The 121,589-nt window shown below is 43.1% G+C and overlaps 2 protein-coding genes and 1 long non-coding RNA gene across 4 annotated transcripts; all 3 read left to right on the top strand.

Annotated features, from left to right (window-relative positions):
* The first annotated feature begins 2,180 nt into the window (after positions 1 to 2,180).
* Positions 2,181 to 55,871, top strand: LOC310855123. The gene is made up of 3 exons (XR_014568962.1): positions 2,181 to 2,291; positions 19,132 to 19,320; positions 55,434 to 55,871. It is a non-coding gene; the product is annotated as an uncharacterized lncRNA (long non-coding RNA).
* Positions 43,458 to 48,956, top strand: LOC310876786 (nuclear pore complex protein Nup133-like; the record flags this gene model as incomplete). The annotated part of the gene is made up of 3 exons (XM_083790440.1): positions 43,458 to 45,062; positions 45,540 to 48,341; positions 48,444 to 48,956. The coding sequence occupies 3 exons, from the start codon at positions 43,458 to 43,460 to the stop codon at positions 48,954 to 48,956; spliced, it is 4,920 nt and encodes a 1,639-aa protein (XP_083646566.1).
* A 278-nt stretch (positions 55,872 to 56,149) lies between the features above and the next one.
* adcy7 (adenylate cyclase 7) lies at positions 56,150 to 114,486 on the top strand. Of its 2 annotated transcripts, XM_083760052.1 has the most exons (26): positions 56,150 to 56,863; positions 63,691 to 63,888; positions 64,394 to 64,558; positions 68,067 to 68,216; positions 73,482 to 73,642; positions 77,199 to 77,310; positions 78,537 to 78,664; positions 80,452 to 80,610; positions 81,456 to 81,591; positions 83,178 to 83,369; positions 84,431 to 84,477; positions 87,603 to 87,662; positions 89,935 to 90,012; positions 91,536 to 91,605; positions 92,469 to 92,566; positions 94,327 to 94,411; positions 94,592 to 94,729; positions 94,842 to 94,952; positions 96,156 to 96,352; positions 98,534 to 98,660; positions 99,947 to 100,105; positions 103,252 to 103,398; positions 104,531 to 104,638; positions 109,180 to 109,294; positions 112,340 to 112,464; positions 113,675 to 114,486. In XM_083760052.1, exons 1-26 carry the CDS (start codon positions 56,699 to 56,701, stop codon positions 113,819 to 113,821), a joined length of 3,378 nt encoding a protein of 1,125 aa, XP_083616178.1. In that variant the 5' UTR covers positions 56,150 to 56,698; the 3' UTR covers positions 113,822 to 114,486. The 2 variants fall into 2 exon arrangements, with proteins under 2 accessions (XP_083616178.1, XP_083616179.1); XM_083760053.1 differs by lacking the exon at positions 87,603 to 87,662.
* Positions 114,487 to 121,589: the final 7,103 nt, after the last annotated feature.

Here is a 121,589-nt window from a genome sequence, read left to right as displayed (position 1 = left end):
ACACAAACATTGAAGACAAAAGTGAGGACGCAAATTGTGATTGGCCGGAATAATGAGATGATGTATGATAATAAGAGCGCCCCTAATTTCACAACGGGTGTGATTCTTTATTTATTTTTTGCCAACAATTCGATGACCAGGTGGCTGCTCAGTAGGAGACTGTCCATGTGTCCCTGAGCAACAGACTTGACCCCTAAATGCTCCCTGGGTGCCGTGTTAATGGCGTCCAGCCATTCCACTACTCCTATATAGCCAGGGAGCCACAGGCCCAAAAGCTCAACGTTTAAGGATTAACCTGTGATGTCATGACATACTTTTTATTTGTGTTTTTTCTATTCACTTGGTCATTAAGGTACACAGAAAGAAAGGTCTGCTCTGCCGGAAACATCGCGGAGAAAAAAGGTTATGGCCATTTTTGTATACCACACCATAGACAACCAATATAAGGCAAAATGTCATCATACTTCAAGTAGCATGTGACATGTCAAACTAGAGGGGTTTTCATGATTCTGAATCCATTCCAAGCATTAGTTTTGCATGAAAAACACTCCTTAATTGGCCTAAATTTGGACATATCCACTTCATCACAAGCCATTTTTAGGCCATTTTTTTAGGCCATTTTTAGAGGCCATAGCCCACTTTTTGACCATCACCTGTTCACCTTCTATCGCCTGTGCCGGGTCCCATTGACAAATAATGCACTTCCGGAACATTTGTCTGGCTATCAGTGCTGTTATCAGCTCTGCAAGCTGATAAAAAAACACCTTTTATAATTTTTTTCCTTTTTTATCGTTCCCATTATTTAATGTAATGTATACTCTTTTATTCTTTACTATATTTATATGTATACTGTTTCCATCTGGTGCTGTGTATTATTTATTGAATTAATTTAAATTAATTTTTATGCAAGAGGAATTACCAAGTCAAATTGCAGCCAGATTCTTTCACGGTGCCAGTGCGACCCTCACTTAAACTGGCAAACTTGACATAGGCTATACATAATATTTGTATGTATAATTTTAGTTCAGACAAAAACAAAATGTCAACAAAACATATTATTATAATTATTATAATAATAATAATAACTAGAAAAAGTGCCCTTCCGGGCACAGGTCTCCACCAGGTTATCCACAGATCCGTGCAGTTAGAGGTAAAAACACTTTTCGGCCAGTTATAGCGCCACCTTGAGGCTGAGTTGAAATTGTTCATGTGGCATTTCGTCCTCGGCCTAGTGGGAATGTGGGTGCACAATTTCACGGAAATCACGCGATGTGTTCATGATTTGCAGCATTTTGTTTGAAACTGAGCACTCCTGTGAACTTTGGAAGCCAATCTTAACCAATCAGGATGGAGTGTGATAAATCTGAAAGACCCGTTTCGTTGAATGGCTCTAGAGAGACTGTGTACCAATTTGCGTGATGTTTGGACAAAATCTGTAGGTGTACTGTGCAAAAACTTGTTTTGCACAAAGCGGCCTCTTGGTGGCGCTATAACAGGCCGTTGTGGAAAGTTTGGGGCAGAGGTTCATCGTTGGCATCCAGGGAGTGTGTGTGCAAAATTTGGCATCGACCGGGTTAACGGTGAAGTTTTTGCACAAAGCGGCCTCTTGGTGGCGCTATAACAGGCCGTTCTGGAAAGTTTGGGGCAGAGGTTCATCGTTGGCATCCAGGGAGTGTGTGTGCAAAATTTGGCATCGACCGGGTTAACGGTGGCCGAGATTAGCCTGTCACGGACACACGGACGGACGGACACACAAACACACAAACGGACGGACGGAGTGCAAAACATACTCTCCCCACATGCCTTCGGCCTGGTGGAGACAATAATAATAATTATTATTATTATTATTATTATTATTATTATTATTATTATTATTATTAATAATAATATTATGTCGGGAGATATATGTCGAACGGATGTTCAACTGCATAACGTGTCGTAACCTGTCTTGACGCAACAGGTGGGACGGACGACTTCGGAGACAGTAGACAGACGTGTAGTGCGTGCTGTAAATACACACTGAAACCTTATTTGTGTGTGTGTGTGTGTGTGTGTGTGTGTGTGTGTGTGTGTGTGTGTGTGTGTGTGTGTGTGTGTGTGTGTGCGTGTGTGTGCGCGCGCGTGCGTGTGTGTGTGTGCGCGCGCAGTGAGCTGCAGCGGAGCTCTGCTCAGTGTCTGCAGGCAGCAGCTCAAGTCAAACATCAGTATCAGTATCATCATCGGCTAAAAACCGCGCGTCTCAACTTCGTCTGTCTCCCTGGACGTGTGAGTGTGTGAAGTTATGAAATAAGGTAAGAAAAGAAGAGAACAATTAGCTTTAATAATAAATATACATATCAGTTGACTTGATTCCACAAGTGTTTGTCTAAGGCGTGTAGGTATGTTTTTTCCTTTTCTCCTTCCCCTTTTCAGTGAAAGTCTTCTACACTACAGCTTGCGTTTTGAAAAGGAAATATTCTTTAGAGCCGTGAATATAATGGCTAGTCTGAATATACTCTGGTCTGGGGCATTTTTAGTGTTTATTTGTTTTTTGTATGGTCTGTGTCGGCTGTTGTATTGTCTCACTCATAGTGGAACCACAATGGAAACAAGCTTCGGCTTGTTTGTGTCTCTAATCCACGTGTCTGAATCCGCACTCTTGAAGCCAAGGATGACTACACTACCGTTGTTGAGATTTCATTGCCATGCTATATTTGTAGCCCAGCCCTAGAATGGCTGGCTGGCTGTGATACGTTTCATGTATTCCAGATAATCATGCAAATGTATGTGAAATCACAGCGTTTCTACTTTCTAGGGCTAATTATAGTGTTACATTCTCTTCAGTGAATATGTGTCATCACATTGTTCGTCGTATTGAAAAAGGAAGCTTTTGGCGTAACTAACCACTGTGTAGTGATGTCTGTGTTCTCTTCAGTCAATTAAAGGAGTGTTCTGTTCTCTAGTTTGTTTTCACCTGCCTGCAGTGACAGTGCCGTTAAACTGCTCATTTGTGGATGACATTTAGGACACTTTGACGCCGCTTTGAATGTTATTAAAATGTTACAATTTATCCCCACGTTGGTGTATATTATTTATACTAGCAAGCATGTCGGGTTAACCTTACGCATTTGGCCAACTATTTAATATGTAAAATGGTAAAAAAAAAAAAAAAAAAAAAAAAAGCATTCTAGTCAACTTTGGTGTGACACAAACCAACACACGCAGCACACAAACATGTCCACTTGTGTTTGTTGTAGCCCTTTAATGTCTGTTTGATGTTTAATTTATTGTTGGCTGGTATAGGTATACATGATTTTTTTCTTCTACTTAAGCCCTAATTGTTCCAAGGCAGGAAGGACATTGTTTTAAAATGATAAAGAAATCAAAATATGCTCATCATCATCACTGCCCAGAAACACCACAGTGTTGCCTTGCCAAGTCTGACTCTTTTAAGCAAAAATATTGGTAGTTTCTGTGTGGGTGTGGGTGTGTGGGTGTGGAGCTTGTTTGAAAGTGAAGTTGCTATCTGGACTAAAAAGGACCCTCCCATTTTATATGTATGTCGAGAATAATATTTTGTGCCAGGGACTGTAGCCTAAGTTTTGTGGTTATTCCAAATATTCATATTCACTTTTAGTACCAGCTGCTTGACAAAGCCAGCTGGGCTATTTTCTCTCGGGATGGCTTCCGGCGACCAATTTCTCATTGGATGCCGTAGTCACAAGTTACAACATGGCATCCTGATTGGCTGCCTCGTCTCTAGGCAACCATACATCTTTAATGCCAGCAACAACCCATAATCTAAACGGTCGTGCAGAGCCAGCGAGTTAGGCAACCAGACACTTTTTGCCTCTAACCGACCTCTCAGCCAATAGGATAGTTCAGCCAATGGGATTGGCATAGCATTGCAACAACAACCCACTAGTATTTATCACGTTGCGTGCGAATGTTATTTCACCAACGGATTCTAGTCTGCGGGCCCCCGGGCTATGCCGACCTACGCGGGGACCACCTCTGTTCCCGTGGATCCCCATGCTGACTACCGTGGACCCCCGTGCCAACCTCCTGGGACCCCGGCTGTACCCACGGACCCCCACGCAGACTACCACGGACCCCCACGCAGACTACAGCGGACCCCTGTGCCGACCTCCTCGTGGACCCCGCTGTACCCGCAGACTCCCACGCAGGCTACCGCGGGACTTCTTTATACATGCCAAGCCAATGTCAACACTACAACCGTCAGCTGTCCGTGAGGTGTGATATATGATGGTTTGGAGAATGGGCTACCCGAGAGTGTACAAATACAACCAAATGGACACATAAGAGTCCATTTGTACAGTCTCAGAGGTTTATTGTTATAAAAGGGTCCTTTGGTTCCATTTGGAGTAGGCTACACTCTCAGAGTTACAGAGTCACCAGGACAGATTCTGTTGTTTCCACACATGTACATACAGATAGACACAGATATTTACATTTTATAGCACAATTCTGCAGATATAATAAGGCACTGATTTTTTTTCTTTTTTTACTCCCCAAGATCTTTTTTTCTAAATGTGCATATGTTTGAGAATATTTAATATTTAACTTCGATGATAGTCTGGTGTGCGGTAGTTCTCAAATGTTCAGAGTTATGGGTAAGCACTGCTCTGGGGATAGATTCAGCATGTGCTGGGTCCCGGGACTCACAGGGGTCCTTGTCCTTGAGATGGTTCCAGGGGGTCCCGAGCTAAATGACTGGTAGCTTACCTACCGACTAGTTGACTGCACACTCTCAAGACTTATGGGGAATTATGTGGGATCCATGGCCTAAACTGCAGAATCAGCTGGGGGTCCTTGAAATGAAAAGAAAAGAATCACTGCCCCAGGCTAGTGAGGCTACATCAACTTACTGACCCCACTATGGAGGTTGATATCCCCATACCCCTCATCTCATTATAGATATTTGGTCAAATCGCAAGACCTCTTCTCTGTTGTTTTTATTGGTGCCCCACCGAAACCTCCAGAGAGAGAAAGAGAGACCTATGGCAGGATGGCTGTACCCCACTGTGAACCTGTAAAACCATTGCTTTTTCCAGTGGACTTTGACCTTCTGATAATTACTCAACCTGGCTCACTGTTGCTGTCCATTGATTAAAGTTCTCTCAGTTGCAACAACTGATTTCAGTCATTTTAATTCGATACAGCTTGTTGCACACCGAAAATACTCAACATAGCAGATCTACAAGTTCACAGCATGTGACGTGAGTCATTATGTGACTTGTTGTGACTCGTGAGCTTGAAGATCCGCTATTTTCGGTTCGTTGTCAAACTACCAATATAATGTTCAGAAGAAGCATCTTCCATAAACATGAATGGTCTCAGAATGATATAAAAGCAAATTTAAAACATTAACATTACATCATAATGATAAAAACAACAGCCAAGTATTACTGCATCAAAATGCAACTTTTTGGTTCAGTCATGAGATTTGTTTGTTGCTTTATTTATACCATGTTGCTGCCTTCTACCTACTTTCTCCAGACTTGTGGTGGCTGATGGTGTCAGGCCAGCTGTCTCACTGCTTGATAGTTTTCTGCTGCTGGTATCATCTTTCTCTTTCTGTCCGATATTCCTTTGATGTGGGCTTCCAGTCTGTCTATCTGCAGTGTCAGGCCAGTTGTCTCACTCACTTGCTAATGGGTTCCTGATAACAGTCCAGCCCTGGTCGGGACAAGGGTTGCACTGTTCCATGATGTCAACTTACAACCGGGGAGGTTGAATTCCAAAACTAGAGATAAACCAACCCCCCAAGGGGAAAGGTTCTCTATTTTGATAAATGTATGATGATCAATGCTGACCTTTTTGGAATGAGATATGATTTGTTGTTGGAAGTGTTGGCTAGTAAAGAAAGAAGATTTATCTGTATTTCCCATTCTCAGCAACAACGGTTTCATATCAATATCACATCTCCCAGAAGGAACACATAGAGAGCACTGTATTGATCGACCAGGAAAACTAAAAGCATGCACTGTTGTGCTGATGCATTGTTGCTTCAGGGAATCGGGGCCTTAATAGCTTTTGTGGTTTGTAATGTCAACAGATCTCCCTTTAACTGACATTCTTAAAGAGCAGAAATTTGAAAAATGTACAAACACACACAGTATGGCTAGATGAAAGCTGTTCCGTTAGCAACATTGTACACAGGACCGCTGCTCCCATGAACACTGGAGTTGCATAGTTCAGAGGTTCCCAACCAGTACCACTTGATGTAGCGTAGCATTGTGTATTTGACTGATGTCAGTTTCCTGACAGTCAGCCAGTTATTCAACTAATGACACTACTGAAGAGAGAAAAGCCGCCAAGAGATGTTGGCGAACATCATCACACTGTAGCTGCTTGGTTTCACTTCCCTGAAGTGTGTTAAAGCAGTGGTTCTCAAACTGTGGGTGCGCGCACAGCCGCACACACACTCACTGACTCTTATCTCTACATCACACACACACACACACACACACACACACACACACACACACACACACACACACACACACACACACACACACACACACACACACACACACACACACACACACACACACACACACACACACACAGACAGACAATCTCATGCCTTGCCCCTGTTTTATGTTCGTCCATTTTCTTTTAGACTGTCTTAAATTCAAGGAAGATGATTGTTCATCAGGCCACAGTTGGAGCTTTTTATCAATTGATGTGGGGAAACATGATTATGTTCACAAGGCACAGAAATAAGTCATGTAGTTTCACTGCATGACTTATTTCTGTGCCAGTGAACTTGTGAACTTAAACCATAAGCATCGCCAATGTCTGTTGGCATGGCATGGCGTCTACATTCTAAATAGATGTTATACTAAATAGGTTCACAAGACTTGGTTGTTGATTTATTTATTGATTGACTGACAGCCATATCTGTCTGTCTGTCGGGTGGAAAACTCATATGTCCAAATAGGTTACTTTTCACTTCAGGATTAAAATGAAAAGAAAAATAGCAGCTCAAAACGGGTCGCTTTGCTCCGCGTTTCAAGCTCAAGTTGTAGGTCTACTATGTCGTATGCTTTTGTATGACACTATGATCAAGTAGGGCCGCAGGCCGCTTGGGCATTCATTTACAAAAAAATGTTAAAACATGGAGATAAGAGGTTTCTGCCTGACAGCAACAATATATCTTTATATATAGGCCTGTATGGCATAGTATACCTTTGATGGCATAAAAACTGACATCATCCACATTGCCCTGCCGTCAACCACGTGCATCCGGTAGCTACTCTGAAAGTGAAAGCAAACCACTCCTGGACATGTTTTGTGCATGCACACTGCCGTTCACTTCCTTGTTTACGGTCCGACTAAACTGTCTCTTCTCTAAATCTACGCAGCTCTCCATGGTTTTGATCAAAGCGGCAGTGTTCTGTCCTCATTTCTGACTTAATCAAGCATCTCGTTTGGAATATAAATGCTTCTAGAGAGAGATGAGATGTGACAGCACGAGGTAGTAATGGAAGATTTCACCTCTCGGTTTTGGGGGGGAAATGGAAGGCAGGGCTTTTCAGAGTAAAATCTGCCCATCTGCTTGGCACTCTAGCGCCTTTTATTCATATTAAGTTAAGTGTTAATATATTTGTCTGTGGACCCCCATCTGAAAATATGTTGTGCCAGGGCAGGGACCCCATACAAGATTTGTGTAGTTGAAATGATTCAAAAGTATTCCTAATATTTCTCTTTTTTTGGGGCGCTATCTCCTCCAATGTCTGGGTTATGTGAAAATATGTCATATAGCAGCCAAGTCTATGAACTTTTAATGACGTAAAAAACGCACTCCATGTGACGTCATGTGGCAGCCAAGTCTATGGACTTTTAATGTTTGTTTAAAGTACAATGTTGGTTTAAAGAAGTGAGGTGCCCCTCACTGGTGCTTTTTCCAACATATTTTTGCAAATAGCAGGTCTACAAGCTCACAGCGTGTTGTAGGCCTATATCTCTGCTGTCGAGAAAAAAACCATTTCATTTTTTAGGAAATTAAAAATATTATTTTTTCAGGAAATTAAGAAAACCTTATATTTTGAAAACAAAGCAATACTGCCTCATCAAAGTTGGTTTTATGACTATATATTGTAAATTACTTTCATGAGAGGGGGAGAGGTGGTGGAGTTACTGTTAGTTGGACAGTTTGAGGGTCCAATGGAGTTAAGAGGTTTTGTCCGAAGCGCTTTTTACTATACTTTTCATTGGTTCATTATTTTCAAAACAACGTAAAAGGTGTTCAATAGCACTAATTTATGCAAACAAAATGTTTTAGATGATTCTGCCGTGTACCGGCACCACTACAAGGATTTGTGTGCGTAGCATCCTTCTGCACAGTGTTTGACCCCCTGTGTGTGGCCAAGCAGCCTAGTAACTTCTTTTGGGCTTGTTTTTGAAGACTGGCTGATTGTTTCTCTTGCAAAATCTGCACATAAACTGTGGATGCCCTTCTGATGATGACGCTGGTGATGATCTCCTCTCTGTCTTTAGTGTCTTATGACATTAATGTGAGGGTGAGTGTGTAGAAATAATGCATATCTGCCTGCTGATAAGTATGGCATTTCCTTCCTCTTTTGGGTGTAAGTGAAGCTGCAGTGCAATCTATCTAGGCCCAACTTTCTCCTTAACCCATTGTGACCTGAGGCCGATTCTTAAAACATCTACAGTTCTCTGAACTTATGTTGCTCTATGACTATGTCAGTGGTGCTCAAACTTTTTCATGTCAAGCACCCCCAAAATCATGTATGTAATCTTATGTGTGTAGAGTTTGTTGTTAGCATGAATGAAAACCGGCAGAGTGTACAGGGTTTGAATAGGTCAGATCAACATAAGGAATGTCAGAACAGGTCAGCTCCATATATGAAGATCTAAGGGTGGCAGCGGGGGCAGTGTCTTGAGTGTACAGGGTTTGATGAGGGCCCAGGTATGGCCGGGCCTTAATTTTCGGGCCTGTTGAGAACTAGTTTTCGCCGGCTGCCGGGCGCAGCTGCACTAATAGCTTTGGGGTGGGTATCAGTCAAAAGGGATGCGTCGAAGAGGGCTGGGAAAGGATCAACATATGGAATGTCAGAACAGGTCAGCTCCATATATGGAGATGGAGGCGTGATGTCACGAAACATGACCATAAATGGAAGCGTGATGTCACAAGGGGTGACCATATATGGAGGTGTGACGAGACACACGGAAATGCAGGTTTTCATAAATGCCACCTACGGTCGCAATTATAATGTTTTACAGTCGTTGCTCTGTGCTAAGGAGGTTTCAGTAGGAGACAGCGCTGCGTGCTAATCTCTGAGCACACACTGAGAACTAATCATCCTCATTAAGTCTGACTGCATGGCTGCAAGCCAGACACTTCTGTAAGCCTCCAGTCAGCCTGGACGCTAACACACACACACACACACACACACACACACACACACACACACACACACACACACACACACACACACACACACACACACACACACACACACACATATTGCGATACTTTTAGGGGCATCAGCATTTTAAGACAAGTGATTTCATGCAATTTTAATCTAAGTCTAAAGACGAGTAATAGCTGATCTACAAGCCCACAACGCATCACAGCACGGTGCATTGTCAGCTTGTAGATCAGCTATTTTCCGGTGCATGACACCAGTGCGTAACTTGTAATGTAACCTACATTTATTCCTTATTGTAAACCTACAGAAAGTCTAAAAATCCTACATCTTTTAGTTCCCGAGTAGGCCTGTGCATCTGTCTAGTTTTCAACAAATCTTTGAAAAAATGTGAAAAACATTTTTAACAACGCAAATCTTGTATGGGGAGATGGTGGGGAGTTCCCTGGCACAACATATTTTCAGATGGCTGTCCGCGTCCAAATGCATTAATTTGGAGGTCGTTGACAAAAGTTTGAGAACCAGTGCATTATGCATCGTACTTGTGTCGGCTGCGTGTGTGCATGAGTTTGCACCCATGTACTGTACACGTATTGATGCATGCCTGCCTGTAGACTTGGAGAGTATGACGTAAGAAGAAAAGGGCCTGCCGTCGTGCGGTCGTGTGAATGCGATCCGGTGAAAGGTCATAGCCTGCTTTGTTTGGTCTAGTTATAGTGGATGTTGTCCTTATCTTACCTAGTGTGTGTGTGTGTGTGTGTGTGTGTGTGTGTGTGTGTGTGTGTGTGTGTGTGTGTGCAGGGTGGGATGACCTGTCGTGGTGTGTGTAGGCTGTCACTCCCAGGATTTCCCTGTGCATTGTGTTGTGTTTAGACGTAGGAAGTCGTCCCTCGACAGACAGACAGACACCATCGGTGGGCTTGAGGGGGGCGGACCCTACTGAGAAAGGGTCGTCTGAAGCAAGTCAAGGATGGGCCTGTCACAATTATTGCATAATTGCCTTATCGTAATTATTTGTATGACAATTAATCGTCAAGTAAAATACACCAACGCGTGTTTAACAAGTATGCCAAGAACGTTCCTCGTTCTCTCCACAACCTGCCTTTGCCAAGACGAGGGAACTCGTCTTTCTTTAATTTAATCCAGTATATCTATTGTAAGAAGTGTAAACATGTCACATGCGAAAAAGATGTGAGCACAAGCCAATGAAAAGAGAGGGAGGGCAGAATCCATTTCTTCCGACCGACGGTCGGTCGCGACGCACCGTCTTTCCGTCGCGACGCACCGTCGAACGGTCCTATTTCGGTCCGTCGGTCCGTCGTTCCGTCGGTCGGTCGGTCCGTCGCTCCGTCGGTCCGTCGCTCCGTGGCTCCGTCGCTCCGTCGCTCCGTCGGTCGGTCCGTTTTTGCGTCGCGACGGACCGCTGGTCGCAGGTTTAGGGTGGATGGATTCTGACCTTGCTGCCCAAATGGTAACTCTGTCATTTCTCTACCGTTTTGGACGGGGGTGGGCTCTTTGGAATCGTGTGGCCCCCCTGGAGGTTTCTATGGGGGTCTCGAGGTTCGGGGACCCCTGGGGACCCCCACGGACCCCCAAATGGTAACTCTGTCATTTCTCTACCGTTTTGGACGGGGGTGGGCTCATTTGAATCGTGTCACCCCCTTGGGGGTTTCTATGGGGGTCTCGAGGTTCGGGGACCCCTGGGGACCCCCAGGGACCCCCAAATGGTAATGTCACCTGTGGACACTAACTGTAATTGTCTCGCTGCTGCGCTGCGCCGCACAGACAGCAGCTTGTGTGTAACATGTGCGTTCGTGCCGTGTTGCTGGTATATTATTATTATTATATTTTTTGCGCCGCCGCGTTGTCTCGCTGCTGCGCTGCACAGACAGCAGCTTGTGTGTAACATGTGCGTTCGTGTAAATGTTTTAGGTCGGCCGGTCGGTGATTTGGTCTGTCCTTCATATATATTTTTTTCTGCTCTCGTTGGACTTAACTTTAAAAGTCCAATGGAACACCTCTTTGTAACGGGCCGCTGTAGTATAGTGGTCTAATCCCTCGCCTCTCTATTCTTTTTTGCTGAGGACGCTGGTTCAATTCCCGCTCGCGGCAGACCAAAATTATTATATTTTAGACAGACACACAGACAGACAGACAGACAGACTGCCTGTCTGCCTGCCTGTCTGCCTGCCTAATGTATTGTAAATAATGTATTCATTCCATACGGCTATTTTTTTTTAATATAAAAACTTTTGTCTTTCGCGCGATTCGAACCAGCGTCGTCAGCAACAAAACATTGAGAGGCGCGTGATTAAACCGCTAGACTACAGCGGCCATACGTTACAAAGAAGTGTTTCATTGGACTTATAAAGACAATAGCACCCAGCTGCAGTCTCGCAAGGGGAGGGACCGGAAGTGCTTTTATTTCCGGCTTCCACGTGCACAAGCGCACATACACGCACGCGAAATATAATGCAATATGTAATAATCAGCTCATACATTATAAAGACATTATTGCATTATGAAGTTTTATTACAGTATGAGTCGCCTATGTGGAGGTTCTTAATGTAACACATTATTACATTATAGAAAAATCTATTAAGTTATGTGCTCGTCTTTTAATTACATTATGAGCTGATTATTACATTATGAGGTCAGATGTAGAGTTGCTGGCCGCCTCAGCTCCATATATGGAGATCTAGGTGATGATCCAGTCTTTTCAATGTATGGCTATCCAGGGTTTGATGAGGTCAGTGTCGGGATCTTATATCATATGGAAACGGCCATATATGGTGGTGTGACGTGTCATGAGGCGTGACCATATATGGAGGCATGACACGAGGCGTGACATGACACACTTACTGACTGACTGACGGGAAATGCAGGTTTTCATAGTAAATTAAATGCATATGGTCTTGTGTCTGTGGTCTATGGTCTGGACATGGTGTGTGTGGGACAGGGGTACGGGGTTATAGCAACTTATTACATTACTTAAATGCCTTGATATCATTATGTTATAATCGACCATATAGGCCTAGCCTGTTATTGCATATCATTTTATTATTGTTAGATTTGCATTTCTTCAAATATGCACACTTATACCACCAACTAATAAGCTTTCAATTAAAATATTACCTACAACAAACTACTTCAAACTTTTCCAAACCGACCACGTAATTATGTTTAAGCACAGATGGTACTATATACACCCGGCATTTAAGCGCGCACCAGCAAGTGCGTGTCGTGCACGCGCATTATATTTCGCGTGCGTGTATGTGCGCTTGTGCACGTGGAAGCCGGAAATAAAAGCACTTCCGGTCCCTCCCCTTGCGAGACTGCAGCTGGGTGCTATTGTCTTTATAAGTCCAATGAAACACTTCTTTGTAACGTATGGCCGCTGTAGTCTAGCGGTTTAATCACTCGCCTCTCAATGTTTTGGTGCTGACGACGCTGGTTCGAATCGCGCGAAAGACAAAAGTTTTTATATTAAAAAAAAATAGCCGTATGGAATGAATACATTATTTACAATACATTAGGCAGGCAGACAGGCAGGCAGACAGGCAATCTGTCTGTCTGTCTGTCTGTCTGTGTGTCTGTCTAAAATATAATAATTTTGGTCTGCCGCGAGCGGGAATTGAACCAGCGTCCTCAGCAAAAAAGAATAGAGAGGCGAGGGATTAGACCACTATACTACAGCGGCCCGTTACAAAGAGGTGTTCCATTGGACTTTTAAAGTTAAGTCCAACGAGAGCAGAAAAAAATATATATGAAGGACAGACCAAATCACCGACCGGCCGACCTAAAACATTTACACGAACGCACATGTTACACACAAGCTGCTGTCTGTGCAGCGCAGCAGCGAGACAACGCGGCGGCGCAAAAAATATAATAATAATAATATACCAGCAACACGGCACGAACGCACATGTTACACACAAGCTGCTGTCTGTGCGGCGCAGCGCAGCAGCGAGACAGCGAGACAATTACAGTTAGTGTCCACAGGTGACATTACCATTTGGGGGTCCCTGGGGGTCCCCAGGGGTCCCCGAACCTCGAGACCCCCATAGAAACCTCCAGGGGGGCGACACGATTCAAATGAGCCCACCCCCGTCCAAAACGGTAGAGAAATGACAGAGTTACCATTTGGGCAGCAAGGGCAGAATCCATCCACCCTAAACCTGCGACCGGCGGTCCGTCGCGACGCAAAAACGGACCGACCGACGGAGCGACGGAGCGACGGACCGACGGAGCGACGGAGCCACGGACCGACCGACCGACCGACCGACGGAACGACGGACCGACGGACCGAAATAGGACCGTTCGACGTTGCGTCGCGACGGAAAGACCGTGCGTCGCGACCGACCGTCGGTCGGAAGAAATGGATTCTGCCCTTGCTGTGAAAAGATGTGCCCATAAGATGTGGCCACAAGCCAATGAAAACTCAACCAAAGCCAACATGTGCGCACCCGTCACTAGCTCTCAGCCCCTCCCCCTCTGCCTCCTGGGATCATCTCATCTCCCTCTCCAAGTCCGCACTCCGCAGGAGAAGAAAAAACACGGAAGGAGAGGAATTGTCGCCTCACGATTTTGCTTATTCCTTCTAAATCTCTGTATATAAAATATAGCTCCAACTGCGAATCTCTTAGTTACATCAACATTGTTCTTCGACAATAGTTGTTGTTTGCCTAAGTAAAACTATTAGACTGTTCGCAACTTCGCATTGGCTATTTCGCTACTGCAGCAGACTCGCTGATTTAATCTTAGAGTAAGGATTTAATGGGTAACAGACTCAGTGACTGTACTTGCGGACAGTGGACTCCCACGCATACTACCGCGGACCCCCTCCGCCCCGCGCCGAAGATCACACACGGCAAGAGTTCACCAACATGCGATCCAGACCCGATACATATAGGCAGCGGCTACATCATTTGTTTGTTTTATTCCAATTCATTTTGACGTGCAGTGTCTCTCGGAGTCTCTCTCTCGGCACGCAACACACACAGGAATTGGGCTAATATAGGCTACCAATACAGGACGTTATAATCTTGAGTTTCATTAAATTACTGTCTTTCTCCGCACGCGCACGTGCGCACACAACATTATTCAAGTGAAATGCGTAACGCCAATATTGGGCTAATATAGGCTACCAATATGTGGGTATAGCCTACAGGGATTTACAGACGGAATGAATATATATATATATATATATATATATATATATATATATATATAATCATCTATACCAGGGGTGCCCACACTTTTTTTTACTTGAGAGCTACTTTCAAAACGACCAGCTCAACATACCCACCAAATAAAACTACCATCCCATTGCTGAAAATAGTTACAAAATGTAATTGAGGGGCCTTTCATAGGCTACATATAAGACAAAAGCACATGGAATGGGAAATAGAGGGGGAAAAATGGAAATGGTAGGGTTTTATTTTTGTTGGTATTTGACTTTGCTACTGATGATTGTAAGCAACAGTAGTATTGCATTGTGTGTTTGAGCTGACAGGCCCTTTTTGATGTCAATCAATCAAGTCATCTCAGGCCATCTAAAGCGGCAGATGCAAAAATCGTTTTTAATATTAAAATTATATATATTTTTAGGGGCATGTCATGTGGTCTACCTGCAAAGCCTTTGTAGATCGTGATCTACCATTTGGGCACCGCTTGACGCCAGATCAGGGGTTTTGTCGGCGAGCGCCAAAAATGCTCCCCGACAGCATAATCGGAGCAAATACCGGGCAGTGTGTAGGAGCCATAACGTGTTGACTACACTACACTACACTAATAAGGACACGTAATAATAACTAATAACCCATCCGTTACTAGATGTGGAGTCAACTCCCGCAATTACCTTCTTCCCGTAGTGCGCTGCAACGTAACTAGGATGAGCGGCCCGTTAGGGCCGCGAAATTCTAGTATTATATATATATATTTTCTTGCTTTTACTCACATGTTAAGACAGCCTACATGTACATACGGATCCGACGTGCACGTGCACGCTTATTACTCCTTTTTCTGCTCAAAATGAGACACAATCTGGTGTTTGGGAGGTTATAATTCCATGATCTAACATTGCGCGGACCAAAACAATTCCATTGCATATCCCCCGCAGCCTAGAGTGAGCCACATACTGTAGTGTGGTGGGGGGGCTGCACTTCCTGGTTGCCCAGGATCTCTTCTTCAACATTGGTATTTCGCACATTTGACTGGCACTGGCCTCATGATCACGCCTAGTGTAACGGGTGGGAATGTGTAATCCATATAGCCCAAATGTAATAACAGCCTTTGACTATAAATCAGACCCACCTCAAGTGCATGCAGACCTAGATGTTTTTGTAATGCTCCTGTACATTCTTTCTAATGTCTGAATTGTCTGGTGCACTGCACATAAGATATACCCGATATCAACTTGACAAGACAAGCAGGTCAGTATAACATTTAGCAATACACCACAGGTGTACATCGAGCAAGTCCGATCTTATTTGGGGAATGTCTGAACCACAAGTTAACGTTTTGACTCTTCTGTCTTCTGAGAACCCATCTGCAAATAAAGGAGAAACAGCGCCCTCTTTTCCTTTGAATTTGCTAAGTTGACAGAGTCAACAGTCTGTCTCTACCATTATGGTGACCCAAATAATCCCGATTAACAATTAGGGATGTCCCGATACACTTTTTTCGCTTCCGATCCGATCCCGATTGCTCCTGTGTCGGATCTGTGGTTAGACTGGCATTTTCACAGATACCGATATAACCCGATATGACAGATAAGGGCCGATCCGATACTTTTCCCGATACCGATACAGTATCGGGACATCTCTATTAACAATATTCTCATGACTCACCATAATAAAAAACATGCTTAAAACGCTTAAAAGAAATGTATCGTATTCTGAATTCTTAAATACTTTCTCCCCAATTAGACCTAAAAAAAATGAAATGTAGATGCAATGTTCCTGCCATTTCATAATGTGTAGTGGGCAGGAATTTCAAGGAAGCCATGATGAAGGCCGTGGTCATCCGTGTCACATCTAGCCGGGGAGCCACAGGCCCAAAAGTACAAGGAATAGAGATTAACCTGTGATGTCATGACATACTTTTTATTTGTGTTTTATCTATTCACTTGGTCATTAAGGTCCACAGAATGAGATGTCTGATCTGCCGGAAACATCGCAAAAGAAAGTTATGGACATTTATGGACATTTCCAAATTTCATCACGCTTTAAGTAACATGTGACATGTCAAACTAGGGGGTTTTCATGATTCTGAATCCATTCCAAGCATTAGTTTTGCACGAAAAACACTCCTTGGCCTAAATTTGGCCATAGCCACCCAAATGTGCTGACCTCGTCATCACATTTGTGATGACTATGCTATAGTCGTTTTTAGGCAGAGTGTTTTTCGTGCAAAATTAATGGAATGGATTCAGAATCATGAAAACTCCCTAGTTTGACATGTCACGTGCTACTTAAAGCATGAGGAAATTTGAAAATAATTGCCTTACTGTATATTGGTTGTCTATGGCTATGTTTCTGGCAGAGCAGACCTCTCATTTTGTGGACCTTAATGACCAAATTAATAGATACAAAAAAAAAAAAAAGTACTCCATGAGACTCATGACATCACAGGTCCTCTCAAAGTTTGGGAGACTGGTTCCCCGGCTAATCAGAATTGCATGGGCACAACGTCAAACGCTTGGCCCTGAGAGGCTACAGTGGCCTTGATGCCCCACCTGCAGTGCCTCAGATGATTTCACCCATTTTGCTCTTCATACATTTTAGTTTTGGACACCTTTTTGCAGGGATTCGTGAAATAGCGCCCTCTAGCTATATTGACGTCATTCTTTGGTGCTCTATTGACATTTGCTTAACTCTGTCTTCTACCCTGAGCCATCCCAAACTAGCCAAGTGTGTTGGGAATGTAATTAGGTGGGTCATGGGCTGAAGTCTGAGTAGTCGTATTTTTATTTATTCATTTATTTTACTGACATTGATTAAGATGTTGGAGAAGAGGTGCAAGCATAATCAAACTGGCATTGAGTGAGGGATCCAGCTATAGTCTTGAGAGCACTCTTATTGACGAATAAATACTGGACAAAATCTTGTTCTTTGATTGACTTGAGGTGTTGGGTGGACAGGCCTATGGACTGGCAAAGGTCTGGAGAGGAGTGCTATTGCTGTTGAGAACTACGAGTGCCTGTGTGTTTTCAGTAGGGTCGGGATCCGGGACCGGATCCAATATTGAGGAACCAGAATCGGTTCAGTTAAAGGGAACCGTTAACACTTCTTTCCCCAGGTACGTATATACACGGACGTCGACGCTAGGTGGTGTCGTCTTCTAAAGTGAACGGAACGAGTATGCTGGCACTGGGAACTGGGGTTTATGCTAACAGCTAGCGGTAGAGATAGAGTTAAGGAGTTAGTAAGAGGGAATCGATAAGGAACCGGAATTGTTCAAATGGAATGGAAAAGGATTTCAACCCTAGTTTTCAGCATGGCCACAATTGCCCATTAGTGGAGAAGGCTCTTCACCTTTTATTTAAGCAGTTTTTCAGTTGCTTCATATTGATATATTGTGCATTCAATCCTTATTTTAAAAAGGAGCATCACAGGTGCAGCACGGTGACTGGGCATATCATGTTGTTTTTTGTTTTTTCCAAAAATGTTGTTTTAGCTAATTCAACATAAACAAGGCGGGACAAGGCAGAAAGAGCCTACTGGTTAGTCAGTCAGGGACCAATCAGAAGGCTGACAAAATGCTGAATTGTGCATACTCTCTATTGTACCTGTACTGTATTAATGCAAGCACACATGTTCACGTTCATATTGGCAGTGCCAGTACAAACATACAGTAGAGGCTACATTCCTATGCATACAGTATACTGTACCAGAATACGTTGCCGCTGTTGGGCAGAAACCTCTCTAATAATAAAAATACGCCCTTCTTGGTCATACTACAGCAACACACAAAAGTAGCTGATCCGCAAGCTTGAAACACGGCACAAAATGACTCATTTTGAGCTTGTAGATCTGCTACTTTTGCAATTTTTCTATTTTAATCCTGAAAAGTGACAGTTTTGGACATCCACCACGGCAGAAACAACATACTACGCACGCACGCACGCACGCACGCACACACAGCTCAATGGCTACATCCCTTGGCACCAAAAGCAATCAAAGCATTTTCCAATTAAATATGATTTAGACTAGAATGGACACTGCAGGATATGGTGGCAATCAAATGGAGAACAGCACTAATACTATCCATACAGTATGCCACCCACTGTATCTATATGCATTACTTACAGTATGTACAATACAGTGGACACAGGAGCACCTACCGACCACGGAACTATCACTGCGTTGATATTGTCTGTCGGGTGGAAAGGAAACATCATTTGTAACAAACTGTTACTTTTCAGGATTCAGGATTCAAACAACACACAAACCTAATAAACAAATGGAGGTGTAACCCAAGGAACACACTGAAACAAACTGTTCCATTTCTCAGTGCACATTTTCACATTATTTATTTCCCACTCGGGATATCCTCCTGTAAAACATTCAGCGTGTGTTTATCCTGGAGCCCTGTGCATGCCTTCTACCCAACAGGCTTGTTTGAGTGTGTGCCGTGTGGGCATGATGTGCAGCCCACCCCTCTCCTCCATTCCTCCGTTCCTTCCATTTCAATTTTAATAATCTTCTTTTGTGCTTGTTGTATTTTCAAGGGCATTATGCAACGGCTATCGAGAGTTGCTACCCATCCAGAGAAGTACCGCTGAAGGAGGAGGCAGATCGCTGCCAAAAGGGGGGACGGTAGAATTGTCCCGATCTAGAAGAAGAGGACAAAGGACCGTTTTCGGAAGCCCTGCTCAGCGACAAGTGGCCCTTGAGCCTTCCATGAGTCCTGTTGTTTGGTGAGTGCATGTGGACCTGCCCCTGCTGCTTTGGTTCATTTTAGGGGTTGGTTATTATATATATGTTTTGGTTGTCTACATGAACCCTATAGCATCACTATTGTGGCCATGTCGTAATTAGGTGAGCATTTGGCGAAAAGAAACAGATCTACAAGTGTGTGTCGCAATCGCTGCTCACTGTGAGCTGTGAGCTTTTGGATTTTCGGCGAAGAGATTTGGTGTAGGGGGAATAATATAGAGTACTAAGTATAGACCCCTGGGGTACCCCATGGTCACCTAAGTATATAGGATTTAAGTGGTGGATGCACAACATGCAATTTCCTCATAATGCACTGCAACAAGTGCGACAAGCCTGTTCTTAGTGAATGATGTGCATGCTTTTGTTGGGGTGTGTGTGTGTGTGTGTGTGTGTGTGTGTGTGTGTGTGTGTGTGTGTGTGTGTGTGTGTGTGTGTGTGTGTGTGTGTGTGTGTGTGTGTGTGTGTGTGTGTGTGTGTGTGTGTGTGTGTGTGTGTGTGTGTTGTGCTAAATAAATAAAAACACCCACCCACTGCCCCAGTGAAATTAAATGAAATGAATGAATGAATGAATCCAGTTCAGTGTCATGTTGCGCCTGAAATGGGGGGGAGCAACTCCACCGCCTTACGCCGAGACCAGGCAGTAGCTATCGCAGTCTTAACTGATCTTCATCATCTTAAAAAAAAAAATCAAAGATTTGTTAAACTAGACAGATGCACGTTGGGCACAGGCCTACTCGGGAACTAAAATATGCAAGTTGTGAATGCATGCACCATTCTTTCATGCAATACCCGTTGTCTGTCTGTGTCTCTTTTGTGGCCATAATGTAGATCTCTGTCTGTATCTATCTGTCCGTCTGCCTGAGATCTCGATATCTGCATGTCCTTGTCAGTTTTATGAGAATAAGTCTGCACAACAGCAATGCATTGGTGTGTGTGCGTGTGTGTGTCCACATGTATCTGCCTCTATGCTTTCAACAGATGTGTTATTATGTGTTTGCATGCCGCTCACTGGGAGTTTCTTTTATTTTTTTCGCTGCGGATTTGTGTTTGCAGGCAGCTTCAGCACAGACCTCTCATTGTTGCACTGGGCTGGTTAATGACTGATTAGCCGTGATTGGCAGTCTCTGTTTGAGAAGACGAGCCGCTTGATTACATGTCATTGTGGACCAGATGGAGAGGGGAGGCTGTTTGACTGGAGGGATGTGCAACACAGAACCCTTGTAACTCCATATTTTACATTTTGTCATAAATTAAATCATGCTACAGTGTCGCACAAAAGTAGCAAGAATAAGTCGATCTACAAGCTCGGAGATCAGCTATTCGATTATGGATTATTTTGTTTGACCGGAGGTCAAGAATATTCAAAAATATAATGTACAAGCTCGCAGTGCAGCATAAAGTGAAGCGCTGTGAGCTTATATATCTGCTATTTTTGTATAGCAAACGCAAACGTCTAAAATTACACTGAAGCTTTCCCAGTTGAAATGAAAGTGTTTCATGGGTTTTGTAGATATTAAAGGTATATTCAGTGATTTCACTTAATTCAAATATCACTTATTTTTTTGTTTTGTTGTGATAATCCTCCCTACTATAGAGTGTGCTGGCCATATAAGGAGTTCCTCCCTGTCCCCAGTTAACCCCTGGGGGTCAAAAAACCTTAGGTTTCGTTTTTGACTCTCTATCCTGATTGGACGAAAGGCTGGGTCCCACAGCCAAAAACGAAACCTAAGGATTTTTGAGTGAAATCACTGAATATACCTTTAAGCCCAATTAATGTGACTAAATATTACTACTGTACATTGGATCCATTGAACACACAAGGTTTCCACCCTGCAGCAACACAGATGGAATTTCAAAAGAAAGAAAGAAAGATGGCTACATTACAGTATTGAGTACCGCAGTGTCCAATAGAGGTGGGTGGATGGATGTGGGAGGTTTTCATAATTGATACGGACAGGAGAAGAGCTCTAGAGCAGGAGTTCCCAAACTTTTTTGGACCAGGTACCCCTTTTGGGGTAGATATTTTTCCAGATACCCCCTCATCCTCGCAACACAGATAACAATATAACCACAAGCAGTGTTTCCTGCAGGAAAAAGCTTTGGCATGGTGCTGGGCGCAGGCCGCAGGGGGGCCTTCTTGCGTAGAACATTTTGATTAATTAATTAATTTGATTCAATAATTAATGAATAAGATTAATAAATTAAGATGAATTTGTATTATTGCTCTTGTATTGCTATTGGAGACACTGGGGGGACACTGGGGGACACTGAGCAGGCACTGGGGAGGCACTGGGGAGACACTGGGGAGGCACTGAGGGGACACTGGGGAGGCACTCGGGGGACACTGGGGAGGCACTGGGGAGGCACTGAGGGGACACTGGGGAGGCACTGGGGAGACACTGGGGAACATGGGGAGGCACTCAGGGGGACACTGGGGAGGCACTCAGGGAGGCACTGGGGAGGCACTCGGCTGGGCACTGGGGAGGCACTCAGGGGGACACTGGGGAGGCACTGGGAAGGCACTGAGGGGACACTGGGGAGGCACTGGGAAGGCACTGAGGGGACACTGGGGAGGCACTGGGAAGGCACTGAGGGGACACTGGGGAGACACTGGGAAGGCACTGGGGAGACACTGGGGAGACACTGGGGAGGCACTCAGGGGGACACTGGGGAGGCACTCGGGAGGCACTCAGGGGGACACTGGGGAGGCACTGGGGGGACACTGAGGAGGCACTGGGGAGGCACTCAGGGGGACACTGGGGAGGCACTGGGGAAGCACTGGGGAGGCACTGGGAAGGCACTGGGGAGGCACTGGGGAGAAACTGCAGCCACTGGGGAGACATTGGGGAGGCACTGGGGAGACACTGGGGAGGCACTCAGGGGGACACTGGGGAGGCACTCAGAGGACACTGGGCAGACACTGGGGAGGCACCATGGCGGACACTGGGGAGGCACTGGGCAGACACTGGGCAGACACTGGGGTGGCACTTGGGGAGGCACTGGGGAGGTACTGGACATTTCATATCACACACACACCATGATTCACTAGCCCCTTCAAAAAAAAACAAGGGGGGCTTGGTTACCCCCTGGCTATGCGTCGCGGACCCCACTTTGGGAACCACTGCTCTAGAGGAAGTGGAGGAGCTACAACCGGGTTACTTTTCACGATTCAAATACAAAATATGTGCCATTTTGCGCTGCGTTTCGAGCTTGTAGATCTGCTACTTTGATGCTACAGTATTGTGTGATGCTGTAGTATGATCAAGTAAGCCGTTACTTTACAAAAAATCACACCTGTGTGAACTGAGTGGTGCAACTCCCCTCTCTCTCCCCCCCCCCCCCCCCCCCCTCCTCTCTCTCTCTCTCTCTCTCTCTCATTAGCAGGCAACAGTGCAGCACTGTCTCTCTCTCTCTGTTTCTGGCACAACAGCGCCCCTACTGGTACTCATAGTCATACTGGTGCTCATTAACGTCACATGGGTAGTCCAATAGGTGAACACGGACATTGCTGTTCCTTGGAGTGGTTGCACCACTCAAAAAACACAAAAAGTTTAAATATGGAAATTAAAATGGTGTCTTGAGTGGTGGTAGCATTGTGCAGTCCTTGGCCTAGCATTGTGTGGGCCTGACGATCTGGAACCTGCAGCATTGACAGCCACTTTGCAAGGCACACACACACACACACACACACACACACACACACACACACACACACACACACACACACACACACACACACACACACACACACACACACACACATGCACGCATGCACAAACAGAGCATCCTTTGTAAGCTCCTTCCCTGACCAGTGGAAAGGCACCTGTATGTATCCTGCAGTGACCTGAGCTTGCATCTCCTTTTTTGTTTTTAAGATGAATGGAGCACATTGTACTGTAGTGTAGGCAAGGGAAGCTATTATATTCTTTCGACTGATGCAGCGCCAGCGGGTCTACTCTGAGTCTCTCTCGTGTAACTGAACTTCCCACCCTATCTCTAAGGGAGATGCCAGCCACCCATCTGAGGAAACTCATTTTGGCCGCTTGTATGCGTGACCTTATTCTTTCGGTCATGACCCACACTTCATGACCATAGGTGAAAGTAGGGAAAAAGATTGCTATAAAAATGGGAGCCAATGCCCCCCTGCTTGGCACTCAGCATCAGGGGATTGACTACCAGTATACTATATATATGACTACCATATATATATATATATATATATATATATATATATATCTGTAACAATAAACGGCCGTGGTGGCCCACTCTGAACCTGCCTTGTGTGTTGGTGTCCGCTCAATGCTATATATATATATATATATATATAGCACCAACACACCAACACACAAGGCAGGTTCAGAGTGGGCCACCACGGCCGTTTATTGTTACAGATACGCTTCAGGAGCGCGGCATTAAATGCAAAACTCAACAGAAATCCTTCTCTCTCCTGACGTCTGTCAAACAGGCAGGAATGGACGTAGTCGTAGTCGCTATAGATTAGTTCGGGGTGGCGGGTTACCTATAGAGGAGGAGACAGACGGACTTTAATATGATGCTCGCATTAACATGGATATAAGCCTGGTGTGAGAGAATGGGTGAGATATCGCTTACCGCCAAGCATGCCCGAACTGTCCCTCTCAGAAGTCAGTGGGGAATGAGCGCAGAGGCAGTCAATCCTTCCCAAGTTTTATCCTTGCCTGGAAGGTGTCTTACAGTAGGTGGGTACACTTGGCCTTGAGCCAATAGGTAGGCAGGGTAGTACTTCTGTACTCCGAGCAGGCGTGTTCTTCTTGTCTGCGCTCTGCCTCTTCCCCACTGGCTGTCTGGGCTAATATGCTTACCTGGCGGCTGGTTGCCTAGCGACAACCCACAATATATATATGGTGTGTGAGCATACCCGTAGCAGCATCTGTGTACTGAGCTTTATAAATTACGTTATTCAAGGTGAAGGATATTATTCAATTTCACGGTGCAACTTCATTCACAGTGTAACATTATTCAAGTTGCGTCCACGGGTGGCTCAAGAAGAGCTCAACTAGTCCCTGGTATAATCCACAGTAGGTTCAGGAAGAGCAAAAAAGAAGGTCTAAGGTCAGCCTAACGGCTTGCCATTGATCAGGCTGCTGTGCAGTACTGTACATCAGGTCGCTGGGCAAGGCTCAGGCTCATTCCTTGCTCAGCGTCCTGTTGACAGTTGTTGCAGTTGTTGCAGTTACACTTGGTGGCGTACTGTAAAGTAACTAAGTATGTTTACTCAACTTCGCAGGCAGGCAACTTGAGCAAGATAAGGCTTTGGCAACACCCTCCATCACCAGGAGAGAATAACGGCAGCCTTGCCATGTCTTCTCGCTTCCCCATTATGAAGCCGTCTCCTTCTTTACAGCGCTGTCAGGGAAATTACTCACGGTTGCTATGGAAATGAGACGACGTGCGATATGACTGACTGTATATATCACACGGTTACTGGAGAGAGAGAGAGAGAGAGAGAGAGAGAGAGAGGGAGAGAGGGAGGGAGGGAGGGAGAGGGCTGGCAGACACCTCTTCTCTCCATATTTTTTCATGAATTCATACTACAGTGTCACTCAAAAGTAGCAGATCCAGAAGCTTGATTTTTGAGCTTCTTGCTATTTTTTAATTTGAATCCTGAAAGGTAACAGTTTGCACAGTTTGAGGTTTCCAACCCGAACAGAGACAGTATACTTCGTCACAAGACACATGTTTAAAATAGCCAACCTACCAACTCACAACACGGCGTGATGCATACTTGTACATAGATATGAGCCCAACATGCAGAAGCCAGGCTTTTTGTGGCTAATTATTGCGGAAAGGAGTTTGCTCGTATTTCACTTTGTGCTCTTAGGCACATTCTGTCCTGGGACTACAGGCATTTTAAGGCATGTCCAGTATAGTGTTTAACTTTGCCCTGTGTTTTTCTTTACCCATCATTTTCCTCTACTGTAGCAGAGAGGTTGTGTTTACCTTAAGAAACGTATTGCCCTCTTGCTGTATATTGGGGTTTGTTTTGGTAGAAGGTGATGTTTTGGGGAAACCAAGTGGTGAAAACACCAAAATACAACGAGAGCAGTGTGTTTCTGTAGATAAACACCACCACACTACTCCAGTGGCGGCTGGTATGGAACAAAATGATTGGTAAAAATAAATTTATAGTACATTGTTTTGTTGCGTAAACTCAGGGCAAAGTTACAGCATTTGACCATCATCGACATACAAAAAATATCCCTGAAAGGGCAGACCTGTATGTTATCACTCTTCATCACTGACACCACAGGGATGAGAATGCATGCACACACAAAAACACACCAAAAAAACACACCAGAATTATTCCATGACATAACCATTATAAGCCACATGTTGTTTGAAACAAAGCCTGCTTAGTGGCTACAGTGAAAGTGAGTCCCTATATGAGTATAGTGTGTGTGTGTGTGTGTGTGTGTGTGTGTGTGTGTGTGGGTGGGGGGGGGGGGGGGGGGGGGGGGGGGTAATCTAACACCAGGTAGCTGGTGACGGGTTTGGAGGTTTTCAACAATGTGGTTCAGGTCTTGTGAAGGAGGGAAATTCCATAGTGGTTCTTGTGCTGACACAGCATTCTGTCTCGCAGGTCAGCATATTAACTTTAGGAGGCTATATCCTGCTACCCTAATAGACAGGGGGTACATAAGCACATGGCCGTTTATCTGCCTTTATCCGTACTCTTTCTCCGACCGAACCACACTTTTACCACACATCTCTCTATGCAAAATAAAATCTGCACACTCCCAGAATACATATAGGCTAATTGCATTCACAAAAAATGTCTTATTTACTTTACAAATATTACTTTTGTGAAACACGCTGTTGTTGCGCAAGCTCAACAGCCTACGTCAAAATCGTCATGTTGGGGCCAGACTGGCCAGTCCTTCACAGTGACACGCGTTACATGAACCACGTGACCGGGATGGTTTCTTACCCCTCAATGTCGTGAACGCGCCCTTCTAAGGCAGCCTGTCGCCTACACTGCTCCATAGCAGCACTAGCAGTACAGAGCCCAGCCATCTGAACGAAACCGTTGTGCAAACGAAACTGACAACATTTGCCTGTGCGTGCTTCTTGCATGCGCATTTCCCAACTCTCAGTGATTTATCCACACATCGCCCTGTGTGTGTGTGTGTGTAACGTGTGTGTGTGTGTGTGTGTGTGTGTGTGTGTGTGTGTGTGTGTATGTGTGTGTGTGTGTGTGTGTGTCGCGTCGCCCTCCAGCCGCAATTGCGAGTGTGCGCTGAACCCACACTCACACACTATCCATTCCATGCACATATTAGTCCTATATTTACTACAGTACACCTGACAGACAGTGTCGTCGTTAAGCAGCTCAACCCTGCAGCTCAACCCTAGCTGACAGGAGTGACGGTGCTGTGCTGTGAGTAAACTGACAACGCTTGGCTTTCTGACATCCCTTTCTCACAATCTACAACAATAGATTTGTTACTAACATTAGGTTGTGGCGAAGTAGAAACGTGGAGAGCAGATAGTGTGTTTTGGACAAACAGGCTAGCATTGGTGTTGATTTGGGTCAAATGGAGTCTATATGGCTAAAGATAAATGAACACATGACATCGGTGGGAGAGGAGTTATTGTGTGTTTTGGACAAACAGCGTGGTGTTGTTTTGTGTCAGCTGAAGCTTCATGTGTTTGTGTTGGAGCGCCTCAGTGTGGCCGTATAGGTCATGTGCAACCTCTTCCAGAGAGAGATGGAGACACTAAATCTCAGCTGGAGAAACATGTTTGCATGCATGCATGCTGCCTTGCATGCTGTGTGCTACTGTTGAGTCTGTCACTCACTTTGACTGATTTATGGCATTGTCTTTCTGTTAAAATCCAACTATGTTAATTTAAGAACTCTGGACATATTAGGTCATTGTTTATTAACTGTGCACACGTGTAGCCTATTGTATGTCAGACTGTATGTCTGTCACCCCACAGTCACAATCCTTTAGTAATTAGACTGTGGAAATATTCACACTACTTTTACAATGCGTTGTCAACACGTGCTGAGTTGACAAAGATTGACAGATTTCGGAGAAGACTGATAGTTTATCCTTTAGTAATTAGGCTGTGGAAATATTCACACTACTTTTGGATTTGCAGGCCCGGCGCCACGGGGGTAAAGGGGGTATATAGTTACAGACAAAACAATGGTACATTTCCAGGCATTCAATTAAATTCCATTCCTTGAAAGGAAGGAAGTAAGGATGCATCTTAATACAGGATGCAGCAGCATCTTAATGATCTCCCATCTAGAACTGGAAAAACAACATTCCTCACCTATAGGCCATCCTTGGGGTGGGGAGGGGTGCTAATGCCATTGTTGCAGTGGTCAGGGTGCTTAAGTGGGCAGCTACTGTAACTAGCCAGGGGTGCTAATGTCATTGTGCTGGGTGTGGTCAGGGTGCTTAAGTGGGCAGCTTAGCTACTGTAACTAGCCTATTTATTTGTTTGTAAAAATGTCAATAATAAAATATATATATTTTTATATTGATCAATTTTAGAATCCATGTAATAATAACAATCACAATAACAATACTACTAATCATTTTAATAACAATAAGCTTCTTTGTAAACTCACTCATTTACAAACAAGCTCACATCAGAACAATAATCCATGTAATAATAACAATAATAATAATAATAACAACAATAATAATAATAACAACACTAATAACAGTACAGTACAGTACAGTACAGTACAGTACAGTACAGAGGACAACATTACAGTACAGTGCAATACTGAGTGCAGTACAATACTAAGGAGTGCAGTACAATTTACAATTTAGGCATTTAGCAGACGCTCTTAATCCAGAGCGACTTACATTAAGCAAGAACAAAAAAAGCATGGCAATAGATCACATAAAAACATTTATCAAGAAACATGCGTAAGCTAAGAAAGTAACAGTGGAATATCTATATAATGAAGCTATTGTATATAAACATCTATACTACTATGCTATACATATGTACTATGACGTGCTATGACTACATACAATGCAATTATAGTGCTGTCTACATAACATGCTATAAGTCTGTATCAAATGCTATCTAAGTCTACAGAAATGCTATCTAAGGGGGTGGGGTAAGTGCAAAGGGGGTACAGTACAGCACTTGCATCGCCCTCCCGCTATTGCCTTCTTCCCATTTGCCATGCATCGAGGATGCGCTAGGATGAGCGGGCCGCAGGCCCGCGAAATTCTAGTTAACTTTATAGAGGGGATTCACTAGCCGCAAATCACGTGCGTGGTGTGCGTCCATTTTGAGCTCTTCCTCGATGTGAACTCGCAGACCCTTTCCACTGCAGCGCCATCGTTGAGGATGGGCGTGTGATCTCTCCGCCGCCTCCTAAAGTCCACAATCAGCTCCTTGTCGATGTTGAGGGCGAGGTTGTTCTTCCGGTACCAGAGTTGATCTCGTCTCTGCAATAAGACTCATCATTTGTTGACGATTCGACCTATCACTGTCGTGTCGTCTGCATACTTAATGGTGGTGTTGGAATCATGTGTGGCTGTGCAGTCATACGTGTACAGGGAGTAAAGGAGAGGGCTCAGCACACATCCCTGGGGTGCTCCAGCGTTTTGTATGCTTTCACTGTGGTAGCCAGGAGATGTTTTGGGGAGTACGGTGAGTTGGAGCTTTGAAAGCATTAGTGTCTCATAAAATAACGGCTCCTTTCAAAGTCGACACTGGTGTCAAGCAGGGCTGCATTATTGCACCAACCGTTTTCGCCATCCTCCACCTCACCAGCCAAACCCTACCTGAGGGAGTCAAGCTCATTTACAGGACCGGGGGCTCTTCAACCACAACAGGTTCAAGGCAAAAAGCAAGGTGCTCACATCCCCCATCATCGAGCTCTAGTACGCAGATGACAATGCCCTAGTGGCTCATTCTGAAGCTGACCTCCCGAAAATCCTGGACACGTTTGCCAGAGCTTACCGACTCCTGGGACTTGATATAAACATCAAGAAAACGCAGATTCTGTACCAGCCAGCTCCTGACACACCCTCCCAAGCCCCCACAATTCACATTGGAAACAACATCCTGGAAAATGTTTCGCCTACCTTGGCAGCCTTCTCTCCACAAGAGCTGTCATTGACAACGAAATTCACCACCGCATAGGGTGTGCCAGTGCAGCTTTTGCTAGGCTGAGGAAGAGGGTTTTTGAAAACCGGGACATCCAGACCAACACCAAGCTTCTTATCTATCAAGCTGTAGTTCTGCCCACTCTGCTCTATGGAGCTGATAGCTGGACCACCTACAGCAGACATCTGAATGCTCTGGAGCGATACCACCAGCGATGTCTCCGCATGATCCTCAGGGTCTCTTGGGAAGATAGGCGAACAAACATCAGCGTCTTGCAGGAAGCCAACATATCAAGCATTACAATCATCACCCGGCACCAGCTACGGTGGACAGGACATGTCATGTGCATGCCTAACCATCGCCTTCCTAAACAAATGCTGTATGGCCAGCTAAAGGAATGAAAACGCACCCAAGGAGGGTGAGAAAAAGAGGTTTAAAGATAACCTCAAGACCCATCTGCGAACCTGTCGCTTCAGCCTCAAAACCTGGAGGAGGCTGCCCTCCAGAGAGATCTATGGTGCATGACGGAACAGCACAGGCAGAGAATGACCTGACCAAGGGGGGGGGGGGGGGGGGGGGTGTGTGTGTGTGTGTGTGTGTGTGTGTGTGTGTGTGTGTGTGTGTGTGTGTGTGTGAGTCACCATAGAGGAAGTGTTGTCTGGTCTCAACCATGCTGATGACTCCCAGCAGACTGCAGACACTAGTGTTGTTGTCAACCGTACCTAAATTAAGCGCGGCACAAATAAACATGCTATGAGCTTGTATATCTGCTAATTTTGAATAGCCTAATTAAACGACACATGCTCTACCGGTTTTAATTGTATACGGAATTGTCTCTTATTTGTAAACTTAAAAGACGTGGCCCTTGTTGAACTGTTAAGGGACACACTCCTTATTTATTCTGGGAATAGCATCACACACAAGCATCAAAAGTAGCAGATCCACAGCCTCGAAACGTGAGCAACACGAGTTGAGCTTGTAGATCTGCTATACTATTGATACTTGAATTTGAATCATGCAAAGTAACAGTTTTGGACACATGAGGTTTCCACCCGACAGAGACAATATATTTGGCGGTCTCTCTAGCCAAGTGCTCTTCCCAGTTCCCTGCACTCTGCCGATGGAATGGTCCAGGAAGGAGTGCTGCTGCTGCCTTGGTTGCTTCAGTTCCCTCCGGACATTCCTGGCCTTGTGGTGGTTGGACACACAGCCACGTTTGGGCCACATTCCTCAGCCCAGCGTGGCAAAAACAAGGAGGCAGCTTTTTTAAAAGGATGGTGTAACTGTATAGCCATGCACGCACGCACACACACACACACACACACACACACACACACACACACACACACACACACACACACACACACACACACACACACACACACACACACACACACATGTGCCTGCCACAGACAAGGGCTGCATTGTCAGGGGTCAGGAGAGGTTTATGATGTTCGTTTAGAGCAAAATGTATACAGAGTACAGACGGATACTGTATGAAGTAGAGTTAAAGGTAGGGGTAAGTTACATTATTTTGTTAAATAAATAATAATGCTGTAGAGTGTTTGCTCAGTAACTGGGGTCTAACCATCTTCTGCTCTGTAGTAAAACAGAAAATGCATTTTCAGGTATTTGATACCAATTTCTTCTAAACTGAGTTCAGTAGGGATAACTCAACACAGGATAAAGGATGAATAAATGAAAAATGGAAGTGATGACAAAGAAATTAACAGACAAAATTGGAACTGGAACACTCAAATTTAAGCTAATAAATGGGTACTGTCTCCAGATTGGCTAAATTTGGCAACCCACACGGCACATTATATTGTCTGTTTATTAAAGAGCTGGAGAGGCAGGGAGACCCCTATTACTGGAAACAAAAACTAACTGCAGGATATAGACGGTTCTTTAACCTATTATTATTTATTGCTAAAAATATCACTTACCGGCGGTTACCCTACCTTTTAAAAAGTGCTGCCTGAGGTGGAAATTAAGGAATTCATACAGTAGTAGCAATAGTACTGTAATCGTGGTGGTATTAAGACCCCATTGATGTCAACCAAGGCGTGAGTCTTGTCGTGCTTTGAATTTAATCTAGGTACCGGATGAGATGGGTGTTGGCACATTGGAATAAAGGGAATCTCATAAAGGCTTCAGAGTCACAGTAAAGTTACAGAAGAGTCACTGAAAAGTCAGTTCCACAATCCACACTTATTGGCAGCCTATCGACAGTAACTCACTCTGACTTATACAGCTGGCGTATTAACGGTGATTTCTGTGTACCGAAATAAGTATAAAGGTAACATAACTATAATTGCAGGCATTTGAGTCCAATTGAATGAGTCCCAATTCAAATAATAGCAAGTATAAAAAAGTAACTTTCACTGTCAAACAAATGTGCGTGTGCCATTTATATCAGCCACCACCAAACAAACGGGTACACCTGGGGATGACATTAGCCCAAATCCCCAGGCTCCATCTTTTTTTCTCCAGATCCTCCAGTCCAGATAGAGTCGTCCTGACTGGGAGGGGATTTGAGTTAATGAGATCCCTGCGAGGTGCTCCTGCGTCACTGCCTCTGTCTGCACGCATCCCAGCGCTACCTCACAGCTGTAATTGAGGGCTTAGCAGAATACATAGGGGTGTGGGTGGGGGGGGGGGGGGGGGGGGGGGGGTTGGGTGGGAGCACTGCCCTGCTATGCATGTTTACCTTGCCTGGTACAACCAAACCACTGTCCCTCAAGCCACATGGCCAGCTCTGATTGGAGCTGTTGGAGAAGTGCCTTGCTCCAGGGCTCTTTGCCAGGAGTTGTGAAGCAAGCATAGTCTCTAGAGCCAGACCGTTGACTCCCACAATTTTTCAAAATGCTACTGTCATGCCGAGCCAGGAGTAAAGCGGCTATTTCCTCCTCCTGCCCTCGCTTCCATTTAGTCTCTCGCCGAATATACGTATCATGGCTTTGTGGTTGCCCGGCGTCCCGCAGTGTATTTTCAGTATTATGTTATCGTGGGGAAAGCTTTCTTTAAGTGTGGGGTCCGTGGCCAAATGCATATACATTTTGGGGGTCCTTGACATGAAAATGTTTGGGAACCAACTGATGTAGACAAACCACATGTCTCCTCTGACACACATTAGTAAGTCACCCGGTTCATGTAACTAAAGGGTATACAGCCTTGACTTGTGACATACAGTGCATGCTCTTTGTGAGGTGTCTAAATATACACCTATAGAGGACACATTGCTCACGCTGTACGCAGGTCATTGCCGTGTGACTGGGTCCTTCTTGTCTGGCGTGTGTGCGTGTGTGCGTGTGAGACAGGGTGTCTTTGGGCAGTAGACTTATTGCTTCTTGGTGGTTGGTTGTGGGCCTCAGGCCATACAGCTGCTCCTTAGAGTATATACGTATATATAATAGAGACGTCACCGAGCCGAAACACTGAAGCGAAAAAGAGATGGTGGCCGAAAGTGGTATTGCACTATGGGCCATGGCTCTATGCATGGCACTATGGGCCAATACGTGAATGTGCTATGCTCCATATGTGAACGGTATGTCCCATTATGTGAATGTGCACTATGAACGGCCCAGCGTGTTCACATATGGCCCATAACCAATCCCAGAATGCACTCTGTTCCAACCCGGAAGAATGCCTCATGCGCTGGGTGCACAACTCAATGCAAGTGGATGAGAGGAGAAATCCGGTGACGTGTCTGTCCGTCTGTCTGTCAGGTTGTCCAGAACCTCCCCAAAAAGGCCTCTGCCCGGGCTCTGGACCGGGCCCCTGCCCAGCGTTCATATATGGAGTTGGCCTGTTCTGACCTCACAACACTCCATATTTGGGCATGCCTGACACAGAACTCCATAAGCTGGCCTGTTCTGACATCCCAACACTCCGTATTTATATATATACGGCCCTGAGTGTCCTGCTGCTAGCCCAGATTCACCACGGAGAATGGTTGAAGCCTCAGAGACCTTGTGGCTAAATCTGGTATTGCAGTAATTCTGCATTGAAATTATTATATTGTGGTTACACTGGCAACTCATCCTTTGCCAGTGTATCAGTTAAATAAAGCAGTAATTCCCAAACTTTTTGGCCCGTGACCTTGCATATCTGCAAGCTCACAATGCGTTGCTTCGCACAGCGTTGTGAGCTTGTAGATCAGCCATTTCCACTACTTCTTAAACATTTGTTTTCTAATTTATGGAATTTCATAGATTTATAATTGATAAAAGTTTTAGATTATCTGGGGATGTTTTTTATTATTATTATTATTATTATTGAAATTATATTAATTATTTAAAACCACAATGTAGTAAACAAAAAAAAGGGTCTCCGAGTTAAAGGACCATACCATTGGGTCTGGCATGTTTAGCCCGTTGACTCACAGCATACTTGACATTACCTTCATTTCAGCATGGTATGCATGTCAACGTGCACAGACTTGAATCTGACATTCTTTAAAAAAAGATCAAACAAAAAAACACTGGAGGTGGAAATTGCGGCACTCAAAAGAATAAAGATTCATGATGGTTGGCTCAGCTCAGACGCACATTTCTGGCCTAGAGGTGATCAGATCATAAACTGCTCCACATCATAGACTAGTATTACTGTACTTACAGTAAGAAATGTGACCCTGTTTTGAATCCCACCCGGAGCACATATCACAACATAATGATATGTTATATCATTGACATAAATGGCATTATATCAACAATGATGTTGTCTTTTTCAGAAATAACAGTGACACATTACATTTTTCTCAAGACTATTTAGTATACAATAAATAATTAAATTAAGATGTGTTTAAAGGTAGCAGCTCTGTTTACATGTGCAGTAGGTCTAGCGGCCTACTTGGTACAGATAGTAGTCCTTAGGGCTAACCTTATTTTGTCGCAACAGTTCACAACTCTTTGCTGCTGAGTTTGCACATTGTTCTATTTCTCCCAATAGGTATGGGAGTTTTTTGTTGTCATACTGTCATAGTTTCAAACTCACTTTGGGTGTATGTAATCTGTGGGAAGTGTGTGTTTCTGATGTCTTGGTATACAGTAGTGGGCAGTTAGTGTAGCTCTGTTAACGCCACATTTTGTGTGCAGTGGGTGCATAGTCTGTCTTCCCATGGGAGCGGGGTCTGTCTGTAGTGGCCTTTCTCTATTGCAAGGCTGTGTTCACTGAGTCTGTACTCTGTACCTAGTCAATGCTTTCCTAAGTTTTGGGTCGTTTACCGTGCTCATTCGTATTCAGCCAATGTATATTCTCTTTTTAGTGATAGATAGCATTCCATTTTGCTTTGGTTTTGGGTAGTGTCTCTTAGTTTCCAGTATGTCAGGTAGCTTTCTTTTTGTTTTCTTATAATCTGGCTAAGATCACTACAGACCGGCTAAGGTCGGGGTGGACGGAACAGGACAGGACAGGGGCCTGGCTCCAGACCAATTGATTGGAATGTTTATCCATTCCCTAGCCAAATCATATGATATACCGTGCTGTACTAAACGCTAACTTAATTAAATATTAGTGAGGATTGATATGACAACCTGTTATTGGATTCACCCAGGGAATTCTAATCCCTTCATTTAAAAGCATTAGTCTATTGTACTAATGCACTAGTTGAGTCCAGGACACCTAAATTAACATGTATTTGGGCGCCAAAAAGGCAAAAGTTCCATGCCTGAACGACTGGAGAGCTTTTCAGACAGGGCATTAGTCCGACATTCATCCGCATGTCGGACTAGCGTCTGCTCCTGTGCTTGCGGTTATGGTTATGTTAGGAGATGAGGTGAGTTGTCATTTGTCGGACCAATGACTTGTCTGAACTACGTACTGCACCCGACCCGTTGCTCTCATCCCGATAGTAAGCAATTGCTTTGAGAAGCTGGTGAGGGAATACATCTGCTCCACGCCACCTGCCATGCTGGATCAACGCAGCTGCTATATATATATATATATATATATATATATATATATAAACTTTATTACAGGCTTGTGGCCCACAAGGTAAGACAGTACATCACTTATACAAGAATAAAAATACTGGGAGCTGATGGTGGCGCTCCACCTCAGGGGTCTAGCGCATTGTGAAATGGGTAAGATGTCCACGATCTGGCTGATACCGATTTAGCCATTACAGAGTGAGGGACACTGAAAGGACACTGCTAATTAAGTAACATAATATTTCCGCCACATCTCGCCTGATGAAGGTCTTGTGAGCGAAGTGTTGCACCTAACTGAGTTAAGCACAAGTGAAGACAGTGTGCAGTCTTTTTTTGTTTCGTTTTTTTCTCCCTCATTTTTGTTGATATTTATTTTTACCCAAAAAAAGAGCAATTTACAGGAAGTGAGCTGATGGGGTATTAGTGTCTGGGCGTTTATTATTAGATTTGAACTTGATTTGAATGTACGTTTTCTAAAGGCTTTGTTCAAGGCTTGCAGGCAAATTCAATTTTCTCAAATCTGATTTTTTTTTTAGGGACTGACTGTCCACACTGTTTTTTGGAAGCCATGGGGTCAGATTTGTTGTCTATTCACTGTATTCAGACATTGTGACCTAACTGCACTGTTGCTGTTGTAACGACATAACAACACAGGTCCGAGTTACTGCATAATTTCTCATCGGAGAGCTATTCTTGCTATTATTTGAATTGGGACTCATTCAATTGGACTCAAATGCCTGCAATTATAGTTATGTTACCTTTATAAACTAAATACAAATACATTGGACATAAAAAAGATTTTAATATTACGCATTAAGCTACTAATTTAGTAATTAAAGCGGGTCATGTTTGCAAATCAATAATATATAAGTATTCTGATATTGACCTGAGGGCCACATTAAGTGAAGGTGGGGGCCGCATGTGGCCCCCGGGCCACAAGTTGCCCATGTATGGTCTACATAGTGATGCGTTGTGTACGTGAAGATTGACACCACCGCATGACAAACTGTATAAATCAGGCTTTTCCATGTCCCGAGTGTTCAGTCAGAGACACAGCTCCATGTGTTCTATTTTTTTTTTAATTGTTTTTACTTAAGTACAAATATAAATACTGCAATATAGAAATACTCTGTTACAAGTAAAAGTCTGGAATTCCAAATTTACTTGAGTAAAAGTACAAAGTATTACTTTTGGCAACAACATACATAAAGTACCAACAGTACCAAGTTCAAGTTTAAAATGTATAATAATGTTTTGAAAATTGCCGATCTACAAGCTCGTGTTGTGATTCTCTAGATCTGCCATTTTCAAATAGCCGAAATATATAGAGCATAAGTGGTTCATGTACAAATCTACAAAAGTAACTATAGTAACTAGAGTAGTCAAATAATTGTAGTTGAGTAAAAGTACATATTTGCCTCTGAAATGTAGCCTAGTGGAGTAAAAGTACTGAAAATTGAAAATACTCAAGTGCAAGTTCTTGCAAAAATTGTACCTGAGTACAGTTTAGTAAATGTACTTAGTTACTGTACACCACTGCTATTTGGGAGGCCAGCCTAAGAACTATTAGACTGCCAGTATTGACACTGACTGTGACTGACAGCGTGGAGATTTTGTGTGTGTGTGTGTGTGTGTGTGTGTGTGTGTGTGTGTGTGTGTGTGTGTGTGTGTGTGTGTGTGTGTGTGTGTGTGTGTGTGTGTGTGTGTGTGTGTGTGTGTGTGTGTGTGTGTGTGTGTGTGTGTGTGTGTGTGTGTGTGTGAAATTAATATTTCCAATTATAGAAAGGATATTGTGCAAACAAACATATACTGGTGATACTGTGAAGCCACACTATGAAAACGTTTAATCTGCAACACGATTTTGTACAATGTGTAGTGGGGGGGATTATTAATTATTATCATGATTATTAGTGAGGACCTATTATATGAAGATAGGTTGAAAAGTGGTGAAGTGGTCCTTTAATGATTGTTGTAAAAGTTTCCAGTAAGCAATTGCTCACAGATGACATGCAGTACAGTACAGTACAGTACAGTACAGCACAGCATAGTAGGCCGAGTCTTTGGGAGTTCACAGGATGCAGGGTGGCCCTCAGAGATGACAGATTAGGGTGTGGTGTGGTGGGGTGACCCAATGTGTCAATGCACGCACACACACGCCGCCCACACATACTGTACTTGTGAGGACATCCAAAGTTTAGGACAGCGTGGAAATAGCTGAAAGGTAGCCGAAAATAGCAGATCTACAAGCTCACAACCTGTCACAGAGCTTGTAGATCTGTTATGGCCCAGTGTGCGACATCGCCTAACCTCAAAATGCATTAATTAATCCTAAACCCAACCTCAGTCCTACAGTTTGCAAACATATCTCTAAAAACTTTAACCATAAAACAACTATCTTTACTACACACACACACACACACACACACACACACACACACACACACACACACACACACACACACACACACACACACACACACACACACACACACACACACACACAGACAGACAGAGGTCAATGACTGCAGCGCAGCAGGGATTTCCCAGCCTCTCACAGGTCTGCTCCCTTGCTGCCACGGCCTCCATTGTGTGGGGCTTCCCAAACACAATACACAGGCTGTGTTAATGAACACAGGAGTATGTTTCCTTCTGGAGGGGCTGCCAGTGACCTGTGGGGAGTATTTAATGGATGATCACTTTCTGTGGTAACATCAAAGGGCCCTCTTCCGTGTGGAAAGCCCCCTACAGTGTAAGAATGGCAGGCTGGTCACCACTGTAAAAACCAGAGGTTCTGAAGGACCCACAAACTCACATGTACGGTATTTGGGTGCGGACCCTCCATCTGGAATGGTGTTGAGCCAGGGATTCCAGGAATTTTTATAAATCATTTCAAATTTGTCAAAGATCCTTTCACAAACGGGTGAGATTGCACATGTAGATCGGCTATTTTTGAATAAAATAGGGGTAAAAGTGGTTAAACTGATTGCGACAGTTTACATTTTATACACTGTTTTTAAACACTGTGGACAGTCTGCATATGAATCACCGCCTCCTCAATAAATACTGATTTCATCCTGTCCCGGTCCATAGTCCACAGTATGAAACACAACATCAGTAGTCTCTGCCGGGTGGAAATCTCATATGTCCAAAACTGACTTTTCAGGATTCTAATTAAAAGGTGGCAAAAGGTAGCAGATCTACAAGCTAGCTTGTAGATCTGCTACTTTTGATGCTTCTGAGTGACGCCGTCGTATGATCAAGAAATGCAAACGGTAAAACATGGAGATAAAAGCTTTCTGCCCAACAGCAACAATATAAGGCTGTTGAACATAGGAAACAAGTGCCAGATGGCATTGTCTACGCTACAACACCCTGCAACTTTATTACTGCCTGGAAATGTGCTTATGCTGGAAATGCTTATTTCTATATAGTGCTTTTATCCAGAGCGCTTCACAATAATACAAACGTGTGACCCTTGTAGTTGTTGTTGGGGTATTTTCCACTAGCCTGGTTAATAAACCAGACCGAATCAGCCATTGGCAAAAGAAAATTGCCTACCGGCGGATTTCGGTCTGGAGAGGCTCAATTTTACGCCCATTTCCTACTCCAGAGAATGTGGCCTCCAATAGGGACACGGTATGCAATATGGGCGGGCTTTGGTACAGTGACGTTCAATGCTTGAGACCTTTGACTGACAGTAGCTCTGACCAATTGCGTCAAAGAGAAAATGTTTCCCTGGAAATGAAATGAGTTTGACACTCAACTAAAGTAATAGTATGGCATTAATTATGGCATTAAAAAATTATTACCAGGCAAACAAGTGTATTCTTTATTCATTATATATGGATGAGTTAAGGGGTTCATCTGGTAGGGGTTCAGACTGTGTTCAACATGAAGCCTGGAGGAGCCAGAGATCGAATCAGGAACCTTCCGATATCTCGGCGCAACACGCTGTGAGCTTTTTATCGCAGAATCTTCACCTATGTCCAAAATAGGGTCCCTGGTAGGGATCATGTGGTTAAGAGGCACTCGTGTAAGCATTCAAGGAAGTAGCACTAAAGCAGAGGACCTCAACTTCAGTGTTGCCATGTCTGCTTCCTATAAGCGACTTTGGGCTTGTTCTTGAGTGGTGCTAGACAGCAATGTGTGTCCCTGACTGGGTCTGTCCATCCAAGTACGGAAATAGAGTTTGTTGACCACCAAGTGTCACTGTTGCACAGCCTAACACACACACAGAGGCCAGGGAGGAGGGCTGGTTTTCTGTAAAGTTGATTATATTGGTAGTTGCAGGTTTCTACTTTCTGGCCTTGTTTCCAAAATGGAGTTGGGCTTGCTTCTTAATATTGCAGTCGTTTCCATGGCATTTTTTTCAAGGACCCCTAAATTATGTGTTCTTTGTTCACGGTCCACCATCTGAAAATAATTATGTTGTGCCAAGATTTGTGTGTGTAAAATGTGTCATATTTCAAATATTTCCCCTTTTTATTTTTCATTTTTATATCCGATCGAAAAGGAGATTGTAGATCTGCCATTTTTAAATAGCTGTATATATGGTAGTAAAAAGTGGTAAAACTGTTTATGACGCTAGGGCTACATAGGCTATACTATAACTCAATTTGAAAGGGCCTATAGTTGCTGCTTTTGGACTTGTTTTCATAGACCTGTCTGCTTGTTTCTCTCACACAATCTGGCAACACTGTTCTACTGTGTGTGTGTGTGTGTGTGTGTGTGTGTGTGTGTGTGTGTGTGTGTGTGTGTGTGTGTGTGTGTGTGTGTGTGTGTGTGTGTGTGTGTGTGTGTGTGTGTGTGTGTGTGTGTGTGTGTGTGTGTGTGTGTGTGTGCTCATGACACATAACTGTGCAGATGTTGGCAGCGACTTGGCTGGCGTGCTGGCGACTAATTATGGGTTCTTCATGTGCTGCTGCTGGTTGTTAGAGCAGGCTCGGGTACCCAGCAGCCAGCCCAAGCTGCACTGCAAAAAAATCGTCTTCATGCAATGCAATTCCTTCAAATATCCATGTAAAATCTGCATGAAGTGAGCATGAAACATGTCTTACAGCTTACTTTTCCCACTAGAATCTTTGTGTCGTTCATGATTTTGTGGGTATTTGGACAAAGTGGAGATGTATTTTTTAACAAGACAAATAACCATCATGTATAATATGCATAATTGCATACAGTAGAAGTTTTAGACTTTTAACAGTGTACAGAATGGAAGGGGCCAGGAAGACATGCCAGGCTGACTGTGGGCTTATGAAACCTGAAATGGGGATGTGGTTGGGCTGCAATGACTGGAAACAATGCTCTCTCTCTCTCTCTCTGTCTCTGTCTCTGTCTCTGTCTCTGTCTCTGTCTCTCTGTCTCTCTCTCTCTCTCTCCGTCCCTCTTAGGAAGTGTAGCTCAGTTTCTACCTCGTTTTGTGTGCAGTGGGTGTCTGGGTGACTAGTCTGTCTTCTCTTGGGAGCCAGGTCTGCCTATGGCGGCCTTTCTCAATCGCAAGACTGTTCACGGAGTCTGTATGGAGTTAAAGGAGAATTCCATGCTAGAAGGCTTTCTTACCTTTATTTGTAGTTGTTACATCCCCACCAAAGAGGTCCAGGTGTTATTTTGTGCAAAAGTGCATTATTGGCTATTTCCCCTACCATAAGCCCTCACTGAATTGAATTGAATTGCATTGAATGCATGATGTAAATAGTATAGAGGGCTTATATTAGGGGAAATAGCCAATAATGCACTTTTGCACAAAATAACATCTGGACCTCTTTGGTGGAGAAGTAACAACTACAAATAAAGGTAAGAAAGCCTTCTAGCATGGAATTATCCTTTAATGCTTTCCTTAGTTTTGCATCAGTTACAGTGCTAAAGTATTCTGCTACTGTGTATTCGTTTTTGGTAGCTTTCTTTTCTTTCTTATAATTTGGTGTAGTCCCGTTTGTTTTCTGTCTGGTGGTGGTTCTCTCTCTCTCTCTCTCTCTCTCTCTCTCTCTCTCTCTCTCTATTTTTGCTGGGGACCCTGTGATCGCTGGTCACTTCTTTTGGGCTTGTTTTCATAGACTTGGTCGCTTATTTCTCTCGCAAAAATCTGGCAGCTGATTGCGCTGTCAATTGACAGCTGAAAACACAGTTGTGTGTGTACTGTAGAGTTTCCTCTTGCCATTTGAAATCCAAACTGCAGTTCAACCGCAGGAAATGGCTTCGCCTAATCCAATCAACGTTGTATACCTATCAGGTTTGCCTCACAATGGATATGTGTTCACATTCAAACTGTCTTTGTCTTTTAAATCAATAACGGCAATTAAAAAACACTTGATGGAGGTTTGTTGTGGCTGTCAGGCAGCAAAGTGGATGGCCCCCACTTGTGTGGTCGTTGCAACGCTCACTTAGTTATTTGTGGAAGTGAATGCGGAACACTTGAGCTATGAGTGGGGGTGCGCCCCAGGCTTCCACGCACGTGGCGGGCCCTTGAATGCGCTTCCTGTGTTCATCACATAAACAATGGCAAAAACAGAAGTGGGGACGCAGGAGCCGAAATGGTTCAGTGGAGATAGCATCTCGTTAACATGGTTAGCTTTCAGCTGGTCCCTCTAGTGAGCGCCAGGCTAATTCAATAGTGCGGGGGGAAGGATGGCGGCTTCTAATCCAATCTGGGCCTGTGTGCATTGCTCTACATACATCATCTGCTGCAGGGAACGGAGACCGTTCAGTTCAGGAGTATGTTGTTGGATCAATTCAGACATGGAGCTTTGAATTGAATGCTCTTTTATTTAGAATTGGCGGAAAACATAATATGATGTTTTTGTTTTGAAGGCATATAGTAGGCTATAACTTTGCCCTGTGTTTACATTACACATTGAGCATCCCTTGAGGCAATGCAACACAAATCATTATGTGTAATAAGAGAAGAGCAGAGGCCAGTGGCCTTTCTTTTTGTGGTATACGCTAAAACCTGGTGCTCTGGCTGACAGAATCCAGCTCAGAGAGCCTTCTCATTCGTGTGTGAACTTTCTAATGTCACAGTCACACATGTGTTTTTTTGCGTGCAGGCCAGTGTTGCCAGAGTTTGTGAGAGAAACAGGCAGATGGGTCTATGAAAACGAGCCCCAAAAAGCAACTATATGTCGCATGGTTGCACACAATCCTTTTTACAACCAATGTCTATTCTACTGTCTTACGGTATATACTGTACTTGTGTCGACATACAGTATGGAATTTGTGATGTTATACATTGTGAGCTTGTAGATCTGCCATTTCAAAATAGTAAAACGAAAAAATCATCAGTTTTTCATATATATATATATACCGTATACCCCACTCCCCAAAAAAACAAAACATTATTTTGTTATAATCGACTGATTGATTAATTAGTCTGATTAACCACTTGAACCCGGTATAATCGACTGATTGATTAATTAGTCTGATTAACCACTTGAACCCGGTATTATATTCATACAATAACCGATCTAGATTTAAACAAATGTACTGCTACTAACTAATGTCTATTACAACTGCTGTTCTAAATCCTTTAGACCCGTTACATACATACATACATACATACCCAGCCGATCACCAAACGTACCTTATTACGTCATCAGCCAATCCCTGATTGGCCGGTTGACACCACCAGCCGATTACAGTACTTGTGTGCTCTGCTTGTGCAAGTAACTTCTAACATTCTAACTTCTAACATCATTAATCATACTTGAGGAAACATGTTTGAAATAGTTGTGATATTGATTTGAAGTCCCCCTCTGTCTGTCTCTCTCTGATCGACCTCTGGTCTGACATTACACAGACCAGAAATGAAACCGTTGCCTAACAACGCCGATTTAATCTACACCAATGCTGTGACGTCAGTCATGTCCATATGTGGGCATTATGCACCCGACTGTCCAGATGTGGACATACAACTTACCTTTTAAAAGATAGAATTGGAGGCACCCCGGTGACTCACTGAATAACTGTGCATATGCTACATAAAGAAGGCTGCAATGCTTCTCTGCAAACTGTTGGACTTTTATCCAGATGGTTCTGTAGTTTCACTTATTAAATCTTTGTAGAGAATGTTCACCCCACATGTTGGTGGAACCTTGACCGGCTCGGGCCGCACACAGATGTCTGATATGACCGGTAGAGAGATCGTCATCACCCCATTTGATCCGCTCTTCTCCCCGGGCAGCAGGACGTATTCAGCCGCCACGTCCACTCCCACAGAGTCTGTTCTCTTTGACGTGCGACAGTTTGTCTCTTTGCTACCCGTCAAAGTCAAGGAGGTGTGCATGGCGGCTGGCGCTGATGAGCAGATCTCGGTTAAAGTGGAAGAGAGTGGCTGGGCCTGGCTGGTGTGTGGAGGGAGAGTGATCATCTGGAAGATATGCCAGACTGCTGTGGCCAAGATGCCTGTGTGTAAGGATCTGCAGCTCCCCAACAGCGGCACTGCAGACCACATCGCCATAGTCTCACTCGGGCCTCTGCAGACGGCCCCAGCCCAGGCCGTCTCCGTCCTGGCAGTGGTAGCGGAGGGAGTGGCTAGATTCTGGCCCAGCCTGGCCCATCCGGGCAGATACACCGACACTGCCCTTCACATGGGAGAACTCTGCAACTTTGTTGTCGCTGTAAAAGGTGGAGATTTCATTGTGTGCTCTTACTCGGGCCAGCTTCTGAGAGTGAGTGTGGACTCCTTTGGGAGGCTCCAGTACAGAGCTCTGAAGCAGCGTCACGGGGCGCTGCTGTCCGGCATGAGAAGTTGTGTGTCCCATCTGTTTGGCGTGCGGCCTCCGGTTCTCCAGAGCGCGCTGTGGGCGGGGGAGTCGGGTTGCCTCTACACACTGACCGGCTCCACACTCAGTAAGTGGGAGGTGGACGAGAACTCAGAGCGACTGATTTTCAGCTGGGATGCCGGCCGAGCCGACAAGCCCATCGCAGACGCACTTTGGGGATCGGTGAGCGCCTATGAGATGAATGTCGTATACCTCGATGTGAAGCTGAGCCAGTCTGGCCGGCTGGTGTTGTTGGCAGCAGCGTGGCGTCACTCGGACACGCCTCCCCTGGCACACCACTGCCTGGTCACCCTGAAGGATAACGGGGCCACCATCTCTGACTGCTCAGTGGCAGTCACCGAGCACAACCCTCCCTTCCTGGATGAGGAGGCCCTCCGTGCTACGAGGCTAGTGCTGCCACGTGCCTCTGGCCCCGCTGCCTTCCTGTACAACGAGGAGCTAGTGTTTGCCTGCTCCGCCGGTGCCGGCGGGGAAGGACTGAAAATCGTTGGTGTGTGTGGAGGGGGCTGCTGTGCCAACCTGCCTGTCTTTTTCTCTAAGAACAGTGGCCTTGTTGCTGTGTTATCCAGGGAGAGTGCCTCTGTGCTGCCTGGGACCATGGAAGACTCGTTGTGCTCCTCCCTAGCTGCTGAACCATCCTCCCTGGTTGCCACACCAGAGGCTATTCATTCATTTAAGGCTTCATCCATGGATACTCCTGGAAACAAAACCAGGTTTCTCAAAGAGGCGTTCCTGCAGTTCTGTCGTAAGGACGTGGTGGGGGCCCAGACTTTGACAGACGAGCTGTTCCCTGTAGAGGCGGAGGATGAGCTGGACAGTGTGGTCTCCCGCATCAGCCTGGACCTTGTGGACGCCTACCCAGCCTCTGACCCCCGCTGGGCAGAGTCTGTACCCGATCAGCCAATCCCTGATTGGCCGGTTGACACCACCAGCCGATTACAGTACTTGTGTGCTCTGCTTGTGCAAGTAACTTCTAACATTCTAACTTCTAACATCATTAATCATACTTGAGGAAACATGTTTGAAATAGTTGTGATATTGATTTGAAGTCCCCCTCTGTCTGTCTCTCTCTGATCGACCTCTGGTCTGACATTACACAGACCAGAAATGAAACCGTTGCCTAACAACGCCGATTTAATCTACACCAATGCTGTGACGTCAGTCATGTCCATATGTGGGCATTATGCACCCGACTGTCCAGATGTGGACATACAACTTACCTTTTAAAAGATAGAATTGGAGGCACCCCGGTGACTCACTGAATAACTGTGCATATGCTACATAAAGAAGGCTGCAATGCTTCTCTGCAAACTGTTGGACTTTTATCCAGATGGTTCTGTAGTTTCACTTATTAAATCTTTGTAGAGAATGTTCACCCCACATGTTGGTGGAACCTTGACCGGCTCGGGCCGCACACAGATGTCTGATATGACCGGTAGAGAGATCGTCATCACCCCATTTGATCCGCTCTTCTCCCCGGGCAGCAGGACGTATTCAGCCGCCACGTCCACTCCCACAGAGTCTGTTCTCTTTGACGTGCGACAGTTTGTCTCTTTGCTACCCGTCAAAGTCAAGGAGGTGTGCATGGCGGCTGGCGCTGATGAGCAGATCTCGGTTAAAGTGGAAGAGAGTGGCTGGGCCTGGCTGGTGTGTGGAGGGAGAGTGATCATCTGGAAGATATGCCAGACTGCTGTGGCCAAGATGCCTGTGTGTAAGGATCTGCAGCTCCCCAACAGCGGCACTGCAGACCACATCGCCATAGTCTCACTCGGGCCTCTGCAGACGGCCCCAGCCCAGGCCGTCTCCGTCCTGGCAGTGGTAGCGGAGGGAGTGGCTAGATTCTGGCCCAGCCTGGCCCATCCGGGCAGATACACCGACACTGCCCTTCACATGGGAGAACTCTGCAACTTTGTTGTCGCTGTAAAAGGTGGAGATTTCATTGTGTGCTCTTACTCGGGCCAGCTTCTGAGAGTGAGTGTGGACTCCTTTGGGAGGCTCCAGTACAGAGCTCTGAAGCAGCGTCACGGGGCGCTGCTGTCCGGCATGAGAAGTTGTGTGTCCCATCTGTTTGGCGTGCGGCCTCCGGTTCTCCAGAGCGCGCTGTGGGCGGGGGAGTCGGGTTGCCTCTACACACTGACCGGCTCCACACTCAGTAAGTGGGAGGTGGACGAGAACTCAGAGCGACTGATTTTCAGCTGGGATGCCGGCCGAGCCGACAAGCCCATCGCAGACGCACTTTGGGGATCGGTGAGCGCCTATGAGATGAATGTCGTATACCTCGATGTGAAGCTGAGCCAGTCTGGCCGGCTGGTGTTGTTGGCAGCAGCGTGGCGTCACTCGGACACGCCTCCCCTGGCACACCACTGCCTGGTCACCCTGAAGGATAACGGGGCCACCATCTCTGACTGCTCAGTGGCAGTCACCGAGCACAACCCTCCCTTCCTGGATGAGGAGGCCCTCCGTGCTACGAGGCTAGTGCTGCCACGTGCCTCTGGCCCCGCTGCCTTCCTGTACAACGAGGAGCTAGTGTTTGCCTGCTCCGCCGGTGCCGGCGGGGAAGGACTGAAAATCGTTGGTGTGTGTGGAGGGGGCTGCTGTGCCAACCTGCCTGTCTTTTTCTCTAAGAACAGTGGCCTTGTTGCTGTGTTATCCAGGGAGAGTGCCTCTGTGCTGCCTGGGACCATGGAAGACTCGTTGTGCTCCTCCCTAGCTGCTGAACCATCCTCCCTGGTTGCCACACCAGAGGCTATTCATTCATTTAAGGCTTCATCCATGGATACTCCTGGAAACAAAACCAGGTTTCTCAAAGAGGCGTTCCTGCAGTTCTGTCGTAAGGACGTGGTGGGGGCCCAGACTTTGACAGACGAGCTGTTCCCTGTAGAGGCGGAGGATGAGCTGGACAGTGTGGTCTCCCGCATCAGCCTGGACCTTGTGGACGCCTACCCAGCCTCTGACCCCCGCTGGGCAGAGTCTGTACCCGATCAGAGCGCCTCAGACTTCCACCAGCTCACGTCCCTCATCATCATCCACCAACTGGAGGACAAGATGAAGGCCCATGACTGCTTCATGGACTTCCTGCTCCAGGTGGGTCTCCTGGATCGTCTGAGCCGGGTAGCTGTGCGTGGTGCACACATGGCCACGCGCATGCTCCTGTGCGAACATGGCGAGAAGCTGCAGGCGGCCGTGGTTCTGAGGAACCACCACACCAAGCATGCCGAGCTGCTCAACCGAGCCATCCTGAGTGCTCTGCAGAAGAACAATTCCGCCGTGCCTCCCGGCCTCACGCCCGCAGATGTCTTCTTCAGAGAGGTGTCCCAGATCTCCTCTGTGTTGGAATGTCTTCTGGAGGAGGAGGAGAGGACTTTAAAGAATGAGGTGGTGGTCAACGTCAATAACGTCATAAAGGACATGCTTCAGGCTGCGTGTCAGTACAGAGAGTCCAAGACCTCCATATACAGACCTGGTAGGAATGCTGCCACTGAGCCAGAGTACATTCCATGGACAGCCACTGGAGGTGCGAGAGGTGTGCGCGGCATCATCTCCCGCCAGCACAAGCTCATCTTGAGCTCGGTCTACCCCGTTGCTGACCCTGAGCTGCGCAGCGTGCTATGTCGGCAGCTGTGTGCATTGTTGGATGTCTACTTCGGTGGGTACGTTTCCCAGCTAAGCTCTCTGCCGCACTCCCAGCAGGAACGCTACAACAGCCTGGAGATGGAATACAGTCAGCGCCGCTCCGAGCTGTTGGCCCAACTACTGAAACTGTGTCAGTACCAATGGGTGGCAGCCTTGGCTGAGAAATACAGTGACTTCGACACCCTGGTTGAGCTATGTGAACAGACAGACGACCAGAGCCGTCTGCAGAGCTACGTGACAATGTTTGCTGAGCAGAACTTTGCAGACTTCCTGTTCCAGTGGTACATGAAGAAGGGGAAGAGGTGCAAGTTGTTGTCCCAACCCAGTGCCCAGAACCAGCAGCTAGCCAGGTTCCTGCAAGCCCATCAACATCTCAGCTGGCTGCATCACGTCCACATCCAAGACTTCCAGAGTGCTCACAGAACACTGTACGACCAAGCCAGGGCAGAGACGAGCTTTGTCAGGAAAAAGACCCTCTTGGCCCTCAGCAAACTGTCTGCTCTGGCTTCTGACATGCCAAAGGATGCTTCTGACGTGCCAAAGGATGCAGTGCAGAAACAAGTTGATGACATCTTGGTGCAGAAACAAGTTGATGACATCCTGGTGCAGAAACAAGTTCATGACATCCTCGTGCAGAAACAAGTTGATGACATCCTGGTGCAGGAACGTGTCCTTCTACACCAGAAAGCTCTGCCCAAACAGCTGCTGGAGGAGAGGCAGATGAATCCCGATGTCATGCCTGTGCTCACTGCTCACGACCTCATCAGACTCTACATTTGTGATGACAACAGGCAAGCCGACGAACACAACTTCAAAAAGGCCCTGGATCTGCTTAAATACGTTGATGAGGAGGATGGTGTGGACATCGACACTCTCAAATGCCATATCTTTGGCAAGGCCCTCGCAAAAGACAACTGGTCTTCTGCTGACGGCACAGATGACCCACTGGACGCAGCCACAGACACTGTTTTTGTCAAGATCCTCCTCAACCTCATTCAAGAAGGTGTATCTCTACAGACCTATCTTCCAGATATCAAAGACCTCTTGGATTTGGATGAGCTGGCAAGTTTGAAATCCAAGCCCTCTTTTGAGTTTGTCCTGCGAGCCAATTATGAATATTATGTAAAAAAGAGAAGTCTAACAACATAACACTTGCATGTTGCTATACAATTTACAATTTAGGCATTTAGCAGACGCTCTTAATCCAGAGCGATTTACATTAACCAAGAGCAAAAAGCATGGCAATACATCATATATACATAGAAAAGTAGTTATCATGAATCATACGTAAGCTAAGAACGTAACAGTGGAATGAATATCTATATAATGAAACTATACATATACTATAGTGCTATGTCTACATAAAATGCTATCTAAGTCTACATAAATTGATCGTTTGCATATGCCTGTAAGTGCAAGGTCGTCGGGGCTAGGGCAAGTGCTACGGGCCATGATGGAGTCTGAAGAGGTGGATTTGCACCATGAAAATAAACGTCTGTATGCAGTCCAATCCATTACACACAGGCATCTTATGTGTGTGTCACTGTGCAGTACTGTATGTCTCCTAACAGTGAGTGGAAGACAGTGCAGGACCAACATTGAGGGTCTCGAAGACAAAACGTAATTAACACGGATGCTTTCCCGGACTGAAGTGTATAAGACGTATCTAGGCTCTCCCAGTCTAAATGGTTTTAGGGCCGTGAATAGTGCAGCTCCATTGTCTCCTGGCTGCTCTAGGAGACTCATTGTTCCTCTTGCCAGCCTCCCAGTTTGAAGGGCAACACAAAGAAGACATAAAACACTCCGAGTGATTTGCGAGCAGACCAGCATATTTGCTCTCTCCATGATGAGGGCTTTAAAATGTAGTCAGGCCTTTGGTTCATTCACATTCATTCCTATTCAGTTTGAATAGCTTCAGTTCCAATAATGCCACCTTGATGTCATCTGTATTGTTTCTGGGGATTTAGCAGCAACCTTTCAGATTAAACTTTATTTCAACATCACAGGTTTACAAAAAAAGAAACAAAAAAATAGGTCAAAAGCTCTGTAGTAGCGCTGTTAACATTCCTCAGAAATAAATTAGAATATAGGTCTTAAAAATTGGCCCGAATATAAAATGAATTTGAATATTATTATTATGGATATTATGATTATTATACAATTTGTCCCTATAGAAAATGACTTGTTAGTTGTTATTGTAAAAGTCACACTCATATGAAATGAATGGTGCCCACTGTGGCTTCCACATGACGTCACGGGGGGGGAGGGGTCATGAATAAAGCAAATATGCAAAGTCCATAGTCTATAATTTCCTGGCTCTAGTTTAAAGGCGCTGTGTTTGAGGAATTAATTGGCATATACAGTAGCAACTAAATTGGGGGAAAAGAGGGGGTAAAAAATCATTGGCTACTCTTCCGCCTTCACTTTTAGTTACAATGTGTACTTTGCTCAGCCAATCAAATCATCGCTATGGGGTGATCAGCCAATCACAAGCCAGCGTTTACACAAAGCCGGACAGCTGGGCAAAGGAGGGGCCTCCTTTGCAAAAAAGTCTCTCTCTCAGACAGAGCTAAAGAATAGAGAATTAGAAACAAAGGAAATGGGTTTTACTTATTAATGTCAAATAAAATATGAGCAACGTCAATATAAATAAGGCACATTGTAGACAAAACAATGTGTAGTTTGACTACACTTCCCATGAATCCCAAACCTTCATTTTGCATGGTGTTTTACTGTTTTAAAAAACAACGTTGCTGTTAGGCAGAAACCTGTCGGGCGTTAGTAAATTAACGTCCTGCTTGATCAAACTACAGCGTCACACAAAAGTATCTTGTGCCGCATTTTGGACCTCCACTTTTGCTATTTTATCATTTGAATCATGAAAAGTAACAGTTTTGTATGTATGTATGAAGTTTCCACCTGACAGAGACAACATATTACTTGACTTCAGGCATGCACCGGAACCCCACAAAGAGGGACTTATGACCTCACTATTTCTAAAAGCCTGGCTCCGGCCCTGCATTTGAATCAGTTCAGGGATGTTCCTCTGATGCTGTTAAAATTGACATTTAATGCTCAAAGCATGAGCTTGGCTCTCAGCCAGTCCCAAAATCTGGAAGTATTTTGCCAAGAGATAGAAGGAAACACTGGAATATTCCTTTATAAGTAAAATACTCAAGCATGGAGTAGCCTACACGTCTAGAAAATCTTTAAAATAAAGTTGAAAAAGACTAGGTCAATAAATTATAGAAATGGCCTACGATTACTAGATCATTGGAGAGGTTTTGTGTTCAAACCTGCACAGCTATTTTTTGCACGATCAAAAACTAGCTGTCATTCTTTTAATATTTGGTGAGAGCAGCACGAGTCTGTGTCTATTAGTCTATTTCATATATGACCATATACTAACCAGAGATGTGCATATCAGGGTACCATATCAGCTATGGCGATCACCTTGGATTGCGCTTGGCTCCCTTTTTTCTTCCTTTTGTTGTGGAGCTCCAACTATGCCAGTTTGCGACAGAGCTCTGTGCACTCGCTGCTGCGTCAGCAGTCGGCAGGCAGACGGTTACGTCAACGAGGCCTTTGTGCAGCTCGCTCGGCGCTCCGGGAGTGGATGGATGACGGCCGTTTTCAAGGCCGTTTGTGTGCTGCTGCCGCCATTCCCTCAGTTGCTGTTTGGGGCCTTTCAGTAGAGAAAGGTCTGACCGACAATGTGGTGCAGTTTTACAGCCATTCATCCAAAGCCCCGTTGAGAGACTCGGACCCCATTGAAGCTGAGATCTCAGACTTCTATTTTATCCCTTTGTCTCTGGACTGTGTTCAAACATGCACGCACGCACGCACGCACGCACGCACGCACGCACGCACGCACGCACGCACACAGACATCTGTGCCATGGCAACTTTAGAAGTGGAGTATAAAGGGTTGTCAAGTAGGGAGCTGTAATGTCAGACTGCCTGTTGGGAAAACAAGTGTCTTTGCTAGACTCAGATCACTGCCTGAAGTCTAAAAACACCCTGGACCCTCTCTGCCATGTGAGTAAAACAAATATCTCCTGGACCTCCTAACTCCTCTGTTTTAGGTTAGAGTACAGTGCAGCCCTGCAGAACCATGGCTTCAAACTAAGTGCCAGTGGTGTGAAGTAAATAAATGTACTCAATGCTGTACTCATAAATGTTGAGGTATGTTTTACTTTACTGGATTAAATCTTCTCTACTTCTACTACTCCACTAGGCAAATGTTCTAAAACTTTTGTTACAAGTTACTTTGTAGATTTTGATTATTATTACAAAACATGCAGTAACCACTTCAGCCCTACAGTGTATATACTTTTCAGCCTTTTGAAAATAGCTGATGTACAAGCTCACAATGTGTCACGATGCTTGATTGATTGATTGGTTACTTTATTTACACTGTACAGAGGTACAGTTATACAAGGCTAAACGGATAACACAAAAAGCTCTGAGGGCTTGTTTCCATTGTGGTCCTATGTATTCAATTCATCAAGGAGCAATAAAATAATATGAACAGAACAACAGTCGGGGGTCATTTATTTTGGCAAGCTAGAAGACTCGTTTAGGTCCAGCTGCAAATTGCAGGTGGTCTTTTCTGGTGGTTTTGGAGGAGGGAACAGTAGAGAATTCCACATTTTGGTTGCATAATAGTAGCTCCATCCCCATGTTTGTGCCAAATCCGGTGGTAATGAGATCAATGGACTTCCATGTGATCCAGACTGTGATGTCAGTTGTCTATGATGTCTTTGTGACGTACTGTATGACTCAAAATGAAGTTACATACTTCAGAAAATATAAAACATCTGTGAAAAATAATCTGGTATTACGACAGTATGCATACAGTACATAGTATGCCAGCACTGATCAGTCCAGTGGTCTGCGAGACTCGCTCTGGACGCATGCACATGTGCATGTGCACACACATGCACACACACACACACACACGCACACACACACGCACACACACACAGAGACTGACTGACCCACTGGCTGACTGCAGAGCCATGGCATAAGAAAACCATAGTACAGTTACACCGCTAAGAGAGAAGATAGAATGGCTCCTTTTAGGGTCATTTGCGTGAAAAGGAGAAGGTCTTCAGTGTTCTCTGGTGATAACAGCCTCCTCCCTGGGGGAACTTGGATGATAACGGCTCGCTTGTTACCGTTTCACACATACTGTACTGTACAGAGTACAGTACAGGCTGCCTCAACCGCCTGTGTCTTGGTCCTGCTGAGTGCTTTATGTCAGCGCTTCTCAACCTTTTCATATTTGATTTGAATCATATTTGATCTGGGGACCCTGTAATGGATATTTTAGAATGCCAAATACATTGCCAAATATATGCACTACTGTGTATTTCTCTGCCTTCCATTCAGTCTCATTGAGGGACTAGTCAGCAAAGCATTCTCACCAATGTGCTCATTCTAACTGAACTGCAGCTGTCAATCTATCAGCTGACCTGACTCCTCCACGCTGTCAGTGAATGTATACTTATTTGTGTGTCGCCCATATCTTTAGCACAGATCCTTATATGAACATTTAGTATAGCATCTCTGTTAAGACAAGACTATAAGGACTGTCTGAGAATAGGGTTGAGGAGGCTTGTGCCCGGAGGGGCTGCTGGAATAGGCAAGGAGGCCTGTTCCTCACTCTCTGTATGTTGTTTTTCTGCTGGATCTTCTCAATAAACTCTCAATACTTCACCCTCAAGAACTTTGTCAATCCTTCATCTTTGGAAGATTATTTAATCTACAACAACCCTAACCCTGAAAAACACTTTGAATGTAGAGGTTGAGGCATTACATTTAGTTCGATACGGTTCCCACAGGTACCTATTGTGTTGTGAGCTTGTAGATCGGCTATTTTCAAAATATTTGTCTCTTTCTTATTATTTGACATTTTGGCCAATGTTTGACCAGTTTTAATAGTTTGTTGATTACTTACCTCTAAACAGTCCCTAACTGCACATGGACACCACGGGTGAATCTTAACCGGCCACATATAATGTCTGACTATTGGTACATGTGTGCGTGCGTGTGTGCGTTTGTGCGTGTGTCCATGCGTCCGTGCGTGCATGCGTGCGGATCTGTGACTTTGACAGTATCCTACCTACCAGAGCCTGTCATCCATGTCAGATGTGTAAATAGCATATAGCCTGTGATTCACTAAGCAAACTTCCTGTATGCCTGAAGGTAGACAGCAGTAAGAGAGATATGTTACTGTACTAGTCATGGTGCACTGCTCACTGTGTTAGTAAAAAATCACACCCGTGTGAAGTGAGGGGCGCTAATATATTAACACGGATTAACACAGACATACTGTACGCATCGGAGCACCGGACAAACAACATTACTTGCACGCTCTGCTTGCGCAAGTAAAGTGACTGTTGAGGGGCGCTCTTATCATCGTACATCATCATTCATGACGTAAAATAGACACTATGATGTAAAATTGTCCATTCAATCAATTGAGTCAATTTAATGTTTGTGTAGGACAAATACACACCAAATGCTGGATATAGGAGGGGCCTCAAAAATAGCTTGTGTTTGATTGAAACATTTTGAAGAAAAAAACTAAAAATGTTCCGTTTAGTGTAGCGGAGAGCCTTCCCAGTTGAGCCAACATGCATCCTGAATCTGGTTGACCCAAATGGAACAGAGCCTCTTAATTAGTAGCCGTGGTAACACTGGTGAAGGAAGTAACATTACATGACTATTTATGCCAATATGGCCACCATGAAAAGGCTCTATTGGTGTTGTTAACAAAGAGGGAGTGGTTTGTTGTCTTAGAAGTCAGTGTGACTTTATTTTCTTTAAGGGGAGAGTCCATTCTTTGAGACACAAAAGTGTAGGCACAGAAACAAAGGCACTGGGTGACTTGGATTGCATCCTTGCAAGGCAATATATCAAACCGTACTGTTCAGCCTGCGACTCCCACAAAATAATCATAACCCTTAACCCTTATCCCTAAACTAATTTAAAAAATAATAATTTAAAAAAACCTTTTAAAATAGTTCAAGTAGCCGATCTACAAGCTCACAATGTCTCGATGTAGATCGGCTAGTTGAACTATTTTAAAATGTTTTTAAAAATAGTAAAAAATGTAAATTAATACGTTTAGGGATAAGGGATAAAGGTGGCAAGATGGAGCCCTAAATGTCAACGTAAGACATCATGTGACTGATATAGATACAGTGGGCGCCGTTCACTTCACTTTTCTTGAAAAGTGTGAGCGACTGTCTTGTATGACGAAGTAGGGCTTTAATTTACGATAAACCATTAAAAAGTTTAAATATTGGAGATACTAACTTCCATGGGATTGCCACACCAAAAGTGGGTTAGGTCTGGGCCCGGGGATAGGAGTTTAAGAGCCATATGACGTCTGTTGTTTCTCCTTTGATGACGTCACTGCGATCATTGCGACTGCTTTTTGTCAAACAAAACGTACAGTAAAATGTACGGTACACACAGGATAGGCATATATACGCTTTTTAGCTTCAGCCTATTTAACTATGTTACAGTTTGGTTATGTTGATGTATAATGCTGTGTATACTGGTAAAGATGATTGAAATGAACTAAACTAAACTCTCACATCTCTCTCCTCCTCAGGTCTCACAGCTGTTGAAGTTGCTTCGATGGTGAGCAACTCTCTGCTGCCACTGCTGCTACAGACAGCATCCTAGAGGAATCCACTACTGCTACAGACAGCATCCTAGAGGAATCCACTGCTGCTACAGACAGCATCCTAGAGGAATCCACTGCTGCTACAGACAGCATCCTAGAGGAATCCACTACTGCTACAGACAGCATCCTAGAGGAATCCACTGCTGCTACAGACAGCATCCTAGAGGAATCCACTGCTGCTACAGACAGCATCCTAGAGTAATCCACTGCTGCTACAGGCAGCATCCTAAAGGAATCCACTGCTGCTACAGACAGCATCCTAAAGGAATCACTGCTGCTACAGACAGCATCCTAGAGGAATCACTGCTGCTACAGACAGCATCCTAAAGGAATCACTGCTGCTACAGACAGCATCCTAAAGGAATCACTGCTGCTACAGACAGCATCCTAAAGGAATCACTGCTGCTACAGACAGCATCCTAAATGAATCACTGCTGCTACAGACAGCATCCTAAAGGAATCACTGCTGCTACAGACAGCATCCTAGAGGAATCCACTGCTGCTACAGACAGCATCCTAGAGGAATCCCTTCTGTGACCCGTCCCTGCTGTGGCCTCCCCGTTTTCTCTCCCCCTCCTCTACTTTCTCCTCCTTCTTGAAAGCCCCCCCTCCCCCCCAGGCTTATTACTCAAACCCCCGTGGAGGGAGCAGCCACAACACTAGCTTGCTGGCACAGGATGAACCAGGTCCGCCTGCCAATACCCACCAGGAGATAAAGTGGGGGAAAAAGAGGGGGATGGGGGGGCGGACCGAGGAAGACGGAGCACAACAGTGGAACTGTTGACTTGGTTTAAGATGCCTCAGCCTCTCAGAGAGAAAACCATGAGCTGCACCTGAGCTGTGTGAACTGGTGAACCCGGCAGCATCTGTGGCTTCTACTCAACGGAACTTTGCACCCTCAATAGACATATACGTGCACGCAAACTCTCGCTCATACACATGCAAAGGTACAAACGCGCCTTTGCATGTGTACACTCACACCTACTTACAACTAGGCTTAGCGCCAGAGACATCCCACCACACACACACACACACACACACACACACACACACACACACACGCCTGCCCTCACACGCACCTCAGGCTGGCATTAACAGACTGACGTCACACTGGTGTAGTGTCTTTGGGCACTATAGTGCTATGCCCGTGGTGTGAGCAAGCATCAGCAGCAGCAGCTGTGTGAGCCACCATGCCAGCCAAGGGGAAGTACCTGCTGAACGACCAGGAGCTGAAGCATGAGGCTCTGTACCGCAAGTTCTCCTGCATCAGCCAGTACCAGCCTCTGGTGCTGCTGCTGGGCCTGTCCATGCTCTGCTGTGGTGTCCTGCTCATCCTCTTCTTCGCCTTGAGACTGGTGAGACTCTGCGCACGCACGCACGCACACACACACACACACACACGCACACACGCACACGCACACGCACACACAGTTTTGACATTAAATTTAAAAGATGCTGTTATATGTGATAGTGACATCAGAGTAAATTACATGAACCAATGTCAACAATCGAACAGGGTAAAAAGTTTGGGTAAATAGAATCCAGAATAGCAGGTAAACATCAAACCTACATGTAGCATCTGTATAAACAACACGCTATCTAAATAACATTCTGTACATTTGTAACCATGCAGTAGGACGGCAGGTAAACAATGAACCTAGCCTGTTTTTAGCATTTGTGGTCAAGGAAAAACAAATCTAAGTAACAAAACATGCTGTATGTGAACATACAGGTCCATCTCAATTAATTTGAATATTGTGTAAAAGTTCAGGGGTGCACGCATGCACGCACGCATGCACGAGCACACAGAGAGAGAGAGAGCAGCCCTGTTAATTATTGTCCAGGCCCTAATGAGAGGAATGTGAGGCCTGAGGGGTTGCCAGGGATAAGGGCAATTAGCACCTAAAGGACACTGTTGGGCTGCAGATCTGCAGATCCATCACTTAGGCTTAGGGTAGATGAGTACAGCATCTTGTCATGGGTCTGGTCCACAAGATTCTCTACACCACCTAAAGATACCCATGAGTACCTGTTTAATACCTCCTTAATGTAAACAAAGTCCATACCCACACCAGATGGAGTTCAATAAACCATGTGCAACCCAGATTCGGCTCAAACAAGGGACTAAATTAATTTCGCTCTCATGCCACCAAAATGTGGAACGCCCCACCAAAATGGTGGACCCTGTTGTAAATAAGTGTAATGCTTAATCATGGTGTCGTCCACAGTAACAGTGTTTGTATTGACTTGTGCTTTCGTTTGAAAAGTACCCATTCTGCATACTGTGAAATGTGAATAACATTTTCAATCAATCAACCAACCCCTGGACCCCACTTTGACCACTGCACCTGGTGAAGTGGTTAGTATTGTGGAGATGAAGGGAGGGGAAGAGGCCGGGGACCTCTATAAATGGGAGTCTGTGGACCGAGGCACCCGAGGGTGTGTCACGTTTCGCTCTTATTATCCACACACGCATATAAACTACCTTATCTAACATCAAGGGTGTGCTTTACATGTGCAACGGAATTGTGCTTTTCTCTTTCAATGTTCTCGTGCGTGTGTCTGCTGCATGTCTCTTTGGTACACGTGCCTTTTTGTTGGCCTTATAGAAACGCCGCTATTGAATGTCCGACAGGAATGGGCCGGGACAGCGGCGAGTTCCCGACAATTTGCTGTCGCACTGTTGATATTGGCATGGCGAGGGGTACAGCTACAGTAACAGTAGCCTACATGCATACCCTACTTGGGTCAGGTTTATGCCCTCCCGTCCACCCAGTGGAAAATGCAGACTGTGCCATCACAGATTATGTTGCTATGCTCCGTTGGAAGATCTGTCGTCACCTTCCTGCCATTGTTGCTGCGCCATCACTCCTCCTCAGTCTTTGTCTGTCTTCTATCGCTGTCTGTCTGTCTGTCTGTCTGTCTGTCTGTCTGTCTGTCTGTCTGTCTGTCTGTCTGTCTGTCTGTCTGTCTGTCTGTCTGTGTCTCTCTCTCTCTCTCTCTCTCTGTCTGTCTTTTATCGATTTCCCAATTAAACGAAGCCACTGCTCTAACTGTCTGTTGCGCACGCAGGCACGCACGCACGCACACACACACACACACACACACACACACACACACACACACACACACACACACACACACACACACACACACACACACACACACACACACACACACACACACACACACACACACACACACACACACACACAGTGAAAAGGTGAACAGTGAAAAGGCAGTGTATAGTTGCCAGGGGTTTGGTGGAGTTCAGAGGGAATGTGTGCCAACGTCAGCAGCACAGCACAGTGCAGTGTGTGTGTAGTGTTGTGTTGTGTAGTGTGTCATTGTAAAACCACCCTGACCCACCGGGCTTCTATGGCTGTCAGGAGGTCACTGACAACTTATATAACTGTCTCCACTCACTGCCACTCATAGACAACTGATGAAAGGCAGCGGTGCACAGGAATCCAGGCAAAGCCCATTGTTCCCAAGTGGCCCTCCAAAGCAACCCACATCCAAAGCAGTAAAATGCACAGTGCTCATTTTAACTACACTTACGGTATGTTTGGGCAACAGAGAAGGTGCAGAGGGCTTTTTTTTTGGGTATTTGAATTTCATTATACTCTAGAACAGATTTTGGCATGGCCCATTCAAATGACGTAGAACTGCTTTATGTATGTAATTTATATGGTCTATCGTCTTTTTTTTTTTCTTTTTGTTTTAAGTAAATTTTATTCAAAGAGTTAGATCATGTGCAGTTTTCACAGAAGGAGAATACGACTCTTCGTTTTTTTACATTTTCTCCCACAACTCCCTTCCCAGTCCTCCCCACCCACCCATCATCTTTCCCCACAAGGCCAGACATACAAACAACATACAAACACAGGTATAAAAAAAACAATAATATTTTGAGTACAAAGCAATACACACAACATACAGTATATACAGGTATAAAACCAGTAGGTAGATAAGATACTAAGACACAAAGAAAGGGATCACATGGTTATGGTTAATAAACAACTTCAATAGGGGGTAAGATTAACAATAATACAAACGGGTAAATAAAAATAAAACAAAGTAATATTAAAAAAGAAAAAATTATATATATATAAAAAAAATATATATATATATATATATATATATATATATACTGTATATACATATAAAGAGATAAAACGCTTAATTGGCTCATTTCTCGACTCTCATGTGTAATAATTTCCTGGTGCTATATATATTGCACCAGGTAGAGATCCGCACACCAACACCATGTGTCTTCAGTCAGGTGAAAGTGATTCTAAACTGCTTACATACGATATTAAAGGTTGCCAATTGTTGTAAAATTTGTCAGAGGACCCTCAAATTGTGAATTTGATCTTTTCAAGTTTCAGAAAGGACATAACATCAATCAACCATGATTTAGCCGAGGGAGGGGACTCAGCCTTCCACTGTAAAAGTATCCTCCTGCGGGCGATTAATGAGGCGAAGGCAATAACATTAAGTTGCTTTCTGGGTAAAACTACATCCTCCTCCGGGATTCCAAAAATTGCAATTTGGGGGCAAGGCAAAATGGTTGTCTCCAGCACTTCAGAAATTATGTCAAAGAAAGATTTCCAGAATGGTATCAATTTGGGGCAAGACCAGAACATGTGGGACAGATTCCCTGGTGATTGTGAACATCTATCGCAACTATCCGTCACGCCCGGATATATTTTAGATAACCTTGCTTTACTGTAATGAGTTCTGTGGAGAACTTTAAACTGAATGAGGCTAAGCCTAGCACAGGAAGAGGAAGAATTAACCCTCTCCGTTGCCTGCTCCGACCACTCATCTGAAAATGCAATCTCCAGTTCGGCCTCCCAGCCTGCCCTGATCTTATCCAAACCCGGGTCTCTGCGGGGGATAGTCTCATAGAGACAAGAAACAACACCTCTAGCTTGGCTTGCTGCAGGCATAAAGACCTCCACACCCGACCACATAGGTAACTGCGGGAATGTTGGAGAGTGGGTTTTAACAGTGTCGAACCTGAAAATATCTAAACCGGTCAGATTGTCGCAGGTAATAGGTTGCACACAAATCTCCGAATTCTGCAAATTGGTCATCTATATACTGTACAAGTCTCGGAAGTGAATCAAACCTTCTCTTCCCCATGCAGCAAACCCAGAGTCCATTTTAGCAGGTAAAAAAAGATGATTATTGCAGATGGGTGCTGACATGGTGAGCAATGACCAACCAAACTCCTTCCTAATCTGTCCCCAGACCTTAAGTGTTGAGACAACAATCGGGTTTGTACTGTATTTTGACGGCACAAAAGGTACAGGACTACACACCAACGCTTCAAGCGAGGACGAAATGCAGGAGCCAGCCTCAAGTCTACACCAGCAGTCTTCAGGCTCACTCAACCAGAGAATTATTTTGTGAATGTTAGCAGCCCAATAATAATACCTGAAGTTTGGAAGGCTCAGTCCACCCTCAGCTCTAATTCTCTGCAGTAAAGGCAATCTGATTATTGGGGTTTTACCTTCCCAAATAAAGGATGAAATCATAGATTTTATTTTGTTTTTGTCAGTGAAAAAGTAGTAGGTAGACGAGAAACATTTTTATCATAGTTTTAGTCTGTAAAAACTGATTCAAATAATGAAATGTCACACTCATCTTATCTTACATCATCATACATCACATTCCGTGCTCAGCCAATCAAATCACTACCGTAACACACACACACACACACACACACCAGTGTTGTTTTTGGCAGCAAATTGGCGACGCGTTGTGAGATTGTATATCTGCTATTTTCAGCATGCAACCCAGCATAAAACTGGATCTCTTGTCCACTAGTCCCTGCCTAACATTTTAGTCTAGTTTTTATTTGTTGACGAAATTGTCAGTATATTTAGTCTTAGTTTTAGTCATCATAGATTCGTTTTTATTTAGTTTTAGTCAACGAGAACAACACTGACACACACACACACACACACACACACACACACACACACACAGCTGGGAATAGGAGGGTACCCTGCCCTCCTATACTATACAGTATGTGATCATGCAGCCTAGTCGCTCGTTTGGGGCTTGTTGCCGTGGACCTGTCTGCTTGTTTCTCTCACAAAAATCTGGCAACACCGTCTCTCGGCAGTGTTACTGCAATTGTCCACTTCTCCTCCTCCTCCGCCTGGATTGGCTGCTGTCTGATTCACAGGCCTAGAAGTGAAAGCTTGAAGGCTGATATGAGACTCTTGAGCCCAAAAGTGCACTTCCACCGTTACCACGGCAACTAGAATGCCTGACGTATGACCTTTTCAGCCACATGTTCTCTCTCATGCTTGTTTTTCTTCCATTGCCTCCAGCCTTCCGATGCTCTCTCGCTCTTTTCATCACCCCCCCCTCTCTCTCTGCCTCCCACTCACTCATTCTCTCACTTTCTCCTTTGTTTCACTCATTCACAGCCACATGACCATGCACACACTGCACAGTGCACACACCGACCAGCCGTACTGGAACTTGCAACAAAACAGTCAACCACACCAATGCAACTGCCATTGAGGATAATGGTTGCAATGACTTGCAAGTAGTTGCATGTTGCAAGGAGTTTTTGTCGACTACATTTTTCACTGACGATAACTACATAATTACTTAAAGGATCACTTTTCATATAATTGATCCTCACTAATGTTCATGCCATGGCACCTACTGAGTCTCCAATTGACTGATGACACAGAATCATTGGTTCAGGAATGAGAAAAAAACAACAACAAAAACAATCTCCATGAATTAAAGTGTGTGTAATTGATAGAAAATAAAACATTTTGGGTGATCTGCTCATTTAACCCCTGACAGCTCGCTCCCTTCAAGCCACTTCCTCCAGTAAGTGAATGCACACTGTGTGTGCGCACATGTGCGGAATTGTTGGTTGAACTGACTTCTGAGTCACAAAGTATATAAAGAGTTCAAATGTCTACAGGAAAGACAAAAAAATACACCAGTCCCTTTAAAACCCAGTGCTTAGTTTCACGTGCGTGCGTGTGTGCACACACTCCTACAGTGCATCCACTGTTTGTGTGTTTTAGGGCGCTCGCCGACAAACCGCCCGATCTGATGCAAGATCAGGCTTTGATCGCCAACGTTTTGCTAGCTGTGTGTGAAAGGCTCTGCGAGAAGATCCAGTGGCGATAAAAGCGCTCGCCGATGCTTTCCTGACTGTTTCTGAATATCTGTCGGGTTTAATATTTGACTCTCTCGCCGACTGGAAATGGTAAATGGTGCATTTATATAGCGCCTTTATCCAAGGCGCTTTACATAGATTGTGCATTACATTCACCCATTCACACACACATTCATACACCGATTGCGGCGGAAGCCATGCAAGGTACGAACCAGCACATCGGGAGCAATTTGGGGTTCAGTGTCTTGCCCAAGGACACTTCGACATGTAGACAGGAGGAGCCGGGATTCGAACCGCCGACCCATGGATCATTGGACGACCTGCTCTACCTCCTGAGCCACAGACTGGACATCATACAGTATGAACGGGATTGTGATGGGCGATGGCACCCCGAGGAGGTCCATATTACAGCCAATGAGAGCACAGGACAGCTGTGCTCACATACAGATAGAGATGAAAATCAAGGGTTTAGCATCCTGACTCCTGTCTCGCTCTATTTGGGCCTGTGTGTGTATTCCTGCGTGTGCGCACAGAGAGTGCGTTTTAACAGCGGGAGAACAACGGCATTCGGCAGTAGTTGCCGGGTCCCATTGACAAATAATGCACTTCCTGAATTTGTCTGGCTGTCGTCCGCTGTTGACTGATTTACAGTACTGATAGAGCAGACACATGATGACATGATTATATGGGCAGTTGGGCACATTTCCTAATAATGATGACTCAATCAGGCAAACTGGTACATTTACCCTTCTAAAGTTCTGAATCAATTTTCTGTGGAATTTCTTCACTCATTGAAGCACAAGTTTAGTGCTCTGTTATGTGGAAGAAAATACAACATCTTTGTAAGTGTGGTGCGATGCAGCCTGTGTGTTAGGATGTCCTCACAAGTTGTGTGTGTGTGTGTGTGTGTGTGTGTGTGTGTGTGTGTGTGTGTGTGTGTGTGTGTGTGTGTGTGTGTGTGTGTGTGTGTGTGTGTGTGTGTGTGTGTGTGTGTGTGTGTGTGTGTGTGTCCTGCAGAGTGCGGAGGAACACTGTGCGTTTGTGAGCGTGGTGAGCTGCAGCCTCTGTGTGTTCCTGGCTGTGTTCGTGCTGGTGTGCACAGAGACTCTCACCCAGCGATGGAGACGGCTGCTGGGCCTGGTGGTGTGGGCCACACACCTCACCATGGGATACACCTTCATCTTCAGTGGGAAAATCGTCCTCCCCTGGGACCAGGTATAGGCCAACACCATAGCTTCTTTTAGTTATTATTATTATTATTATTTTTTTTAGTGCCCTCCAATGGCTTTTGAAGATTATGTCATATGGCATAAGTCTATGGGGTGTTTGTTTAGAGCACTTATGATGTAATTGCCAGGCAAGCCTATGGACTTTGAGGATATTACAATATTTGCTTAGAGCACTTACGACTTGTTTGTTTGGCACTATACCACAATTGTGTTCGGCTGTTCGCATAGACGCCTGGCAAAACCGGATGCACCAGGGTTGGATCTTTGTTGGTTGTAAAGTGTCTTGAGACAACTCGTTGTGATTTGACACTATAATAAAATTGAATTGAATTTGAATTGAACCAGGGTTGCCACCTTACCACCGCGTCACCCGAGCTCTTATATAGGCTTATATAGCTTCTGTTTTTGCTATTATTTTAACTTGAATTCTGAAAAGAGGTTTCCACCCCGACAGCAGCGATTTACCGCCCGTCCTCCCGGTGTGTGTCTAGGTGCCGTTCTTCCTCTTCATCATCTTCACGGTGTACACCATGCTGCCCTTCCAGCTGTGGTACGCTGTGGTGCTCAGTGTCATCTCCTCCCTGTCCCACATCCTGGTCCTCAGCCTGCGCCTCACCGTCTTCAACCACCAGACCGTCCCTTATCTGGCCCAACAGGTGAGTGTGTGCATGGACAAGACCCTGGATGGTTCAAGTAACTCTTTCAAAACGACTCTCTCTCATATATATGTATACCTTCTTAATTCGCGCACACATCGACCATCCACCTGTAGAAGCAAAATAGAAATTATACGTGTATCGTATACTTCCAACTATAGTAGCCCTGCCTCAAATAGCCCATTTCCCTTAAACGCCTCGTCCAAATAATATCAAATTACTGACTTACACAAAAACAATACTGTTATATCATGTAACAGTTGCCGAGCAGTCAACGCTCCAAGAATAGTCCAAGAATGTAGATCTTTGTTGTATTTATTTACCTCCAAAACGAATAAACAGTGTGTGCAAAGTTTTCACGGAAATCACACGCTGTGTTAATGATTTGAGGCATTTTGTTAAAAATGGAGCAGTACTGCAGACTTTGGAAGCCAATCTTAGCCAATCAAGATTAGCCTCGATACCCAGGCTTTCATTCTGCGCGGAAAATTAAAGCCTGGATTTACGCATGGGCTGCACTGGCCTAAAAGCGGGAGTCAACCCTTCCGCGTAGGCGTCGCTCCAAATTATGTGACATCAGGGCTCTGAGCGGTGTGCACCAATCAAAATAACACCGTGAGGAAATCATTACCAGTGGAACTTCAAACGAGGCTATGCGAGGAAAATGAGGAGAATGGCTGAAGAACCCACCACACCGTCTAAGAACAAATCAACGTGTGCCGACTCTTTGGAAATAACTTTGACAGTCCGTTAGAATGGTATACTCCAGCAACCAGTGGTTTCTGCTTCTGGTCGACACAATAACAGTGCTGCAATGAGGAGGGGGGGGGGAGCAGAGACCGGGTCTGACTGACAGATCGGTGAACCAATCAGTGTGATTGGAAATGTCTAGTGTTAGCTCAGGCTAATCAAGATAGAGTATGAAAAATCTGAAAGACCTGTTTTAATGGCTGTTTTAATGTCAAATGTACAGGAATTTAGTGCTAAAAACAGGGTTAGTTGAATTAGGGCGCTTTCACACCGGACATGTTTGGTTCGTTTAAAACGAACCATGGTCCGCTCCGCTTACCCCTTTGGTTCGGTTGGTGTGAACGTGCATCCGAACTCTGGTGCGGATCAAAGAAACGAACCATGGTTCGCTAAAAAAGGCCGGACTCGTTTCGCTTCCAAACGAACCACGGTGCGGTTCGTTACTGGTGTGAATGCATTCGGACTTTATAGAGGAATTATTCCTACAGGACGATAGCCAAAATAGCCGTCGGGCGTCGGCAGTTGTGAGGCTGCATTAATAATTAGTTGTAAAAGCATGTATTTTTTACGGGGATCACTATTGATATGACAGCATATATGTCGCATATATGTCGAGGCGCACTGCGCAGCGCAAATGTAATGGCAGCGTGGTTCACATGCGCAAAAATAACAGATGTAGCCTACAAGTTGTACAGAGTGTCTTAACTGTGTGGCAGATTTTCAAACAGTCATTTCACACATTACCAGTTCACAGCAGAGCAGACTGTTTTCCGTAAGATTGGAAGCAAGTAAATGTTCACGTCGGGTCCTCAGGATAATCACAACCACAACAAACCAGCCTCCTACCTGCTCTGCTGTATAGTTGCTCTTGTTGTTCTCAAGGAGTAGGTTGTTTATTTTATAATCACAGTGGTCGGGCTTTGATACAGAGTGTAGTGTCACAGTGCATGTGCATTCTTGTTGGCTGTTGTAGTCAATATGTAGGTCCTAATACTTATACGAGGCTGTAAAGTCAAGAATTAGAATGTTGTTGTGTCGCGCTGGAAGTCATGTTGCCATGTCTGGCTATTACAAGCGACTTGGGCTTGTTTTTATATAAGTAACTTTCAGGGGAGATGTGGTTGACTTGACCAATGGTTCATGTGAAGGACCCTCAAATTAATATGTTGTTAAAAGGATTGGTGTTGTTGAAACGTTTTCATAAATATTCAAGGCAATATCTGTGACTTATTTTTGTGGACTTGGCCGCTTGGTTCTTCAAATCTGGCGACTTTTGCTGAAACTCAATGCAGTCAGAAGGAACATTCATGTTGTAAATTGAGTTTGATCAGAGCAAGAGTGGAGAGTCTTCTGTCCGGAGCATAATGTGCCTAGGGCAGTGCAAGTGTTTTGGACAGTTTTAATGCCAGGGTGCTTAGCTGGAGGAAATCAATAGCCTACAATATATTGGCAAATTAATAAAATTATTCATGCTAAATGATCTATCAAATTAATTGTTTCTGCTGTTAAACTATGATTTAATTGGATGATGAGCTGAGCTGATTGTGACAATAGGGTCAATATAATTGGAAGAAATAAATAAATGATTATAAAAAAATCAGAAAAATCAGATCTGATATGGTATGGATGCGTGGCCTATACATGGATGGTGGCAGTATAAGTGCATAATGGTGCTTATACGATAGGCCTATCTCAGAAATATGGGAAGTGTTCACTTCTAACATTCACAAAAACATGAGTTCTTGTTACATTACAGACACCAATTTGTCATTTTGTAAACAAAAGGGCAGAGCCGGGGCTGTCCTTTTATAAGGAGGGGGAGGGACTATGACAAGTGGGTGGTCTTAAAGGGGAGGCGGAGGGACTGGATTAGGTGGGTGGTGCTACGGTTAAACTCACGCATACCTAATGAACTGGTGGGTGTGTCCACATAAAACCATCATTTTAACAAATTCTGTACACCTTTTTGAAAAAAGTATACCTCATATACACCTAAATACACCTGATGATCATGTTTAAGTGTGGAAGAAAATCACTGCACTCCATCTTTAATACAATTTCATAAATGTTGTCAATGCGCCGAATAGCGCTGTGACGTCTTGTGACCTTGTAGATGTGCCATTTTCACTAGTTTGGATCAAATCAAATGTATTTGAAGTTAAAAGGTTTGTGAACCTCATACCAACTTCCTTTCTTGAAACACAGGTTCAGCTCTGTGCTTTATCAGTCCAAGGACCCCCTAGCTGAGAGAGATTTGAAGTAGAGACACCCCACTATACATGATGTATAAAATTGTGTTTCAGATTAAAATTGAAAAGGCTTAATCTGCAACACAATTTTGTGGAGTTCATATTAGCCTCATGTACTTGTTTGACGGCTCTATCATTGTGTAGCATTGTGTTGGATTCATGTTAATGTGTGTTTTCAGTCAGTTAACCAAGTGGTTAAACCCCTGTAGTTGTAAAGAACTTGGTCTGCCCCCCCCCCCCCCCCCCCCCCTCTTTGCAGAAAATAGCCAATCTACTGTATAAACTCAAATTTTTAGATGGGTCTCCAATCAATCAATTTGGGGGTACTTGACATAAAAAAATCTCTGTCTGTCTGTCTGTCTGTCTGTCTGTCTGTCTGTCTGTCTGTCTCTGTCTCTGTCTCTGTCTCTGTCTCTGTCTCTGTCTCTGTCTCTGTCTCTGTCTCTGTCTCTGTCTCTGTCTCTGTCTCTGTCTCTGTCTCTGTCTCTCTCTCTCCTCTCTCTCTCCAGCTCCTGTCCAATGCAGTGGTGTTCCTGTGTGGCAGTGTGGTGGGGGCCTTCCATAAGGTGCTAATGGAGAGGACACTCAGACAGACCTTCCAGGACACACTGAGGTGCCTGAGCATGCGCATGAAGCTGGAGATTGAGAAGAGACAGCAGGTCAGTCGCTCTGCTGTGGTGCCCCTTTTGATTGATTGATTGATTGACTGATTCATTGATGCATTCATTCATTGATTGAATACTTTATTAACCCATTCAGGACAGGAACCCCTTTTGGTGTTTTAACTCTATCTCTACCGCTAGCTGTTAGCATACCGCTAGCTGTTAGCATAAACCCCAGTTCCAGGGGCCAGCATTGGAACAGCTTTCACATGGCGGCAGCATCGCGGTACAAAGGCACAAATGAAATCCGAAATGTGGATGGCAGAAAATACACCAAGGACAGCGATCCTTTCAACTGCTTTGCACTGTGAATATATTTGCAATCCCATAGTTGGAACGGTGGGGTGTTGCTATAGGAACCGGGCCAATGTTAAAGGCTTCCATAGGCATCAACCATTTAAGGGAAAGAGTTAAGCATACTTTAGCTATTTCTGGCACAAATCATGAATATATATTCTTTCGGAGTGAGCATTTTTAACTGAAATCTGCTTCTGGCCGGGTGGGTCCCTGGAACAACATATTTGCAGATGGGGGTCGGCGGCCAATTACATTTAATTTGTGGGGTCCTTGACATGAAATAGTTTGAGCACCTTTGATATAGATACATAGTTTTTTTCAGAAAACTGGTCTCAGTTAACTAAATGGGTTAACAAGTTTAAAATGTTAAAAGGATAACACAAAAAGCCCCAGGAGGCTTTTTTCCGTTTGGTCAATTGTACTCAATTCATCAGTAAGACATATCGTCTCTATATCGGGTGGAACCTCATACAGTATGTCCAAAACAGTTTTTGCTTTTCAGGATTAAAAAAATAAATAATCAAAAGTAGCAAATCTACAAGCGCAAATATGGTTAGAATATGTAGACAAGAGGTTTCTGCCCAACAGCGACGATATAATACATACAATACAATATGATGCATATCAGTAAAAACTTGATAGATATAGAATACAGAGCAACGGTAAACAGAGGTAAAAAATAGTTAATTTACATTCAAGTGTCTCACCATATCTCGTCATAAAAACAAAATATAATAATAGAGGGTATGTGCATGACATCATCATCAAACCCGGAAATTATGCGGTAGCGCCTACTAAGTGGCAAAAAACGACTTTCTGGCCCATACACGACTGCCCATACATCGACATTAAACCATGTTAAACTGACTTTTTATTTGCCACTCACTTTGCCACTCGATTTGCCATTCACTTTATGCATGCGGCGGCGGTTGCTCAGTGGTAGAGTGGCTGGATGGTAACCGCAAGGTTGCTGGTTCGAACCCGGGCTCCCCCAGAGTTGGTGTCGAAGTGCCCCTGATGTGCTGGTTGGTGCCTTGCATGGTTTCCGCCATCGGTGTATGAATGTGTGTGTGTGAATGTAATGCACAATCTATGTAAAGCGCCTTGGATAAATAAATAAATGCACCATTTACCATTGTACCATTTACCATGCGCATATACCCTCTATTATCAGTGCAATGCCAATCAAAAAAAGTTTCCATATGGTCATTGCAAAGTGTGCGAAGTGAAGGTGCTCATATAGCGAGAAACGGCATAAAGAAGCCCACCCTAGGAATGCCATTAGAGGTCAGGGTCTTGAAACATCTATTATTCCGGGTTAAGTTGCGGTTGATGGATGGAAAAGGAGGGGTGGAGTGGAGCGCAGCCATTCTTTTAAGTTAGTGTAGTTTGTGTAGGGAGCCAAGCTCTTATATGGCTTTAAAGCCATTCCACATTTTTGTGACAGCATAGTATAATGCATTTATCTTTTCATCATGTTCTCCCTGCCACATTAACGCCTGAAGCTGGGTCACGTGGACATTAAAATGTGTCCCAAAAATTGTGAAATTGCTAAACAAATTTAGCTTTAGTAGCCCATAAATCAGGGTTAGTTGAATTAGTTTACATACTTTTAGTGTTACAGGTTTAGAAGACACGAGTGCACTGTACTGTACTGTACTGTACTGTACTGTACTGTACTGTACTGTACTGTCTCGGTCTCACACAGCTCAAAATTTGAGGGTTGTGCAAATAATTACTTTATGCAAGGCTTTATGGCTCTGCTTTATTGCTCTGTTCTGACCTTTTGTAAGGCTGTATGGCTCTTTGTTGACTTTTATGTTTGGATGAGGGCATGGGGAGGATTATTGAGGTTAAAATGATCCAAAAACATGATTCCTATACTTTTTCTTTTTTTTCTTTTTTTCTTTTTTTAATCTGCTGGGCACTCTACGTCTCTATTCTGAAAAAAATCCATGGGCATCAATTGTGTTAAAGACAAAATGACAAAAAAGCCATATTGAACCGTGGTTCTTTCCATGGCGTAAATTATTGGATTTCAGCCTTTATGGTTTATGCCATCAGCAGACCTCACGTGCACTCTCTCACATGCACTCTCCCAGGGATGTTTTCATTATGACAAACAAATCCCAGGCAAATTAGATTTTACCATAATGATTTTTAAATGAGATGGGTCTGTGTCCCCTCGGCTGGCATAGTGAGACATCGACTTTCAAAATGGCCTTTTAACGATTTCTCTCCCCTTTCCTCCTTTTTTCGGGGGTTATTTTGTTTTGACTGTTGCTTAGGAGGAGACATAAACAGTGATGGAGAAACAACTTAAATTGTTTTATTTACTAAGTATCAATACCGCAAAGTAGAAATACTATTTATAAGTAAATGTCCCGTATTCGAAAATCACTTCAGTACAAGTAGCAAAGTATTGACGTCAAAACCAAAAGTACTTTATGAAGATCTCCCATTTAACACGTTTTCAACAAAAAAATTAAAAATTGGGGCTGAAGTGGTTTGAAATGTGTGTTTTGTAATAACACACATACAAAGTGACTAGTGACTATAGTTATCAAATATTTATAATATAGTGGTACAATATTTGCCTTTGAGATGTCTTAATGGGTTAAGTGCAATACTAAATTCACTCGGTTACTTCCCACAACTGGTCGTAAAATGAGGCGTGAGAGACTAGTGAAGCCGGCCCTCCGTTGCCTAGCAGAGCCCCAGAAAAGGAATGATACGTAATCGTCGTCCAACATTCGATCCTTCTGTATAGAGAGCTGGCTGAACGGAGCCGGGTGGAAACTCTGAAAGGAGAGCGGTGCGAACGGAGGTTAGCCAGGGTGCAACAGGCACATAATGGGACAGTCAGTGGGGAAGTGTAACACCAGGTCCTGATGGGAAACCTCATCCCCCCACATTATTTTTGGGCCGTAGGAAACGGCACAGCAGCAGTGCTGTCCCAGAAATGCTTTTCTTGTTGTCCAAAATGGAAAAAGTTTCTTCTGTGAAGCAGCATTTTAGAGGTCCCTGACACTAATCTATCATAACCAAATGCTAATTCCAGTTGTTTTAGATGGAAAAGCGCACTCAAAGCCTCTTTTACAGTAGTTTTCAAACATTTCCTGCCAAGGACCCGCAAATTGATATGTATGTGTCCTCTGAAAACGTTTTGTGCCATAGATTTTACTATTCAAATGCAGATGTACAAGCTCGCAGTGTGACACAAAGTGACGCTGTGTGAGCTTGTAGAGCTTGTACACAATGCTTTTCCCGGTTTAACAGGTTAAGAGTTTCAGTAATTCAACATCATTTTTCAAAACCCAATGCTAATTCAGTTGTATTTGATGGGAAGAGGCACTCAATGCCTCTATTATTTCCACACACACACACACACAGACACACACGCGCACACACACCCCGATGTGGTTCATTGGTGCAACCTGTATCGCAGGGAGTCACAAAAAAATCCATTAGTAATACTAGTAGTTAAAGTGCAGCTCCAAGTTAGTAAAATAATATGGTCAATTATCCAGTAAGAATATAAAACGGCAGTACTGCCAACATCAATCCAAAATAAAATATCACTGTAAATGGAATCTCATTATGTGATAAAAAAAATGATATTGTATCGGAATGGCATAGACTGGCATACTCACTGGCTACGTTTACATGAGCAGTTAAATCCCCTTTTCATTCTGAATAGAAGTTCAATCCTATTACACGTTGTCATGTAAACACCTACAAAAACTTAAATCCGAATGATAATGCTCGATGCGATCTAAAAACCATTCCGATGTCACTGGCCGGATTATTCCAATGATCAATGCGATTGAAAGAAAATTGGACTCATGTATACACTGCTTCGGATGTAAGTTCATTCTGGTCTTTCTGAGCATGCTCCAAGGCGCTCATATCCAAGATGCGCCGAGGAGTTTGCACATAGAGCGCGTTATTTCGTGCATTTTGCAGATCCGAAATCCACAAAAAAAACGTGGATCAGCAGCAGATGATGATACTCCTGATCTGTGTGTGTGTGTGTGTGTGTGTGTGTGTGTGTGTGTGTGTGTGTGTGTGTGTGTGTGTGTGTGTGTGTGTGTGTGTGTGTGTGTGTGTGTGTGTGTGTGTGTGTGTGTGTGTGTGTGTGTGTGTGTGTGTGTGTGTGTGTGTGTGTGTGTGTGTGTGTGTGTGTGTTCAACGGTCTCTCTCTCACACTCTCTCTAAAAAATAACGAGCGACCCGATACAATAATAATCAGTGTGTTGCGTGCCCTGGCCGTGCTGTAGATAATAAAGTACACATAAAAACGAGATGATCACCTTCCCAGCGGAGAAGGGGAGCCGCAGCAGGTGGGGGAAAAAAGACGGTAAACATAATATGTCCGCCCCTATCCAAGCAGCAGCCTCAAAACTACTGCGGAATTAAATGATGGGATTTCAAAGTGTCGTCTTTCGTCTGACAGTTACAATGAATGAACTGTCTATATTTTATGTGTCCAGCAGATGGCATAGTTTCACGTGAATTAACATATATCATGTCTTATATCACATGCATGTAAACAATCATTCGGAATGACCATTTCCCATGGAAACGCGCAGCAAAAAACATTACTTCCGAAGTATTTTATTCGGAAGTATTCATTCGGAATGATCACCCTGATACAAATACAGATACCAGCATTTTAGGCTTTTAGTAACTCTAAAAGGAACCAAGCAAACCATCAGCAATATTCAAAGCCGGAGCACACGCTGGGTTTTCCGGTGTATTTACAATGCTGCAGAGTTCAGTCAGGTGGTCCCCAACTCCCCATGCAGCTAGACAGCAGAGTCCAGTCAGGTGGTCCCCATGCAGCTAGACAAAGACCCATTATAATTATACTGAATTATATATGTGTGTGTGCGCGCGCGTGCGGGAGGGCGTGCTGTATCTTATGTGGACATAAATAAATGATTAAAATGTGTGCGTGTGCAGGAGAACCTGTTGCAGTCCGTCCTTCCGGTCTACATCTCCATGAAGATGAAGCTGGCCATCATGGAGCGTCTTCAGGACTGCAAGGACAAGGAGGAGCAGCAGAGGCTGGTCAAAGACAACAACTTCCACAGTCTCTATGTGAAGAGACACGAGAATGTCAGGTAGAGTAGCACCAACCCGCCTGTCTCTTAACCTCCCCAAATAGAATGTCAGGTAGAGTAGCACCAACCCGCCTGTCTCTTAACCTCCCCAAATAGAATGTCAGGTAGAGTAGCACCAACCCTCTCTTAACCTCCCCAAATAGAATGTCAGGTAGAGTAGCACCAACCCTCTCTTAACCTCCCCAAATAGAATGTCAGGTAGAGTAGCACCAACCCTCTCTTAACCTCCCCAAATAGAATGTCAGGTAGAGTAGCACCAACCCTCTCTTAACCTCCCCAAATAGAATGTCAGGTAGAGTAGCACCAACCCTCTCTTAACCTCCCCAAATAGAATGTCAGGTAGAGTATCACCAACCCGCCTGCTCTCTTAAACCTCCCCACATTTAATTTGGCAATTAATTGTCACACAAATAATTGCAGTCTTAACGATTTAATTATTTTATCTGGCATTGAACATTGACAACTGCACGCTGCCCAGAAAGGGACTGACACAGGCGTATAGAGGCATGGCTTAAATGCATAATCTTAGTGGTATTTTTCAGCAATAACAACTTCAAAGACATGTTTCAGGGACCTCAGAGACCTGCATTAACAGTTTGACTGCGGAAAACGATTTACCAGACTTTTAATCAACCCCCCTTCACTGCCGAGATTGTTGTATTACCTTTAGAGCATACGCTGAATTATGTGGGCTTTTAATCCGCGAAAATCGAGCGAAAAAAGCTCCCCCCGTTTGTTATGAACGGCAGCACCACCCGCCATCTTGGTACACCCGGAAGACGCAGCACAGGACCCTCCTCCATGAGGCGTTGAACCCCATTCGTTTGCATTGGCCTCAATTTCCCAGAAGCCCTAGCAGCCCACAGCATGTGACGATTTCCGGTTTCTCCGTCAAAACAAATGCATCTAGTCTCTTTCTCCGCGGCGAAGAAGGATTTTATTTTTATTTATTACATTACGGCGGATTAAACACATAAAACAAAAGTCGCGTATGTCCGATATGGCAGCGACATTAACCTGGAGTATTCCATTCAAAGCACGGAAACTGTTAACTTGTTGAAAAGGACTGTTTTAAAGGGAAGCTTTTGGTAGCTTCTCTTATTGGTGATGCATGGGTCAAAATAACCTACAATTCTTGTGGTTGAATTAAATTTCCATCTCTCCAAATTAATCTGAAATAATAGGAAAGAAAGGAATAAAGCCCAAACCATGAAACCATTCTGACTATTCTCTTGGTACCTTGCCTTCAAGCCTCTTTGAAGTTCAATTTGTTGTTCAAGTTTGGTTCTCTTACAGTATATTTAATTCATTTAATGTCCTCAATTTCCCTTAAATATCATTCATTCTTTCACCTGGAGCCCCATGTGGCTTTCGTCTGACCTCTCCTCGCTGTCTTCAGTTTGTTTTTCCCTCTGTCCCATGCATTGTGTTTTCACAACGAAGCCAGGTCAAGTTCTGCTCTCGTTATTGAATTAATGAAATGTCCCGTCTGTCGATCTGCTGCATGCGTACAAAAGCTCTAGTCATTATTGTGGAAACCTGGGTTTCAATTGTACTTTTTTATTATACATCAACCCATAAAACATTAATGAAACAGTGGTGGAAAAAATACTCACATTTTACATAACGTAATGTTGATAGGTGTGTTGCCTTACCCTGAACTTTTGCAGATGGCTCTTGCTCACACAGAATAAAGGTTTTCTCTCTCTCTCTCTCTCTCTCTCTCGCTCTCTCTCTCTCTCTCTCTCTCTCTCTCTCTCTCTCTCTCTCTCTCTCTTCTCTTTCTCTTTCTCTTCAGTAATTGCCAGTGAGGTTTGGTACCCTGTTTGCCTTATACCTATAGTGGAATAATATAATGGGTAGTAGATGCCTTTAGCACAGTGATATTCTCTGTCCATTAAATGGTGACATTCAATTAACCATTCTTTCCCTCAGGGCTTACACCAGCAATGACATTTAATAATGCTGCGGTGGCTGGGCGGAAACCTCTTATCTCCATATTTCAACTCTTTCATGTGTTTTTCTATAAATGTACACTCTACTCTGTCATACTACAGTCTCGCACAAAAGTTGCAAAAATAGCATATATACAAGCTTACAACATGCCGTGACGTGTTGTGAGGCTAATATCCACTCACAGAACCTGGGGGAAATGGGCTTCTTTATCCGCCTATAGAGAGGTCTCGCTCTGTCAGCGTACGGTTGGTGTTATATTAAGCCTCACAATACATAGGTGTGGAATGATAGCTTGTCATTAGCTCTGTTGTCTGAGTGTCAGGAAGCACCTGGCTGTTGTCAGCCAGCCCGTCAGTGGAATAGGTCAAGCGTCTGTCTGTCTGTCTGTCTGTCTGTCTGTCTGTCTGTCAGACAGACAGTGGAATAGGTCGAGCTGTATACCTCTGTCTATCTGCCAGCCAGCCAGCTGGCAGATAGACAGAGGTATCTGTCTCTGATGAATTGAAATAACTGTTGTTCCGTTCCGTGAGAAGTCCAAGTCACACCTGCCATGGGTTTTGTGACAACCATGACCATGATGTGCACTTGTGCAGTGGTGGAAAAAGTATTCAGTTTGTTTTTAATTAAGCAGAAGTAACAATACTGTAATACAACATTGTCTTGAGTAAAAAATATACTTAAGGTGCCAACATCTTTTGAAAGATCTTCAAGCTCACGACACGTCACATTGTGACTAGTTGTGAGCTTGTAGAAGTTTAAATAGGGCTGAAGTGGTTAGTGTGTTAGTTTTGTAATGGTAATTAAAATCTACAAAGTAACCAGCAACTAAAGTTTTCAAATTATGAGAGTACAATATTTGTCTCTGAGATGTAGTGGAGTAGAAGTAAAGTAAATAAATAAATCATATATTTTTTTAAATACTATAATTCTTTTATCCCAAGATTTTGTAACACATTTTTCACCCCGTGCCAATTGCCTAACTGTAATCGTGGGCACTGCTCTCCCTCTGCCAACCTGGGGAGAACTCCAAACTGAGCTCATGCTTCCTTCAATTCATGAGGAGTGAGCAGGCCGCTTCGTATCACCTGACAGGGTGGAGTTTCCCCGATAGGACGTAACGCGTGTACATGTTATTCCAACCAGTTATTTTCCACTTCATCAGGGGGAGGCAGTATAGAGACCAGGAGGTATTTTTGAGTGGTGCAACCACTCCAAGGAACAACAATGTCCGTGATGTTAACCTATATGTGACTATGTATGTGACTATGAGTACCAGTAGGGGCAAAAGTGGTGCTGTTGTGCCAGAAACAGAGAGAGAGAGATAGTGCTGCACTGTTGCCTGCTAATGAGAGAAAGAGAGAGGGGCAGGGGGAGAGGGGAGTTGCACCACTCAGTTCACACGGGTGTGATTGTTTAAAGCACGTATAGTACTTGAGTAAATGTATAGTTACTTTTCACCACTGACTATTAAAAATATTTTTTTCTTCTATGAATACAGGTGTGAGCCTTGATGTTTCTACTTAGCCCACCTGTGTGCTTCTTCTTGGGAACAGAGGGCTTTTCTGTGTTTCATTCCTTTCATGTTATTTGTCTCCTCCAGTATCCTGTATGCTGATATAGTGGGCTTCACGCGACTGGCCAGCGACTGTTCACCCAAGGAGCTGGTCATTATGCTCAACGAGCTGTTTGGAAAGTTTGACCAGATTGCCAAGGTGAGTTTGTTGATGCTTCCCCAATAGATTCTGAGGTTGATTATTTAAGGGTCACTTCACCCCTTTTGCAACCAGAGCTTATTTTACTGATGTTTAGGACACAAGAAACACTTTCCTGGGGTTTTTATGTGTGTAATACTTTGGTCATGAACATGTCGTTTGTTGGAAAGTGCGCTTCGTTTGGCAGGTGTGAAGCTTCATTCGAATGCTAATGCGCATCAAAGAACCGCATTCTACTCCGCCAAAAAACTGAGGTTTCGCTTTGCTTCAAAACGCAGCCGAGTGCGGATCACTGCAGGTGTGAATGCAATCGCATTAAACATAGGGAGTGAATGTACAGTACCAATGTCGGATGAATAAGTTGGAATTTGGTACACAAGAATTATTACGCAGCGACGCATAAAGATGACCCGTGGACATACGTCGTCTAATGAAGAGATAGAAGCCCTTATTGCAATATGGCCAGACCATCATACAGATACAGGCTTACTGTATATGCTGAAGGTTACACACACCAACAATGCTGTCTACAGGATATATACATATAGCAAGAGAATGGAGGCGATTAGGTTCCATCGCACATTTGCACAATGTTGCAGGTTGCATAAAGTGTTTACTACAAGTTAGTAAAGTTGTAGAAGACATCCGTTATTGCGCACGCACGCACGCACGCACACACCCACACACTCACGCACGCATGCACACACACACACGTCCAGTCCCAGACGATACACACTGCAACCACGTTACCGTCACTTTACGTCCTAAAGTCCTAACTATCACTCAAAGTATATATATTTTTAACACATATATTTCACTGTGTAGTTTATGAATTGAACACATTGATAAGGTCCCTGCTGCGTTTCCAATTGCTGCGGTTATACAGCGCAGTGTGAAGGCAAACCGCAGCAAATTAAATATGGAAGAATCCCAATTTCTCCGCCCATTCACTTCGAGTCTACAGAAGTATTAGGTGGGAATGTGACCTTAGTCAGTCAGCGTGACACATTTAAAACATGTTAGGGACGAACTAGTGGAGAAGAGATCTAGTAGAAGTAAAAGACTAAAACTACATTAAAAGACTATGACTAAAACTAAATCAAAAGTGGCTGTGAAAATCAACACTGCAGGTTAATGAATCACCAAAATAATAATAACTGGGAAAACGTATGCCTATAATCAATGTGTGTTTTTTCTCTGTCCTTGTATTGCTATGCCTATTCTAGGAGAACGAGTGCATGAGGATAAAGATCCTGGGCGACTGCTACTACTGTGTGTCTGGGTTGCCAGTGTCACTGCCCAAACACGCCAAGAACTGTGTGAAGATGGGCCTTGATATGTGTGAGGCTATCAAGTGAGTTTAGTCGATGTCACAGCTGTAGAGAGAGAGACACACACACACACACACACACACACACACACACACACACACACACACAGGTCTTCTTAAGCTGGCCAGTGGCTAAGTTAATGGACATTACTTTCTTCGCTCAATCGTTCTTCTCTTCCTTCCTTTCTACGTGTCTGTACCATGGCAGTCTGCCTCTCCTCACGAGTCACTACATCCACTATGGCCTCCATTCCCATTACATCCTCTGTCTCAGATCTCCTCACTACATCCACTATGGCCTCCACTCCCATCCTCTGTCTCAGATCTCCTCACTACATCCACTATGGCCTCCACTCCCATCCTCTGTCTAAGCTCTCCTCACTACATCCACTATGGCCTCCACTCCCATCCTCTGTCTAAGCTCTCCTCACTACATCCACTATGGCCTCCACTCCCATCCTCTGTCTAAGCTCTCCTCACTACATCCACTATGGCCTCCACTCCCATCCTCTGTCTAAGCTCTCCTCACTACATCCACTATGGCCTCCACTCCCATCCTCTGTCTCAGCTCTGCACTGCTCTTTTTCTCCCTCAGTGAGAATCAGAATCAGCTGTATTGTCACATCACAGTGTTAACAAGTAAAATTATGGCTGAAATGTGTTTTTGTGCATAGTTCCCATCGTGTTATTTTCCCAAGAATCAAAGAAAGGGAAGAAGCTTGTTCTACACACAGACAGCACACTCGTAGGGTCTCTCTTATCTTATTTACAAACGGCACAGCCGTAGGGTCTTATGTCCAGGCTGTACAGCCGTAGGGTCTTATGTCCAGGCTGTACAGCCGTAGGGTCTTATGTCCAGGCTGTACAGCCGTAGGGTCTTATGTCCAGGCTGTACAGCCGTAGGGTCTTATGTCCAGGCTGTACAGCCGTAGGGTCTTATGTCCAGGCTGTACAGCCGTAGGGTCTTATGTCCAGGCTGTACAGCCGTAGGGTCTTATGTCCAGGCTGTACAGCCGTAGGGTCTTATGTCCAGGCTGTACAGCCGTAGGGTCTTATGTCCAGGCTGTACAGCCGTAGGGTCTTATGTCCAGGCTGTACAGCCGTACAACCAAGTGGTTCAGGTTCAGGTTCAGGTTTATTTGTCATTTGTATAGATACAGAGTATACATACAATGAAAGTTATTTTGCTCAGAGCACTCTCAGTCTTACATACACAGGACATAACAAACATCTATAGTGCAAGAAAAGACAAAAAACAGGAAAAGTGAAGTGAAGTGCAATACAGTTCAAGGTCAGCTGTTCAGCAGCCTGACTGCCTGGGGGTAAAAACTGTTACTGAGACGGGTGGTACGAGATTTGATGCTCTGGTAGCGTTTTTTGGAAGGGAGTAGTTTGAACAGGGTATTTGCGGGGTGGCTGGTGTCTTCCATGATGTTATGGGCTTTTTTCATACAGTGGTGTAGATGTTATGGAGACTGGGTAATTCTGTAGTGCCGATGATTTGATGATCTTTTCTATAAGGCATTGCCCATCTGATCATACTCATCTCTGCATCACTTCTGACGCAGGCAGAGTACACTTGACCTTTCATTTTCAGGGAATGACAGAATGATAGAATGAATAATACCATTAATAAATAATAATATTATTTGAAAGCAAAATAGTTTAATGATATTATCATTAAACTTTGCCCTCATTCATACCTACTGTATGACTGCAGTACACCAGTGCCATTATCTCTTGGTTAGAGCATGCACGCATGCACGCACGCACGCACGCACACACACTCACATGCTGTGTCTGATGGTCAGGCAGGTGCGGGAGGCCACAGGAGTGGACATCAACATGAGAGTGGGCGTGCACTCCGGAAACGTCCTCTGTGGGGTGATTGGCCTTCGCAAGTGGCAGTTTGACGTGTGGTCACATGACGTCACCCTGGCCAATCACATGGAGTCTGGAGGCTTGCCGGGGTATGTATAGCAATCACTTGTATAGTCTAACAGCGATACGATAATGTATCACGAAACATGGTTGACGATGCGATACATGGCCGATATTGGTTCATTCATGGCGATACGATTCAATGATTTGAAATCGATACAGTAACTAACATGAAATCTGTGTGAAACATGTGGATATAGCAGGTTTTTTAAGGGAAACATCAAACATCAAATTTTTAACACATTATGGACAAACCTGCACTTTAACATGAACACAGAATACACACATTTATCGATGGACCAAGTGTAGCAATATGGAATGGAAAAGTAATTAAACCCCTCTTTTATTTTATTTTCTTCTTAAAATTGCTAAATACAATGCACAACTTAAGTGCTTTGATACAATTACTTATTTGCATTGCAAAATGATTCGATACTGATTATTCACATTTCAAAACAATACAATACAATACAAAGTGAAACGATATGATATTTTGAGTTCATTTCGATTTCATTGTGATGTGATGCCATGTCCAGTGTCCACCACTGCATCTAACCCACTCCATGTGATGGAAATGTTTGTAAACGTTAAAAACAAAAATTGTTCAAGGATGTATTGTAAAGACAGATACAGAAACTTCCATATATGGGCATAAAAGGGACAGACTGATATAAAAATAAATACAAAATAAAGTTTACTACTACTACTACTACTACTACAATTATTTGATCACTTTTTAGTTACTAGTTAGTTTGTAGATTTTGATTATTATTACAAAACATGCATTAACCACTGACTCCAGCCCTATCAAAGGATTCTTATACAGTTTTCAGTCAGTAAAAGGTTTGGTCCTGTGTGTCATGTTGTCGTGCAGGCGGGTCCACATCACAGAGGCCACCCTGAAGCACCTGAACAAGGCCTACGAGGTGGAGGAGGGCAACGGACACCTGAGGGACACCTACCTGAAGGAGCTCAGTGACGTCCGCACCTACCTGGTCATCGACCCGCGGGTGAGTGACCTGTCTGTCTCCCTCTGCATGTTAACACCTACCTGGTCATCGACCCGCGGGTGAGTGACCCGTCTCCATCTGCATGTTAACACCTACCTGGTCATCGACCCGCGGGTGAGTGACCCGTCTCCATCTGCATGTTAACACCTACCTGGTCATCGACCCGCGGGTGAGTGACCCGTCTCCATCTGCATGTTAACACCTACCTGGTCATCGACCCGCGGGTGAGTGACCCGTCTCCATCTGCATGTTAACACCTACCTGGTCATCGACCCGCGGGTGAGTGACCTGTCTCCATCTGCATGTTAACACCTACCTGGTCATCGACCCGCGGGTGAGTGACCTGTCTCCATCTGCATGTTAACACCTACCTGGTCATCGACCCGCGGGTGAGTGACCTGTCTCCATCTGCTAAAGACGTGTCCGCACGTCCTCTCAGATAAAACTGCGGGGTGCCTCAGACGTGTGGACCTTTTTAATGGTATAAAACGCCTTGCTCGTTCGACCCGGAGCTGTTTTGCTGCGAGCACAGCCATTCACTTCCTGCTTTACAGGCCAACAATCTTCCTTCTTTCCTTCCTTCATTCTCTCTAAATCTACAGCGCTGTCCGTGGTTTTGATCAGAATGGCGATGTTCTGTCCTAATTTCTGACTTCATCATGCATCTTGGAATAACAACGCTTCTAAAGAGAGATCAGATTTATGAGCGTGAGGTAAAAGCCTAATGGAAGGTTTCACCTCCCGGTTTTGGGGGGAAATGGCAAAAATAGTGTCCGTCATCCCCCTCTATTGAAAATACCATACTGTCATCGTACCATCATGTCTTATAAGAGCTGTGTTCCAAAAACAAACACTTGAATCCAGCGATTCTGTCAGGTATGTGACTGACCCAGGGCATTAGGACCATAGATATATATAAAGGCAATTGATTGATTGAAATATTTATTAACAGTTTGCAGAATGACAGTACATTTCAAGCACAACTCAATGCAAAGACTGTTAACTGTGAGTGGACGACCCAATAAAGCATTACACTTGTTTACAAGAGGGTCCACCTGGTTCAATTCATCAAAACATTTACAGACGTACAAATAGACATTTCTATATAGCCAAAGAAAAGAACAGGAATTCAACATAAAATATTAGATGACTAAATGACTCGCCCGCACTGCTGGCCAATGGAGAGCAACGTCGCCACATGGCGGCCATCTTGCTACAGTCAGATCACTCATAACATTGTAGCTATGGTAATGGTGCATGTACTTTATAAATAACTAATAAATAATAACTTGCTACATTTTCAACTGATTTTCAAGCGGTTTGGGTTCCATTTGTTATAAACGTCAGAGATGACCGTTTGTCAATCGGTCAAGATTTCAGCAAATTAAGTATTTTTGCAACCATAGAACGTACCAGAGAAGTTGACTGTTGCAAGATGGCCGCCAGTGAACTCCACTGTAGACTCCACCTTGCACCATCTAGCCTCATATAACAATGATATTTCTATCATATCTGATATATCTATCGGTCTATTCGGTTCTCTATACTAGAATATGCGAACAATTAAGTGTCTGCTGCGTCCTCAGTCTAAGGATCCGTCGCTGAACAGCCGCAGCGTTCCCAAGCCCCGGGTCAACGACGGTCTGAAGATGCGAGCGTCGGTCCGCATGACGCGCTACCTGGAGTCCTGGGGGGCCGTGAAGCCCTTCGCCCACCTGCAGAGCCGCGAGGGCTTCACCACAGACAGCATGGTCAACGGCAAGATGCGCTGCTGCAAGGTGAGTGTTTGACTGTATGGAAGCATATGTCCTAACTGTCGGGCACAAACCTCCCATCTCTTGTTCTTTTTACATTTCTTAAATAAATCAGTGCTATTGAACACCCTTTACGCCTGTGTGTGGGTTTTACAAATATTGAACCAATGAAAGGATTAAAAAGCACTTCTGACTAAACCTTCTACTAATTCCTCAAACTGTCGGTCAAACTCCAATTCAGGGTTCATTCTATTCATTCTAATCACATACGTCACACACCCACACATACAGTATCACAGACTAGCACGTGACACACACACACACACACACACACACACACACACACACACACACACACACACACACACACACACACACACACACACACACACACACACACTTGAAATGTTTATTTACATAATGAGAAGTACAGGAATACCTTGTACAAAGTACATAAACACTGCCAGTGCAGTTTGACAGTGGGAGAGCAGCCAGTTACAACGTGCATGGACGGCAAAGCATTGTTACATACAGTACAGCTGACATGTCGGACACAGGGCAGCAGATTGAGCGGCTTCCTATAATGGCTGAAAATGAGCAGTACCTCGCTAACTGCTTGGCTCTCCTTTTGGAAAGGCCGGCCATTTGTAAGCCCCTCACAACCAACTTATGCGCATGCCCTAGGCTGCCAAAGATAAAAACTAAAAGTTTACATCTATAGCCTAGCTGTGAGATGGTCTACACTAGCTGCTGATACTTCAGCACTTTGGTTAGAAAGGCTTCTTCCAGGCTATAGTCAAAGGTACAGCCGACCTCGGGAATGAACACCTCTATGGTTTTCATTTACAATGACATCAGGGGTGCTAGCTGAAATGTTACACACACACACACACACACACACACACACACACACACACACACACACACACACACACACACACACACACACACACACACACCTCTTTGTAAAATGCACATTAAATCAATTGTATCTGATGAGAGGTATTCCTTTCTCTCTCTCTCCCTCTCTCTCTCTCTCTCTCTCTCTCTCTCTCTCTCTCTCTCTCTCTCTCTCTCTCTCTCAGGACATTCCTCTGCGTCCTGCTCCTTATACCAATAAGATCAGTGAGAGGTAAGGAAGGAACATCAATGCCGACTCCACTCACTTCAACAACTATTTTTAAGTGTTTTCATTCCACTCAGTCCACCCATGGTTATCTTGGTATTCCTTCATTGAAAAAGACAGTAGAAGGACTGAGAATGAGATACATTAAGGAAAGCAGATAGAGGACCCTGATGGGGTTTGAGATCCTGTGCCATTCTTATGCCAGTCATGGGTAGGGTTGGCAACAAGAATAATATGGGATGTATTTATATATATATATATATATATATATATATATATATATATATATATATATATATATATATATAAATAATTATGCTACGGACCCGCTGGATTTTCTTTTTTTTAGCGTGGGGTCACACGACCGCAAGATTATTCACAGGCATCCGTAGCTGAATGGCCAGAGAGAGAGAGGCCATGGTCACTGTTTTGACCCTGGCTCGCTCATGACATCTACTGCAGTACGTGTTTCTCAATGTTTTCCATGTCTAGGACCCCCACAATGTATTCGACCGCAGCACAGATCTCCATCTAAAAACATTTTGTGCCATCAGGGACCCCCAGAAGATAAGATTTATGTAAGAAAAAAAAACGCTAAATTATTAGACATTTTTCAAGCATTTTTTGCGATTTTAAATTTGATTTTTTAATTGAAAATAGCTACCAGCACGGCACAAAGTGACATGCTCTGAGCTTATACATCTGCTATTTTTGAATAAGCAATGTATTTGGATAAAGAGGTTAAAATGATGCGATGCTATTTCAACTACTTTAGTGGTGAGAGTGTTTCTTAATTCAGTTAAACAAAAAGTTACACACTGTGCATTTTTGTACTCTCTTCTCTGCAACCTTATGCAACAAATCTGAGCACGGTGGCCTACTAACTGGTGGAGAGGCCTTAAAGGGACACTTCACCCTTTTTGCAAAATAAAATATATGTTAATGACGTTTAGAAGATTTAGAACACTTTCCTGGTGGTCTTTATGTGTGTAATATGTGGTTTTAGATATTTTAGATTTTAGCAGTGAGCCCAGTGTCTGATGTCATGGACACTGGGCTCACTTCCTTCCTGGAATACAATTCCCATAATGCTTTGGTGCACTGCTCCTCCTTATGGATAGGGGGAGGGCTGTCTTACTGAGACAACATGTAGTCCAGGAAGTAAGTGAGCACAGTGTCCATGACATCAGAGACACTGGGATCACGGCTAAATCTAAAACCACATATTACACACACAAAGACCCCCAGGAAAGTGTTCTAAATCTTCTAAACGTCATTTACATATATTTTTTTGCAAAAAGGGTGTAGTTTCCCTACTCTTTCAGCGCCACCTGGTGGTCACCAGTTTTGGCTCTCGTTGCCAATTAGCCCATTATAAATAAAATAAAGAAAATGTAATTATATTATGCATGTCATGTGCATGTCATCACCTGCACACCAGATTAGAGGAATTTCCAAAATATGGATTAAAAGAAAAAAAACTAACGTCCCTGGCAATCAGTGCATAATTGGATTCATCTCGTCTTAACGTCCCTGGCAATTAAACTCTAAGACAGAGCCCTGGTCACCATTAAAAGTTCTATGACCTCAGTTCTACCCAAGTTTAGATAGAAGTCTGATTCATTCTTGGATGCAGGACTGTATGTGTTAACACTGTTCATGCAACATCTGCTAGTTACAGTACAGTGACATCACCATGAGTAAATAACACATAAACTCAAGTTATGGCCCAAAGCTAAGCTTTTACACAACATTGTGTAAAAGCACCTGGCTTTCTCCTTGTCCTTCAAAGCGGACAAGCGGTTGTGTGTGAGTGCCAGCAGACTGGGATGGGGAAATGAGAAAATTATCCTTTTTTTAAAAGTCTGAGCTGTGGTGGTCGGTGGACAACAGAGGCTTTTTAGAGGGACGTTTATATGAAAAAATTAGCTTTATGAGAGCCGCCGCATTGCATCATCTTCACTTGTCATGTTCTTTTGACATCACAAAAATCTCTTTGGGCCAAAAATCTTGGCTCTTTGGGTCAACATGTGCCTGAGTTGATAGTGTGAATTATGTTTGAACCACTGAAGCCCTATTTAAAAATACCAGATCTACAGCCACACAATGCGTTGCATAAGGCATATCATTACATGAGTTAAATGCTTAATAAAAGTATGCAGGAGTATATATATACTGTATATCTCTGCTGTCTGCGGGGAAAAAACACCTAACTCCAGGAAATAAAAAAACATCCAGCTCAAGTAGAGTTAAAGTTTAAGTCAAAGTCGTACGATTTGTCACACACGTTACCGCAGTGAAATTTGTTCTCCGCATTTGACCCATCTCTTGGAGCGGTGAGCTGCAGTCGCGCCGCGCTCAGGAATCATTTGATTTGATTGATTCAATGGAGGTAGGATGTTTTCACCTAATCACTTTTTATTATTTCCATTGGTTCAATCGTTTTTAACCATGCAACACATGGGTGTTCGATTGCATTATTTTCCGTGAAAAACAATTGAGTTAGGTGGTTTCTTCTGGACCGCAACGAATATAAAAGTATGGAAAAGGTCAATGCATAGTTTCATAATGTATGACGAGAATGAAAGAATGTGTAACATAAAATGTTTCATAATGAACCTTTCATAATGAAATTGTTTAAGCACTTAAACCCCAGATGTTGGAGTCCCGCAGGGTTCTATACTAGTTACTTTTCTGCTTTCAATCGTCATTACGGCGTGTGGTGAGCTTCTCCATCTTCTATTTCTTTGAAAGTTTTCCCAGAATACGGATGCTGACATAATATTGTCCAAAACTGTTACTTTTCAGGATTCAAATTAAAACAATCTGCTGCCTACTTTTGATGCTATTGCGTGACGCAGTAGTGTGATCACGCAGGGCATTAATTTACGGGGGGAAAAAAGTTAAACTATGGAGATAAGACGTTTCTACCCGACAGCAACAATATACACATAGAAACCAAACAATTCACGGTGAGTGAACAATACAAGTGATAGTGAGCCAGGATAGGAACACATGGCTCATCACGTGTGTGATGGAGGTGAAGGTACAGTGTGTTGATGTGTGTGTCTGTGTGTGTCTGTGTGTGCGTGTGTGCGTGCACATGCGTGTGCGCTTGGGTCTCCTCACAGCTTTGATGAGTCGGTAGAGGAGCCGTTCTCATTGCCCGCTCCTCCCTTCAGTTCCTATAAGTGAGTGAGTGAGTGGGGGTCTCCTCCCATGGGGGTTTCCTCCTCTCCTTTGGGGTGTTTAGAGTGTGACTCTCAACCGCTTTGGCTTGTGACCTCCCAAACCCACCTTTACCACCTTTAGTTTTTTGCAAAGAGATTCAACAAAGGGATTTTGTGTAGGGAGAGTGGACCAAGTGTAGTATAGGATAGGGTCTAAGGGGTTAACTCACCTAATTGACTGGGATCCAAAATATATATTTTTTTGTTTTTTTTAGTACCTAAAAAGTCTGTCTACTGTATTTCCACCAATATTTTGTTTACCTATTATGGTCACATTTCTAGCAGCCTCTGGGAGGTCGCGACCCATGGGGTTGAGAAGCACACAGCCTTGCAGTTTGAACACTAACCCCCCCCGCCCCCATCAGATTGAACTAGCACTCTACCGTAGTTCTCTCCTCCTGTGTTTCCGCTGTCTAGAAGTAACAGGGTTATCCTGGGATGTCTGTAACTACAGTGTACAGTAGAGCTCTTCACAGGTCCAAAAACATGGTCCCGAACCCGAAATGGATCTGTGAAATTTGATCAGATTCCGACCCGTTCTGAAAACATTTTCAAATAAGAAAACCAAACCTGAGTCCGAGATCCGGTTATCTCCGAGATTCCGAGAGACCTGACGAGTAATCAATGATTGTACGCCGGTGTTTTCAAATCAGCCTGGTAAGTGGTATTCCCGCCCTGTGGGATACAGAGCCGATTCCGACCCGGCTCCGAGTGATTATGATAAAACACAGATCCGACCCATGCAGATCTAGGGTCCTCTCGGGTATTTTCGGAATCGGGGGGGGGGGGGGGGGGGGCCTTGAAGAGCTGTAGCTGTGCTGTACGCCTGTACCACCACCTTCTACTACTCACTGTGAGGTTAGGCCTGTCACCGTTATGACATTTCACTTGACAGTTACAGTCGCTGCTGTCCACAGTAGGTGTTTTATGAGCGGAGGGGCGCTTTTGAAGTCATCATGTCCATAGCGTTCACATGAAGCACTTAAACACCCACAAGGTACAAACCGATCAACCGTTGCTGTGTTTGAATGTCCTGATCTATGTTATTAGCATAAATAGCTTAGCTGAAACATTATTTCTCATGGAAACACCAACTTGTCATGGTTGTGACAATGATTCAACGTTGGGTCGTAAAATGACCGCGTTGTCAGACACAGTCAGGAGGATCAAAAGAGCAGCACTCCTCTTCAAACGAACTGTTTCCAGCGTGAAGCTCCCAGGACGCTGTGCCAAAAAACACTGGTCGTCGGGAGCTCTGAAGCCATTGCATAGACAAAAAAATATGGATGAAGGGAACTGTAACGTAACCCATTGGTACTTTGAGTTTGTACAGACCCATTTGGAAGCCACTTTTTTGTTCAAAATCACCATCCAACACCATGCAACATGCAACAGCAGCCAGGGCGTCTCGTCACTTGGTAGAACTAGTAGAAGCCATAGAAACATAGTCTTTTTTTCTTTTGTTTTTCCAATTAGCATGATATGCCCATTAATTAAAATAAATATGATAAAGTAGGGTTACGTTATCATATTAATTTTTTTAATTAATGGGACCATACTTTACTAAATGCATATCATGGTAATTGAAAAAATACTTTAAACGAGCAATTGAAAACGTAAAGTATTTATGAAAATGTTTAGGTAAACATAAGTACAAAGTCCGGCCAAAACCTCATTCACTTGGAGTAAAAATTCTTCTGCAGCGAGCAGGAGGAGAAATAGCGACATCTGCAGGGCCATTAAATGGAACTGCATGCTGATAATGACTTCGAATTTGGCCTCAGATACAATGGAGCTTCCTTGCCACCTGGCGCTGCCGCAAAATAACGCTGGGCGTCTGCAGCGATGGAGCGTGATGCTCGGGCACTGGGACAAGGAGCACCAGCACGCAGTAGTGTTTTTCCACTACTGCGTGCTGCGTACTCACAGAATCAGAAGAGTCAGAGCGCGTTATTCTTGTGGTGGTCACCACAAGTATAGTAATGCAAACACACACACACACACACACACACACACACACACACACACACACACACACGCACCTCTTCCTTTCCCCCCACTAACGCTAAGAATGATCTAACTGGTTGCCTCCTCCTGCCTGCACAGTACAGCACCCTACTGGACCTCAATAACCTGCATGACTTCTGCTGGACTCCCCGTAGCATTCGACCCCGGTCAGCTTGTCTGTCTGTCCTTCCGTCTAACTGTCTGTGTGCTTTCCGGGTGGCAACAGGAACAAGTCCCAGAAGAGTCGTTTTGACGAGGAGCTCCACAACGAGATGACCACCACCATTGATGAGCTCAGCAGCAAGTAGGTTCACTTAGCGACTGTTTGTCTGACTGTCAGGGCAGAAACTTCCAGTGATGGAAGAAGTACAGTACGCATATGTTTTACATACTGTACGTAAAATCACACCTGTGCGAAATGAGCGGTGCAACTACTGTATACTTTGATGCCTTTGGAATCAAGCACAGTTATTGACTTTACTAACTTGTTGCCTAGATTGTCTTTTGATCGTTTGGCCCTCAGCCAAGTTCAAAATGTAAAAAAATCGGTGAAATGATAAACAAAGTAAGTACATTTTCAAATAATGGTAGTGCAATAAAAGTACAATATTTGCCTCTCAGACATCTATATAGTGGAGTAAACGTTTGGAAATCGGAAATACTCAAGTAAAAGGTAACTCAAAATTATACTGTTGTAACCTGGAGCGAAGTGACACATTTTGATCTTATAGATTTTGATCTGCTACACTGTTGAATCTTGTAACAAGGCCAAGATCGTCTTTTGACGCTTTTTTAAATATACATTGATTACGGTTCACAACTGTGTTCTCTACGCACTCGTAACTAGGGATGTGTAAATGTGTCCAAAATGAAAATCGATTTGTATAATATATTAACAATATTAACAATATTAACGATTAACCGATTAATCGTTTCGGGGGCTTTTCTTTTTTCTTTTTCAAGGGGTACCTTGGGAACCCCTGATGTAGATGATTAACAATAATTTTAACTCTTGAGAGTTAATAAGGGTCCATTTGGTTACTAACTCCATCTTTTAAATGAGGACCACTGGTGGTCCCTGGACCAGTGTTGAGCCAATTGATCACCATAGCAACCCCAGCCTAGGCCTGATTAGGTAAATTCCCAACACCTGCTAAATCCTCCAAACCTGTATCTTGATTGGAATCAATCTCCACTCACACTCAGTCACTCACACTCCTCTCAGTCATGCAGCTACACAGACACATCCCAGGCACACTTTGGTAGGCCTAGCCCTGTCCTGTTTGGATGACAATATTGCCTTTCCAACAGATTTTCATTAAAATAAAATAAAAATATATATATATATCTTATATCGATTATTAATTGTCATCGATTTCGGGTCCTATTAACGATAATCTATTAATCGGCCCCATCCCTACTCGTAACACTCCGGTGTGAGAATGAAAAGTGAAAATTCAGTTGGCTTATGCCGTCTATGGGAACGCAGTTTTTTTTATTATTTTTGTATCAAAACAAGCTTGATTTTCACCTCATTTCTCTAGTCTAAATGATATGATCGCCGGTTACAAAATGGTTGTCATGGAGTTCAAATGTTTTAGGTGAATTAAATAACAATTAAATAACCTGTTAAATGGCGAATATTCACTTCCTGATTCTCGTTTTCCGAGATACATTTCCCCTGAAGCCAACGATTAGAAGAAAACAAGTCAATGTGATGAATGTTAATGGACTCGAAACCCAGTCTCATTTTCTTTGTCCCTGGCTATCTCTCTCTAACCCCCCTCCTCGTCTGTCTGTCTGTCTGTCTGTCTGTCTGTCTGTCAGGCAGTGGTTCAAGTCTGAGGAGACGAGCAGTCTGGCTGTGTGGTTCCCAAAGAAGGTCTTGGAGAAGCAGGTAAGTTTGTTACACAGAGCCCTCCAACATTTTTGTCTACTACTCAGCCTGTGTGTCTCAGAGGACGACTTACAGACAGTTCAGAAATGCGCCTATTACGCACTTGGGTAATAGAAACTGCAGTCTTTCTATTCCTGAAAAGTTAGCACGCTATTATTAACCAAAGCAATTGTTATCGCATTAACAAAACAAATAAATCTTGATTGAAATGACTGATGACTCACTCACTGGTAGCTGGGTGTCTGAACTGTCCACAGTTGTCCTCTGAGACACAGAGTGACTAGACAAAAGATTTTAGCATCTTACAATGAGGTCAAATTGTATTATGAAGAAGAGCGGTTGAAAAATAAGTGTCTTACTTACCAGAGACATTGGTATCTTTCAACTGGTCATCAAATTATTGGCTTAGGAATGCAACAAAAACAATGTCCATGAATTCAAGGCTTCATGGGTTGTAATTTAATTTAAAAAATAAGTCACTTTTTGGGTGAATTACTACTTTAATGCCCAGCAATATTATAGTTAATAGTGTTACAATCATTTTAACTATATTTTATACTTATGGCTATTCAAAAATAGCAAATACAAGTTTAAAGCGCTTCACTTTGTGCCTCGCTATGATCTTGTAGATCTGCTATTTTTGAAGAATCTTAAAAATCGTTGCTTCTGGGGGCCCCTCGCATAAAATATGTTTTGAGATGGGAGGTCCGCAGCCAAATGCATATCATTTTGGGGGTCTTTGACATGAAAAGGTTTGAGAACCACTGCTTTAATTGTTTTCAAATGACTTTAAAGAAAACAGTGCGTCATGCAGTGCGTCATGCTCTCTCTCTCTCTCTCTCTCTCTCTTTCTCTCTCCTCAGTACAGAGCTTTGGACCTGCCCATGTTCAAGCACTATGTGGGCTGTGCCACCTTCATCTTCCTCTGCATCTTCATGGTTCAGATGTTTGTCACAAACGAGTAAGTGTCCACATAAATGAGATGAAACAAAACAGTCCCTCATCAGTCGTGCATAGTAAAACTCAACTAAAAGCAAGGGTGAAGAGGTGAGTCTTGAGTTGAGATTTAAAAATGTCTACAGAGGGTGCGTGTCTGAGCTCGAATGGAAGTTTATTCCAGGCTGTTGGCCGTAGAAGCAAAAAGCTGCCTCACCATATTTTTTTGTGCACATTCTTTTAGGCACTTCAAGTAGGCCAGCATTGGAGGACCTGAGGGGGCGGTTAGGGACATATCTAGGTAGGCAGTCACGGAAGTACGGAGGTGCGAGACCATTGAGAGCTTTATAGACAAGTAACAGAATTTTTTAATCAATCCTAAAAACAACCGGAAGCCAGTGCAGTGATGCCAAAACTGGAGTAATATGTTCTCTCATCTTAGTTCTAGTTAAAACTCTAGCTGCTGCATTTTGGACAAGTTGTAATCTGTCAGTCGTTTTCTTAGGCAGTCCTGAAAAGAGTGCATTGCAGTAGTCAAGCCGAGAAAAAACAAAGGCGTGGATTAGCGTTTTTGCATCGTCCAAGGACAAATAGGCTCTGATTCGTGCAATATTTCTAAGGTGAAAAAAGGCAATCTTGGTAACATGATTAATGTGTGAATTTAAATTCAATTCAGAATCAATAATAACCCCCAGGTTCTTTACTGTACTGTTACTTTCTACAGTCAGGTTGCCAAGTCTGCTAATTATTGATTATTTTTGCTCGCTAGAACCGATTATGAGAACTTCTGTCTTATCCTCATTTAGCTTGAGAAAGTTCTCACTCACCCAACATTTGATGCTAGACAGACAGGTCAACAGCGGGTCTAAAGCACAGGGATCAGGATGGTGTTATAATAACCCAGTTTAGGGGGCCTGAGACACAACATGAAAATGACGCTCCCGCCTTCCCCAACTCCCAAGCAGCCACATCAACAAAGGATAAAAAGTACAAAATAACTATGTATTAACAAGATAGAAAAGAAATAACAATAAGTGTAGAGTTCATAAAGTAGTTTCATAAATATAATATGGGTAATAACTTAAGGTAAGCTAATAGGTGGCTAATGTGGGTTAAGGGCAAATTAGAACAAATGAGATAATCAAAAAGAACTAAACAAAAAATATTTCTGACCTAACAAAAATAACCAAATACAATGTATTACCTCCTTAAGATAAACAATACTCAAAACAACCAACAAAACAAACTCAATATAACTTAATTTAAATCAACAGAACAGCAAAGTTCTTGGAGATGATCTTGGAGAATGCCACTTCTTAAAGACCTAGTGAAATGAAAAATACGTTTTTCACACTTTTAGACCATATCCGTGGTCATCATATGGGCTTAAAAATGGATGCCAAAAAAATGGGAATATTTAAATGTTTGTGTATTTTTATATAACAAAGTCCATACAAATCAAATGTTAATTACTTCCTTTGAACGAAAACATGCTGTGTGATGACGTGTAGAGGCTCACATTCATATTAATGAATCTTGATTAAATTCACCTGTTTGATTCCCATTGCTGCGTCGTCCTCCACACAACAGCTCTAAGGTATATTAGAGCTGTAATAGCATCACAAAGATTTTTAACACTTTAACCATATTTTATGCTTTGGCTATTAAAAAATAGCAGATCTACAAGCTCACAATGGTAAACTATGGGACGCTTTCTGAGCCTGTAGATCCGTAATTTTAGATTAAGACAAATCTTTAAAATTTCCTTTTGTCTTTGTCCCTCAGTGCGTCCACGTTGGGGATGTCATTTGGTGTGCTAGTCTGTGTCCTCGTGCTGACCCTGGCCATCTGTTTTGCAGGTCATCTTCAGGTCAGTATGTGCCAGTGGTGGAAAAAGTACTCGCATGTTTTACTGAAGTAAAAGTACTAATACTACAATGTAGAAATATTTTTCTTGAGTAAAAGTACAAAGGTATTGGTGGCAAAATGTACTGTAGATTCACAATTTCACACCGTTTGATTCAAAGCTCATCCTCGTGTCTCTCCACAGCGGTTGTTTCCAGAGAAGTTGTCTGGCTGCAGCTGGCTGTCGGCCGTGTCGGAGGCGGTGGTGAAGCGGCCGTGTGTGCGCCTCCCCTTGGCCACCATCACCACCGCTGTCATCGTCCTCCTGGCAGTGTTCAACCTGGTACGGTGCTTCCAGGACAATATGTGACATCCATAGGTTTACTCAGTGCTGGAAAAAGTACTCAAATGTTTTACTTATAATAAAGTATGCTTTGACACTGTCCCGCCCCCAGTGCTTCATTCAGACAGCCGTGCCAGAAATGTGTCCGGGTGGTGAAGGTGCTGAGCGTCTTCACATGAATGAGTCCCATGAGGAGGGAACCATGGACCTCTTCTACCTGCCTGTGAGTGGCTGACCTGCTGTCACACACACACACACACACACACACACACACACATATTTGAAATGTTTATTTATGTCCACATAATGAGAAGTACAGGAATACCTTGTACAAAGGACATAAACACTGCCAGTGCAGTTTGACAGTGGGAGAGCAGCCAGTTACAACATGCATGGATGGCAAAGCATTGTTACATACAGTACAGCTGACATGTCGGACACAGGGCAGCAGACATATATCATGGATAAGGAAACAACGCCTCCTCCAAATTGAGCGTCTTCCTATAGAGCGTCGCAGTCCCTCCCCCTTTCAGAACGACGAGTGGCCCAGGAGGTAACAAGAAGACTCGCCCCGTTTCTGTTTTCCTCCCAGAATTTTCCCCAGTGAGGGGTGGGAGAGGCTGGACAGCAGATGGCTGGACTTTGAATTTCTCTAACTATAAACTTTCATGACAGCAGACAGCCTAAGTACAAATATAATTTATGAAAAGCTACTACATTGAAGTCTGTTCACAGAAGTTGTTGTAGGCTATGTGGGGATTATCTGACGAGGTACCATTTGAGTGTGCAAAACCTTACATATACTAAATAATACTAAATTGTTTATAGGGTCAATATAAGTAAAATAATATAGCCTTTCTACAGGAGTATCTTTTTATATTTTTCCAAAAATAATACAAACAGCCAATAGCATATTACAAAGTTATCCCCCTCACTGGTGACAATTCCGGGAGGAAAAACGGGCAAGCACCGGAGTCTTCCGGTATTCGCCCAGGAAATGAATCGCAATCCATTTGTTTTGTTTTTCTTCTTATAAATTATTCGATCGGCCCAAAACATTGTGTTCATTGTCATGATTTGTCACGATCCGAGTTGGCTTTGTCCGCGGCGTAACCGTCTTTAAATAAATACTTTAAGAAATGCCTATGGGAAAAATGCATTGCGATTCATTTCCTGGGCCACTCGTCATTCTGAAAGGGGGAGGGACTGCGACACTCTATAATGGCTGAAACTGAGCAGTACCTCGCTAATTGCTTGGCTCACACACACACACACACAGTTTCTTCCTAAATAAATCCCCCAAATGTATATATGTGTGTGTGTGTGTGTGTGTGTGTGTGTGTGTGTGTGTGTGTGTGTGTGTGTGTGTGTGTGTGTGTGTGTGTGTGTGTGTGTGTGTGTGTGTGTGTGTGTGTGTGTGTCTCAGTACTCTGTGTTCAGCTGCATCCTGTCTCTGGTGGCGTGCGGGGTGTTCCTTCGGGTGAGTTTTGAGCTGAAGGTGCTCTTCCTCTCCCTGGCCTCCACGGCCTACTACATCCTCATCCTCAGCTCCAAGAGACAGCTGTTCCTGGCCTATGGGTACCTGCTCTACACACACATCAATAACGACTGGAACTGCAGCAAGTGAGTGTTGAGCACTAAAACTAAAATTAATACATCTATCCATTACTGTGGAGACTTGAATTAATGGATTGTTTCTTGTTTTTGTCGCATTCCTAAGCCAATACTTTGTTGACCAGCAGTGGAAACACCTTTTTTCCCCCTATGGAGACACAAAGAGTCAATATTATTGACTTAAATGAGAAGAAAACAAAATCACACCATAATATGAAGTGAGCGGTGGCTTTGGAGGGTTGTAATGACCCCCTCCTCCTTGGCGTGTGCATGTGTGTGTGTGTGTGTGTGTGTGTGTGTGTGTGTGTGCGTACGTACGTGCATGCGTGCGTGCTGCAGTGGTCAATGGGTGTGTTTATGCTGTATTGCCGTACTCAAGCGGACATACATACCGTACATATATGGGCCATTCTACCGATTCGGTTCAAATTGCAGTCCCACAATGAAAAACACTTAAAAAACGATTTAGTATTCAGACTTTTCACTGTAGTAATGTCATAGTATGGTCTAATTAATCACAATACATTAATTGAGATAATATAAAATTAAATATATAAAAAAACATCGTTTATATGTCACTTCCTATTGGAAGGTGGCTGTCCCAACCTCTAACCCCTACATTTCAATTTATGAAAAAAGTACTTAAATGATTTTTGTCACTTTCTTAAAAAGAATTTTTAATACACCCATTTGATTTATTTTATTGTTGAATAAAAGTTGAAAGTTGAAATAATTAAATTGATTTTGTAGATTTCTTTTAAATTAAAAAAACGTTATATAAAAAATGCTGTCCCATGTTTTCACTACCGAAACAGAAAGAGTTTAAGTCCATAGATGGAGCCTGGTTTAAGCCACACGCCCACACTCTTCACCAAGAAGTGACATATGGGCGGCGGTGGTGGCTCAGGGGTAGAGTGCCTGGATGGTAACCGTAAGGTTGCCAGTTCGAACCCGGGCTCCCCCAGAGTTACTGTCGAAGTGTCCTTGAGCAAGACACTGAACCCCTAATTGCTCCCGATGTGCTAGTTGGTGCCTTGCATGGTTTCCGCTGCCATCGGTGTATGAATGGGTGAATGTAATGCACAATCTCTGTAAAGCGCCTTGGATAAAGGCGCTATATAAATGCACCATTTACCATTTACCATAGACTTGTCTGAAAATCAGTCTGTGGTTTTAAGGAGTGTTACTAATGAAACACATAATTCCAATACATTATTAAAATACAATATGATAATTGAGTGTTACTAAATATGTGTCCCTTAGATCTGGTGCAACATGAATATGGTAAAAGTTTTTCTAAAATAGCATACACATTTCACACAATTTCCAACTGAATTTGAACCGAATCGGTAGAATGGGGGGACACACAAAGCCCTTCTTTGGAGCCACCGCTCCAAAATATCCTTGAATTCAAGTCTCCATGGGGTGAGTCATTAATAGAAACTTTCATTTGGGGGTTGAACAATCCATTCAAGGTATTGTCTCATTATAATGACATTTATAATGCAACACATGTCATAAATGTTTATAATTAATTATGCATAACAACTTATAACAAGGTTTATTAAGTATTATAAGTTCTGGTCCTAATGCATTATGCTCATTTTGTATGTCTGTTAATGTCCTTCACAACCCGGTGATGCTTATAATCCATTATAATTCATTATAAATGTTCTTATAATGCATCAGACCCAACCTTAACATACAGTCTTAGCGTTTGAGTGTTCTCTGCTTGCTGCCCAGTTTGGAAAGACGGGATGAGCAGTGTGAAAGGGGAGTGTCTGTAGCTATTATTGAATTGTGACTTTTCTTTAATATTTTTGCTTTGTACATTATATCATTTGTATGGATGTTTCATATTGGGCTGAAATGCAGCTCTCTTTGACCGGGTCTCTCTTGACGAGGACATTCTTGACCTTAGAGAGGTGCCTGGTCGGATCAAAGTTAGGGTTAGGGTTACATTTCAGTCAAAACCGGTCAATAAACGGGTCCAGCTGTGAGCTTTTGGAGCGTGTTGAAGACAGACATGTTGGTGTTGAGAGAGCTGAGGCTGGTTTTGTGTTTCAGTTTTGAAGACGTGTCGATGCTGAGGGGCCTGGGTCTGGTGTTGTGTTTCAGTTTTGACAATCTGGGTAGTCTACCCATTGGCAAAACAAAGGAAAAACAACGCCTATTTTCCTTTGAATTTAGAGACTACAGTTTTGAAGACATGTCTGTGACGGTGCTGAGGAGCCTGGGTCTGGTGAAAGACCCCCAGGTGATGAGCTGTGTGTACATCACCCTCTTCCTCTTCACCATGTTCATCATCTCACAACAGGTAAGCTGTGCCTCCACTCACGCTCAGTGTTTTTAGCTTTTCTAGCAAGGTTATGCTAGAAGGATAACGCCTTCCATTTCCATTTGTACTCAATTAAATAATCAGTAATCTTACAATTATACAGATTGCGTGCTCAAAATGTGAGGACGGAAGGTGTCTAAGGTGTCGAAGGTATCTATTCTACGTCCAAGCATAGACATGGTAACGCCCCGCCTGCCTCTGATTGGCCTACCGACACTGCCAGCCTTACCAGAGTTTCCTCCGAGGTGGAAGATACATGCTGGATAGTCTGCCGCAAGGTTACTCCGTGGTGGGAAATAAATAAATAATACAAGTGCGATATAATACAAGAGAATGGACAGCTTGGCACGCACGACAGTAACTTTTATTTTTGTGGAAGAGGCAAACTAATATTCTTTATGCCGCTGGTCTGTTTATTTGTATACATAAACAACAACAAACTACTTATTATTGTAGTGTAAAAAGTTATTGTAATAATGTGACTCTTTTCCCCTGATCTTTATCTTTTTTAGTATAATAGTATTTTGTTTAACACTAACACTTTAATTTAGAACACAGCCAAATCTAACCATAGTACATTCAATCAAAGCAAACGGCACAAGTTTAGTTTAGTTAACTTATTTGTTTGCCTCTTCTACAAAAATTTAAGTTACTGTCGCGTGTGCCAATAAAGCTGCCATTCTCTTGTACTTAATTATTTCCCACCACGGAGTAACCTCGCGTATCGGAGGTCAGTCTGGTGAGACCATGGGGGCTAGACGGGCTAGAAGGGCAGTGTTGGTAGGCCAAACAGAGGCAGGCGGGGCGTTACCATGTCTATGCTCGGACGTAGAATAGATATACGCCGGAAGGTGTCCTCAGATTGCGTCCTCAGATATTGCATGCTGTGATTGGCTGGAAGGAGTGTCATTCTGCACTGTGATTGGCTGTGCCAATTCATTCCTCCCCACGCACATTGTGTGTTGTCACTGCTGTTGTGTCCTACTGACTCAACTGCCAGTGAGGAGCCCACACCTCCCTGCTGACAGGTGCCAAGCCCAGCCTGTAGGATTAACAGTGATATCACCCTCCTTCCCGCCCGGCTGCCCTCCACCTCCATATAGATTATAGACGCTCTTCAAACTCAAAGCCGAATGCGCCACGGCAGGATTTTAAACCCACACACTTTACCACTGCACCACCCTCAGCACGGTAGAAAGCATTATTACCATCTTTGAGCCGAAATCATTCTTCCGTCCTTCCCTCCCATCTTTCTCTCTTTGTAGAACGAGTACTGCTTCCGGCAGGACTTCCTGCTGAAGAACAAGAACCGCACTGAGCAGGACGAGATCGAGACCCGGGAGAACCTGAACCGGCTGCTGCTGGAGAACGTGCTGCCTGCCCACGTGGCCTCGCTGTTTGTAGGAGAGAACAAAAAGAACGAGGTGGGACTCCGTTGCTCAAACTATTTGGTTAATGCAAAGTACAAGGTAGGCAGATGTGTGGTGCCGTCGCTTCTTCTCCTATCTATGCCGCCCTGCCTGGCCCTCCTCCACCACCACCACCCTGTGCACAGTGTTGCCCAAAAGAATAGACCCAGTCTAATATTATCACTGTTCCATGAACCATCTCCCCCATCAGAGTGGTAAAGCATTTTGGCATCAGCATGGCTGGACGTGCAATGCTCCATCAACTTCACACTCAACTCACTACAGCATGGGTGGGTGGTATCCATATAGGCCTACCATAGATAGACAATATATAAAGGCTAGTCTCTGACGTAGTTCACCCGGCGGCCATCTTGCTGAGGGGCTACAGTACAGTATGTTCTATGGCAGCTCAAACAAAAACAGTCATAACTCGCTCAAATCTTGACGGATTTTATATACAAGTATGCAGACGTTTATAACAAACCAAACCGTTTGAAAATTGGTTGAAAATTGAGCACATGCCCCATAGACACAATGTTATGCTGCCCCTCGGTAAGATGGCAGCATAACACGTAACACGTAAGTGTAGCTCTCCATTGGCCAGCAGCGCGGGTGAGCCATCTAGCCTTTCTTATATATCTATATCATATACCTTATATCATAAACCTTATATCAGGGACTCCATTGACTATTTGGTTGCTATTTGGTTGCCCTTATGTTTGTGCAGCCCCCCCTCCCTCCCCCCTCATGATCATTGACAAATATATATATATATATATATATATATATATATATATATATATTATTGATTGATGAGAACTGCAGTGGAAAATCTGGAAATGACTCTTCCTTATTGGCCTCATTTTAACCCATTTAGACCTGATATACTGTAGTAACAACAACCCAAAAATGGGTTCCCATCTTGAAAGGTAAAAACACAAAATAGGGTCACGTCTTTAAACCAGATGCTTGCCACCTGGGTGGGACCCAAGAAACATTCTCAGAACGTCACAGACTCACTACATCTGTGGAAGGAATTATCTATTATGTTGGGAAACGACACATTCTGGGGTCCTAAGAAAAGTAATTTGAGAACTAGTACATGTTATGTTATCAACAATAGCTGATTTATCATTTTAACACTTTTCGGAAACATCTGTTGTTACTTTGGTTTTAGAACTGTCAAATCATCACATGGTCCGTGTCACGAGGAAGTGACACAACAGGCTTCCTGTTGTGTCACTTTGGAGGGTGTCTCCTGTTTATCACTTTGCTAAATCCTGCATTCTGGCTGCACATTATTATTTTTTTTCTCATTTAATCACCAAAGAAGACAATAATAAATGTTGAATGAATACTTAATTAAAATCTGAGGCTGATTCTGTACATGTCTTCTAAATCCTGAAAAAACTTATGTTGGTTCTGAAACTTTTTCATTTCATAGCCACCAACCCCCATCTCAAAATATTTTGTTCCAGCCTTCCAGGGACCCCCAGAAGCAAAGATTTGAGTTAAAATTGTTCACATTAAAAATAAGTATATTGAAAGGAAAATAGCAAGTGATGCACCATGAGCTTGTATATCTGCTATTTTTTTAATAGCCAACGTACAAAATATGTTAAAGTAACAATTTAAACAAATGCTTTAATGGGTTATGTCCTCCATTTTAAATAAACATTATAGTAGCCACTAGCTGTAAAAGACTGATTCATGCAATACGATGTAATGTAATACATTAAAGTTAATGTTATTGATTGACTACGCATTGATTGTCTGATGGGAGAATTAAGAATGTGTTGTTGCACCAGCCAGTAACAGGATTTAGTACGCTTCAATTACAGGAAGAACAATTTAACACAATAACTGTTAACAAAGAATATGTCAACACAGAACATGTTGGCCACACCAACATTTTCAGCTCATGAATGTATGAGCGACTGCCAAAACCAAAATAAACAAGTACAACAGATAAAGTAAACACAAATCACTAAAATTAGAATTTGCTGTAAATATTAGCTGACACAGGCTGAACTTTAGACCTTTTTAATGACAAAATTGTTTCCCACTGACCATCTAGGAATGATTTGTGCTCAATTTCCTGGAAAGCCCAATGTGTGCTTTTCATATATCATGTAACACCAGAGAGGTATTCTGTGGTGTTATTTACCCATGAGAAACAATGCTCGCATTGTCAAATAACATGAACACTATCTCAGATGTGGGGAATTTACAGAAAACCCAGAGCAAACTGTCTTCTTCTCTTCTGCCCTCCTTGTGAAATACGATATAAAGAGCGAGTGAAACGTACGGCTGTTTCCTGGTAACAAGATAGATAGTCTTTTCGACAGGGACTTTCTGACAGAGGAGCGAGCATCTGTCACAGTCATGTCATGTGTTCATTATGTTCTGTTGAAGAGAAAGGTGATTGCACTGTACAGTGTTGCCAGATTTTTGCAAGAGAAACAAAGGCATCCAGCGCTCTCGCTCGCGCGCGCGCGCGCGAGCACACACACACACACACACACACACACACACACACACACACTCACACTCACACTCACACACTCAGAGGGTTCTGTGGGGGACCTAACCCCTATATGCATCAGCCAAACTAGCCGTAGAGAGACCGTCTTAATTAATTAAGTACATTAAGTACTGTACTTTAGTACAGTGTTGAGGTATTTGTACTTTACTTGAGTATGAGTAGTTAGTTACTAATTACTTTGCAGATTTTGTATATTATAACAAAACATACATTAACCATTTCAGCTCAGTCGGTAGAGCTCTCACCTTTGGACCACAAGATCATGGGTTCGATCCTGGCCCGGGTAAAACCTTCTTGAATTAGTGAGAAGACAACTCCCATAGATGTAATGGCAGATAATTACATATTTTACACCCTCAAAAAGCCTATATTAAATTGAGTTTGAGACTATGGGCCTTTGGAGGTCTGAGGTGATTTGAGTTACATGTTGGGTAATTATGGACCTGAGAATTAGTCGCAAATACATGATGAAAAAGGAGTGAGGTGAGGACACCTAATCGACTAAATAAAGGCTGAGATGATTGTCTTGGATGTAAACAACTTATTGTTCTTACTGTGTTCTCTAACCACCATTATGCACCACATCCAACCACCATATCTCTCATTAAACCAACAGGACCTGTACTACAAGTCCTATGACTGTGTGTGCGTGATGTTCGCCTCTGTGCCAGATTTCAAAGAGTTCTACACTGAATGTGACATCAACAAAGAGGGCCTGGAATGCCTCAGGCTGCTTAACGAAATCATCGCTGACTTTGATGAGGTTGGTTCAAAGACTTAAAGACTTAATTGCACCTTTCTCCAAATTACCTCTCATTTCATTAACCAGCACATTTATTTAGTCTCATTTACTGTTGTCATCCCTGCGTTGCTGAAGGAAAAGTACTGTCTCTACATTTATTCCTAATTTCCTACTGATCTGTAAATTGCCTTTATTGAAGCAAAATAAAATCTTGCGACTGGTTTTGTCAGGCCAAGTCCTAATTAAAAGTGATTTGTGACACTGCATGAAAGGAGCCACCCTGCACTAGAGTTACATAAACAATTAGGACAATAATGTAGAATGATCAGTCATGTTCCTGCTCTTCTGCATACAGCCAACCAGTTGGAGAAATCGCAGAGCAAGGCTTTAAGGGACATTTCACAAAAAAGAATTGTTCTGGTGACTGATATTGTCCTTCTAATACGTGATGTGATGGGGACGTGGTTTTTCGATAACTTTTATCATTTATTTAACATAATTTGTTTGGAAAATGAAATCCATAATGAATAAATAAATAGATAAATAAACAAATAAAAGTGTAATAATAAACAGTGAAGTTTTATGAGGGCATTATGAGTCGCCAGAACCAAGGACGGGTGTTTTCGATATATGCAATATACTGTACGCGTTTCGGCAATCAGCCTTCGTCAGGGTCCCATGTGACCCTGACAGGCTGATTGCCGAAACGCGTTGGTCCTCCCTTTTTGTGTAATGATCTTTGCCATGCCTTAACTTACAATAAACTTACAATTTTTTCACCTCACTGGAACAGAGTGCCTTGGATCCTCTTCTTTATTTTCATGATTAAACCTGTATTCAGTTCAACAAACAAAGGACCACGGCAGCGCTCCCTTCCTCTATTCAACCATTAGGTTATTATTGATTCTTCTAGATTATGTATTTTTTACAGCTAATGTGATGAATGCAAACAATCTTTAATCTATTCTATTTCTAGTATGGGCACTTCAAATACCGGTAACCAAAACCAGCGTGACACGTTGTGAGCTTGTAGATCGTCTAGGTTCGCTGTGTGCCGCATTCTTCCATAGAATGCATGCTGGCCTCTATGGAATCCAAGTGACTAAAATCTGTCTGAACTTTTTTTGTATTTCTGTCTCATCCTGGTCCACAGCTTCTGTCCAAGCCTAAATTCAGCGGCGTGGAGAAGATTAAGACGATAGGGAGCACCTACATGGCAGCAGCAGGACTTAGTGGGACGCCCGGCCAGGAGAACAAGCAGGTAGACCTGCTACTTCCATTCCATGTTCCACCACTAAACCTAGACCAGGGGAACAAGCAGGTAGACCTCAAGATCAAGAATTTCAAAGCCAAGTCCATTTGTACGGACAACTCTCATCCCTTCAGCTCTGAAAACTGGCTGCTCCCTTCTGGCCTCCGCCTAAAGGTCCCAGGGGCCACTAGTAGATATTTGTCCTTCGTGCCTGTATCTATCCAGGCTTTAAATGCTGAAAGGAGGAGGAGGTAACTGTTGTTTCTTGTATGTATTATACAACTGTTCTTGTACTTCCATGTTCCACCACTGAACCTAGACATGGGGAACAAGCAGGTACACCTGCTACCAGGCACGCATGTGCATATAGGCACGAGGTGGTGCTAGAGCAGGTCTGCCCTTTTGCCCTCTGGGGGGCCCTGAAAAGTGCCCTCTTAACCCCCCCCCCCCCATCATATAATGAGAGGCTAATCATTATAAATAATCATATAACGAGAGGCTCTTATTTTGAAATCTGCTTCAAGAGGAAATGCTTGTTGTACTCGTTGCAGCTAAACTACTAAGAAACTATTACTAAAAAATACTTCACATGGATTTTACTTTACTGCGAAAGATTTTGGTTAAAGTTCATATTTATGATATTTTCTTTTGACTTCATCAATGTACACCATTTGGGAGTGTGATAAATTATTTGGACCTCCTCAGCATTACAGTAGGTGTCCTCACACTGAAGCTCTGATGTTTTGGCTTGACCCGCTGCAGGTGCCAGGTGGTCTAGTTAGTACAAACCGCTAAAATGTCACGCATGAACCCGACGCATGGTGCGCGTGCATGTGCCCTTTTTTGTGGACTTTGAGCACCACCTTTCTCAGTGCTCTCTGCACGACACTACCTGCTACTTCCATGTTCCACCACTAAACCTAGCCAGATTGTAATTACCAGGTAGACTTGCTTACTGTTTAACGACTTTCAACGACAGATCCATAATTTTGGCATTGATGTAAGTAAAGTAATAACATTTTTGAAAATATAAAACTGGACACTCATGCCATTAACTATTTACTATTAGATATATTATTTTGTTAACTATAACTATATGTTCTGGACACTTTGTTTTACATTGTGAAAACGTCCGTAGGCATTCCACCCAGAAATAGCTGTGTGTTTGCAAACGTTGTGATGTGGTCTATTCAATTCAATTCAATTTAAATTCAATTCAATTCAATTCAATTCAATTTCAATTCAATTCAATTCAATTCAGGGGCTTTATTGGCATGAGAAAACATACGTTTACATTGCCAAAGCAGAAAGAACAATACAACAATACAGCAATACAATCAAAACAAAAATTATGTACTTTGTCAGAATCTTCAATAGATCAACTTCTATGTACCAAGATCACTCGATGCAGGTATAGTGCAGGAATATACACAATGATTAGTCTTTACGGTGGTTGTTTTCCATTTGATATCCTTCTCCTATCACAGCAACTCACAAATCTTGCTGCTGTGTTTGCACATTGTTGTACTTCGCCCAGCAGATATGGGAGTTTTTTGTCATTGGTCATGTTTTCAAAATCTCTGTGTGTGGTTGTAATCTGTGGGAAGTATGTGTCTCTGATGTCTTGGTACAATGGACAGAATGTTAGGAAGTGTAGCTCGGTTTCCACTTCATTTAGTGTGCAGTGGGTGCATAGTCTGTCTTCTCTCGGGATACAGGTCTGCCTATGACGGCCTTTCTCGATCGCGAGACTGTGCTCACTGAGTCTGTACCTAGTTAAGATTTTTCTTTGTTTTGGGTCGGTCACAGTGCTCAGGTATTCTGCCACTGTGTATTCTCTGTTTAGGGCCAGATAGCATTCTAGTTTACTCTGCTTTTGTGTTGCTTCTTTCCAGTGTGTCAGATAGTTTTCCTTTTGCTGTTTTATAATTTGGTTTAGTCCAATGGGTTTTCTATCTCGTGGCTCTGTTTGTGTTTGTGCCCGGAGTTCCAGGGCCAGCTGGCTGAGGGGGCATCGATTTAGAGTTTCACTGTGTGTGAGTGCCTTGTTATGGAGTGCATCTAGGTCACTTTCTTTTAGGTGGTTGTAGAACTTAAGTGCTCTCTTTTTTATTTTGATTATGAGTGGGTATCGTCCTAATTCTGCCCTGCATGCATTATTTGGTGTTTTTCGCTGGGTACGGAGAATGGATTTGCAGAATTCTGTATGTAGGGTCTCGGTTTGGTGTTTATCCCATTTTTCAGGTCATGGTTTGCTAATGGTCCCCAGATCTCGCAACCATAGAGGGAAATTGGTTCTATCACAGAGTCCAGTATTTTAAGCCATGTTTTAATTGGGATGTCTATTTTGATGTTTCTTTTGATGGCATAGAATGCCCTTCTTGCCTTGTCTCTCAGGTCCTTTACAGCTTGGTTGTACTTCCCTGTGCTGCTGATGTTTAGGCCAAGGTAGGTATAGTTTTTAGTTTGTTCTAGTGGGATTGTATTTAGGAACAATTGGTGGTTTTGGCGGCTGGGCCTTTTTTGAAATATCATGATTTTAGTCTTGGTTAGGTTCACTGTCAGGGCCCATGTCTGGGAGAATTTGTGTAGGAGATCAAGTTGCTGCTGTAGTCCTTCCTTGGTTGGGGACAGCAGCAGCAGGTCATCTGCGTAAAGTAAGCATTTGATTTCTGTGTTTGCCAAGAGGATGCCTGGAGCTGTAGACTGTTCTAACGTTTTTGCTAATTCGTTGATATATATGTTGAAGAGTGTTGGACTCAGGCTGCATCCCTGTCTAACTCCACGGCTTTGGGGGAAAAAGTCTGTGTGCTTTTCGCCTATTTTGACTGCGCATTTGTTGTTAGTGTACATTGATTTTATGATGTCATAGGTTTTCCCCCCAATGCCATTTTCCAACAGTTTGTACATCAGACCCTCATGCCAAATTGAATCGAATGCTTTTTTGAAGTCGACAAAGCAGGAGAATAATTTGCTTTTGTTTTTGTTTATTTGGTTGTCAATTAGGGTGTTGAGAGTGTAAATGTGGTCTGTTGTGCGATATTTTGGTAGAAAGCCAATTTGTGATTTGCTCAGGACATTGCTTTCTGTCAGGAAATTTAGAATTCTGTGGTTGAGGATCATGCAGAGTATCTTTCCGAGGTTGCTGTTTACACAAATCCTGCGGTAGTTATTTGGGTCATATTTGTCTCCACTTTTGTGGAGTGGCGTTATCAGCCCTTGATTCCATGTGCTGGGGAAAATCCCAGAGCTGAGCACGATATTTAGGAGTTTTAATATGGCCAGTTGGAATTTGAGGTCGGTGAATTTTATCATTTCATTTAGAATTCCGTCTGCCCCACAGGCCTTCTTTGTTTTAAGTGTTTTTATTTTGTCTTGTAGTTCTTTTAGGTTGATTTGGGAATCTAGTGGATTCTGGTAGTCTTTTATGGCTGACTCTAGGTTTTGTAGTTTATCTTTTATTTGTTTTTGTTCTTCTCGATTGGGCCAAAGAGGCTAGAAAAATGGTTCACCCATATATCTCCATTTTGGATGGGTAATTCGTCCTGTTTTAGCTTATTAAGTCTGTTCCAGTTTTCCCAGAAGCTGTTTGTCTGTATGGAATCCTCAATATCTTGCAGTTGGTTTCTAACGTGTTGATCTCTTTTTTCTCTTACTGTGTTCTTGTATTGTTTCAGTGTTTCCCCATATTGGAGACGTGTGTTGTGGTTGTCTGGGTCTCTCTGTTTTTGGTTTGATAGTTTCCTTCATTTTTTCCTGAGATTCTTGCAGTCATTATATCATTGGGGGGATGTAGGTAGCACACAGGTAGACATTCTTTTCGGTTGTGGTAAGTTCCTTGTTTATTTCTAGCCAGTGGATTAGTTCAGATTTGTACCATATTAGCATACCTCCAGAGTCCCTTCCCTGGGTGACTCCTGCCAGCTTTGTAGATGGTACCACAAGTTCTCTGTAGCCAGTAGGACAGCCAGTGGGGCCATCCCCTCTGTGCCATGTCTCTTGTAGAATAATGATGTCTATGTTTGCAATCTCTTTGGCAAAGTCTGGGGTTCTGCTCTTGATGCCAAGGGCAGTTGACCTCAAACCTTGTATATTCCAGGATGATATAGTGAGTGATTTGTACTCCATTGTTCACATTGTTGTTACATTCCAGGGGTTCTGCCCTGGGCCCATGCTGAGTAGAAATCCCTGAACATCTGCTCGATGCTGTGTGTGTTGTTGTTGTGTGTGGGATGGCCCTGGAGTGTGGTATGAGGTCTGGTTGGAGCGGAGGGGTGTCTAGGAGAGGGTCTGCCTGGTGGATAGGGGTGATGTCTAGTAGAGTGTCCTGTGTATGCAGTGCATTGTACTCTGGGTGTAGGATGTTGTCCACGTTGGTTGCGTTTGTAGGCTGTTGCGTCTGTAGGATAGTCGCGGTCGAGTGCGGTGTCCTTCAGGCTCTTTGCTCTTTGATTTCAGCCTTGCGGATGTGTACCTTGTCGTGTAGGCTTCCCTTGTGCAGGGTTGGGTGTTCTGCGAAGTCTATTCATGTGTCTTTAATGTTGCTTCAGGACAGAGAAAGGCAGCAGGCCCAGATAGGCAACATGGTGGAGTTTGCCATCGCTCTCATCGGAAAGCTGGACGGCATCAACAGGCATTCCTTCAACAGCTTCCGGCTCCGTGTGGGTGAGTAGACGTAACCCACGACACCCACACCTTCTCCCACAAGGACACAATCAGGACTGTGCAGAGTCCACTGGAGGGGCAGGGTCTCAAATTCCATCAAAAGGGCAGATCAAACAATATTTTAAAACGAGGGTGGGTAAGTTTGAAGATGGAGAGTGCCACTATAGTTCCAGACTCACTCCAGAGGGCCACATTGTATATACTGTAAAGATTGCCGATCTACAAGTTCAAAATGCGTCGCCTTGCGACACACTTTGAGCTTGTAGATCAGCTATTTTTGCGAGGGGGTTTAATGTTTGTTTTTAGTTCAATGTTTGTTTTAAAAACGCCATTGACAATGAAGGGAAAATTTACGTCATCTTGTCCCTAACACAAATATTACCATTAACAATAAAGAGAATTTAATGTTTGTTTTGTCACCGACTATTTTACATCACCATTACATCACCTAATCTTAGCAACATGAGTTAGACTTTAATATATTAGCGCCCCTCACTTCACACAGGTGTGATTTTGAATTTAAATCCAGAAAGGTAACATGTTCATTTAATTTCAGATGCATTTAGTTATAGGTTACTTATGTTAACTTTATGAACTTAAATGCAAATTCATTGGACATAAAAAGACAATACAATTCTAATACTAGTCATTCAGCTACTAATATAGAATTAAAGTGGGAGGTCCCTGCGTTTGTGGGCACATTAACAGTCCCGTCAGAGAGAGGTCAATGTAACCGTTGTCGTTGCTCCTGCTATTTGTATCTGTCCAAAACTGTTACCTTTCAGGATTCAAATTCAAAAGTAGCAGATCTACAAACTGTTTCGACATTGCAGATTTGCTACCTTTGATGCTTTTGTGTGACACTGTAGTATGAACAAGTAGGGCGTTAATTAAAGAAATAAAATAACAAACACAAAGTTATTTGTCAAAATAACTCAAACCATCTGCTAAAACCTTTTGTAAATGAATGCCTAACTATATTATCATAATTCAATGTGACACAAGAGTTAATCTGGGAAAAAGTCTTGATGATGATTCAAGTTTCTTTATTAGGACAAAGAACCCTTGAGATGTACAGTACCATCTCGTTTTCGAGCGGCTCCCAACACATGTAGATACATGTCACAATCATTATTGTACATGTAAACAATAAAACAAAACAAATTACATACAACGTACATGGACAGGACAAAACACTAAACATTGCAAACCTTGATACAAGCTCACAACAAATAAAGGGGAAACTATATGGGTGCATTTACGTAGTGAATAGCATGGTTACTGGGAGTTTGTGAAGGGCTTCTGGAAGGTACAGTTGAAAGATGTCAGCTTGTACAGTAGATCTGCTACTTTTTAATTTGAATCCTGAAAAGTAACAGTTTTTGAGGTTTCCATCTGACATGCACCATCAAAGCGTTCCCACTTCCCACACACACACTACGCATATTTATAAAATAAATACATATTAAACACTTTAGTAAGAAAGAGCTATTGTACATTTCATTTCATGTAAAGGCGAGGTCTTTGGATTTGGAAATGGAGCACATCTGTGCTTTTTAAAACTACGCAAGTCCATAGAAATTATAGGTGTGTGTGGACTCTGGCTATTTTCCTGGTCGTTTTCTCATCGTTATGGAATTTCTGGAAACTAATAGAGTAGTTGTTAAAACAGAGGATCATCATAATATGATGAGGATGTGGCTTTTATCACTGCATGGGTTCATCTCATCTCAGGGTTCATCCCGGTTAAAAACACGTATGGCATCACAATCATTTGAACCCCTTCATCCATATTGTATACATTGGCAATAAAAAAAAAGGCTATATACAAGCTCACAGCGTGTCACCTTGTGCCGCTATATTAAGAATTTGGGGGTCCTTCCTTAGTTGACACAAAAAAACGTTTGAGAACCACTGGACTACTGTACATAATCAGTGGTCATAGAGCAACGTATTTACATACCATGGATACCTTTAGAGATGTCCTCCATTTGTTGTTTTATGATACGGACATACTGCACATCCCAGACTGATTATTCATAGCAGCTTTCAACAGAAAAAAGAAACATTTACAGTACAGTTCAACAGATGATAAGAGACGCATAATAACGTTTTGGGGCCATAAAACACAGACGTTTTCCTTGGAGAGAGAACACTGACTGCATAAACAGTTTCCGATCGAGCAGCAGAGCACTTATATATCCACAGCTGTGTCAAAACAACCTTTTGAGTGGAGGAATGAAACCCACTAAATATCCCGTCGCAGACATTTTTATTAAAAAGCCATATGATGGTAATTGGTTTGACCATATCTTTGGCCATGGACTCTTTTAGGTTTGACGTACAGTACATATTTTACGTACATGTAACTGCTGTGGGAAAGAAGGGGTAAAGGGGTAGCAGAGGAACAGGCCTCCCACTGAGCAGTATGTACTGTTAACTCATTTACATGACGTCAGTACAGATGTTCCGTTTGAGAACATGTCCAGCCATTGGAAATTCAGTAGATTGTCAGTGCGTTGTCAGTGAGAAAGGGGGGCATTAGCCAAGGTGTTATGTGTGTTCATTCCATTCAGATACAGGTGAATTGAAAGAGTTCCCCTGCTGGAAGTGTCTTTTCACTTATTTTCAGTAACAAAGCAGTAGAATTAGCAAGGCTAATCAGTGAATTAAACATGCATTGGGAAACATGCATTTTCAGAAAACCTTGTAAGTAAGCCTACAGTTACATATGGAACCACTGTTGCTTCATCTTGGTGGCATAGTGTAAGGTGTACTGTAGTGTACAATTTTCAACCGGATGTTCCGTTTTTGGTGAATTGGACATGGAAAAAGGTCTGAACATTTTCCCAAAAATGTGTCGCGTTGTGAGCTCGTAATGTCAACTCTGTATACTGCTACAGCTACAGTATTGTCTACTCTGAAACGGGAAATTCTATTGTAAACACTGAAGTAACAAAATATTTAAAATATAACAAATGTGTTCGCTCAAAAAATATGTAGGCCTATACAGTATTCAATGTTTGCATGCTGCTCATCCCACAGGTATTAACCACGGTCCTGTGATCGCCGGAGTGATAGGAGCCAGGAAGCCTCAGTATGACATCTGGGGCAACACTGTCAACGTGGCCAGCAGAATGGAGAGCACCGGAGAGCTGGGGAAGATCCAGGTACACCGCTCAGCACAACCACGGCTGACTGAACACACACAAACACTGGACAACTGTCCTGCACTGAGCCAATAGGCTCTATGCACACAGAATAACTCTTCCTACTTCCTTCACAGATGTTACAGATGATACAAATTAAATCTCTGTTACATTTAGTGTACAGTGGTTCTCAAACTTTTTCATTTCAAGGTCCCCCATAACTCTGACAGTGTACAAATGTATACACTCTCAGAGTTACAGAAATGTACGGGCCAATTGGAACACACTCTCAAGGACACTGAGAACCACTGGTGTAGCAGAGTGTTTCCAGTGAGCCAACATGCACAATAGCAGCACCCTGACTCTGTTTGACCAGAATGGAACAGAGCCTTCATTAGTATCATGGATAACACCTGGAGCAACTTCTTTCCTAAATGGCCTTGTTTATTATACTGCATGGTTGAACGCTTTATTCTGATTCGTCAATCACCAAATGAATCTGTCTGTAATCGTAAATTGCGTAAACGTAGTTGTACATGAATAGTGCCGATCTACAAGTTCACAATGGGTCACAACATGTTGTGAGCTTGTAGATCTGCTGTTTTTGTCAAATGTTCGCCTCATAGGGACACTAGGATAAGTTTTGTTTTAGTGCTTTAGGGCGATTGTGACTAATGTTCACAATTGCACTGTGTATAACACCCTGTAAACCCTTTTAATATCATCATGGTTGGGACAGAAACCTTCTAACTTTTTGTGTTGTTTCGTAAATTAAAGCCCTACCTGATCATACTGCAACGAAAAACATCATTATCATAACATCATTATCAAGATCATTATCAAAAGTAACAGATCCGGCCCAGGCCGTGGCGTAACGGTCTGGGCACCTGACTGGTAATCCAGTCGCAGTGTGCCGCGGGTTCGACTCCCGAGCCCGACACGGCCTTTACTGTATGTCATCCCCCCATCTCTCCCCCGTTTCCTGTCAGCCTACTGTCTGTCCCTTCAAAAAATCAATAAAAGGCGTAAGCCGCAAAAGAATATCTTAAAAAAGAAAAGAAAAAAGTAACAGATCCACACGCTTCTCGATCTGCTACTTTTGCTATTTTTGAATTTGAATCCTGAAAATGTTTTTTTGGAAATAATGAGGTTTCCACCCGACAGAGACAATATGTTACTGCTGTGACTCTGGTTAAAGTGTGAAACGTTTTGTGCCCATGTGACCCTCCAGGTGACCGAGGAGACGTCGGGCGTCCTTCAGAAACTGGGCTACTCCTGTGAGTGTCGAGGCCTCATCAACGTCAAGGGCAAAGGAGAATTGAAGACCTTCTTCTTGTGCACAGACATGAGCAAGCAGCAGGGCATGGGCCTGAGCTGATACGCTTATAGCTCCGGGCCCCCAACCCCCGCCCATCCCCTCCCAAAAGAAGTCAACAAACTGGGATTTATGGCACACGGATAACTTTTTACATAGACTCACACAAGTCAAGAGTTTACAAACTCCCACACACCATGGATGGATGTTGAGGGGGAGCTGACTGTAACGTCGTCATGGTAGTGATGATGGTAGTGTTATTGACTGAAATGCTGAGGAGGTGGACGAGGAATGTGAGAATGTCTTCTGCGCTGCTATGTGACGGACCCTCAACTCCCATGATGCACTATGATGGGGAGCCGTCCGTCCGTCGCAATCTGTCAATCTTGGTGGACTGCATGCATGCTGGAGCGATGTACATACATTGAGCAGCTTTTTTGTGTTTATGCACACACTAGTGATCAGTCGCTTTACTTTCTTTTCAGTTTTTCTCATTAGCTGTTGGATGGGTGTGTTATATCAATGCCAAATACAGATGTACAGTACATTGAATTAAATCCATGTGGACTGACCATTAGGATCCTATAAGGAACTGGTTCCATTTTGGATGTTGTCACGGAGCCCACAATGCATATTCTTTTTTAATTTAAGGGCTGGATCACAATGCTCTGTTACTGTGTAATAGGCAAAATATGAGGCCTGATTTGTTGATAGAAATGCTGTAAAATTATAATAATTGTGTGTGTGTGTGTGTGTGTGTGTGTGTGTGTGTGTGTGTGTGTGTGTGTGTGTGTGTGTGTGTGTGTGTGTGTGTGTGTGTGTGTGTGTGTGTGTGTGTGTGTGTGTGTGTGTGTGTGTGTGTGTGTGTGTGTGTGTGTGTGTGATTAAATAGTATTTTGATTATTCAATGTTTTTGGAGCTGAAAAAAATTGTAAATGTAATACTGACGTTTAGGTGATGGCCAAGCTGTACATTTGAAAAGAAAATATTTTTATTTCAGGCTCAGTCAAATGTTTGTCGACAGAAATGCTATATTTGGAAGTGAAGCATTGTTGTAGAGCGCCTCGCATCAACACTTCATTTGAAATGGACAACTTATTATTGAGCTACTTGATCAATTTGTGAAAGGGATATTATTACTAACTGCAGCTTGGCCAGGCAGCACCTATTTCTTTCCACCTTTACATAATATACGGACAGATTTTAGTAGTTTGACATGGAAATACACTGTTGTGCGGTATACAAGCCATCCGTTAGCTGTAGTGCTTTTTCTTGTGCATAGGTAGAACATCGACCTCCAATGTGTGTTATTGCTGCCCGTCTGCGTATGCTGCAATGAGGGAATTGATGCTGTGCTGTCTTTAGCCTTAAACTATCTACACGCTAGATTGCCCTCACGAAAATATGTCAATGTGTCTTATACTATGGCCTTATCTTTCCACTGCCCTGTCTGTACTAAAGTATTGCCTTCATGTGAACAAACATATGTGAATTTTGTACATTTACGCGATGTAATAAATGTTTTCATAAGTTTGCCGTATAACATCTGCGAAAACAGGCTTTCTATGAAAAAGGTTTTGACTGAAATGCATACAAATGTCACACACAAAGCACAGTTTGTACAAAGCGTGAAATATGTATTGCTTTTCATTAAACAGCAATTAAGTGTTAAGCACACATGGTGTCCATCAGCTCCTGCACTGAAAGGGGAACAATGCCTTACAACAAACAAAGTACAGGTCAATACAAAAACTGCTACGAGGATAAAACCAGAAAAAGACTTGCATATCCTAAGGGCCGATTCATACTCCTATTTTACCGCTGTTTCGGCACTGTGGTGCCGAAATGATTTCGGCTCGTCAGAAATTTTCAGTAGCACCGAAGAGCCGACTTTAGGACGGTGCCCGCCCCCCCGAACCTCAAATGACGTCAAATTGTAGGCTCTACAGCGCCAAACCGACTTTTATTCGGCTCTAAAATAGGAGTATGAATCGGCCCTACCTCTCTGTACCTCAGGGACTATTTGATCTGCCATTGAGCCCCATTATAAAAGTCTCAAATTTGAAAGCACTATATTTCTAAAACTGACATCTTTCAAAGATTCCTTTTCAGGCAAACATGTCCACCGTAAGATGAACCTAAGAAGGCTAGGATGGGGTTGGTAGGTTTAAGTATGTAGGACTAGTAGCATGCCAAAGTTTGTGCTATTGCCATAGAGAATGCATTGGGCAAATCAAGCTCTCTTAAAGTCTTCCATTTTCAAGATGAATGAGGACACCATGGGAAACTTGGTGAAAACAACTTGGATTGTGTGTCTCTCTGCAGGCCTCTGGATGTTTGTTCAACCCTCATTTCTACATTTGCAATTGTTATGAAAGCCAGGTGCTGTTTATCTGTCTGACATCGGTCATCTGTTGACATGGTGTCCTGGTATGGACCAGATACAACACTTCGAACCAGAAGCTTGGATAGTACTTATTACTACAAGCGCTTTTTTTTTGCTGCAACACAACAACAAAAATCAGATTTCTTTTTTTACGGCACTTGTACTACTGTTCTACATTTTTGTCTAATAAATAGGCTATTCATTTAATCAATCAAACTGCTTTAACTAACAGAGATACTACTAACCAAGCTATCCATGTCAACATGCTCTATAGGAGTCTCAATAACAGGTAGCCTATAGTAACGTTTAATGTTTAGTAATGTTTATTGTAGAAGAAGAGGCCATTCATTGAACAGAGTTTTGCACAATTTTAACATCCCAGATCGATTGAAATATTTAAAAAACATTTTTTCCAAAATCCTCAAAAATGATGAAAACCGTGTGCTATAGTATGCCGTACGATATGGGCTATAGCCCATGATCCAAAATGATGAAAAACGAGGAAAATTATTATTTTCAAAAATTAAAAAAACATGGGCTATAACCCATCGTTTTTTAAATTTAAAAAAAAAATTCAAATCCTCAATAATGATGAAAAACGGCGTGCTATAGGCTGCCGTACGATATGGGCTATAGCCCATGGTCCAAAATGATGAATAATGAGGGTAAAAAAATAATTCAAAAATTCAAAAAACATGGGCTATAACCCATCGTTTTTTTCATTTTTTCCAAAATCCTCAAAGATTTGGAAAAATGGCGTGCTATAGTATGCCGTACGATATGGGCTATAGCCCATGGTCCAAAATGATGAAAAGCGAGGATTAAAAAAAGAATTCTAAAAACATGGGCTATAACCCATCGTTTTTTCATTTTTTCATTTTTTTTTAATCCTCAAAAATGATGAAAAACGACGTGCTATAGTATGCCGTACGATATGGGCTATAGCCCATGGTCCAAAATGATAAAAAACGAGGATAATTATTTTTTCAAAAATTCAAAAAACATGGGCTATAACCCATCGTTTTTTTCATTTTTTTCAAATCCTCAAAAATGATGAAAAACGGCTTGCTATAGGCTGCCGTACGATATGGGCTATAGCCCATGGTCCAAAATGATGAAAAACGAGGATAATATATTTTTCAAAAATTCTAAAAACATGGGATATAACTTTCCAAATCCTCAAAAATGATGAAAAACGGCGTGCTACAGTATGCCGTACGATATGGGCTATAGCCCATGGTCCAAAATGATAAAAAACGAGGATAATTATTTTTTCAAAAATTAAAAAAACATGGGCTATAACCCATCGTTTTTTTAATTTTAATTTTTTTTTCAAATCCTCAAAAATGATGAAAAACGGCAAGCTATAGTATGCCGTACGATATGGGCTATAGCCCATGGTCCAAAATGATGAAAAACGAGGATAAAAAAAATAATCTAAAATTCAAAAAAACAATGGGCTATAACCCATCGTTTTTTTCATTTTTTCATTTTTTTTAAATCCTCAATAATGATGAAAAACGGCGTGCTATAGTATGCCGTACGATATGGGCTATAGCCCATGGTCCAAAATGATGAAAAACGAGGATAATTTTTTTTTTTTTTAATTAAAAAAAACAATGGGCTATAACCCATCGTTTTTTTCATTTTTTCATTTTTTTTCAAATCCTCAAAAATGATGAAAAATGGCGTGCTATAGTATGCCGTACGATATGGGCTATAGCCCATGGTCCAAAATGATGAAAAACGAGGATAAAAAAAAAATCTAAATTTCAAAAAAACAATGGGCTATAACCCATCGTTTTTTTTTATTTTTTTCATTTTTTTCAAATCCTCAAAAATTATGAAAAATGGCGTGCTATAGTATGCCGTACGATATGGGCTATAGCCCATGGTCCAAAATGATGAAAAATGAGGATAAAAAAAATAATCAAAATTAAAAAAAAACAATGGGCTATAACCCATCGTTTTTTTAATTTTTAAAAAATTTTCAAATCCTCAAAAATTATGAAAAACGGCGTGCTATAGTATGCCGTACGATATGGGCTATAGCCCATGGTCCAAAATGTTGAAAAACGAGGATAAAAAAAAATCAAAATTTCAAAAAAACAATAGGCTATAACCCATCGTTTTTTTTAATTTTTTAATTTTTTTCAAATCCTCAAAAATGATGAAAAACGGCGTGCTATAGTATGCCGTACGATATGGGCTATAGCACATGGTCCAAAATGATGAAAAACGAGGATAAAAAAAATAAAAATAAAATAAAAGGGCTATAACCCATCGTTTTTTTTATTTTTTCATTTTTTTCAAATCCTCAAAAATGATGAAAAACGGCTTGCTATAGTATGCCGTACGATATGGGCTATAGCCCATGGTCCAAAATGATGAAAAACGAGGATAATTTCTTTTTCAAAAATTCAAAAAAACAATGGGCTATAACCCATCGTTTTTTTTCATTTTTTCATTTTTTTCAAATCCTCATTAATGATGAAAAACGGCCTGCTATAGTATGCCGTACGATATGGGCTATAGCCCATGGTCCAAAATGATGAAAAACGAGGATAAAAAAAAAATTAAAAAATTAAAAAAAAACAATGGGCTATAACCCATCGTTTTTTTTCATTTTTTTATTTTTTTCAAATCCTCAAAAATGATGAAAAACGGCTTGCTATAGTATGCCGTACGATATGGGCTATAGCCCATGGTCCAAAATGATGAAAAACGAGGATTTTTTTTTTTTTAATTAAAAAAAACAATGGGCTATAACCCATCGTTTTTTTCATTTTTTCATTTTTTTTCAAATCCTCAAAAATGATGAAAAACGGCGTGCTATAGTATGCCGTACGATATGGGCTATAGAGCCCATGGTCCAAAATGATGAAAAACGAGGATAAAAAAAATAATCTAAATTTAAAAAAAACAATGGGCTATAACCCATCGTTTTTTTCATTTTTTTCATTTTTTTCAAATCCTCAAAAATGATGAAAAACGGGGTGCTATAGTATGCCGTACAATATGGGCTATAGCCCATGGTCCAAAACGGCGTGCTATAGTATGCCGTACGATATGGGCTATAGCCCATGGTCCAAAATGATGAAAAACGAGGATAAAAAAAAAAAAAAAAAAAAAAAAAAAAAAAGGGCTATAACCCATCGTTTTTTTCATTTTTTCCAAATCCTCAAAAATGATGAAAAACGGCTTGCTATAGTATGCCGTATGATATGGGCTATAGCCCATGGTCCAAAATGATGAAAAACGAGGATAATTTTTTTTTCAAAAATTCAAAAAAACAATGGGCTATAACCCATCGTTTTTTTCATTTTTTCATTTTTTTCAAATCCTCATTAATGATGAAAAACGGCGTGCTATAGTATGCCGTACGATATGGGCTATAGCCCATGGTCCAAAATGATGAAAAACGAGGATAATTTTTTTTTTCAAAAATTCAAAAAAACAATGGGCTATAACCCATCGTTTTTTTCATTTTTTCCAAATCCTCAAAAATGATGAAAAACGGCTTGCTATAGTATGCCGTACGATATGGGCTATAGCCCATGGTCCAAAATGATGAAAAACGAGGATTTTTTTTTTTTTAATTAAAAAAAACAATGGGCTATAACCCATCGTTTTTTTCATTTTTTCATTTTTTTTCAAATCCTCAAAAATGATGAAAAACGGCGTGCTATAGTATGCCGTACGATATGGGCTATAGAGCCCATGGTCCAAAATGATGAAAAACGAGGATAAAAAAAATAATCTAAATTTAAAAAAAACAATGGGCTATAACCCATCGTTTTTTTCATTTTTTTCATTTTTTTCAAATCCTCAAAAATGATGAAAAACGGGGTGCTATAGTATGCCGTACAATATGGGCTATAGCCCATGGTCCAAAACGGCGTGCTATAGTATGCCGTACGATATGGGCTATAGCCCATGGTCCAAAATGATGAAAAACGAGGATAAAAAAAAAGAAAAAAAAAGAAAAAAAAAAGGGCTATAACCCATCGTTTTTTTCATTTTTTCCAAATCCTCAAAAATGATGAAAAACGGCTTGCTATAGTATGCCGTACGATATGGGCTATAGCCCATGGTCCAAAATGATGAAAAACGAGGATAATTTTTTTTTCAAAAATTCAAAAAAACAATGGGCTATAACCCATCGTTTTTTTCATTTTTTCATTTTTTTCAAATCCTCATTAATGATGAAAAACGGCGTGCTATAGTATGCCGTACGATATGGGCTATAGCCCATGGTCCAAAATGATGAAAAACGAGGATAATTTTTTTTTTCAAAAATTCAAAAAAACAATGGGCTATAACCCATCGTTTTTTTCATTTTTTCCAAATCCTCAAAAATGATGAAAAACGGCTTGCTATAGTATGCCGTACGATATGGGCTATAGCCCATGGTCCAAAATGATGAAAAACGAGGATAAAAAAAAAATAAAAAAAAAAAAAAAACAATGGGCTATAACCCATCGTTTTTTTCATTTTTTTTCATTTTTTTCAAATCCTCAAAAATGATGAAAAACGGGGTGCTATAGTATGCCGTACAATATGGGCTATAGCCCATGGTCCAAAATGATGAAAAACGAGGATTAAAAAAAATAATCTAAAATTAAAAAAAACAATGGGCTATAACCCATCGTTTTTTTTTTTCATTTTTTAATTTTTTTCAAATCCTCAAAAATGATGAAAAACGGCGTGCTATAGTTTGCCGTACGATATGGGCTATAGCCCATGGTCCAAAATGATGAAAAACGAGGATTAAAAAAAAATTCAAAAATTCAAAAAAACAATGGGCTATAACCCATCGTTTTTTTCATTTTTTCATTTTTTTCAAATCCTCAAAAATGATGAAAAACGGCTTGCTATAGTATGCCGTACGATATGGGCTATAGCCCATGGTCCAAAATGATGAAAAACGAGGATAATTTTATTTATTTTTAATTCAAAAAAACAATGGGCTATAACCCATCGTTTTTTTTCATTTTTTCATTTTTTTTCAAATCCTCAAAAATGATGAAAAACGGCGTGCTATAGTATGCCGTACGATATGGGCTATAGCCCATGGTCCAAAATGATGCAAAACGAGGATAAAAAAAAATCTAAATTTCAAAAAAACAATGGGCTATAACCCATCATTTTTTCAAATCCTCAAAAATGATGAAAAACGGCGTGCTATAGTATGCCGTACGATATGGGCTATAGCCCATGGTCCAAAATGATGAAAAACGAGGATAAAAAAAAATCAAAACTTCAAAAAAACAATGGGCTATAACCCATCGTTTTTTTTCTTTTTTTCATTTTTTTCAAATCCTCAAAAATGATGAAAAACGGCGTGCTATAGTATGCCGTACGATATGGGCTATAGCCCATGGTCCCAAATGATGAAAAACGAGGATAATTCTTTTTTTCAAAAATTCAAAAAAACAATGGGCT

The sequence above is a fragment of the Protomyctophum parallelum genome (assembly GCF_964188405.1).
Source record: "Protomyctophum parallelum genome assembly, chromosome: 2".
NCBI lineage: Eukaryota > Metazoa > Chordata > Actinopteri > Myctophiformes > Myctophidae > Protomyctophum > Protomyctophum parallelum.
The sequence above is the reverse complement of the archived record's forward strand: the minus strand, read 5'-3'. Positions and strand labels throughout refer to the sequence as shown.

What these genes read in the sequence shown, in the direction of transcription:
- adcy7 (XM_083760052.1), top strand. Translation starts at nt 56,699, where the DNA reads ATGCCAGCCAAGGGGAAGTACCTGCTGAACGACCAGGAGCTGAAGCAT. An exon ending in GTTTTGCAGGTCATCTTCAG is followed by an intron (nt 94,412 to 94,591) that starts GTCAGTATGTGC and finishes GTCTCTCCACAG; the next exon opens with CGGTTGTTTCCAGAGAAGTT. An exon ending in TCATCGCTGACTTTGATGAG is followed by an intron (nt 103,399 to 104,530) that starts GTTGGTTCAAAG and finishes CCTGGTCCACAG; the next exon opens with CTTCTGTCCAAGCCTAAATT.